The sequence below is a fragment of the Humulus lupulus genome, chromosome 4, assembly GCF_963169125.1.
Source record: "Humulus lupulus chromosome 4, drHumLupu1.1, whole genome shotgun sequence".
Classification (NCBI taxonomy): domain Eukaryota; kingdom Viridiplantae; phylum Streptophyta; class Magnoliopsida; order Rosales; family Cannabaceae; genus Humulus; species Humulus lupulus.
The window spans coordinates 189,956,256-190,100,434 of record NC_084796.1 but is presented as its reverse complement, the minus strand read 5'-3'; the positions used below and the strand labels follow the sequence as shown (position 1 = coordinate 190,100,434).

Below are 144,179 nucleotides of genomic sequence, written 5' to 3'. Positions count from 1 at the left end.
TTCTTCCTCGGACCAAGGTCCGAGCACATCACTTGTGCCTCTCCTCGGACTAGGGTCCGAGCCCACCTCTTGAGGTGCCAAGGACCAAGGTCCGACCGGACCTAATGTGGCCTCTCCTCGGATTAGTGTCCGAGCCCACCTCTTGAGGTGCCAAGGACCAAGGTCCGACCGGACCTAATGTGGCCTCTCCTCGGATTAGTGTCCGAGCCAAACACTTGGGCTCCTCGGACTAGGGTCCGAGCCAAGCACTTGGGCTCCCCGGACTTTGGTCTGAGCCAAGCACACCTTAGCCCAAGTATTCTCCTCGGGTGCATTTGGCTTGGTTACGATATCTTTTAAGCAGTCCAAACTCTTTACTGATGTATTGGGCTACTACTAAGCCAGATCGCCCAACTATTCCATGCCACTTGTGACCTCTATTACCACGTCATTGATTTCCAATTTTTAGGGATAACAATGTTGTAACTGATCAATTTTATTTAAATAAATAAAAATTATTAAATTAGTTAAATATATTTATATATATGAAAAGAAGCGATAGTTTTCAATAAGTTTAATTAAACAGTTACTATCAAACTCTCTCTAAGAAAAGAAACGATAGAATTTCCTAAACCTGAAATTCTAATTTCAATAACATTTCTCTTCTCAAACCTCTCTAGATCTCATGTGCTGAGTACATTTAAGGAGTTCTAAATCAACCTTTGAATCCTACATGCCCACACACATCCTTGTGTGTTAGGGGATTGACTTGGAAGACTAAGGTGTAAGCTTTCAACAAAGGATAGGAATATCATTGATTTATACGAAAAGATTAAAGGGCACTTGATAGGCTACTAGAGGTAATCTCTTATCTATTTATGTGTCATTTAATATATCTATATATGTATGATCCTGACTGGTATTAATAAATTTTTAAGGATTTATTTTGCTGTGTATTCTTATTTTTTGTCATTTAATACCAACAATTCTGTGTGTTTAACCTAGAGAAAGCAAAACAATTTATATCTCTAATTAAAAAATGATCAGTTTATGATATTTTATTTCATTAATTATTATAATCAAATTAAAACAATAATTAATTAAATAAACAAATAACATTTAAATTTAAACAATTCAAATTCAAATCTCAGGCATATGGCAATGCTTGTGTGGTGCCATTCACTGTGCACAGTGAGTGGCGTGTGGCATACTCCACTGCCCCTAATTTTTCTCATTTGTTTGTTTTATTAAAATTAAGATAATATATTTATTCATTTAAAATAATATAAATATTATTTAAAAAATAAATATCAGTTAATTCAAAATTAACTTTATCTTAAATTATCAAATTTGAATAATTATCTTATACTAAAATAATATTAAACTCTCTATAATATTAATCTAAAAACTAATTAATATTAATTTAAATTAATATAAAGTTTTTCACATAAAACTACTTAGTCAAATAATTAATTAGTTCACAATTAAAATTAACTCATTTGAAATTTAGTCATTTTCTCCATTAAGCTTGCCTATGACACATTTACCCTTGATAGTGTAGTACAGAGACGACTTGGGGACCATAGACCTAAAATACTAAGTTTCAATAAATCAGACTATTAATTGAACTCTTTAATTAAATAATCTTATTTATTAATTCTAATATTACTTCACTATAAATATGGAATTGCACTCTTAGTAATTATAAAATTATATTTACAGAGTAATCTCTTGCAGTCCATTGATACAATCAATATATGTAATTTTGTCCTCCAATTATTGATTCGTTAATTAGAGTTGGTCAAGGTTTACCATTTTACCCTTCTAATTACCTCTTGTTTCTTAAGTACCATTAATTCATGAGTGAATAATTAATCTATAATCATATTATAGATTTGAGCTCAATAACTATTCAGTTCCAGAATTAACCATTAAGGGAACCAATATTCAATCCGTTAGGAAAGCTTGGATTTCATTATTGTAAAATCATGTTCCTAGCCATTTAAGTTATTAAAACTTCAAAACAAAAACCACTAGCCTCATTATATTAAGAGAACTTCACGAATGAATCAAAAGAGCCAATAAACATGAATAAGAGTTCATGACTACTCATGATTTATGCTGATCTACAAATGATCATCTTTTAAGATATGAATTAAATCTTTATGGCAAATGGTAAGTTTATAAAAAAATTAATTCTCATCGGTCATGTCATATATGATCTTAATTATGTAAAGTACATTTACTAAGATGTCTATTTACATCAGTAATCTGAATCTAGATTAAATGTAGTTGATAATTATATTCATTGTATACGATCTTAATTCTTTCGTACGCATACAATATGATATTCTCATAAATGAATATGAAAATTTCAGATATTTATGTATAAATTATTCAAAAAATAATTATAATATTCAAATATTATAAAATTATACTTTTATTTAAATCAATAAAAATGTACTTTCACATGCTTTTAGAGCACTAACCCTAACATCCATTTCCCCATCTTGTGAAATCCGCCATCTTGACCCTGTAACGACCCAGATTTTCAAGAGTCGATAATGCAGATATAAATGTTTTCATTTAAAAAAAATGTCTCAAAAAACCGTATTAAAAAAACTTTTTAAAAAAATCGTATGGCCATAGTTAACATTTAATTACAAACATATTTTATAAAGAGTAGAGTGAGCCTAGTTTAGGAAAATTACACAAAATTTCCAAAAATAAAATGGCTTCCCAAAAGGTTGGTCCACATGTACATTTGCAAGGTTGACTCCAGCGCTCACTGCTCTGCTTTGCCCTTGCTCTTACCTACAACATGAAACAACTAGGTAAGCGAAAACACTTAGTAAGTTCAACCTTAACACAAAGCATGCAGAGAATTAGCGTTCCGGATCCATCCGGACCCTACACAATTAATTTCAAGAACGCAAAAGCGTCCTGGCAAACTTATGGTCATGCCTGATAACCAATGATAAATTATTTCCTATAAACAGATAAAACCCTACACACAGAAAATCCCAGAACAAGCAGATATATTATATCGCAACTATTTCTTATTAACAAATATATCCCTGCACTCAGAAAATCCCAGAGCAAGAAGATATATTATTTCACAACTATATCTTATCAACAAATATATCCCTGCACTCAAAAAATCCCAGAGCAAGCAGATATATCATATCACAATATAATTCGAGACCAACGCTCGACAACTTCCAAAAATTCGGGCATAACACGCCCTCCAACCTAAATGCTAATCTGTAAGAGAGAATCGAGTCTCAACACTAAGATCTAGCCAATAAATATCCCCATCAAGGGTAACTATCGTGTTACCTAGGGCATCGCTACTTATCCAAGAGTAAATCTAATTTACACGTTTTTACAGAGACTTCTATGTTAATCAGTGGTGCTGGTGAGCAGTTGCCCCTAGGGTGTTTAGCCTCACTCACTCTTGGCAACCCCTAGTATCTCTAGGCACTCTCACTAAATGGCCAATATTCACGGCTGCTATTCGGGAATAACTTATCAGAGCACTTGCTCGAGTTCTAACCGTTCACTGATTAAGTAAGTATGAGGGCCCCTAGGTCCCATTCATTTTGGCGCCCCTAGGTTTAACCAGCAATCCTCACCTCTTGGCCACTCGTTGCGGTAATGAGCCTGACATAATAAAATCAAGCAGTGTGACGGGGATCAGCCGTTTAGGATATGACGGATATCTACTGTTCATATTTTCTAAATCAGAACTCACTGGACTAACGTCTCTAACCAACTCTCTACGACAGTGTATTTATGTACATGTGTCCCCATAATAACATACAATACAATAATCGTTTCATGTTGCAGCCACACAATATAAGTTGACTTACTTGGAGTCCTTAGCACTTAGTAGGATTTCACCCTCCAACGTTCAGTCCAGCTACGCTTAGCCAATACTTTAGTTATCCATACAGTAAACTCGGATTAAATATGGCACTCATAATTTATTATTATTATTTTGGGAAGTTTGGTCATTTTAATAAAAATCATTTGTAAGGATTTATGATCCTTATTTGGTTTTAAACCCATTAAGGAAATTCATACAAAATATTTGAGACTAAACCCTAAGTCTCAGGGAGACCTATCCTATGGTCTCGATACCTAGGCTCGGGTATGACAATAGTATTTTCCCACAATCCGCTAAAAATCTTGTTCTTTGACGCATCGTTATTGATCCGTACTTTCAACAAGTCGGTTAAAATATATAGAAGATTTTAGCCAGTATTATATCCAGAAAATACTAATTAAATTCCTTAATTATTTTTCAAGAAAATAAACTCTTAATTTTCATTTTATTTTTCTTAAGGTTTTAATCTCTAAAAACCGTTTTAAGAAAATTGCCTAATTTGTCTTAATTAGGAGAACCGTTAAAAATTTCTCATCTTGACTAGTTAATTTTTCAAAATCAATTAATCAACTTTAATTACTAAAAAAATAATTCACTTGATCATCTTCTCAAAATATAGGGTTTTAAACCATATTTTAATTTATTAACCAATAATAAATTAAATCTTGTATTTTTAAAAAGAATAAATATTCTTTAATAAAAATAATTCACATTCAACTCAAAGTGGTAATTTTAGTGAAAATATGTTTTCAAGACTTACCAAGTTTATAATAATCCAAATTTTATTTTTACCTTAAGTTCCAAAATCCCATTTTTTACACTAAGTGTGAAAAGCCTATTTTTCACATTTTTAACTACATACTTTGTTAGTTCATAACTTTAAATTTACTAACCCAATTATTACCAAAATTTCTCAATTCCATTTTTGGTATGCCATTTAGGTCGTTGTAAAATCTTAGGTCAAAATGAGCATTTTTTATTGGTGAAATTATTTTGCAACAATGAGGTAAAAAAATAACCTTATTTTCAAGTCCTTATTTTTTCCAAACTTTGAAAGTTTATTACTTTCAAACCATTTAGTATTTTCTTACCAATTTTTACAGTGGAATACTATGTTTTGCCAATAATATACCCACCAAATTGTAGAAAAAACTGGATTAATTTGCTCTATACATTGGCTGTCCAAACTTGGTTCCAAAATTAAGAATACGAAAAAATAATTTTTAACCTAAACTTTGAAATAGCATAACTCACTCATTTTTAAACATTTTTGAGTATTTCAAAAGCTCAATTTTATGTACTCAATCTCAACAACATCACAGTATAATTAAATTTTACAAAATAAATATACAGTGAATGCTTGACCCATTGGAAGTCACAGCTCAAAACATGTATTTTGTTTTAAGGTTTCTAACAAAACCCTTGGGGGTTTTGGTCCCTATTTTAAAAAATCAATACAAAAGCATCATAAAAATTATAAAACAACTGCCATAACCTTATTACATCACCAATAAGAAACTTTAAGCATTAAATATATAAAATAATGCTTAAAAAATAAAAACCCTACAACAAAATCATAAAAAGTAAACTTTTTACCTCTTTGTTGTTCTTGCTTAATCTTTGGATCTTCCTATTAGTTTTGGCTCCTTCAAAACCTTTCAAAAACCCTAACCAACTCCCCCCAACAACATAGATAATTAGCTATTTGAAAATCTATGGTTAAAACTTTACAAAAGTCTAGTTTATTGAAACTTTACCTTAGGAAAAAAAATCCTTCCTACACCAAGGCTTAGCTTCCAAGCCTCCTTAGTGTTCTTGAGGTTGAAGATTGAGAGAAAACTTGAGAGAGTTTTCAAAAAAAAAAAAAAGAGTGAATGAGATAGAGTGGGGGTCGGTTTTGGGGAGGATTAGAAGAGTTTCTACAACTCTTTAATTAACCTAAAAATACTCAAGTGTTTTTACCCACTTGCCTTTATCCTAACATTTAAATAAATGAGATTTAAAAGTTAATTAATTTGGTCCACACCATTACAAAACTTCACATGGCAGGCCACCCATTGCATTTCATTTATGTTTTTTTTATATATATATATATATTTATAAAGGTGAATCAATATTTCCTAAGAAGAAAAGTCCAAATTGACTTTCTATACCTTTTTCAATTTTATTAAGTTTTAATCACAACACTTAACATTAAATAATTAAATTAAATGTCTCTCACATTTAATTTAATTAACTACACAATCAAATTTAACCTAAGGTCCATTCATGGAATAAAATTCCCTATTTCGGTAAAATTAAGCACTTAACACAAAATGCCCTAAAATTTCCATTTTCCCTTAAGTTTATTATTTTTGACCAAAATTTAATTTTTATGAATGTATTTTATGCCCAAAATATATTTGCCATAGTTTTTCATTTTATTTTCTGAGATTTTTACTCGATCAGGGTTTTTGTGTCGGTCCAAGATCGAAAGTTTTATCTTGAATTTTAAATCACAAAATTCATATTTTGGCTAGCAATAACTCATGGAATAATTTCCAAATAAATATAATATTATTTAAAATAATATTCTTAACTCGGGAAAAAAATCTCGACCCGAGTCGTTTAAAGGTACCCGAAAACGCAGGACATTACATACCCACTATCTCATTATTTGTCTATACTTGTAGTTGAGATTTTTCTCGTATTTTGAACAATGCGATAGCCACCAAGAAGATTCATGGTATTTGGTGTTGGTATTGAAATATCAAATCAGAGTGTAGCGGAAGGATTTCTAAAAAATATATATTTATCAATAGCAAGCCAAGATCATGTATATATATATATATATTTATACATGAAATCAAATACTAAGATGGTTGATATACCTCTTGAACCCTATCAAGAATCCTTGCTACCTTTTAAAATATGATCTATGCAATATGACATTGAGATCTACCCACATTCTTCCAAGTCTAACCTCAAAGACACTAAGATATAGAGTGTTAAGAACTATTTCTATCTCTAGATGTACTCAACACATGAAATCTAGAGATGGGGAGAAGAACTTTTCGAGAGAGAAATTGAGAGAATAAGTTTTGCCTCTTTTTCAGAATTGTGAAAAGCTTAGTGAAATTAACGTAGAACATTCCATATTATTTTATTTAAGAATTAAATAAATAAAAGAGAGAACTGAACATGACAACTTGCAACTAATTACAAGTGAGTCTCATTCACCTATGAGCATGCGCTAGTCACAGTGAGTGACTGACATGTGACATTGTATACCACATAAGACATTTTTCTTATATTTATTTTATTTAATAAGATAAATATTTATATATTTAAAATAATGTATTATTTAAAATTCCACATAAATATCAATTAATTAAAAATTTACTTTATCTCATAAATATTAATTAAATTATTATCTTATAATAAATTAAATTATTCTTTCCCAATATAAATTAATTGATATTATTTTTAACTGACATATAGTTTTCACATAAAACTTATTCATTAAATTAATTAATTCATAGTTTATTTAATAACTTATAATTATCTAATAATTATATCTTTGCCTTAAAAAATTAATTCTCTTGCAAAAAAGTCCTTCCTATTTCATAATTAACACTCACACCCTAGACTGTGTAGTATAGAGGTGACTCGAGGATCATGAACCTATGATTCTAAGCTTCAATAAATCAAATTATTCATTAAACTCTTTTCAATATATAATCTTATTTTTTTTAATTCCATTATTACTCCAATATAAATATGGAATTGCACTCTTAGAACTTGGAATTATATTTACAGAATAATCTCGTGTAGTCCATTGATATAATCACCACATGTAGTTATGTCATTTAATTAATTAGTTCGTAAATTAGAGCTGGTCAAATTTATCATTTTACCCTTCTAATTACCTCTTGATGATAGGCTTCAAGAGGTAATTGTTTATGTTCTTGAATTTTTTGTGTTTATATATTATATATAAATAAAATATATATTTATATATTTGTTGCATGATTAATAATATTGTATGTTAATGTTTCAGGATTATTTTCTTGGTCATATAAACTATTTATATGATTAATGAATTTTTTTTATTGTTGTTGTTCCTAAAACAATGGACCCACCACGCCAATTTCGCTGCGTGCTCTGAATGTTTTTCCAACAATTGTTACCAGAGCAGGTCATTAATCTATATATATTATTAATTGTTGTGTGGGGTTATATGTATTTTTATATTTTATGTGATATATGTTTGAATGGATGAATGTTTATTTTCATGATGATAGATTCTTAAGGGTTGTTTATTTTGGTGCTTTTGGGTTTAGGAATTGTTCGTAAAATTTCTAGATGAAATATGTAAACCATTTTGGGGCATATGAATTTTTTAATTTTTTTTTCAAAATTCTGTTGGAGCATGAGCCCCGAGCTCGAGCCCGAGCCCCGAGCTACTGCCTGCGCATTAGCCCAGCCACGCCCATGCATGCTTGCCAGTTGCGCCCCTATGCCCAACCGAGCCTCCTCCTGTCGCTGCCCCATACTTGGTACAACCTAGGGCTTGTGTCAAACAAACCCTAGTGTGTTGTTACCATAATTATTTTTAATTATTCATTTAATGAAAAATAAGAAATTAAATTAAAATGGTTTTGATTTGGAAATTTCTTTAATTGAAATAATGTTGATTAGTTTCCTTAATTAAAAATGTTTTAATTGTTATCTTCGATAATTAAAATTGTTTTAATTAAAACATCCAAAATTAAATTGTTTAATTTTATTTTTGAATTAAATTACCCAAATTCAAATTGGGCCTTAGAAAATTTTAGGTGTTAAAACCCAAAGTTTAATTATTTTAAAATAATTAAAAAGTTATATAATTCAAAATGGATATGGAAAATGGTGGCATTGACTCAACAAGACTACATCTCATGGTTGAAGATCAAAGTGCTCTTTTTCAGGCCTTAGTTAGTCTAGGTTACATTTTCATGTATTTTTTTGCAAGTGTTGTAATTTTTTCTAGAAATACCCAAGAGTTACCATACCCGCTTTTATTTACTTATTATAAATGTTTGAATGCGATTAAATTGTTTAATATTTTGTCATGCATTATAACATGTCATTCATATACCCATACAGTATGTAACTAGCATGCATTATATTCGTGTAGAAACATGCTATTGTGAACGTCCTATAATTTTTGTTATATGTTTATATTTGATAATTCAATAAATAATAAATAATAAATTTAGTCTTAATTAGTTAAGATGGTAAATCAAGATTAAATTTGTTTAAGTTGTTTTAATGAAAAATATTTTATTAAAATAAAAATGATATTCTCTCAGTTAAAGCAAAATTAGAATTAGAATTAAGGGCACAATTTTGTTTTGTTTTGCTTAATTAGATTAGTAATTAATAGAATATCATTTGGTAAAAATAATTAAATTTATTCTTACAACTAAATTAAAAAATATTGATTTTGTGAAAAACACACTTTTCCAAAATAGTGAGTGGGAGAGGGAGTTATGACAATAAGTCCCATGGTCTCCATTATTGGTTGAACACTGAGAGGCATAGAAAGGGTCTTGTGTCGCCTCCGTTTGCGGCCTCCCTAAGGAAAGGTTTCCGAATATGTTTATTTTATCTCAATGTTGACTTCTCTTATGAGAATATAATTAGTGATGTATTTCAATTTTGACTGACCCTAAGGCACACTCTTGAGTTAAGTCATTGATTGAAAAATAATGGGTTACACTCCAAATGTGTATCTAGGCTTTTGAGCACGACTAGTGCATCTTGATAGCGATAGTTCATAAGTCAAAAGAGAAAAATGTGTTTTTAAGTTTTCACTTATGAAATTGAGATTTGTCTTTAAATTAATTTGGAGTTAGTCTGACCTACCCCAAGGCGGTCCATTAATTTTTAAATTAATTTATCGTGGATTAGTATATATTTTTATGTGTTTTTATATGTTGCATTCATGCATCATGTTTACTTGTCCATATAAAATCTGATATTTACTATGTGTTTTAATTCATTATATATTATTTATTTATTTCCGTCAACAATGGTTAATTCTCTTAATCCTGATCATGTATTTGAAAACTTGGGAAATCAAGCATACCTCATTGAGAAACTCGTGGAAATGATTCCATTTAGTCTTAACCACATGAGAAGATGGTACGATGGGATTCACATTGTCTTCGGAATACAAAACTTGTATAGGGAGATCTATGATCTACCATCAGAGGTTCCAAACTTTTCATCCAGCTTTGATGAACATAAAAAATATAGTGAATTGATGTGATCGAATCACCTTGCAAGTCAATGCATGTTATCGACCATGCATGGCGTTATTAAAGAAATACATATGGTTATTGAAACTGCATACGAGATGTGGGCCATGATAAATGATGATGATATAGCACATGCTCAATTTTTGAAATACAAAGTGAATTCGATTTAGTTAAAAAATCTTCTTTAAATTTTGAATTCTTGATTCAAAATTATGCCACTAATAATATTTTTCATATGTTCTTGTTTTCAGGGATGCAGAAATCTTTTGAGAAAAGAGTAGTTGCATTGAACCAAAGCGAAGAGGAAATGATGAAGACAATTGAATAAAGAAAAGATTAGTTTAGAAATTTATTTTGTTTAGTTTAAAACAATTTAAATTTTTTTCTTTTTGAAATAGTTTATTTTCATTATGAAAGAAATTAATCTTTTTCTTTAAAGTAGTTCTAGAATTCTTTCTAGAAACTATGTTTTAATTCATTTATCTGATGAATAAACAAGTTTAGTAAATCTTTTGAATAATAAATTTAGTTGTTATTTTTGAAATATACTTGTTCCATCTATTTCATCAATGAGTATAAATGATAATTATGAATTATTGTGCAAATCATAGATTTAATAAGACATCTTATTCCAACCACAATTAAGTGAAATATATATGTGAATTATTTTTGAGATTGGCTTGTAATTAATTAGACACATAAAACAAATAAAAGACAGTCTTTTATTGCAACCATTCAATGGTTCTCTCTTTGTTTATATAGTCTATTGATTAAAGTTAACCAAAATACATTTCTCTAATAAAGGCTCAAAAATCACATAATCGTTTAGCTAATACATAGAGATGTATGTTGAACCTTTTAATGTTCAAAGCTAAAAGAGATAATAAGTAGTACGCCAATATTGCTTGACATTTATTTTAGATATGTTTAACTTTGATTGAATGTAAAGAAAATTTCTAGAAATTTTTCATGCAACATTCAAAGTAAAGTCACTTAGAGACTTGTTTGATCTGATCAAAAGGAAGTTAAAACTCGAATTTGGAATTCAAGTAATTTGCATGTGAACTTGGAATTCAAACCCAACTCACATACAATTGGAATGCTAAGTAAAATTAGTATTTTGGAAAGGGAATATAATCATATTAGATAAGATTATATTCATGAAGAGTAATCATTATCGTCTTTATTATTTACATAATTTTAACACTTGTTATACTATGTACATATTTGATTGTACAACATCAAAGACTTAGAAGTTGGGATTCACAAGTGGTTATGTGAATAAATTGAAATTTTTCCATGAAGTCATTTAGTGAAACAATTTAATAATCATAAAAGATTACAAAAGAGTTTGTATCTCTTTAAGCTACTTTAATGAAGCATGATTATTATAATCACTGTATTTTCTAGTTAAGTTAAGCTAGAAATAATGACTGTAAGTTAAGTAAGAAAGTTACTGATAATTAACAATGATAAAACCAAAGAATATCACAAATTTTGTAAAGCCTTGTTATAGTGGGAGCATTAGTTAGTAACTACTACACTACAAATGTAACGGTAGTTAAATTGTGTGTAACCCAATCTAACTATACTTCATTCACATACTAGCATATGAAATGAATTTTTTTTTACGGAAAACAATGGTTGAAACACCATAAATCTAGAAATAGAATTTGGAATTTTATGTCATCTAGATTCTTGAACATCCAACTAAAGTTCATTAAACTGCAGTTTGAAACAGGATATTCAAGATGAAGAGGAGAACAAAGGAAAGTACAAACTTTTCAAAGTTAGGTTAATATCCTAAGGCTATGAATAGAAAGAAGAATTTACTACTTGAATAAATATCTTCTGTTGTAACCAAACTTAAATTTGTTTACATACTCTTATCCACTGCTTTATGCATGGATTATGATATTAATTTAATTGGATGTCTAAGTAGTCTTTATTGAACGACTGACATGACAAAATCATTTGAAAATCTCAACTAGAAAGATTCTGTTGTGATTCTTATTCTTAATATTGAACAAGTTCTGAGAAATCGTCAATAGAAAAGAAATGGTTAGCTGAACGTTTCTAAATATTAGATTTGGAAAATCGAAGAATGTTCTATACTTTCAAATCTATAGAGATTGAAAGAACAATCTTTAGGCACTGTCTCAAGCGACTTATATAGATAAGAAGCTCAAATACTTTAGTTTACAAAATCCAATAAAGGTTTTTTGCCTTCCTAGTCAGGAGGATGTATTATCTAAATAATAAATGTCCATTTATTCTTTCACTAGAAAAGAAGGGCATGAGACAATATTCCTACAACTCAGTGATAGACTGTTTAATGTATTGAATGTTATGTTTTGACATTTGTTAAACAGTGGGAATAATCAGTAGTTGTCAATCCAATGATGGATTGAATCATTGAATAATTATAAGGACTTAATTTTGAGTATCTTGAATATAATAGAGATTATATGTATGTGCATTTAGGCAGAGACCTAAAATCCCAAAGGATGAACTAATTTTAAATCTTCAAAGATTGGTATCAGAATCAACTTCCATAACTGTGGAGGAGACACATTAATTTGGAAATGTATTAGACATTTCAAATTTATATGTTTCACCACAAAAGCTGAAATATAACAGCTATGAGCAGTTGAATAGGCTCTTTGATTTAGTTGAATTCTTTGTCATTCTAGAAAGGGTTTCAGACTAGAATAAATAACTAGTATCTCATCACGAAAATAATAGAGATGCAAGTATTCTAGAAGAACTAGAAATCATGATAGGGTAAAGCACATGAAATGAAGTATCATTTAATTCAAGACAACTTTACATAATTGATGTAATAATCTTGAAGATAACTTCAAAAAGTTTCTTGCAAAACTATTAGAAAGACTTTGTTAGACAAATTCGGCTAGGAGAGTATGATAAACATATTAAAAGAGATACCTCAATTTTCTTTAGGGCAAGTGGGAGATTGTTTGGAATAGTGCCCTTAAAACAATTGTAGCTGACAAATGTTTTAAATGAAATAAATAATTGAATTGAATTATTATATATATAAACTATGTCTGATATTATATTGATAATATTAAGTAAATACCAGAAAATTCAAAAGTTTATCTATGTGGTATTAATCTCATATTGGTATGAGAGGATTGAGATTAAGATAATAAACTTAAAACAATTTGTTGTAAAATAAAGTTATGGAATCTTTAGATTAATTACTGCTAGTACGGTCCACTAGTATTATGAATACATGCGACATAGATCTGGGTTACTAGTGTAGTAGGACACTTTAGTGAAGGTACTTTGCATGCTGAGAGTACGTAGAATTGGACCAGATGTGATTTGTTAATACTTGTTTAAACACTGTTTCATAGTATTAATCAAACACATCAAACGATGATCATATACACGATGATCTTAATCGCGAGGTTGCTATGAACTCCTATATATGTCATCTGATCCTTTGATTCCTGCGTTAAGGTTTGTCAGAATGATCAGGCTAAGAACAATTATTTTGGGGACTCAATGATATATATGGCTGGGGATGTAGTTTAACAGATATGAAATCTATACCTTCTTATAGATTGAATAATGGTTCCCTATTGGGTTGGCTTTTGGAACTGAAAAAGTTATGAATGCTCACATCGCAAACTTGTTGTGACACAACCTTCACTAGTAAAGTCAATGGCACTCTAGGAACAAGATATAGCTAAAAGGGTAAAACGATAATTTTATTCCTTTTTAATTATGAACCATTACTAGAAGATTAATGCTGTACGTAATGATTATATCAATGGACACTTTATTCTTAAATAAAGTACTTAGTAAATATATGTCTATAATTATCAAGAGTTCAATCTCATGTTTATAGTGGAGTAATCATGAGATTAATAAATATGATTATTTAATAAAAAAAGCTTTGATTAATAATGTAATATTTATTGGAGCTTGATATTATAGGTCCATAGGTCCCTAGGGTGGCTCTATCAACACCATATCAATGTAAGAGTTGATACAATGATATAACTATAATTTGAGAATTTTAGAAGAATTCTATTCTTCGGGTCAAGTATGCAATTATATTATAATTGATGTTGAATAATTAATTATTAATTTTTAAAATATATATTTATTAATTTAAATATGTAAATTTCAAATTTCATATATATATATAAATGAATAAATTAATTTTTGAAATTAACTATTTTATTTGAGTGGGAGAAAATAAAATTGGTAAGTAAAAAATAGTTTTTGATTTATTGAATTTTAAACGATGATGCTAATGATGATCATCAATTTGAATTTTGAAATATGGCTGTCATCTTTTCCTTAAAAAGATTAACACCTTATTTTGTGGAAGATTGATTTTAATTAAAAAAAATTAATAAATGAAAAATACAATATCCCTAAAATGGGATATAGTAGTTCACGCATGACACAGTCCAATGACTGTGCCATGCGTGTACCAACTGCACTAATATTGCATCAGTGTTGTGTTTATTTATTTATTTAATTATTTAATAATTTGAAAATAGTTTTCGAATTCGGTAAGTTAGATATTTACCTAAATCAAATCATATCATCATTACGATATTATTATTATATTACTATTATTATTAGGGATAATAAGGTAATAGGAATATCTCTATATATATGATATAGAAGAAGAAGAAAAAGAGAATTTGACCAATACAACACAATACACAATTCAGAATAGTTCTTAGAGTTTTTGTCAGACAAAAACTCTTTCTTCTTCTTCTTTATTCTATTCATTCTCAGACCATAATCCAAGTTCTCTTGTGTTGAGAAATACTTATGATTCCTAAAATTGTAAACCCATGTTCTCTATGTGCCCACACACATCTTGAGGTGTAGAGAACTCTTCAGAAGATCGTGGTTTGAGTTCTTAAAGCTTTGGATCGGAAGATCGAAAAAATATACAAAAAGACTCAAGGACACTTGATAGGCTTCAAGAGGTAATTGTTTATGTTCTTGAATTTTTTGTGTTTATATGTTATATATAAATATATTGTATATTTATATATTTGTTGCATGATTAATAATATTGTATGTTAATGTTTCTGGATTGTTTTCTGGTCATATAAACTGTTTGTATGAATAATGAAATTTTTTGATTGTTGTTGTCCCTAAAATAATGGGCCCACCACGCAAATTTTGTTGCGTGCTCTGAATATTTTTCCAACATTCCAGTCATAAGGTATTTGACAATAGGAGTCATCTATGTCGGTTTTGTGCAAATTACTCCGACTTCCACTGATTCTTTTTCGATATTTGGTTGTTCCAAGAATTCTACGGGGACCACATTTAATGCGTCCACTTCCTTAGTAGTAGCGAGGCAAGCTAGAGTGTCAGCATTAGTGTTCTGTTTGCGGGGGACCTGCTCGACGGAATAGAATTTGAATCCAGACAGTTCACCTTTAACCTTAGATAGATAAGCTTCCATTTTGATTCCTCGAGCTTGGCACTCCCCTAATACTTGATTAGCTATGAGATGAGAATCACTAAAACATTGAATTTATCTTGCTTTCAACTCCTTTGCTATCTGAACTCCATCCAATAATGCCTCGTACTTCGATTCATTGTTGGAGGCAAACCAAATCTAAGATGGAAGCATTGTCTTTATGGTGAAATTAAAATTATTCCAGCTCCATACCTGTTTGATTATTCTACAAAATAGAGTTATTTTACCATATTATTAGGCTAATTGTTGCTTAGTTATTGAGTTTTTAATTGATTTATTAAGTTTTTAAGTAATTTAGAATTTATTGGGTTTATTTTATAGATTTTTGTGTGTTTTTATAGATATTTTATTATAATATGTTGTAGTTTAATTATTTGAAATTAGTGTTTTTTTATTAAAAGTTAAAAATGTAATTTTATTGAACTTAATTGCCAAAGAAAATTAAATTTTAATTAATATTTTCATGGATTTAATATAATTTATTTTATAATTGAAAATATTTGATTATAATTTAATGTTTACTTATTTTGTAGGATGTACTTTGCATTTTTGTTATGCTTGAAAATAAAGAAGAGAAAGGTGTAATTTTGAAAGAAAATAGCAAAGAAAGTGCCGTTTTCCAGCCCAAAGCTGCCCACGCTTGCCAGCCAGCACCTTCTGGGCCGCCCATGCCTCATCCATCCTGCCCGCTTGTTCCTCTTCAGCCATTTCCCTGCACCCCTGGGCCTGAAACCTCCCAGCCACCTAAGCCCCATTTGCCTGCAGCTCCACCCTTGGGCCCGTCTCTCTTCCAGCCATTCGGCCCAACACCAGAAGCACCTGCCTCCAACCGAAGCACCTGCCTCCAGCCAGCTGCTAACCTCAGGCCCATCACGCAGAAGCCCACCACTGCCACACAGCCCACACAACCACCTTCACCCTTTTTTTTCACCCTTATTGAGCCCAACACAATGTACCCTTGTCCCCTTTGCCCAAAAATGCCAAATTTTCACCCAATTTTTCTACACATTTTCACCACACAATCATCATTACACTCTATAATTGACCCCTATTTGCTATATTATTATTAATTTAATGAATTTAATTAATTTAAATTGATTATTTTAATAAGCTTATTTTGGCTATAAATAAGGAATTTCCAAGACTATTAAGTTGTGCTTATTTTAGGAGGTTACACTACAATTTCTACACTTTCAAGACCACTCCATTCTCTTCACCTTTCTCTTCTTTTTTGTCATTTTTTCTATGAGTTTTTAGAGGAAAAATTTGGGGGTTCCTCCTCCAAATTTTCCTATTTATGTTTGTAATTTCTATGCTAGTTATGAGCTTCTAATCTTTTTAAGATTATTAAGGTGATGATGAAACAATATGTAACTAGATAGTATTTATGTTGTGTGTTGATTTCTCATTTTGTGCAATAAAGTTTGTGGATTTTCTTCTTCAAATATTTTCTTTCATCTTAAATATCTTGTATTTTTTATTGTTAGAACATATTTACAATTTGTTCTTCATTAGTGTAAAATCATAATATTCTTTGATTAAGGTGTGCCATTAAATTGTGCACATCAAATGCTTAGAACAAAAATATTATGTTTTGCCTTATAAATAATATTCACTGATTTATTTGCTATTTTATTAGATTGATTTACATTAAATACTTTGAAATTATAATTTTAAAAGTGAAGATAAATCCTATAATTCCATGAAAATTTGTGCTTAAATAGAATATCTAATTTGAATAAGTGATAGTTGATAAATTTCTACTATTAATGAAACTTGGGAATCAATGTACTTATAAATATTATTGAACTTATATTTTGTGGATTCTAATACCTTAATAATCTTCTTTTACCATCTTGATTTCTACTATTAATTTATTTTTATATATTGTCTTTAATTTCTTTATTATTATCTTTTATTTTATTTTCATTATACAAAAATCTCATCAATATTTGGAGCTAGGTTAGAATTTATTAATTTTGGTTTAAAATAGTTTTCTTTTTGAATTTAGACAACTCATTTGAGTTCGATCTCGTGCTTACACGAACACTATATTTCATATACGATTCATGCGCTTGCGAGTTATAAATTTTTAAAATATACCAATTTTGGGTCCATCAAGTTTTTGGTGCTGTTGCCGGGGAGTTGTAAGAAAAGAAACGAAATTTATCTAAAGGTTAGTGAATTCTTGTACTAGTTATTTTATTTTTTGCACAAAAAAAATCATATATACAATATAAAAATATATATTTAAAACTATAAAAACTAAAAAAAAAGATAAAAAGAAAATTTGGGATGGTTCTACCACCCATAAAAAAACTTACTTATATATTTTTATTTAGTCTTTTTTAGTTGACGACATTTGTGCCTCCTATCTATCTTTTTAATTTTTATACTTGATGACACTTGTGCCTCATATCTATCTTTTTAATTTTTATAGTTGATGACATTTGTGCCTCGTAATTTTTGTTGTAACTTTGTTGTAATTTTATTTCTTTTATATCGTTGTTAGTTGATGGCACTTGTGCCTCCTAGCTTTTGTGTTATTATTATTTTTATTATTATTGTTATTTTGTGATAGTTGATGACATTTGTGCATCCTAACTTTTTATTTCATTATATTGTTATTAGTTGATGGCACTTGTGTTTCCTAAATTTTGTTTAATGTCTTAACATTGTTTTTGTTCTCTTAATTTTATTTTATTTTTCTTTTTCCCTTAATTATCATTTAAAAAAAATATCATTTAGTTTGTCATTTAGTTTTTACTATATGAATCATTTTAATTATAATTGGAACTCTGAGTACAACTATTATGCACAATCAAATTTAAATCATGGAGAAACTAATAATATGTATGATATGCATGAATCCTTTGATATCCCTTTTACCCCTGCCCATAATCCAAAATTTTCATGGAGTCATACCCAGTCTCCAATAGGGCATGAATTCAACATGCATAATCAAAGTCATGCCCAATCCGGCCTATCATATCCCATTCAACAAGAAACGAGTCCATCTTTAGAGGATACCCTATAACAGTTCATGCAATCAACCTACCAAATCTTACAAGCCTAGTCTCAGTCAATCTCAAAAATTGAGACAATAGTAGGACAACTTGCAATTGTTATAGAGTCGAAAAGACAAGTTTATCCCAACCAACCCATTCTCAATCCAAATAGTCAAATTGAAAGTGAAAAAGAGAATAAAGTTGTTGAAGAACTTATAATATGCATCCAACCCCTAATAAAACAAAAGAGTTGGGTGAAATAATTTTCGAGGCTCATGAGGAAAATGAAAAAGATATAATTATATCTCAAGAGCCCATAAATGAACAAATTTGTATATTTACTCAAAATGAAAAGGAGTCTAATATAGATATGCAATTTTCTTATTTTATTGATGTTCCCTTAAAGTTACATATTTCTAATATTCTTGTAGGTGTGATGTTATCAATTATTATTTATAGAATTTGCATCAAAGTCATAACTCACCCTACTAATGAAATTCTACACCATCGATTGGGTGTAGGTTAAAAAAATAAATTATAGTCGAGCTAAAGACTATAAACTAAAGCGCTTTGTGGGAGGCAACCCATACTTTCATGTTTCATTTTATATTTCACTTTTGTTGTGTGTTTTTGTTTCATGTTTTTCAAAAGCTTGAAGGAAACTTCTTGCCCAAAAAGAAAAGAAGAGAAGAAAACAAAGGAGCCAAATCAAGGAAGCATACATCCAATGGAGTAGTTCTTAAGTTTTTCCATTTTATTACTCATTGAGGACAATGTTTCATTTAAGTTTGAGGGTAGTGTGTATGTGCTTTTCTTTGTGTTTTTGCATGTTTTTCATTTGTTGTAAAATTAAAAAAAAAATTATTTTCTTTGTTTTGTTTGAAAAAAAATATATTGGTGATTTTCATTTTCTGATGATAAAAATTATGATTGAAATTCTTCTTAGTTCTTAGAAAAGTATAAATAAATCTTAAGCTTTGTTTTTAATTTTTGAGTTAGTTTTGTTTAATTATAGGTTTGTTGTTGTTATTATTATTATTATTATTATTATTATCATTATCATTATATGACACTTTTCTATTCTAAAAAAAAGTCACATTGAAAAAATGGAGGGAGATAAGAAAAGTAAGCATATGAGATTTATATATAAAAGAAAAATGTGTTTCTTCAGATTTAATCTATTTTTGTTTGCATAAGCTTGTCTAAATGTTCACATGATGATTTGATGATAGTTTTTGTGTTTGCATGTTAAGTTTCTATTTTGAAAACAATTTTAACTTTTTAATTAATTACATAAGCTTTACTTTTATTTGTGATTTTCTTTGAACTATTTCCATTATGTAATTTTTGAGGTAAACATTTGACATCACCAATTAAAAAAAATGTGTGTGTTTTATTTTTCTTTTGCTTGAGGACTAGCGAAATTTTAAATTTGGGAGTGTGATAACTCTACAAAATAGAGTTATTTTACCATATTATTAGGCTAATTGTTGCTTAGTTCTTGAGTTTTTAATTGATTTATTAAGTTTTTAAGTAATTTTGAATCTATTGGGTTTATTTTGATTTTATAGATTTTTGTGTGTTTTTATAGATATTTTATTATAATATGTTGTAGTTTAATTATTTGAAATTAGTATTTTTTTTTATTAAAAGTTAAAAATATAATTTTATTGAACTTAATTGCCAAAGTAAATTAAATGTTAATTAATATTTTCATGGATTTAATATAATTTATTTTATAATTGAAAATATTTGATTATAATTTAATGTTTACTTATTTTGTAGGATGTACTTTGCATTTTTGTTATGCTTGAAAATAAAGAAGAGAAAGGTGTAATTTTGAAAGAAAATAGCAAAGAAAGTGGCGTTTTCTAGCCCAAAGCTACCCAGGCCCGCCAGCACCTCCTGGGCCGCCCATGCCTCATCCATCCGACCTGCCTGTTCTTCTTCAGCCATTTCCCTGCACCCCTGGGCCCGAAACCTCCTAGCCACCTAAGGCCCATCCGCTTGCAGCTCCTCCCTTGGGCCTGCCTCTCTTCCAGCCATTCGGCCCAACACCAGAAGCAGCTGCCTCCAGTCAGCGTCTGACCCCAGGCCCATCACGCCGAAGCCCACCACTGCCACACAACCCAGCCGCCTGCCACACAGGGCACACAGCCTAGGGGTGTTCATATAAACCACAACCGCACCGCACCAAACCGCCAAAAACCGTAACCAATGAAACCGTTTTTCGATGGTTCGGTTTAACCAGACCGCTCAACTTTAATGTTTGGTCACAGTTTCTAATTTTTTAAAACCAATTAAACCAGACCGGACCATGATTTTTCTAAAAACATAATTTTTAGAAATGATGGTTCAAGGGTTTGAACCCCTCCACTTAAGTTAATATAAAGTCTACCAAACCATCCAAGCCAAACAATTTAATTGTTTATGATATGTTTTAGTAGTATTTAATACATGCACAAGTTTCTAAAACTAAAAAAAAAAAAAAAATGTAAAGTCCCACATTGTTTAGAAAGTAAACATTTTTTTGCTCACTTCTATAAAATGATTCAAAATACTTAAACTTACAACAACAAAGACAATAAGCTACTTGTAGACTTTTATGGTCTTAAAAGTAAAGCTAAAATTATTATTATTTAAATAAACTATTTAGTTAATTATTTTATAATAAAAATAGTTTTAAATTTTAATAATTTGGTTATATGGTTAAAACCAAACCAAACCGCACCAAACCGTTTATTTATGGTTTGGTTTGGTTTTTTTAATTTTAATGGTTTGGTTTGGTTTTTCATTTTGAAAAAACCGCATGAGTGGTTTGGTTTAAAAATTCTTCTAAACCGCACCAAACCAAATCGTGTACACCCCTAACAGAACCACCTTCACCCTTATTGAGCCCAACACAATGCACCCTTGTCCCCTTTGCCCAAAAATGCTAACTTTTTACCCAACTTTTCTACACATTTTCTCCACACAATCATCATTACACCCTATAATTTACCCATATTTGCCATATTATTATTATTATTATTATACTATCATTTTGGCTATAAATATGGAATTTTCAAGACCATTAAGTTGTGCTTATTTTAGGAGGTTACACTACAATTTCTACACTTTCAAGACCACCCCATTCTCTTCATCTTTTTCTTCTTTTTGGTCATTTTTTCAGAGTTTTTAGAGGAAAATTTTGGGGGTTCCTCCTCCAAATTTTCCTATTTGTGTTTGTAATTTCTATGCTAGTTATGAGCTTCTAATATTTTTAAGATTATTAAGGTGATGATGAAACAATATGTAACTAGATAGTATTTATGCTGTGTGTTGATTTCTCATTTTGTGTAATAAAGTTTGTGGATTTTCTTCTTCAAATATTTTCTTTCATCTTAAATATCTTGTATTTTTTGTTGTTAGAACATATTTACACTTTGTTCTTCATTAGTGCAAAATTATAATATTATTTGATTAAGGTGTGCCATTAAATTGTTCACATCAAATGCTTAGAACAAAAATATTATGTTTTGCCTTATAAATAATACTCATTGATTTATTTGTTATTTTATTAGATTGATTTATATTAAATACTTTGAAATTATAATTTTAAAAGTGAAGATAAATCCTACAATTCCATGAAAATTTGTGCTTAAATAGAATATCTAATTTGAATAAGTGATAGTTGATAAATTTCTACTATTTATGAAACTTGGGAATCAATGTACTTATAAATATTATTGAACTTATATTTTATGGACTCTAATACCTTAATAATCTTCTTTTACCATCTTGATTTCTACTATTAATTTATTTTTATATATTGTCTTTAATTTCTTTATTATTATCTTTTATTTTATTTTCATTATACAAAAATCTCATCAATCTTTGGAGCTAGGTTAGAATTTATTAATTTTAGTTTAAAATAGTTTTCTTTTTTATTTTAGACAACTCCTTTGGGTTCGATCTCGTGCTTACACGAATACTATATTTCATATACGATTCGTGTGCTTGCAAGTTATAATTTTTTAAAACATACTCGTTTTGGGTCCATCACTGTTCTCGTTTGAGGATCCGTCAACGAAGAGTTTCCACAACTATTGTACAGGTTCCCTATTGGTCTGTCTTGGAAGCCGGTACATTCAGCCACAAAGTCAGTGAGTGATTGGCCTTTGATTGTTGTTCGTGGTTTCGATAGTATATCGAACTAACTGAGTTTGATGGCCCACTTTGACTATCGTCTCGATGTTCAGGCTTTTGCAAGACCTACCTTAAAGGTTGTCGGTTAAGACGTGTAAAGTGTGGGACTGAAAATAGGACCTGAGTTTTCTCAAGGCCAGGATTAAACAAAATGCAAAAAAATTTTATTAGAGGATATCTAGATTTAGCTCTTAGAAGCCTCTTGCTCATATAATACACCGATTTCTGTGTTTGGTCTTCCCCCAACACAGTGCTGACCGCATTTTCTGTTACAGCTAGGTATAAGTATAGATCTTCCCTAGCAATTGGTTTTGATAACGCAGGGGGCTCAGCTAGATGAGTGTTTAGATCCGGAAATTCCTATTCGCATTTTTTTGTCCATTCAAACTGTCTATTTCCCCTAAGCAAGTTGTAGCAGGGAAGACATTTGTCCGTGGAATTTGATACAAATCGGTTTAAGGCAGTGTCATTTCCATTTAAGCTCTGTACATCTTTTCGTGACCTTGGTGAGGGCATTTCTAATAGCGACCTGATTTTTTCTGGGTTTTCCTCAATCCCCCTTGCATTGACTATGAAGCCCAAGAACTTCCCCGATGACACCCCAAAGGTACATTTTTGGGGGTTCAGCTTCATGTTGTACTTTCTCAGTACGCCAAAACATTCTTCCAGATCATACGTATGGCCATTGGTAGTCTTTAACTTGACCAGCATGTCATCAACTTACACCTCCATGTTTTTCCCGATATGGTTAACGAACATCTTATTTACCAGCCTTTGATATGTAGCACCAAAATTCTTCAGCCCGAATGGCATGACCTTGTAGCAGTATACATTATGTTCAATCATGAAGCTGGTGTGCTCTTGGTCTACAGAGTTGATTACAATCTGGTTATATCCAGAATACGCATCCATGATGGACATGAGCTCTTGGCCGACTGTGGCTATAACGACCCAAAAATGCTAATAGGGTTTAGTGCCTTAATTATCGCGTCTGGAGGGCATAGATATATGTGTGTTTAATTAGTTAAATGCGTGACTATGTGGCATGCATGATTTATATGATTATGTGAATACATTATATGCATGTTTATGAGTATTAAATATGCATGTGGGGCCTTTACTGTTTATAATGGTGTTGACCCTCGATTTAGCCAACGACACGGAGTCAAATGTACGACAAAGTATAAAACAAGAATGAGAAAAATGATCTAACGAAAAAGAAGAAAATACCAAGGAATTATAGTGGTTCGGCCCCAAACAATGGTAATGACCTACGTCCACTTAGTGATATTGTTATTATTGAATCTCAAAGTCGTGATCAAGGAACTAGGGTTCTTGAGTTTCACAAACCTTGAATGTATTACAATCAGACAATGTACAAGTCACTATAGCTCTTTTTCTCTCTCAATATTTAGCAAAAAGATTCAGGAATCAAAAGTTCAAAAGTCCCTTCCTTGAGCTATTTCATGCATATTTATAGGCTCAAGGAGGGTTACACATGCTAACGTGTCCTATCTTTCCTTAATAATCGCGTATCAAGATAATAATGAAGAAATATTCAATGTAGTTATCATAAGATTACAACTTAGGAAGGAAATAAATTAGGTTATACGACTAGCCTGGTCGTATAAAAAATTAATCCTGACGATGTGGTGTGCTTCTGGTCGATAGTCGAGCAATACTTTCGCCACGTGTCAACCACGTGTGAGAAATTCTCACCACGTCATCAGCAACTGTTTTTTGGGTAAACATTTGCCCCTAAGTTTATTTATTGCGACTAGCAATAAGTAAACTTAGGAAACCGACCCTTCGAATACCCCATGAAATCTATTAGAACCGCCCATGCTTTCTCGAAAAAGGTGACCAATCATGTCTAATCAAGTCTTTTCGGTTTCCCAAGAATGTGTCCGACGGCTATCACACTTCCCCATGCCTTGAAAAGTTACCCTTTATGATTACTTTGGTAACCGCTCCTCGGCTAATATAAATGACCCTTCAAGATCATTTTTACTTTTTACTTTCCATTCGCCATTTTCTCGTCAAGAACTCCTAAGAACCTCGACTTTCAGAGCCCAAAGAATTTGAGGAGCCTTCATCGTTGTTCTAAGGATCCTTCGTTCGGACGCTCAAAGCTTCGTTTCAGACCCCTCTTTTCCTCCAAGTAAGTTTTACGAATCCTTTGAACGTTTGAGATGCCATGCAAAACTGTTTTTTTATGTATTCAAATCTGTGTTCTTGACTGTTCTTGGCCGAAACTTTTTTGGGATAATGGGCATACTGATAGATGCTTGGTAGGATAGCGAAATAACGTTCTGTAGGAGTTAGGAGCCAGTTTGGTAGACGAGATTGTAGATTTAGGGCATAAAATCGAAGTAAATTTTTTATTTTTAAGCTAGTTGAAAAACTGGGTTTTTCCCGCCCCTTCGGAGTTGAAAAAGCTTTTTCCTGAAAAACTTTTTACTTCCGCTTTTCAATCTATTTTTCAAACTGCTTGTATAGAACTTAGTGTTTTTGTTAGAATGTTGCTGGCCGCATAAAAACTTAATTTTTATACGCGAGCAACGTTATTCCAACTCTCAACACAAGCTTTTAAGCTTTACGTCTTATCTCCCTTATTCTCTATTCGCAGCTTTTCATGCAAGATCCGTGGGGAGGTGAAAGAACCATCAACGATGACTTACTAGCTCAACTGCTTGAGGACGAGGAGCAACCATCATTGCTAATACCTGAAATTCCCTTTTCTCGCGCCACTTCAAACACTCCACCGACCCTCTTCCAAAATATGGGTCGAGCAAAAACTACAGCCCAGAAAAAGAAAACTCCCAATCTTTCAAATCAGCCTGCTCCTCGGGCTGAAATTCCCTCGACCAGCGGTCGAGAAGAAAATATTCTTGACCCAAACATCCAAACTCATGCTCAACCCCGAAATGCTATTCAACCAGATGTTGAATGGTATGTTGTACCTGAAAGCTGGGTAACGATCAGGATGATCGCCAACTATATCAGAAAATATGGACTCCCAGGGGTGACACTAGTCCGACCCACTCAAGACCAACGGGCGAACTTTCCTGGAGGCGCTTTCAGTGCCTGATCGAGGTATCACATTGAGGCAGGGGCTACCTTGCCTCTTCATCCTTTTTTCCAAGGGGTGGCCAACTACTTCGGGGTCACCCCTTTCCAAATAACTCCCAATGGATATAGAATGCTTGCAACACTCTATATCCTTTATAGCCACAAAAAATGGCCTGTGCCATCACCACATGAGGTTAATTATGTGTTCGACCTCAAGTCTAACCCCAACCAAGAAAGCACGGGGTTTTTTCACTTTTGTCATCAGGAAACAGAGCGCACTTTCCTGTCCGACACCACTCACATATCGAACACGGGGAAGTACTATCAGGAGTATTTCCTTACGACTGACATGGTCGCGAACAACCTAACCTTCACTCAAGGAGGTAACGTCTTTGTACCACTGGTCGTTAATCTTTCTTTAATTTTTTCTCTACACTTCCTTAGATTTTTAGTGCCTTTCAGGCCCATGGTTGCGACCAGACCCCACTCCAGAAATGGAGCTAAGATTAGCCCTCTTGGCCAATATGTCTGACGTGGAGAAAAGTGTCAAGCATCTGGTCACAGAGGCTAACCTTAGGCTGGTCGGCCTTTTGGCCCCTCATCAGGATGTGAGGGAGTCAACAGTGGGGAGTGCTATTGGCGGAGAGGTTCCCGAGCAGCACTTAGGCATGGAACAACCCCCTCCGAGGAGGGCCACTGGAGTAACAATCAGGGAACCTTCCAGCACTCCGCGGGCTGCTGCTCCCCCCACCCTAAAGGGAAAAGAAAAAAAGAAGGCCACTGAACCCCCTGCTCCCATCGACGAATCTTCAGATGAGAATGGTAATGATCTTTTGCTCTTAGATAGTTTGCCAATTCCCTATCACTTATTTGACGGGGATGACAACTTTAAGTATACTCCAATCTTCAAATTTCTTCCAGGTAGTAAGTAATGTAGCGACCAGTAGTTGTAGCGCGGTTAATTTACTTATAATCTCTTTACTTTCATTTTTAGCTCCATCTATGTATCTTGTCTCACTGCTCGTGTTGTTTCCTTTTGTTCAGATATGTCATCTGAAGATGTGTTCGAGCATTACAAGGCTGCCGCTGCATCTTCAGGCAAGAAGAAGGACGATAAGAGGACTCGAGGGGAGAGCAGTAAAACCGCTTCAAAGAAGGCCCAAATCGAGGACCCTCTAGCCACTGTCCCTTCGAAGGAGAACACGCCACCTCCATCGCCACTTGAGCAGCCGGCCTCAACTCCTCCGGTCGACTAGCATTCCACTCCTCCAACACCCGTCGACTAGCACTCTACTCCTCAGGTCCCTACCAGCCAAACATAGTGCACTCAGCCCGAAGGCTCCCTGTCCAGCATCGTTGTTAGCTCAGCCAGGGAGAGGATATACAAGCTCTCCAAGCACAAACGCATTCAAGAGGCCATTAACAAAACCATTTCCATGGATACTGACCAAATACTCAACCGCGGGCTGAATGAGATAGTTAGCGTAAGTTACTTCTTGATGCTAAATAATTTGCTTTTGATTTTCTGCCATCGCCTTACCCTTTTTCATCTGATTGCAGGGATTACTGACCATGACCGCTGGCTGGTGCCGTGAGAGGGCGATGGTGTCCCGGACCAAAAATTTCGACACCAGGCTTGCTGAGGCTAAGAAAGCGCTTGAAGGGAAAAACACTGAGTTGCTTGAGAAGAGTGCAGAGCTGTCTAAGCAGAAAGAGGAACTGCTACAGCAAAAAGCAACTCTGACCGAGGAGTTGCTGGAGGTTCGGGATGCCTTGAAGAAATCCAATGAAGACAAAGAAAAATTCAGGGAAAGCGCCAAACTCAACTACCAACAATCCGTACAGCTCGAGCTCGATTTAATTGCGAGCAGGTAGGAGACGAGGAGCTGGAAAAGTGCGTGAAAGAGCTTGAGGAACTCGAGGCCAAGAACTTGGAGAAGTACAAGGAAGCAACTCATCTTTGCTTCTATGAATTTTGGAAGCACAACCGGGAGGCTAACTTCAACTATCTGTCAGAACGCCTGAGGCGGACTCTAATGTCTCAATGTGCCATTCGCCTGGAGGAAGAAGAGAGGGCTAATGTTCCTGCTTCCCCAGAGATCTCTCTGTCAACAGGGATAGATGGTGCAGACAATGAAGTTGGCGTAGCTGTCGACCAGGACGCTCCTCAAGACCCTACAACCTCTTAGTCTTTTCTCTTTTTATCTTTTAATCTTTTTATTACACGACCTACTGGTCGTGATGTAAAGACATTAATTTTTTATTGCTGCGTGGGCAGTTATTTTCCTTTTAATCGAACAATTACATCTAAGCAATACTGCTCGCGGTGTAAAGTAATTCGTTTTTGATATTATAATACATTTTCATTTTATTATAACAACTGTTCGAATGACCGAACTTAGCATAACACTTTTGATTTAACAAAATACAAAATTTTGAAAAATACTCTAAGTACCCTAGCATGCTTTCACTTATTTTGCTCATGTGTTTACATACCTTTTGATGATATGCTTTGCTTACTTATACCTTATATGCCCCCCAAGTGATCAAGGAGCTTTAGGTCCTTGGTCACTTGCCTTGACCAAACCCTGTTTGAACAATACTGCTCGGAGCAAAATAATTGAAATTGTAATATAGCAAAACAAACACACGTAATGAGCAAATACTTGTAATGAATACAATAATCGGCAAGAAATGACTGGCTATGCACAGTCCCTTATATTTCTCGTAATAAATGGACGAAACATGTCTGTACGAGTGATCAATAAGATCTTACACTTATAAGCGATCAGTCACATAAAATGACCAACCCTTTTTCAAAACTTGTAAAAAGTAAAATTAATACAAGCCAATTCTTTAAGAAGAATTGTTTATTGATAGTACTTGCGCAGGTGTTCTCCATTCCAATAGCGAGGAATGAGATCTCCGTTTAAGCGAGCAAGTTTATATGTGCCTGGGTGAAGGACTTCTTCAATTTGGTATGACCCTTCCCAATTAGGTCTGAGTACTCCAGCAGCTTGGTCGTGAGTGTTTAGAAAAACTCTTCGGAGTACAAGATCTCCAACGTTGAACTTTCTTTCTCGCACTTTAGAGTTGAAATATCAGGCGAATTTTTGCTGGTATGCAGCTACTCGGAGTTGGGCTTGCTCATGTTTCTCATCGATTAAGTCGAGGGATTCCATCAATAGTTGGCTGTTTGAGCCTTGGTCGTACGCTATTCTGCGATGCGAAGGCGGATCTAACTCAACAGGCAACATAGCCTCATATCCATAAGCCAAAGTGAATGGAGTATGACCCATTGCTGTTTGGTGGGAAGTTCTGTATGACCAAAGTACTTCAGGCAATTGTTCCGGCCATGCCCCCTTAGCTTCTTCTAGTCTTTTCTTCAGTGTATCCTTCAGCGTTTTGTTGACTGCTTCAACTTGTCCATTTTCTTAGGGATGAGTGACTGAAGAAAAGCTCTTGATAATGCCATGTTGTTCGCAGAAGTCCATGAATAAATCACTAACAAACTGGGTGCTGTTATCTGAGTCAATCTTCCTTTGCAATCCATAGCGACAAACACTCCCGGGACCATTCCCCCACTCTCGGGACTCTCAAACTACTCAAAAGGAGCAATGGAACCAACCCTCGAGCCTTAAAAACCATCCCGAACCCTAAAATCAACATCTCCTGAAGCTGGCCTAGCGCCTAGGCGCCACCCACAATTGTGGAGGAACAGCAAGGTCAAGGAGGCGACCTGGGAGCTGGAGTCAGATATGCAGAGTCAGTATCCCGAGCTGTTCAGGTAATTTCGAGGACGAAATTTCAGTAAGGATGGGATAGTTGTAATGCCCCGAATTCTCCGATGTGTTTAACGGCGGGAATAGTAGGCCGGGAGGGCCGTACTTGCTTAATTGTGTTATTAATTGATAAAATGCATGTATATGTTGATTATATTATGATATGATGTGAAATGCATGCATGTGAATCCATATTTTTAATTACAGGGGTGTGATGGTAATTTGGCCCGTTGAGGGTAAATTGTTTATTTGTACGCATGTTGGTGACATATTATGAGACCACATTATGATGTGGGTTTGCTCGAGCCATTTGACATGAGACGATCAAGGAATGTTAAGTAGCGGTTTAGTCATAACGGGATTAAGTTCGAGGCTCGGGGTGAGTCTCGGGATGTTTTAATGATTAGAACGTTGCCGGGAGTAAAAAGGGTAACGGGATATGAATTATTGGTGTTGGGAATTTTGAGAATAGTGGGAATTGGAGAGCGTTAATTATGATTAACGAAATAGGTGAAAGATGACGATTTTACCCTTGGGGAGACATTAGAAGCTTTTGATGACCTAGGGGTATTAAGGTCATTTTGCTTGGGTTATATATGTTTCAAGAGGCTGTAGAAGGATGTAGAACAAAAACAGAGCAGCTTCTTCACCTTCCCGTACATCATGAAGAAGCTGCTCTGTTTTTGTTCTACATCCTTCTACAGCCTCTTGAAACATATATAACCCAAGCAAAATGACCTTAATACCCCTAGGTCATCAAAAGCTTCTAATGTCTCCCCAAGGGTAAAATCGTCATCTTTCACCTATTTCGTTAATCATAATTAACGCTCTCCAATTCCCACTATTCTCAAAATTCCCAACACCAATAATTCATATCCCGTTACCCTTTTTACTCCCGGCAACGTTCTAATCATTAAAACATCCCGAGACTCACCCCGAGCCTCGAACTTAATCTCGTTATGACTAAACCGCTACTTAACATTCCTTGATCGTCTCATGTCAAATGGCTCGAGCAAACCCACATCATAATGTGGTCTCATAATATGTCACCAACATGCGTACAAATAAACAATTTACCCTCAACGGGCCAAATTACCATCACACCCCTGTAATTAAAAATATGGATTCACATGCATGCATTTCACATCATATCATAATATAATCAACATATACATGCATTTTATCAATTAATAACACAATTAAGCAAGTACGGCCCTCCCGGCCTACTATTCCCGTCGTTAAACATATCGGAGAATTCGGGGCATTACAGTATGGCTGCAACCAAGTAGGAGCAGGTGGATATGTAGACATATCCACATTCAAACGAGCCTGATCCATCCTATAACAAATATCCTGATAGCTCGCATATTCCACAAACCTCTGGTTGTGATCCAGGATATGCTGAGTATTCGCCCGAATATCAAGTCGGCCATAATAAACCTCTTGCTCCAAAGCTTGCAAACGTTGTTGAGTGGTTCTTCTACTATCGTTCAGAGGAGGAACAGGGGTCGGAATAGAAGATTGGCCTTAATCATTAACTTGAGTAGCAGTTTTCCCCTTCAATCGATCAAGGGTATTGTGATCAATGATGCGCAATGGATGCACCTTGTCTTCAGACTCATCCCAAGGAACACCTGCTTCTTACATAACACAGTGATCAATGAGGGAACATAAAATCCATTCGTCACTTGGCTCATACTTCGGATGATGGAAGCATGAATAATTTGCCCCACATTAATGGTTTTATCAGTAAGAATTGCATAAAGAAGAATTGCTTCATGAATATCAACATGACCAAGTTGGGCTGTAGGCATTAATTTTGCCCCCATGAACCACTGCCAAGCTTTTGTATTACTATCCAGATAAGAAGCTTTGATGTAGCGAGGAGCCCCATTATTATATAAATTCCATACAGCACCCGACATTGCAATTTCATCAATAATAGCTTGATGATCAAAATTATCTTTAATCGCACCATATTCATCACACTGAAAGTGAGGTAGCTCATAATAGCTATTAATATCAGCTGCTTTGAAGGACACTTTCACACCTCTCACTTTCACCTTGTAATTTTCATGAGCCACAGCGTTGGCATAAAACTCACGAACAATAGGACCAATGCCCGATTCAGGATGAGCACACAATTTTTCCCAACCCCGAGACTCAATTTGATTCATGAGAAAAGGTTGATCATGATGCATATGAAGATCAAATCCTCGCTCAGGGACCCATGCTTTATCATGAGCAATGGCATTCAAGTAACTTTCATAGGCCTCAATAGACACAAATATTTGGGGATCATAGGGAATTGGTATCGATGAAGAAGCTTGATTCCTATTTGTCTTTGGAGCCATGGCTGTCCAAAAATTAGAAAAATAAAGAACAGGAACCCAAAAACACCATTGTTAGTCATTAAAAGATTAAGAGAAAAACACCACAATGCCCAACATTAATCCATACCAAAGTTTAAATTCCCCCAAATCCAAGGTCAAAGTGACACAATGCATCAACTCAACTCCTACATAACAAATTCTAACTCACCCCAAGAACACTCATACACCAACCATATACTCCATTCCTCACAAAAATTTTATCAAACACATAGAGTGCATAAAAATACCATCTCCAACAAATTATAGACCATGAAGCAAAACTTCCCAAAAAATCAAAATGTCCATGAATTAATAATCAAAGTAATACACAGGACATGGATTACCAAAATAAACTACCACACAAATATTTCCTAAATACACCACACTTCAATTATGCAAGTGACAAAACAAATATTTTATTTCAAAGAAAAACTTACTTGATGAAATTAATGAATGTGAGTGCAAATCTTATTGGATTATATATATGAAATGCATAGGAAATGTGGAAAACAAAAAGGAATGTGTGAATTTCGGATTAGTGTGGGGAAGTTAAGGTGGAGATGTGTTTATGGAGTACTGGAGGAAGAGAGAAAGAAATGGGTATAATGAATTAGGGTGATGGTGATGGAAAAAGAATAAAGAAAACAAGGGAAAATGGAGGAATTGATAGGGGTTTGTGATGCAAATTATGGGAAAAAGAAGAAAGAGGAATGGGGTTTTTTTTTGTGATGTTTAGATAAATGATGAAATGGAGATTTTAAAATTATAAAGTTCTGAAATCGTTCGTAGGCCGCGGCTTGCAAAATGCGTGCCGCGGCCTACACACAAACCTGGCATGAGTTTTCTAAAATTCCTCTCGTGTGCCGCGACCTGCATTGCCCTGAAGCTTTTTTCTGGAAAAAGAGCCGCGGCCTACAGAAGACGTGCCGCGGCCTGCGAATCTTGATTGCTGAAATTCCGCGCGTAGGCCGCGGCTTGCAAAGTGTGTGTCGCGGCCTGTGAGAGATGTGTCGCAGCCTAAGAGGTCCCTGATGCATTTTTTTCCTTTTTTTCTCGTAAAAGGGCCGCGGCCTGAGTCCCTTTTTTTCAAACTTTTTCATTTTTTCAAAAAAAAAATTATTTTAATTTTTTTTTTCACGATTTTCACGGTTCTAATTACAAAAATTAAACTAAAATTACCTCAACAAAAACAAAAATAAAAAACGTAATGTTCAATTTAAATAATGAAAATAAACTAATTTACAAAGTAGCTAAGTTTATTTTCATAGCTCGACTTAATGCTTCATTCATCAACATATACCGGGTCAATGAGATGAATCACAACAGCTTGTTCTTCCTCCATTGATTCATAATATGGCTTTAATCTCTGACCATTCACCTTGAATGACTTTCCGGTACTTGGACTTACAACTTCGACTGCTCCATGAGGAAAAACCTTGGTAACAATGAATGGACCAAACCAACGAGACTTCAACTTCCCAGGAAAAAGTTTATGGCGAGAGTGATACATGAGAACTTTCTGACCTTCCACAAAACTCTTTCGAAGAATATGTTTGTCATAAAAAGCTTTGGTTTTCTCCTTGTAGATTCTCGAACTCTCATATGCTTCATTGCGTATTTCTTCTAGCTCATGCAATTGAAGCATTCGTTGTTGTCCTACAGCAACCATATCCATGTTACACTTCTTTACAGCCCACCAAGCCTTATGTTCTAGCTCTACCGGTAGATGGCAAGGCTTCCCATACACCAACCGATAAGGTGACATACCGATAGGTGTTTTATATGTCATACGATACACCCACAAGGCATCATCAAGCCTTGTACTCCAATCTTTCTGATTTGGATTTACAGTTTTCTCAAGAATCAATTTAATTTCACGATTAGAAACCTCCGTTTGCCCGTTGGCTTGTGGATGATAAGCAACTGTCACCTTGTGAGTTACACTATAGCGTCGAAACAATGCTTCTATACTCTTGTTACAAAAATGAGTGCCTCGATCACTAAGTATAGCCTTAGGTGTACCAAAACGCACAAAAATGTTGGAGCGAATGAAATCCACTATCGTTTTTTAATTATCCGTTCTAGTTGCAATTGCTTCCACCCATTTAGACACGTAGTCTACTGCCAATAGAATATATTCATAGCCAAAAGAGGATGGGAATGGTCCCATGAAATCCATACCCTAAACATCAAAGATCTCAAGAATTAAAATAGGAGTTTGAGGCATTTGATCCTTGGTCGTTATGTTACCAACTCGTTGACAACGATCACATGCCTTACAATAAGCATAAGAATCTTTGAAAATTGTGGGCCAATAGAAACCGCTGTCAAATATCTTACGAGCTGTCCTCTTAGGTCCAAAGTGTCCACCACAAGCATAAGCATGACAAAAAGCAAGGATGGAACAAAATTCAGATTCAGGTACACACCTTCGAATGATTTGTTCAGTACAATGCTTCCAAAGATAAGGTTTATCCCATATGTAGTGGCGAGCATCATGCTTGATCTTGTTCCGTTGTGCTTGTGTGAGATCACTTGGTAACTCCTTTGAAGCAAGGTAGTTTACAATGTCGGCATACCAAGGAATAACTTCTTGCATGGCGAGGAGTTGCTCATCCAGAAATTTTTCTTCTATGGGCAAATTATCTTCATCCTGAATAAGACGACTCAAGTGATCCGCCACCCTATTCTTAGAACCCTTTTTATCTTTTATCTCCAAATCAAACTCTTGAAGAAGTAGAATCCACTGGATCAGCCGAGGCTTGGCTTCTTTCTTTGCCAATAAATAGCGAAGAGCAGCATGGTCGGTATAAACAATCACTTTAGTTCCAATCAAGTATGACCGAAACTTTTCCAAGGCAAAAACGACCGCCAAGAGCTCTTTTTCAGTGGTGGAATAATTAAGTTGAGCATCATTAAGAGTGCGAGAAGCATAATCTATAACATGAGGAAGCTTGTCAACTCGCTGCCCAAGAACAACACCCACGGCATAGTCACTTGCATCACACATGAGTTCAAAAGGTAGCTCCCAATTTGGTGGCTGAATTATGGGAGCTGTAGTCAATGACTCTTTTAATAAGTTGAAAGCCACTAAACATTTTTCATTAAACTCGAACTTTACATCTTTTTGAAGAAGGTTGCATAATGGTGTGGAAATTTTAGAGAAATCCTTTATAAATCTCTGATAGAACCCAGCATGCCCAAGGAATGACCTCACTTCTTTCACACTAGTCAGAGATGGTAGAGAACGAATTAAATCAATCTTTGCCTTATCGACCTCTATTCCCTTGACTGAAATCACATGACCCAAAACTATACCTTGGTTTACCATAAAATGGTATTTTTCCCAATTAAGCACAAGGTTAGTTTCAATACACCGCTGGAGTACCAAAGTGAGATTATGAAGGCAGCGATCAAATGAGTCACCATAAACACTAAAATCATCCATAAAAACCTTAATGATATTTTCAATATATTCTAAAAAAATGCTCATCATACATCGCTGAAATGTGGCAGGAGCATTACATAACCCAAACGACATACGTCGAAAAGCGAATGTACCAAAATGGCTTGTGAAGGTTGTCTTCTCTTGATCTTCAAGAGCTATAACTATCTGATTATATCCCGAATAACTGTCAAGAAAACAATAATAAGGATGACCTGCTAATCTCTCAAGCATCTGATCAATGAAAGGTAATGGAAAGTGATCTTTACGGGTTGCCGCATTCAACTTTCGGTAGTCTATACAAACTCGCCACCCGGTATGCATTCTTTTTGGTACCAGCTCATTTTCATCGTTCTTTACCACTGTGATTCCAGACTTCTTTGGCACTACTTGAACAGGACTCACCCATTGACTGTCTGAAATTGGGTAAATAATACCCACACTAAGGAGCTTCAGTATCTCCTTTTTCACAACCTCCATCATAGGTGGATTTAATCTTCGTTGCGCCTCACGTGTTGGTTTAGACCCTTCTTCAAGTAAAATTCGGTGCATGCACATAGAAGGGCTAATCCCCTTAATATTAGCAATAGACCAACCAATGGCTGTTTTATATTCATTGAGTACTCTCATTAATTTTTCTTCTTGGACTTGGTTGAGATTTCTTGCAATTATAACTGGAAGTGTCTCGTTCTTCCCCAAGTAAACATATTTGAGATGCTCCGGAAGTGGCTTCAATTCAAGTGTAGGAGCTTGAATAATTGATGACTGCAATTTCTCATTAGACATCCAACCTTCTTAAATTGAGTACTCTCAAATTAAGAAATGCAACCTTCTTAAAAGTCTTGTCAAAACCACTATTGAGTGTGGTTATGACATCCATGATCTCATGAGACAAATCTTCATCGGTCAACACAAGATGCTCTCTCAACGCAACCTCCAAACAATCTTCACTATGCAAATCTAAAACTCGTTGAGAAAGGATATCCAACACATCAAGAGAGTAAACAGCATGCACATCACTTGGATATCTCATAGCCTCAAAAATATTAAATCGAATAGTCTCCCCATCAAATTACATGGTCAACGTACCGTCATGCACATCAATCTTAGTTCTCGCAATTTTCATGAATGGTCTCCCCAACAAAATTAGAGTGGAGCATGGAATAGATTCATCTTCCATATCAAGAACATAAAAATCAGCCGGAAACACCAATTCATTCACTTGAACTAAAACATCTTCTATTACACCCCTGGGATAAGCATTCGACCTATCAGCAAGTTGAATAATCACCCATGTATCTTCAAGTGGACCAAGATTCAATGAAGCATAAATGGAGAATGGCATGACATTGATAGATGCTCCCAAATCCAACATACAACGCTCAATTCTTTTATTACCAATAGTGCAAGGGATAGTAAAAGTACCAGGATCCTTACACTTTGGTGGAAGCTTCTTTTGAAGAACTGCGGAAACATTCTCCCCCACACTAACTTTTTCATTACCTCTCAACTTACGCTTATTAGTGCACAACTCTTTCAAAAACTTGGCATAGCGTGACACTTGTTTAATAGCGTCAAGAAGAGGAATATTCACTTCTACCTTTCAGAACGTATCAAGAATTTCCTTGTCAACCTCTTCCTTTTTAGTCTTCTTAAGTCTACTTGGGAATGGAGGTGGAATGACAAAAGTAGGCTTAGGGCTTAGTTGTGTAGGGGTGGTTGGCTTTGGAGGAACATCTTCATTAACTGAGCAATCAACTTGTGGCTTGGATGACAATTTACTGGGCATTGGAGGACTAGGTGGATCGTATTGCGTCCCACTTCGCAAAGTTACTGCACTAGCATTCTCCTTGGGATTCATCTCAGATTGTGAAGGCAATTTATTTGACAGATGAGCTTCCAACATGTTATATGATGCTGCTAATTGTCCCACCTGATTCTCCAAACTTTTGATGGAAGCTTGGGTGGTTTGCTGAAATTGAAGAGTATTTGTAGCAAGTGCATTGATTAAATCCTCAGTAGAAGGTTTAGCACTTGGTGGTGGAACAGCTTGCGGTGCTTGTGATGGTCTAGGTACAAAATTATTTTGAAATCGTTGTTGCATAGTGAAACCAGGTGGTCTCGCTGATGTTGGTTGTGGAGCAATTTGTTGTTGATTCCCATAACGAAGATTTGGATGATCACGCCAGCCAAGGTTATAAGTTTGTGAAAATGGTTCATAATACATCTGACTTAATTGACCAGGGAAATTTCCTACAGTGTTAACACCCTCAGTTTCTCCCTCCACTAGAGTAGGGCAAGTATCAGTAGCGTGCCCCACAACTTGACAGATTTCACATGGCCGCACCTGTTGGCCCAAAGCTAGTTGTTGGACCACTGCAGTTAATTGAGCTAATTTTTGACCTAGCTGATTAGCATTAGAGGTGCTCACTTCATTAGTTGATTTGGGTGGTGGAACAAGATCTTGGCGAATGCCAAACTGTTGTGAGTTAGCAGCCATATTAGAAATCAAGCTCCTAGCTACAGCAGGAGCCTTATCAACTAGTGCACCCCCACTGGCTGCATCAATCATACTCCTATCCAATGATTGTAATCCTTCATAAAAGTACTGAATGAGGAGTTGTTCACTTATCTGATGATGAGGGCAACTAGCACATAGCCTTTTAAATCTCTCCCAATATTCATACAAAGACTCTCCTATATACTGCCTTATACCACAGATCTCTTTCTTGATGCTTCCAACTTTAGATGCTGGAAAGGATCGTTCTAGGAACATAGTCTTCATACCATTCCAAGTTTCAACAGTACCAGGTGGAAGATAGTACAACCACTCTTTGGCTGCATCCTTTAGGGAGAAAGGAAAAGCTCGCAGCTTAATTTGTTCCTCAGTCACTGCAGCAGGTTTCATACTAGAATAGACAATATGAAACTCCTTCAAATGTTTATTCGGATCCTCACCAGGCAGCCCATGGAAAGAAGGCAATAAGTGGATGAGGCCCGATTTTAGCTCAAAGTTTACATCCAACGGTGGATACTGGATGCAAAGTGGTTGTTGGTCAAGATTTGGTGTTGCCAACTCTTTCAATGTCCTTTGCTGGGCCATTGTTCTATAGAATCGAACTGAATGGTCAAAATCAGATTCGTTGTCAGACGGTAATGGCACTTTAACAGGATTGACTTGTGGAGCAAGACGTTGAAAGAGAGGATTATCGGTGATAGTCCTTGAAGAACGAGAAGCTGACGATGACTCAAGAAATTGTTTAAGCCGAGAGAACCTTTCTTGAGTATCGTCTTCACCAGACATACACACCTGATAATTCCACAGTAAAAACTAATTAGTCACAGATAAATAAATTTGAATAACAAAGAGAATAACAATAGTCCCCAGCAACGGCGCCAAAAATTTGATGGTTGTCGTATACCACACAAATTTAACAATGATTTTTCTTTCAATACTCCCAATTATTTAAGTATAATAGCAAGCACAGGTCGAGCCCATGAGGACTATCATTCACTTTATTATTCAAGAATTAACACTAAAACTTAAACGAGAATTTTGATTTTTTACTCAAAATTAAATAACATAAACTAGAAAGTAATTAAAGATTGATATTACGATATTAAGAAACAATTAAAGGTTAATCTCCACCCTTAACAATCATTCCTAATCACTAATAATAAATATTATTCCAATTTCTCAATTAAACTATTAACCCCGCAGATAACGCTGAAGCAGTCAATTATCCCAGTCTCCCTATTATAAGTAATCAAGGCGAAGCGCTCAATAATTAACTTTTTTATCTAAGCAATAAATCTATGAAGCATACAATCTGTTTAAATTAGATAAAGCATTAACTCCTATGGAAACAAGTTAATCTAGGCAATAAATTAATGAAGCATATAATTCATTTAACCTAGGTTCTATTTTTCATCACAATCAACAATTCTTTTGACATCACTATCAATTGCAATTTATCACATACACTTAGAATCCTAAACTATTAGGTGAGTAGTAATTCTAAGATGACAATTGAACAATGTAAAACCTTAATTAGTTGGCCACCTAACAAGAATTCACAAAATTCATAACATTCAATTGGAAAAATAGAAACAATTTAATATTGAGAGAAATTAAAGAATGATATTCATTATCAACAATCAAGAATTCATGTCTTGGGTTTTGAATTAACCCTTAACCTAAAAAGAACCTACTCCATAATAGTAATCATAATCACAAACATAATTATAATTAAAATTAAAGAGATTAAGGGAAGAAAAGAAACAAGATTGATGAACAAAAGTAATGTAGTCTTGTAGTCTTCTCTTCAGCCCTTTCTCAGTCTTTTTCTCTCTTAAAACCGTAATAAAAATCCCTCTCAAATTAACCCTAATCATCCTTTATAGTCTCAATTAAATTCTAATTAAAAAGTAATACAAAATCTGAAAATGACGTCGCAAGCCGCGACCTAGAACAAAATCTGTGCACAAATCAGTCACTCAGGCAGCGGCCTGTCTGGAAGAAAAAATTCTGAAACTGCAATTCCATTTAAAGTGCCGCGGCCTGAGTTTTATGAGCCGCGGCCTACCTCCAATTTCTTCAATTCTTGATCTTAGATAGCTTGCACATTGCCACCACTTCCACATTTCAATCCCGAAAGCTTTGAATACTCCTAAATCTTTATTTTAACTACACTTGCCATCAAAATGTCAGATTTATCATCATAAAACGCAACGTAGAAAATATGTTGTAGAATCACGAAACTTAGTTAAAACTATTAAAAATTCTATCATAACACCGTCCAAGCATAGAAAAACTTAACAAATATTAATACAAAAATGACCTTATCACTAAACCTAGGACCAATAAACGTCAAAAGACCGATAACAATAATATGACGTATTTATGGCACTTGAGACTAGGTCACATTGGATATGATAGGATTCAAAGACTTACAAAGGATGGACCTTTGAGGGAACTCACCTTAGGTGAAGTACCTGTCTGTGAATCTTGTCTAGAAGGCAAACTGACCAAGCGTCCATTCTCTGCAAAGGGTGATAGGGCCAAAGAACCACTTGGTCTTGTGCATTCAGATGTTTGTGGACCTTTGAATGTACAAGCCAGGGGTGGTTTTGAGTATTTTGTCACTTTCATTGATGATTACTCTAGATACTCATGTCTTTACCTAATGCATAGGAAATCAGAAACATTTTCAAAGTTTCAGGAATTCCTAGCAATGGCTCAGAACCAATTAGGTAAAACGTTAAAGATCTTGCGATTTGATAGGGGTGGAGAATATTTGGATATGCAGTTTCAAGATAATTTAACTGAACTTGGGATTTTATCACAACTTACTGCCCCAGGTACTCCGCAACAAAATGGTGTAGCGGAACGCCGAAACAGAACTTTATTGGAAATTGTTAGATGCATGCTTAGCTACTCAACTCTACCAACTTCGTTCTAGGGACATGCAATTGAAACCGCGAATGACATTCTCAATGTCGTGCCATCAAAATCAATCCCCAAAACACCTTTAGAACGCTGGAATGGTCGTGAACCTAGTTTACGCCATTATAGAATCTGGGGGTGTCCCGCTCACGTCCTGAGGAAAAATAAGGGAAAGCTAGAACCGCGAACTGAAGTTTGCATGTTTGTTGGATATCCTAAAGGTACTCAGGGTGGAATTTTTTTTTATAGTCATTCAGAAAAGAAAGTGTTTACTTCTACAAATGCTACTTTTCTGGAAAATGACTATGTCCATAACTTTAAACCTCGCAGCAAAGTAGTTTTAGAGGAGATGGTTAAAGAATTGACTCCAACCAATGTTCCATCATCATCAATGTGAGTTGATGATGAAATTACCACTCTTCATGTACAACCGATGCAAGTCGATTTAAATGAAGAAAGTACCATTATTCTTGAGCAAACAGTCACGGAGCCTCGTCGTAGTGGGAGGGTTTCTAGAAACCCAGTTCGCTATGGTTTGGATGGTGAAACCAATATGGTTGTTGGTGACACTAGTGATGATGATCCATTGTCTTTCAAACAGGCAATGGCTAGCCCTGAAAAGGAACTATGGCTCGAAGCCATGAAACAGGAAATGGAGTCCATGTACTCAAAATTCCGTCTGGGATCTTGTGGAAGCGCCTAGTGACTTTAGGGCCATTGGGTGCAAGTGGATCTACAAGAAGAAATGAGGTGTTGATGGAAATATCGAGGCTTATAAAGCTCGATTAGTGGCAAAGGGTTATACCCAAAGAGAAGGCATGGACTATGAGGAAACTTTTAGTCCAGTAGCCATGCTCAAATCCATTCGCATCCTCCTATCCATAGTAGCCGCTCTCGACTATGAGATCTGGAAAATGGACGTCAAGACAGTTTTTCTTAATGGAAAGCTTGACGAAGTCATTTATATGGATAAGCCAGAAGGATTTAAAGTATCTGGACAAGAAGGAAAAGTTTGCAAGTTGAATAGGTTCATCTATGGACTTAAGCAAGCTTCTCGTTCCTGGAATCTTAGGTTTGATGAAATAATCAAGACCTATGGCTTTGAACAAAATATTGATGAGCCCTGTGTTTACCAACTGAAGGCAAATCAAATAGTGGTATTCATGGTTCTTTATGTAGATGATATCTTACTCATTGGAAACAATGTTAAGAAATTATCAGATGTGAAGAATTGGTTGAGCACTAAATTCCAGATGAAGGATTTGGGTGAAGCAAGTGATGTTCTAGGTATCCAGATCATCAAGGATAGAAAGAACAAACTTTTAGCTCTATCTCAAGCAACTTACATTGATAAAGTGCTTGAACGCTTCTCAATGAAAAATTCCAAGAAAAGGCGTTGTACGCCCTGTTTTTCCCACGGGCTGATTAGCGAGCCGAGCTGCGGCCTAATCATAGTTATCTCGTGGACGTCACCGCAGACCGGAGCTTCTGTCATTAGGTCGTACCTACCTAGCTCGAGGAAACCCCAAGGGCTTGCCTTCATTGCCCAAGACTGGGGCAGGGATTCTGAAGGCCGAAGGTCGAGTCAAGTATGCAGCTCGTGGTGCGAGCTGGATATGGAGTCTATGACCCTTTGTGAAGTCAACACACGCAAGGTAAACGTGCATATATCAGACATCACGTGTCTGATATCCCCCTGACTTCTCGGACACGCAGCAGGAACGTGCGTATTCAGACACCCACGACTGGGTTGGGCCGTGCGGCCCATTATCTCCTTACCTATCGATTTGACCACACTAATGTGTCAGGTTTAGGAATTAATCATGAATGTCACAGAGTTGATGTGATAGATAAGAGGGTCACGGGATGACCTTCTTACCAACTCCCAGGTGCCTTATCCTATAAATATGGAGACCCTGGGACTTAATAAGGGTTGGATTCTCTATTGTAAAAAAAGGCCCTGTAATCAAATATCCAGTATAGAGCAATAATACTGACTAGTGGAGTAGAAGGATTTTAACCTTTGAACCACTTAAAAAACGTGTCTTGAGTCACCTCTTTCATTCTCTAAGATCATATATCTGTTACAGTTCTACATTTAGCACTAATCCCTTCCTCTTCTTCTCTTAATTACCTATTGGCGAAGAACCGCGTCAACAGTTTGGTGCTTTCATTGAGAGCAAGTTCGATTAGTGCTGTCGCAAACATCCAACTATGGTGACTACTCGGTCCAGGCATGGTAACGAGACAGAACAACATGATGGGCAGAAGGCTCATCACACTGCTGTCCCTGGTGAACAAGTTCCTGAAGTCCAGCAGCGGCCAGGAAAACAGCCGGCGGGCCAAGATGATACTGGTAGTTCGGCGCCCCGGCTGCTTAATCTGAACCCATGTTATTATACTGCGGTGGAGATGGAGAACGCTCAGCTGAGGAGCCAGTTAGCAACGGCTAGCCAGCAAATCTAGGATATGCTAGCCCGACTACCCCCTCTCACAACCGGCGTTAACGTCGGAGAGAGGCAAGGCGAGGCTCCTAAGTCTCGCTGGGGTAACCGGTCCAGGCATAGCCGTTCGGATAGACTTCCAGCAGCCAACTCCACCCCTTCATCACACCATCGAGAGGCAGACTTCGGAGGAATGCCTAGAGCTGAACAACAGCAATACAGCCGTTCGGTCAGGACGTCAACTCCTAGCTCCCAACCATCCTCGAGGACGCCCAGAGGAGCTCGAGGAAATTCCCGAAGGAGATCCAGGGAGGGCTCACGACATCAGCCCGTTCCCAACAACCATCCTGCGCCTCGTCCAGATCTCCAGGCGCGGGACCAGCAGGTTGGCAGGGCCGAAAGACCCCCACCAAACTTGGTCCGTCCTGACGGAACTAGGATAGCCTCTCCAGTCAGGCATCCTCCTTCTCCAATCAGATATCCGTCTCCTCCTCAGCCCATCCGAGACATCCCAGCCTATGGGAGTAGTAGGAGAAATCCGCCATCGGCAGGACCTTCCCGGCGTAGCAGGGCGCCGAGGGAAAGCCCAGATCCTCAGCACCAAAGGCAGACTACGAGCCTATCTAGCAGGAGCCATTGGACCGGCAGTCGCCGGAGTGATCTCTCGGGGGGAGACCTGCGCCAGCGTCTGAGTTTGGCGCAAAGTCATCAGACCACCCAGGGAGGCGACCTGCGAGATCGCCTCAACTCTCATAGAGAGGACAGAGCAGGAGGAGATGGCCAGGCTCGCTCAGGGGGGGCTCTGTCCGAAGTATGTAATGGAGGGAATGTCCCAAATAACCTATCTCAAGATAGGAGGGGCAATAACCCACCAAATATGTACAATGGGTCCGGAGCTGTTGAACAGCCCCGGAATAACCAAGGACATCGAGACCAAACCCTCGAGCGCTTGGCTCAGATGGAGGAGCTGATGAGGAAGCTCCTATCAGAAAAAGAAAAAGACAAATATGATTCAGGGGATGAGATGGAACTCTTCGCCCCCAGTATAGCAGCAACGACGTACCCATCTGGTTTCCGTATGCCCCACTTGTCAAAGTTCAATGGGGATGGAGACCCATCGGACCATCTAGGGATGTTCAACACCCTGATGATGGCCCACAACATTGGCCCCGAGCTGCGATGCTTAATCTTCCCTTCCACGTTGACCAGACCAGCCAGGCAGTGGTTCAAGCAAAGTAAAAGACAGTCAATCAATTCCTGGAAGACCTTCTCAGCTGACTTCAAAAGGGCATTCTAAGCCTCCCAGGCCGCCCGTGTTCAGGCCGACTCCCTGGCTAACGTGAGGCAGCAGCCCGGTGAGACTCTGAAGGCCTACCTGAGCAGATTCGTGAACGTTGCTGCTCGAGCCAGAGATGCGGATGATAGCTCCAAGCTCATGGCCATGAGAACTGGAATCCTCATCGGAGGAGATCTCTGGAAGGATATACAAAGGAAGGGAGTCAGCTCGGTTAACGAATTCCTTAACAGAGCCCAAGAATGGATCAACTTGGAAGAAGCTGAAGCTTCAGCTGCGGGAACCAGCCAGGTCCCCGAGCAGCCTGCTGGAGTAGGGACGGAGGTCGTGGTAGCGACCCAAAATGTCACACAAAACAACCAGCCCGGTGGAGGCAAAAGAAAGGGAAATGGCGAAAACAGTCAGCACGGCCAAAAGAAGAATAAGTCCGTAGACAAGTTTAAGCCCGTTTTCACGACGTATACCGAGCTCACCCAGTCCAGGGAGAGTATCTTCCTGGCCAACTCTACTCGAGTCCCCTGGAAGAGGCCGGAGCCATTGAAGCACCACAAGGGAAAGAGAGATACTTCCAAGTTTTGCCATTTTCATAACGATGCGGGCCACAATACCGACGATTGTAGGCATTTAAAAGATGAGATCGAGACTCTCATCCGAGCCGGCCCCTTGGCTTAATACTCATGGAACAGGGTTCTAGCAAACCGACCTGCTCCGGATATCCCAGCCAGTCAGCCTGGGTCTCGGTTAGATCAGGATATCCCTCCCCCTGTTGTAGGGGGGGAGATATCCACCATCTCTGGAGGTCCGCACATGGCTAGCACGAGCAGAGGCGCCCAAAAGAGATACGTGAACGAACTAAAGGCTCATAACGGAGTGGAGTTCGTCCCGAAATAGCGTCAGTCAAAGCAGCAGCGATTGGAGAGGCAACCAATCATTTTTACGGAGGAAGATGCAGGCCATGTCCAGTTCCCTCACAATGATCCCTTGGTTGTAGCGGTCCAGCTTGCCAACCGGAGAGTGAGAAGGGTACTGATAAACAACGGAAGTTCGGTGAACCTGCTATTCCGATCCACCTTAGAGAAGATGGGCTTGACTGTCGCCGACCTTAAGGCAACCTCCATGATGTTGTATGGTTTTTCGGGAGAAGGATCAGCAGCGATAGGGACGATCAAGCTGGTGATCACCCTAGGTGAAGGACCTCGGACAGTCTCCAAACTACTTGAGTTTGTGGTTATTGACTGCTCCGCTGCCTACAATGCCATTTTGGGCCGACCTACGCTCATAACCTTCGAGGCCGTCACGTCCATTCGCAACCTCGCAATGAAATTCCCTACTTCAACTGGAATCTGCACTGTTCATGGCGATCAACTCGCTGCCAGGGAATGCTACAGCATTTCCATGAAGGGAAAATCTAAACCCGGGCAGCTGGCAATGGCCATTCAAGGCGAAGAGGAACCTCAGGAACCCTTGGCGGATCCTGAGATTGAAAAACCTCAAAACGCCGAGGGGGAAAATGTCGTCTTAAGTGAGGATATTGACCCCCGAATAGGCGAGGATAGATCCGAGCTCCAGGCAATAGAGGAGCTCGAGGAAGTAAACATTGATCCACAGAATCCGTCACGAATGGTCAGGCTCGGGAAAAACATCTATAGCCAGAGGAAGGCGGAGCTGACTACGTTTCTGCAAGATAACTTGGACGTATTCGCATGGTCGCACGAGGATATGGTGGGAATTAGCCCGAGTGTCATCATGCACACTTCATCTGGATAAAAGCATTCCTGCCAAGTCCCAGAAGCAAAGGCGTTTAGGAACCACTCGAGCTGAAGCCCTAGAGGAAGAGGTGTACGTTGATGACATGCTAGTCAAGTCAAAGATTGCCGATAACCATGTTTCCGACCTGAGAGAATGTTTTAAGATACTACGGGAATATGGCATGAGGCTAAATCCACAGAAATGCACTTTTGGAGTTGCGTCAGGGAAATTCCTGGGGTTCATAGTCAATACCCGAGGAATCGAGGCAAACCCCGACAAGATCAGATCCTTGCTCGAACTTCCTTCTCCCAGGTTGCGAAAAGATGTCCAAGGCCTGACAGGAAGGGTGGCGGCCCTCAACCGGTTCATTTCCAAGTCCACCGACAAGTGTTTGCCCTTCTACAACCTACTCCGAGGTAACAAGAAGTTCGAATGGTCAGTAGAGTGCGAAAGCGCATTCCTCGACCTGAAAGCACATCTGGCTGAGCCGCCCATGCTATCCAAACCAAAGGCAGGAGAGCCTCTTTTTCTCTACCTGGCTGTCACTGAGGACGCAGCTAGTGCCGTGCTGGTACGAGAGGAGGACCAAGTTCAGAAACTAGTCTACTACATCAGCAAGAGACTTCTCGGCGCTGAGTCCCGATACCCGCTGATGGAGAAATTGGCGTTCTGCCTTATCACGGCTTCACGAAAGCTCAGGCCATAATTTCAGTCCCACTCGATTCACGTCATGACCGACCAACCTTTAAGGCAGGTTTTGCAAAAACCTGAAGCATCGGGACGTTTGATAAAGTGGGTCGTCGAGCTTAGTCAGTTCGAAATTCTGTACACTCCGCGAACTGCTATAAAAAGTCAGGCCCTGGCCGATTTTATGGCAAAATGCACGGGATTCCAGAAGGATCCCGCAGAGAACTCACCCCAAATCAGCTCGCCCCAGGCTTCGTGGAGGATCTTTGTAGATGGTTCGTCCAACGAGAACAGCTCCGGTGCTGGAATCATTCTGATATCCCCTGAGGGACATAGATTCCACTCGGCGCTAAGGTTCGGATTCAAAGCCTCCAACAACGAGGCCGAGTACGAAGCTTTGCTGGCGGGACTGAGGATAGCCCAGGAGTTAAAGGCGAGCTCCGTCCAGTGCTTCAGTGACTCCCAGCTCGTGGTCAACCAGGTTCTGGGTGAGTATCAAGCACGGGGACCCAAGATGGCCGCCTATCTGGCAAAGGTAAAAGTTGAGCTGTCCGCGTTTGAGCGAGGCTCGATCGAACAAATACCTCGGGAGCAGAACGCTAACGCAGACGCTCTCGCCAAGCTCGCCACCTCTACAGAAACGGAGACCTTGGGGCTAGTGCCAGTCGAATTCTTAGAGAAACCAAGCATAGAAGATATCAGGATGGAGGTCAAGGTGGTCGATGCCAGGCCGACTTGGATGACCCCCATCCTTGAGTATCTTGCCGAAGGCAAGCTGCCTAAAGGGCGTAACGATGCACGGTGAGTCATGTACCAAGCTCCTAGGTACACGATAATCGATGGGGTGTTGTACCGACGTGGGCACTCCCTACCTCTCCTCCGGTGTGTTCTTCCAGGTGAGGCAAAGGCCATCCTGCAGGAAGTGCACGAAGGATTTTTCGGAGACCACACTGGGGGGCAGAGCTTGGCCTTAAAATTCCTGAGGCAGGGGTACTACTGGCCAACCTTATCCAAGGACTCGATCTCATACGTGAAGAAGTACGACAGGTGCCAGCGATTCGCCGCAGTCGCCCGAGCTCCTCCAGTCGAGCTGAAGATGATCTCGTCCCCATGGCCGTTTGCCGTTTGAGGGATAGACTTGGTTGGCGCCCTCCCCACTGGAAAAGGCGGGGTCCGTTACGCCGTGGTAGCCATCGACTACTTCACTAAGTGGGCTGAGGTAGAACCTTTGGCAACGATAACGTCCAAAAAAGTGCTTGACTTCGTGGTTAAGAGCATCATCTGTCGATTCGGCCTACCCAAGAAGATCGTTTCTGACAACAGCACCCAATTCGACAACGACCTGTTCACCGAGTTTTGTGAAAGACACGGAATTGTGAAAAGTTTCTCCTCCGTGGCCTATCCTCAGGCTAATGGCCAGGTCGAAGCTGTCAACAAGACCCTAAAGGCGAGCCTCAAGAAGAGATTAGACGAAGCAAAGGGGGTCTGGCCAGAACAGCTCCCCCAGGTCCTATGGGCATACCGGACCTCACATCAGACTCCTACGGGTCATACTCCCTTTTCCCTAACCTTTGGGAGTGAGGCAGTCCTCCCCGTAGAAATTAAGGTGCTTTCGCATAGAGTCCAGTCTTCCGACCAAGATCAAAACCACGAGCTCCTGTGCAACTCCCTCGATCTAGTTGATGAAAGGCGAGAGGATTCGCAACTCCAGCTCGCCCATTATCAGCAGAAAATCACTCGCTACTTCAACACCAAAGTCAAAAAACACGCCTTTCGCGTTGGCGACCTGGTCCTAAGGAGAGTTTTCCTGGCTGGGAAAGATCCCAAAGATGGAGTTTTGGGACCAAACTGGGAAGGACCATACCAGGTCATCGAAATTATTAAGGAGGGAACTTATAAGTTAGCCCGACTTAATGGAGGGGCGGTCCCGCGCACTTGGAACACCATCCACTTAAAGAAATATTATCAGTAATTCACTTGTAAGGCTTGGAAGGCCACTTTTTATGTATTAATAAGAATAAGTTTTTATGTATGTTTGCAAGTGTAATCTAAAGTAACCACGAAAGACCCTTTCCCAGTTACTTGGGGGGCATATGGTGTTAGGAACGAGTTTCCTAATACGCAGCGGAAAGGTGGTGTGGTTGGCCCAGTGTACAACAAAAATTTTGTAACATATTTAAACTACCTTTAAATATGCGGATCCATTAATATACATACATTAATCATAAACAAGATACTAATAGAAATCATACCTCTTGAAGCCTATCAAGTGTCCTTGCTATCTTTTCGTATTTAGAACGATCTTCCTATCCAAGCCGCTCCACGTACTCACACCAAGATCTTCCAAAGCGTTCTCTACACCTCAAGAAATGTGTGGGCACTTAGAGAATGAAGGATAGTTTATTTGTGATTCTTCTTAATGTACTCAACTCATGAGATCAAGAGAATAGGCCTGAGAATTGGTTCTTTATTTTCAGGGAGAGAGAAAACTATCGTTCTATTTTTCACAGAGCGAATAATCTGAGTTGTCTCACACTCACTTCTCTTCTTTTTAATAATAATCTGATCAGTCTTACTTAACAGAAAATATTCAAAATTTAAAAAATAAATCTGTAACCATTTTACAATTTACTTTTTAATTAATTAATTATTCCATTAATGAAAAAATCCAAAAACCAATTTTTGAATTATCCATTAATTAATTAATTAAACAAATAAAATTGAAAATCTCATCCCTGAAAAAATACTGCTCTACACGCCACACACAGTCTATGGACTGTGTGTGAACGTGTAGCTTCCTAATTTCTAGGGATATTAGTTTTTCAAATTTTATTTAATTATTTATTCAAATTTCTTTGTCAGATAAGATCTAACAACCTGATAGCTAATTCAAATTAACTATCTTTTTAATTAATTATTTGAATAAATATCAATCTTTTAAATTCAAATCCAATCTGAACTTATCAGATTATCATCTCCCACTCAAATAAAAATATTTAATTAATTCTACTAATTAATTAAACCCAAATTTTCGAAAATAAATATTTAATTAATCATAATTTCGAAAATTACAATTAATTAATTGTTTAATTTAATTTAATTATTTAGTATAATTTCGAAAATTATATAATAATTAAATATTAATTAATTTGGTTAACTACAACTAATTTGTAATTAATTAATTAATCACCATTATCATATAATTGCATATTTGGCCTGAAGAACAAATTTCTTCCTAAATATGTCTTTAAACTATTTTCCCTTCATTTTAACTCTTACCTTGAACAGTGTTGATAGAGCTGCTATGGGGACTATGGACCTATAATTCCAAGCTCCAATAAATTTGAGATTATTAATTAAACTCTTTAATTAAATAATCTTAATTTATTAATCTCATGATTATTCCACTATAAATATGAGATTGAACTCTTGTAATTATAGACATTTCATTTACTGAGTACTTTATAATCATAAAGCGTCCATTGATTTAATCATTGCATACAACTTGACCCTCTAATAATGGTTCATAATTAATCGGGAATAAAATTACCGTTTTACCCTTTTAATTATGTCTTGTTTCCTTAAGTACCATTGACTCTACTAGTGAAGGTTAATTCATAACTAAATTATGAATTTGAGCTCAATAACCTTTCAGTCCCAAAAGTCAACCCTTAAGAGAACCATCATTCAATCTCTTGCGAGAAGGTATAGATTCCATATCTGTATACTATGTCCCCAGCCATCTATATTAATGAGTTCCCAAAACAAATTTTTTTAGCCTGATCATTCTGACAGACCCTAACAAGTGAATCAAAGAACTCATATAACATAAACAGGAGTTCATAGTAACCTCAGGATTAAGATCTATTTGTATATGATCATCAGTTGATATATTTAATTAATACTTCGAAACGGTATTTAACTAAGTATTAATAAACATATCTGGTCCAGTTCTATATATTCTCTAATATATAAAGCACCTCCACTAAAGTGTCCTACCACACTAGTGATCCGGATCTAGATCACATGTATTCATAATACTAGTGGACCGTACTTGCAGTAATTAATCTAAAGATTCCATAACTTTATTTTACTGCGAACTATTCAAGTTCATTTATCTCAAACACAATCCTCTCGTACTAATACGTGTTTGAGATTACATATATGAACTTAGGAATTTTCCTGATATTTACATAATATTATCATAGAATAATATAGTCCATAAAATATATGCATAACAAATTCAATTCATTTATTTATTTCATAAAAAACAATGTCTATTACATATGCTTTCAGGGCACATTTCCAACATATGGTACCTGGATATAACCAGGTCTCCTTAATGACTCAGAAGTTGATTCATATCGATTGACCGTTGTTTTTCTTAAAAAACACGAGATATTGATAATGATTAACGCTAACTAAGTCCTATCCTGGTCTTAACCGGGTCATAAAACTTAGAAGTTGATTTAAATCTATTGATCGCTGTTCTTCTTAAAGAGCTCGAGATATGGATAAAAGTTAACGCGAACTAAGTTTTCAAATTAAGTTCCTGGTCTTAACCGGGTCATAAAACTTAGAAGTTGATTTAAATCTATTGATCGCTGTCCTTCTTAAAGAGCTCGAGATATGGATAAAAGTTAACGCGAACTAAGTTTTCAAATTAAGTTCCTGGTCTTAACCGGGTCATAAAACTTAGAAGTTGATTTAAATCTATTGATCGCTGTTCTTCTTAAAGAGCTCGAGATATGGATAAAAGTTAACGCGAACTAAGTTTTCAAATTAAGTTCCTGGTCTTAACCGGGTCATAAAACTTAGAAGTTGCTTTAAATCTATTGATCGCTGTTCTTCTTAAAGAGCTCGAGATATGGATAAAAGTTAACGCGAACTAAGTTTTCAAATTAAGTTCCTGGTCTTAACCGGGTCATAAAACTTAGAAGTTGATTTAAATCTATTGATCGTTGTTCTTCTTAAAGAGCTCGAGATATGGATAAAAGTTAACGCAAACTAAGTTTTCAAATTAAGTTCCTGGTCTTAACCGGGTCATAAAACTTAGAAGTTGGTTTAAGTCTATGGATCGTTGTTCTCCCTAAAGAGCTCGAGATATGGATAAAAGTTAACGCAAACTAAGTTTTCAAATTAAGTTCCTGGTCTTAACCGGGTCATAAAACTTAGAAGTTGGTTTAAGTCTATGGATCGTTGTTCTCCCTAAAGAGCTCGAGATATGGAAAAAGATCAGCATAAACTAAGTTTTTCAAGAAATTGTAGCCGAAGTGCGTAAAGGCAAAAAAGAGATCAATTGAAAGCGTTAAAGCAAATTGTCTCGAGGTGAAAGCACCTCATGCAAAGGTTACATAAAAAATATTGGGGGGCACAAGAAAAGAAACGCCCTAAGCTCTGCCAGTTGGGCCCTTGGAGGTCGCCGTCTCGCCTCGCTCAGCTGTGCCAGAACCATCCCCGGTCTCCGAGGGCGCCTCTTTATCAAGGCGAGCTTGAAACTTCACCAGCAAGCGCTCCCAGAGGCTCGCTGACATGAAGGAGAAGTCCGCATCTGGATTGTAGGCCCAGCAGTGGTAGAACAGATCTTCCATGAACTTTTCCGAAGTTGTCCGTTCGGCCTCTAGGGCAGCCTGGACCTCGGTCTTCACGGCGTCTAGGTCCGTCTTCGAGGTGGCAAGGGAGGTCTCGAGCTCTTGGACCTTCAAACGAGTTTTCTCCAGCTCGACCTGCGAGGCCGCCAGGGCATCCTTGGTCGCCTGCAGGGTAGTGTGATGCTCGTCCCTCATGTCCCCGAGCTGAGTCTTGGTCCTGATAATGCTCCGGTGAAGGGCGCAATGCTCTGCGAAGACGGAAAGACGATTGCCTTAGAAGAAAAATAAAAACAGGGCAAAATATAACGATGTGAAAAAAAAAAAGGAACCACAAAAAGGTTAAGGTTAGCTTACCGTCATGGCCATGCCTAGTGAAGATTCCAGCACGCCCACCGGGCTCATTGTCTCGATGGCCCGGAGCTCCTTCTCGGTAAACTTGTATATGTGGCTGACGTCGTAGTTCGCCAACTCATACACCGTTCCCCGAAAGGCCTCGGGGATCTTCTCCAGGTCCTGGGGATTGACTGGGATGCGTACATCGGATGGTACGATGGCCGATGTCCCGACCTCCGTTCCCACATCCCGAGCAGCGAGTGGAGCTCGCAGGGCCGGTGGAGGCATATTGCTTCCCCCTGTAGCAGGAAGGACCGCTCCCGCGACCTGTGCAGCTAGGGCTTGATCCTTCTCCTTCGCAGGGGACTTGGTGGGTGTCCCGGTGGCATTCTTGGACGACCGGAGCCTCTTCGCTCTTGGCCCCGTGGCAGCGTTCACTCCGAAAACCGCACCTCACAGGCTCTCCTCGGGCTGAGACATATCTTCTGCCAAGGCAAAAACATGGTTAGTACGAGAATTAACGATCATGCAAAAACAAAAGCGAAGGGATAAAGAAAAATTCATGTGTACTAAGGGAATCCTACCCCCCGGGCTAGAAGAAGAATCTAAGTCGATCACTTCCCGAGCTGGCGCAAGTTCTGGGTCCGGGTCTGACTCAGGGCTAGACTCCTCTACATACTGCCTAAGCCCCGGAGCTACGTCACCCCTCCGGAGCGATGGCCATGTTCGAAGGTTGGTCCCATACTCCTCGAATAGGATCGACCTAAAGGCTAGGGTGTTATCTAATACTACGGTACCCCTAGGCCGGCTATCTTGATAGTCCAGCACAAGCCGGTCAACACAATGGAGAAGTGTTGTGTTCAGGTCCGGATCGCTCCGGTGACGATGGACGAGCTGCCTAGGATTGAACCTAACCAGCCGGGGGTCTGCTGTGGCCCTATCTAGACTCCTAAATATGTAAGGGTTACCTTGGCCAGAAGGACCCGCGGCTGCTCCGGATTGGATCTTATCCTCGCCCGTCACCGGGATGACCTCCAAGGTCCGCTTCCTGCTCCTCACGAGCGAAACTTTGTCGGCCTCGTCCTCCTCATCCTCGTCTTCCGCGACCTCCTCCACGATAATGGGTCTGGTGTCGCGAGCTGGGGGAAGCCCCCGAGGCCTCCTGAGGTTCAAAGTCTGATTTGGGAAAATCAGCTTGCAGGCCACCATCGTCTCGTCTGTTACGAGCACGCGATAATCCTTCTCGCTGGGGGGCAAGCCCGCCAGCGTCTCGTATTGGGCCCCGAGGGTCACAGATTTCTCTGTCCTCGCGAAGATGGCTGCAGAAATAGCCTAAGTCAGAAAAGGGTACGGGAGGAGCTAAAACGACACTTAACTTACGAGCTAAGGAGAAAAGATACTTACAAGGACGATTGAAGTAGTGGAGCTCGCAATTTCTAAACCCCGTCGACATGAAGAACTGGTCCTTGAAATCGTTGGGGTGGCTGGGCAGCTCGTTGACCGCAACCGTATTGGGAAATCGGGTTAAGTAGTAAAACCCGTCGCCTCGCCCCCGCTGGTCCGGGCTGGCTTTGAGGCAGAAAAAATATAAAATATCCGCAGGAGTGGGGACCTCCCACTCATGCTTCTGAAACAAGTATTTCAACCCAGCCAGCAAGCGATAGGAGTTGAGGGGGAGCTGAAACGGTGCCAACCTCACATAATTTAGGAAATCAGCAAAATACTGACCCAGTGGGAGGAAGGCCCCCGCCTTAAAATGTTCGCCGCTCCAGGCCGCGAACGACTCGTCGAGCGACGCACAGCTCCGCTCGCCCTCTGCGGCAGGTCGAGCCACCATGGATGCTTTCCCCAGGGCGATGTTGTGGGAGAGAAAGATTTTGTTGATCTTCGTCTGGTCGGTGACTTTTGAGACGATCCTCTCCGCCTCAAAGAAGGCGTCGGGGGCGACCTCGACCTCCTGCTCCACCGTCGGCCCAAAGTTGGGGATTGGGGAGTCTGGCATCACCGCCTTTCCTTTGTCCTGCTGCGAGGCCGAGCTGCTGACGGTCTTCTTGGGGGTGTTCCTTTTCGGTGCCATCTGGTCGCCTAACGAACAAAAGAAAACATTTCAGAAAAGGCGACCCAAGCGTGAGGAAAAGTCAAATGTTATTTACACGAGCTGAGGTAAGCCCAGCCCGTGGAGAGTGGGACCACGTGGTTCGATGAACACGCGCCTGTGCTCCCAACAGATCCCCGATTACTCGGAATTCGTGTGTCAGGAGGGTCAGGATAGAATTTTCCTTGGGGGGAAATTTTCAGTAGGCAAAAAATGCAAAACCGCCTGTGAAGCGTGTTCCCTAAGCTACCCGGTTTTGCACCCAAAAGTTCCAAAACTCCTACCTAGAAATTTTCCCCATAAAAAGCATCCTGTAAACCATACTCTTAAACGATTTCCTACAGCAAAGATACCCTAGCCTAAAAAGGGGTTTTCACCCTCCATATCCAAAAAACCCAATACAACCATGCATGCGGCTACAGTAAAATATTTACCTAAGCTACAGTGAAATATATTTCCAAAACACACATGGTCAGGGAACTTACAGTGTTTGATTGGGAGGTGGGTGAAGGTATTGCCTGGGTGAAAGCTTCGTCGGAGTACCGGCTTCCAAAGCTTTGAAGAAATCCTGACGTCTGAGCCTCTTGAACACTGGGCATAGCGATCACAGAGAGGAGGGTTTTTTCTTTCGTCTGAGATGAAGAGAGAAGAAGAAGAGATTCAGAAAAATTTCAAATGAAAGGGTGGCTCGTGCGTAGGGTGGCCACCCCTTTTTATATACATGAAAGGTCACGTATAGAGGGTCGTTGGATGACCCTGATGAGGGATCCGAGGCCCTCCACTCGAAATACGAAACGACGGCTGAGCATAGGCTAGGCCATTTAATGCGGTTCTCGTAAGGCGTACCGTCACCAACCACGATGTTCCACGTATCAGGCGCCTGCGTAAGAGGTGAAATATGAAGAGTTCATGGGGAAGCCTAAAAGCCCCTACTACAGTCTTACCCGACGCGGCATACCACGAGCAGGGGCTTGGGGGGCAGATGTACGCCCTGTTTTTCCCACGGGCTGATTAGCGAGTCGAGCTGCGGCCTAATCATAGTTATCTCGTGGACGTCACCACAGACCGGAGCTTCTGTCATTAGGTCGTACCTACCTAGCTCGAGGAAACCCCAAGGGCTTGCCTTCATTTCCCAAGACTGGGGCAGGGATTCTGAAGGCCGAAGGTCGAGTCAAGTATGCAGCTCGTGGTGCGAGCTGGATATGGAGGCTATGACCCTTTGTGAAGTCAACACACGCAAGGTAAACGTGCATATATCAGACATCACGTGTCTGATATCCCCCTGACTTCTCGGACACGCAGCAGGAACGTGCGTATTCAGACACCCACGACTGGGTTAGGCCGTGCGGCCCATTATCTCCTTACCTATCGATTTGACCCCACTAATGTGTCAGGTTTAGGAATTAATCATGAATGTCACAGAGTTGATGTGATAAATAAGAGGGTCACGGGATGACCTTCTTACCAACTCCCAGGTGCCTTATCCTATAAATATGGAGACCCTGGGACTTAATAAGGGTTGGATTCTCTATTGTAAAAAAAGGCCCTGTAATCAAATATCCAGTATAGAGCAATAATACTGACTAGTGGAGTAGAAGGATTTTAACCTTTAAACCACTTAAAAAACGTGTCTTGAGTCACCTCTTTCATTCTCTAAGATCATATATCTGTTACGGTTCTACATTTAGCATTAATCCCTTCCTCTTCTTCTCTTAATTACCTGTTGGCGAAGAACCGCGTCAACAGGCGTCTACCGTCCCGCCATGGAATTCATCTTTCAAAGAAGCAGTCTCCCCAGACTCCTGAAGAGGAAGATGCAATGAGAAAGGCTCCTTACGCATCTGCAGTTGGAAGTCTGATGTATGCCATGTTGTGTACTAGACCAGATATCTGCTATGCAGTGGGAGTAGTGAGCAGGTATCAGTCAAACCCAGGACCGGAACATTGGATAGCAATTAAGCATATCCTGAAGTATTTGAGATGAACTAGGGATTATATGTTAGTCTACAAGGGTGGTGTTCTGAACCCTGTAGGCTACACCGATTCAGATTTTCAGACTGATGTCGATGAGAGAAAGTCTACTTCTGGAATGGTGTTTACTCTTGGGGGTGGAGCTGTGATTTGGAGAAGCGTAAAGCAGTCTGCAATCTTAGATTCCACCATGGAGGCTGAGTACATAGCCGCATCAGAAGCAGCTAAGGAAATAGTCTGGCTAAAGAAGTTCTATTCGGATCTTGGTGTTATTCCAGAAATGGATAAACCGTTTGTGTTTGTTTGTGACAATACATGAGCGATAGCCAACTCGAAAGAACCTCGAAGTCACAAGAGGAGTAAGCATATAGAAAGAAAGTATCACATTATTCGAGAATATGTGGCCAGGGGAGATGTGAAGGTTATGAAGATTGCAACTGAAGACAATCTTGCAGATCCGTTACAAAGACACTACCAGAAGCTACATTTGATAAGCATATCAAGGAAATGAGATTAGTAGAATTAAGGCATTAGTTTCAATTAGTGCAAGTGGGAGTTTGTTGGGGTTTTATGCCCTAATTAAAACCCAAATTCTTTGTAATCTCATTTTATTATCAATAAAAGAATATAAATCATTTTTTGACTTGGTCAATCACTTTACTCACATGTTTTATTTTTTTATAATTATTTTTTTAATATAAACTTCTATTAAATCCTGAGCATATAGCTAATCTTATTTATAGTAACGTAATCACAGTGGAATATAAATATGATTATATGTTCAAAATAAGTTAGTCCTATGATTAGTCAGTGCACCGGATTTATGCTGACTTGCCAATCTACGATATGATCTACTTACACATTATAGTGTTATGTTCTTTCCAGAGCATTAGCAAATTCGATAAGATCGGATGTATTTGTTACATCGGACAGGACCGATATTGACAATTGATAAGATAAGTAAACATACCGTTATTATCTATTCTAGTCATATCATATAGTTGACCATAGGTCAATTCAATCTCAATTCTGAGTGGTTAGTATTCTAACTGATTGTATTATTTGAGTTATTTGACTTGTTCGTTACCAGCTAACTGTACGGACTAGCCCATACTTACATCTTGGGAACTCGGTATTATAATTGAGTGGGAGTGTTAATCATAGATATGAATATCTATAGCTTCTGATGAAGAAGTGAAACGATGGTTTCCTTTTAGTTTGGTTCAAGGTGTTAAATGATAGAGATCTCATTTCAATAATTAAATTAGTTTACTAAAATATCATTTACAAGGAACTAAGCGTTTTAAGGATAAAATACAATGAGGGGTAAAACAGTATTTTAGTCCTATCTCATTGTAGACCGTCTATAGAGGATTGAGTGACAATTATGATTGTAACAATGGATAATTAATAGCGTATCTATATTTGTTATAGAGCGTTCTATGAATTCAAGAGTGCAATTCCGAGTCTATAGTGGAGTCACGAGCAATTAATAAGTTAGTAAATTTATTTGTTAGATTTATGATAACTTATTGGAGCTTGATTTCATAGGCCCATGGTCCCCATTGTACCTTGGATAAAATCATCTAGATAGTCTCAATTAATTGATTTAATCATCAATTAGAATTATCAAAGTTGATCAGGTCAATTTTGGATAGTTTCACAGAGTTGTGTAATTTTGAGAAGAAAAGTGAAATTATGATAGATTTATTAATTAAGATAATTTGGTATCTAAATTAATAAATAAGTTTAAATCAAGGTTCAAATTATAAATAATTAATTTGATAAATGATTTAAATAATTATTTAATAAATTAAATCAATAGAAAATAATACAGGCCTTGATTTTAAGTCCAATGGACTTATAATCAAATGAGAAATTTCACAGGCCTATAGCCCATGATAATTTCGACCTAGGGCTTCAAAATGGCTGTTATTTTATTGATTTTTTAATTAAATTAAATGGCCTAATTGAGTCTATAAAAGGAGTGCTTAGAGAGAAGTCAAAACGTAAGTTTTGAAAAGTCACAAGTCAGATTTTCTGATAGTTTTAGATTCTTTCTAAACACAAGTAATTTTCTAAGCCTCTTTGTTATTTTCTCTTCTTCTCTCTATATCTATCTCATGTGTTGAGAATTGCCCACACTAGTCTAGGTGGTTCTAAGGATACATTGGAAGATTGTGAAGAAAATAGAAGATCGGTTTAGTTTCTTGATAATACTCTGCGACAGAGAGGATACAATAGTTAGAGAAACTGAAGGAAAGACTCTTTAATTCCGCTGCGTATACTATAAGTATTCTATTCTTTGTTTATCTTTGAATTCAATTTTAGAAACATGTTTTAGGCTATCTCGTATTAATTTGTTTAATATTAGATATACATGAAAATAAATAAAGATCCTGTATAAGCTAATCCAACATCCATAACTTTATTTTACTGCGAACTATTCAAGTTCATTTATCTCAAACACAATCCTCCCGTACCAATACGTGTTTGAGATCACATATATGAACTTAGGAATTTTCCTGATATTTACATAATATTATCACAGAATAATATAGTCCATAAAATATATGCAAAACAAATTCAATTTATTTATTTCATTAAAACAATGTATACTACATATGCTTTCAGGGCACATTTCCAACACTTTAGTTGGATGTTAGTAATATCGATTAAAAGAGCATCTCCTTGAAATGTCAATTAGATACATGTATCATCAAATCAATGAGAATAAGTAACTTATTCGAAAAACAGTTAAAAAGGAACAAAAGTAACCTAAAAAGGCACAAGGAGAACAACACAAATTTGTAAGATTGAATGTATAGTGTTGATAGATAAAGTTTTTCGGTACTTTTATTTTTCTTCGGAATATACTATACCATAAGGGGAGCTCTGTCATCAGCAACCTTGTACTAAACAAGCCTACAAACAGGCACAAGCCAACCTACAAACAAGCACAAAAAGGTCTACAAACAAGCACAACCAACATATAAACAGGCACAAAAATAAGTCTATACATGCACATAAAATGCTAAAGATGGCACAACCCCCTCCATAAAAGGTGCTAATTTAAAACCTACAAATTAAACTTTTAAAAATAATATATAGTTAATGCTAATTTTATACCTATTTTTGCTAAAACATGACTAAAAAATTACTATTTTAAATACTGAACCACGTAAAAATCTATATTTTTTTATATATCGTTTAATTCTTTTACTTTTAGTTAACGAAAAGATGCATCAACAGTAGGGTTGTACAAAAGTTTTTGCAAATCGCCCAATCCGAATAAACCGTCCAAACCAAATCGACAAAAAACGCAACCCGAATAACTCGGCAAAATTCAAACCGCTCAATTATTATATTGAGATGGAAATTATATCAACCCGCTCAATATAACTAGAATAACCTGAATAGATCGATTAAGAGTTTTGTTTTATTTTTTTTATTTTTTCATTTATACATACATATATTACATATATTATTACATAAATTATATGTAATGCTAAATATTATTATAAAATTTTTTAACAATGAATTTAGAATAATGTTTTAAAGTTTGAATTTAGAATAGTTTGTCTAAGTTTGGAAGATGTATACTATATTTTTAGTTTATTTAATCTAATTATTTAGACATTTTTTTTAGAAAAACTCATGATTGGTTTGAGCGGATTAACCCAATTAAACCGCCAAAAACATTGGACGAGTTAATTTTTTTTTCTTAATTGGACAGGTTAGAGTTGAAATTTTACAACCCAATTCGTACACTGTATGAAATAAAATATGTTGTAACCCGACCAAACTGACTAATGTACACCCTAGTCAATAGTCTATTATTTTTCAACTCAATATATATATTTTTTGTTGTATAGTATATTAAAGTTGTGTAGTTAATATTATATAAAAAATACATGATAATTATTATTAACATAGTATATGTATTATTTATGATATAATATATCAAATTTCGTTATTATTATTATTTCATATCAATTGATTTTGTTTTAAAATTAACAATGGAATTTATAAAATCAATATAATTTTTAAATAAAATCATGATATTAAAATATTTAGAATAATTCAGGACAAATATAAGTTGCTATATAAAAATAATATACTTGATAATGTCTAGTATTAAGAAAATATGTGTTGGACCATTGGCGGTGGGGAGGGGCTGCCACAGTAGAGAGAATTAGTTGTGTGTGAGAGATATGAGTTTAAGAAAAGAGGCATTAATGTCAAAATTTTACAAAATAACATTTAAGATACCTATTAAATTTGTTATAGGAGTGAAATTTGATATATTATTACGCATATATCCTAAAATTTCCATAAAAAAAGTGTAAATGTCATTTTTTGAAATAGAGGTTAATTGTGTATTAAGTATGAAGAAAGGTATTTAGGTAGTTATCTCTTCTTTAGCTTAGAGCGAAGTACACACAAGGCGCTCCCAATTTAATTACCATTATTATTATTTTTATTATTATTACAAATGTATTCGTTACAAAAATAAATTATTATAAAAATTATTTTAATTTCTCATTTCAAAAAACCGCCGGTTTTTCAAAATTTTCAAACAAGAAAGCTCTGCACTGAACTAAAACCCAACTCAAACCTCTACTTCTCTTCTCTGTGAATTTAGTTGAGAGCTTCGCTTACCAAATCTTGATTCAATATCTCCAAAGGAACTAAGTAAGAAGGGCTTCTTCAGAGCTCTCTCGGATCTGGAAATGGACGAGTCCTTGTCCAAGAACGATGACAAGATGGACGATGTCCAAGTCAGACGCCTTAGCATCATCGATTTCTCCTCCGAAGATGATTCTCTCATAGGTTTTTCTTCAGGATCTCCCCAAGGTAAAAGAATCTTCATATATTGGATTTTGTCTGTTTGAGTAATGTGGATGGATTGAGCTAGTTGGTGATGGATGATCTTGTCCTTGTGAATTGAATACTTTATTGGATTTTTCAGACATGGGGTTGGGGTGTAGAATTTTTTTCTTCGATTCTTGGGTTGCATGTTTTTGATCTAATTGCTCTCTGATTGTGCGATGGGGTTGTTTGGTTTTCTTAATTGGGTCCTGTTTTGGGTTATAAATGCCAGTTTTGATGTGAAATTGGGCTTCTTTGTAGTTAAGCTTTTAGGGTTTGGTTTAGTTATGTGTGTTTATTTCTTATTTTTTCAAAACTGATTAATTCAAAGCAAATTTAATAACTTCAATGTGATAACGGGTTTGAACAATATTTTGGTTGCATTGCCTTTTTTAAGCAGATAGTCAAGACCTGAGAAGTATTGATTTGGTTGAGTCTGTTGGTAATGAAAAATTAGAGTATTTTGGTGACATTCCGGAGATGAAGGAGTTAGTGCCTCAACCTTCTCAATGCTTGGAACCTGAGAGGGTTAAGAGAAATGGAAAATATAACTTGCGTAAAAGTTTGGCCTGGGACAGTGCCTTTTTCACCAGTGAAGGTATGCTAATATTCCATGAACATGTGAATTTAAAAACTTAAATTTAACGTGTTTCAATGTGGTATTGCTATTTGTATTATCCTTTTTCATCTTAAGGGAATCTGTTTTGTGAAATCAGGTGTTTTGGATGCTGAGGAGCTATCAAGCATCACTGGTGGTAACGAGGGTGGAAGGCAGATGCTACCTGGAATTGATGAGGAGGTTCATAGATCCACCGATTCAATCTCCACATTAGGAAGTGATACTTTGACGCTAGAAAGTAATGAAACTAATTTGTTTGAAGATATAAGAGCTTCAATTCAGAAATCAAGCAAAGCTACTGTTACAGCAGATGAAAGAAGTAAAGTAGGCTCAGGAGTGCGAGAAACCAAAATTGTCACTGGTGAGTACACTTCAGTATTAACATTTATAGACTTCATAAATATCTGAGACCATTCACCGTTGTCACTGAATTAAGAGGATACTTAATACTTTAGTGTTTTGCTATACTTTTTTTCTTCATAATTAAAGAAGGAACTGAGATTTGAGAGTGGATTGGTGCTTGATAGTTCCACATGAGGGAACTAAAAATTACATTATAATGTTGAAACCTTTTAAGCCCTTTTGTAGTACTATTTTTTTTTTTATAAATGGATTTAATCGCACTGGTTAACATGTTATTAGTCATGGGAATTAAATGTATTTACTACATTCTATAATATATATGTTGCATAAAACTTAACAAGTTAAACCTGCGTTTTCTTTTCAGCTTTAAAGAGGGTGGAATTATCTTCTCAACCCAAGGTAAGATTTAGTTTATGCATGTTGGCTGTAAATGATGTTTTCTTTTCTAAATGAATTTAGTAAGATCTGGTATAATCTTGTTGCTGCAGATGAAGCCCAAAGTTGTTTGCAAGAAGCCAAGTATTGGCTTGCAAAATCCAGGAAGATTGGCAAGGCCGGTTTCTGCTTGTCCACAATCCTCAGAGGTACGTGGATTTAAAATAAAAAAGAAAGGTTTTTGCAGGTCCACAATTCCCCATCATGCTATGATTTGGAAATGACTGAAATATTAAAAGATCCGGAGAGTTTAGGAGTTTAAGCTGGAACCTAAGTTGCCAGCATACTTTGAATTTCTTATGAGAGTCACTCACTCTACTTCAAATTCAATATTTAATAAATAATTCTTTATCCATTGTGCTGCTGACTAATGTTAATTAAACTATTAAACAAACTCCACTTTGAATGTGATTAACTGAGACCATTGTTTTTTGGTAACCAAAATAGTTTAATGTGGCAAATAAAGAGTCAACACAATCTCTCATGAAGCGACCTAATTTCCAAGGGAAGCCTATTCCTATCTCTGCAACATTGGCCAAGAGGGCTTCCTTGGGCGGTAGCCTTCTAAAAATGGAGAAAGATGGTGTAAAAACTGCAGCTGGTAAGAAATTGCATTTAGATTGATATACTGCTTGTGATAAAACAGAACATGTGTGTATCTTGAACTTAACTGAAGTTGTCTCTAAGCTTGTTTAAGTTTGGCAGGTAGAGGTGCTCCAGTATCAAAATTAACATGTAGTTTACGAAATGTGCCTAGACCTATTCCATCATCTAAATCTTCCTCTCGGGCTTCTTCAACTGCAACCATCAGAGAAACAACTTCCTCCTTTGATAGTTCTGCGAGTACTTCGTCTGTTAACATGGGTAAATCTCCATCCAATTCCATGAAAAGAAAAACTGATACTAAAACTGGTAATCCAAGGTCCTTGGGTTCAAATCCTAAAACACCATCACGAATTTCATCAATAAATAAAACTGGGCCTGGAAAATCCCATGTCTCTTCTCAGTTGATGCCTTTCAGCAAGCTTTCTTCTAGCATATCACCCGCTAGCTCTATTAGTGATTGGTCTTCGGAGTCAGTTTCATCACTTTCTAGTTTACAACAAATTTCTTGTAGTTCAAGAGACAGCATCAGCGACACCTGCAAGAGGGTATCTATAGATTTCGATGAACCTCAATCTTTGGATTCTGAGAGTCATGCTGATGATCATAGCTCAGTGGGGATGGTTGCACGTCCTCCATCTTCTAAGCCTTCTGGTCTTCGATTGCCATCGCCAAAAATTGGTTTTTTTGATGGGGTGAGTTTTGCCTTCTTTGAAGAAATTTCATATGCTTATTATTCTAAGTTGAAAGTGAGTTTTGCCTTCATGGTGATCTGATAATTATGTTGGCAAAAATAGTTTCACCTTTGTTGTTGTATAATCAACGGAGAATTTGTTTCTTGCAGGCAAAATCTACAGTCCGCACTCATAAGAGAAGTGGGCAATCTCACCCTGTTGCACCAAGTAATTTACCTAAAATTTGTGCTGGAAGTGGAAATCCTAGTGGCGGCCAAATTAAGCCAAAGAAGTTGAATCCTGAAAGAGACGTGACAAGTGACACAAAAGCTGATGCACGAAGAATTTTCTCGAATATGAAACCTAGAGTTTCTACTCCACAGGAAGCATCAAAAGCTGCAACAAAGATCTCTAATGCTTTAAGAAATGTTGAAAGTTGCCATTTGACGTCTCCAATAGTAAAAAACAACACTCCACTTAAACATGGCAGTGAAAATAAATTCAATGCTAAAGAGGTTGAAAGTGGCGGAGATGCTGGTTGCTTACATGATGACGCTAATGATCTTGCAGAAAGTAATGCGGTCATTGATGCTATGAAGGCCGAAGCTTCCCCATATGATAAAGATACTGGTTTTGCAGAAAGTAATGAGTTTGTTGATGTTATGAAGGCTGAAGTTTCCCTGGAAAATAAATGCAGTCCTCATAAGGATATAAAGATCACTACTCCCTTCAGTGGAGAACAAACTGCTATGAAAAATGGCACAAAAACTGATGATGCTCAACGAATTTCCTCAAATATGAAACCTAGAGTTTCCACTCCGCAGGAAGCATCAAAAGCTGCAACAAGGATCTCTAATGCTTTAAGAAATGTTGAAAGCTGTCCCACAACATCTCCAAAAGTCAAAAACAATACTCCACTGAAACATGGCGGGGAAAATAACTTCAATTCTGAGAAAGTTGAAAGTGGTGGAGATGATGTTGGCTTATATGGTGAAGCTACCAGTCTTGCAGAGAGCAATGGGCTTGTTGATGTTACGAGGGCCGAAATTTTCCTGCTTGATAAAGATACTGGTCTTGTAGAAAGTAATGGAATTGTTAACATTATGAAGGCCGAAGTTTCCCCACATAGTAAAGTTACTGGTCTTGTAGAAGGTAATGAGATTGTTGATGTTAGGAAGGCTGAAGTTTCTCTGGAAAATAAATGTAGTGCTCACAAGGAGGATAGAAAGATCACTACTCCCATCAGTGGAGTACATACTGCTATGACAAATGGCACAAATGCTCAGCGCAGCTCCTCAAATATGAAACCTAGAGTTTCCATTCTGCAGGAAGAATCAAAAGCTGCAACAAGGATTTCTAATGCTTTAAGAAATATTGAAAGTTGCCACACGACATCTCCAAAAGTCGAAAACAATACTTCACTTAAACATGGCAGTGAAAATAACTTCAATGATAAAGAAGTTAAAAGTGATGGAGACAATGTTGGCTTACATGGTGAAGATACTGCAGAAAGTAATGGGGTAGTTGATGTTATGAAGGCCGAAGTTTGCCCACATGATAAAGATACTGGTTTTGCAGAAAGTAATCAGATTGTTGATGTTATCAAGGCTGAAGTTTCCCCGGAAAATAAATGTAGTGCTCACAAGGATATAAAGATCACCACTCCCATTAGTGGATTACGTAGTGATTTAAATTCCATTTCTAGCTTTAAAGATCTACTACCTCTTTCTCAAGAAGTGGTACATTTCAAGAACAACAATGAGGACGAAATGTCCCACTATGAAGACCAGATTGATTGCTTGATCAGACAAGTCAGTGCCATGAACATAACAGAGACTCAGGAAAAGGTCCTTGGAGATTCTCTCTCTTCTCAGCAGAACCTCAGCACTGACGATATTGTTTGTTCCCCAGAATTACCCATTCACCAGGAAGTTATTGTTTGTGTTCAAAAGGAGGATTCTGTTATTAGTTTGTCGAAGCCTACTGTTTCTCTGACCACCACCAATGAAAACACCACTGGCAAGAGGATACCATTTGCTGCCAAGGATTCCTTTTGCAACATAGATGAGTCGTTTGACTGTTCAAAAGGATCGGTGGTCTTAGAGGGAGAGAAAGACGGCAGCATACTTCCATTTTCTGAAGAGCATTTTGATACAGAACAGCTGAGATAGTTGGACCAATGTGGCAGCAACAATAGCAGCAGTCTAATTTCAAGTAAAGTGGATTCAACAGATGAAAGACTCCTTTCACTAATTTTATGGAAAAATTTATTCATTTTGTGGATTTCATCATTTTGTATTAAGTCAGAATGTACTGACTATAATTTGCCTAAGCCTGTAAAAGATATGCAAGATGCCCAATTAGAGTTTTCAATTGTAGTTTGTGTTTGTGATGTAAATTTTATTTTGTTGCACGAAAGTATCCAACTTTGCTTCTTAATTGACATTGTTCGAATGCTTTGGTTCCCTTGTTTATTTTCTTATTTGACGTCTGCACGTTTAGCTGAAATTAATGGAAATATCACTTGTAATATAAAGCAGTAAATGTTTGCAACGTGGCTAAGCTACAATCAATTAAACAAAAAATGAACTTGGTATACACATCTTGGTTTTACCCTCTGTCCTAGTATTTTTCATTCAACATAGGTAACCCAACTGCATATCACCTAGTTCTTTATCTTAAGCCATCCACACACAAAATTACCCGAGTAACTAAAAACCATAATCACAAGTAGTACGACTTGTTATTATTCAATCTTCATCAGCTTTCTGAGTTTGGTGGATCAAATTTGCACCATCTTCGGCAGATTCAGTCACTTTTTTGCTCCTCTTCTTTGGACTTGAAGAAGCTTTACTTAGTGTAGATTTTAAATACTTGAGTCGGTAACTCACAAGTGAGGGTCCAAATGTACTGTATTTTCCTGCACTACTGAAAGCTGTTTCAGCATCAGAACGTTTACCGAAAACTACCTTGGCACGGCTGCTCTTTTTGAAGATTTCAGTCTCTGATTCATTCAAAGATTCATAACGGCTAAATATCTTGTTCAAGTTAGTTTCTGAGGGGACCGAATCCAAGTTTGTAAAGTTCAAAATCAAAGCCGTTGGATAGTTGTCTTCGGGGAAACTATCATTCTTCTCCACTTCCATTTTGAGATTCTCACCAGCAGTTTGCTGTTCAAGGGGATTTTGCTGTTCTATGGCAGAGTTGCCAATCTTTTCCTTTCTGCATTTCGCAAGTAGATAGTCCTCAGTTTCATTTCGATCTTCAGGCTCAGGAATGCTTCGAACTATTCTATCAGACCAGTAGGACTCCTTCATCAACTCTGGTGAAGGTAGTTCAGTAAACCCGGGCATGTTAGATTTTCTTCCACGCTTGGTTAATTTTTTCACAGTCTTACTTCCAAACAAATGCTCCAGAGACTCCTCAATTTCTGAACTGGGCAAGCCTAAGGAAACAGTACTCCTAAACTCTGAGAAGAAGCTGATCATGGAAGAGTTGTTTACTCTCTTGGGATCCTTGGCAGCCAAAAAGAGCTGGGACAGCTTTTCATCAGGAGACTCCTCAGTTTCTAGCCTTCCGGTTTTTGATTCTTCAGGCATAATGTTCACTTTAGTTTTAAACATTCCATCTCCATTCTTAAGAATTGGACTGGACCCGTTTAGTTGGCTAGCAACCCTGCGGATGCTCTCTCCTACCCTGAAAGTTGGCTTGCGGAGCTGTGGAGAGTTGTTATCAGCCATACTTGCCATGGTTTTCTTTTCTTTCATAGGCAAATCTTTAGACATCACTTTGCCCTCTTTATGTTTCTTACTACTAAGCTTGCTTTCTGAACCATTTTCGCTCGCATGAGTAGTCGCATGCTTCTGATCAACAAAATTCTTCAGTATTTTCTCTTTTTTACTTGGAAATGCACTATCCTCAGACGCTAGCTTTCTTTTAATGGATGATTTGCCTTGACTTTTCGATTTTCCTTTCTCAGAGATTGATGCATCAACATCACTATCCTTTTGTGGCAAATGAACTGCCCCAATCACTTCACTGCAATGCTGCTTCTCTTCAGATGGAAAAATGTCAGCATCATTCTCCAAGAGACCACCAAGCATGATGAATTCCGGCAGCTGGGAATAACCCTTCAAACGATTGAAGGCCAATAACTGTGACTGTGCAATAGCGAGTTCTAGCTTCTCAGTTCCACCATATGGGACTTGAGCTAATTCTTTAACATACTCAACAAGCTTACTAGGTTCAAATGAAGCTACAGTTAAAGACCTATCTCCACCATCTATCCTACATTTATCATCCTGTATACCAGCATTGATAATTATCTGAGTTTTAAGCTTGGCATATACTTCTTTAGGTATGCAAGAACACGCCAGCCCAAACTCAACCCGTCTTGAAACCTCCTCCAATACACAATCAAGTGCATAATGGAAATCTTCAGTATTGCTCTGCTTCTCCATTTGAGAAAAATGTGTAAGAAACGGCTTCATCCGTGACACATCATTCCAAGCAAATGTATGATCTCCATAATAGGCTATCAAAAAGCCGTCTCTTTTGAAATACTTCTTTGCCTTTCGTGATGCGGCTGAAGGGTCACAAATCTGACCAGGCCACCATGGATGACTCCTCACTTTTCCCCATACCAAATCACCAATAGCGAATTCTGGTTTCAAGGTAGCTGATTCAACATTCCCTCTAGAATACATTCGTGGGCTTAAATCGATGATGATATTGAAAGATTTAGATTCGTTCTCACTACTCTTGGAAGCCTGTGTTTCTGAAAAACAGGCTTTTGTCATGTCTTCCTTGCTTTGTGCCTCTAAATGAACTTTCAAATTCAGCTCCTCCTTTTGTATCCCTTCAGATAGCTCAGTCTCGCTGTCTTTTGGGGGAAAAAACTCAGCTTTCTTCTCTAACACCGCAACCACAGCATGGTGTATTAAACCCTCTGCAGATTCAGTAGTTCCAGGAGATTGAGGCTTAACAACATCAGAAACAGAATCTGCAGCCTCAAGAGTTTCAGAAAGGCTCGAATTTTCGACATTTGAACTTGGATTGTCCACAACAGAAGCCCCTTTATCCGAAGTTTCATCAACTAAACCTTTCTCCACATCTTCATTCCTCTCCATCTCATCAATAGCTTTCTCCTTTCCTTTTTCTTTTTCAGCTTTAAAAGCACCTCCTTTTCCTTTATCATTTCCCATCAAATCCTCACCTTCATGACTTTCTTCATCTAATCCCATGTCCACACTCTTCGAAAGAACTTCACCTGCAGCAATGGCTTCTCCAGCTTCCGTACAATCCAATAAAACTCCAACTTTTCCATCACAATCTGTACCTTCTTCTTTGGAAGAAAAATCTACCATTTTCTCGCTCTCAGCACCATTCACCTCACTCTCTAAGCTCTCCTTGCATACACCGCCATCCTTGACCTCGTTTGTTTTTCCATTCAAGCTGACCTCCATTACAGCTCCTGATTGGTTATTAGCTACATTAACCCCATTTACAAGCTCACTTGAAACGACGCCGGAATTGAGGTCAATACCCTCAGCCTCAGATTTTTCAGTCATTAAGTAAGAACCCTAAAAAAATAATAATTAATAAACTCCCCAAATAAACAGCAGTTTACTGCAAAGCCCTAAAAATGGTACCAAGAAAAAAGTTCCAATTTTGAACTAAAAAAATATCCATTTATACACACAACAAAACATGTAATAAAAATAAAAATACCTGCTTTAAAGGTACTTCGTTTTGAGAAGAGAGCTTCAAATTTTTGAACTAAAAAATAGTGAAAATCAAACAGTTTTTTTTGTTGTTGAGGGTTTTAGCTTATTACAGAAGAAGAAGAAGAACAAGAAGAAAAGTTAGGACGAAGAAGAGGACGGCTTTTACGTACCAGAAAAAATTTTGTGACTCCGAGACACGTGGTGGAAATCTAACGGCTTGGTGATTCTGAGCAAGGCAACGGCTGTGATTCAAATCAGCTTAACTTCGTGACTTCATACGTGTCAAATACTACTTTTTGGATATATAACGACACCGTATTCCCTCTCCGCCGAAACCTCTTATAAATATCTTTTCCTTTCATTTTCCCACCAAAAAACGTGAGACTCCAATTTTCGAAATCGTAACCCCAGTCGCCGGAGCTCGATAGTCGGCGGTGGCGGAGATGTACGGTACTCCAGGAAAGAGCTTGGGAAGGGATTATGGATGCATTTATGGTGCAGGAGACTTTGGGGATGTTTGGTGTAAGTACTTTTCTCATATTGAGCTTGGCGATGAAAAAGCTGTGTTCAACCTCGTTTCTCTGCTGATTTGCTTCTTTTCCTCGCCGGCGCAAAATCTCCTTTCTCAGGTATTTTGTAACTCTCTTTGATTCCGAGCTGTATGATTTTTTTTTTTGGCTAAAATGAAGTTTATGTATTTATACATATGATTGAATATAGGTCAAGGATGATAATGGTATATACATTTTCTCGATCGACTTTCAACGATTTCGAAAGGATTGTGATGTTCATGAATTTTATGAATTGTTGGAGGATAAACCGAAGATTGCTCTTTTATGCTTGAGTGCTTCAGCGCACAAGGTACATGGCAATGGCAATGGCGATTGTGATTTTTTTTTTTTTTTTTGAGTTAAAGAAACTAAGAGATAAAAGAAGCAGGTGCTGCTGAACAAGTGGGATAAAAGCGAGTTGGAAGATGGTACCAAAGTAAACACACGTCTGCATAATTATCCTCAATCTTTGATTGCCTTGAAGAACCTAAAAGCTGCATATATTGGTAAATTCTATGGTTTAGGACTGCAAAATTATTTGTATTTATATATCCTCAGAGATGATTGCTGGTGATAGAACTGATGTTTGTTTGGTCTGACAGACAAGCTTGTATCTGTTCGTGGTTCTGTAGTAAAAGTTAGCACTGTTAGGCCTCTTGTGGTTGAAATGAGTTTTGACTGTGCTAAGTGTAAGACAAAGATTTTAAGAATCTTTACTGATGGGAAATTCTCACCACCAATGATCTGCAACTTGGATGGATGCAAGAGCAAAAGTTTTATTCCAATTCGATCGACTGCTCAGACAATAGATTTTCAGAAAATAAGGTTGGTCCACTGATTTCAAATTTATATTTGAATCGATATCATCGCCATCACTGTCATTGAGGTTCGTTTATGTATTAGTATCACTATTTGCTATCTAGGACTGTAATTGTTATTACTTAGGATTTGGATATCACACCAGAGTACAGGAGCTGCTAAAGCCTGAGGATCATGAGGAGGGCCGGGTGCCTCGAACTGTAGAGTGTGAATTGACTGAAGATCTAGTTGATGCTTGCATCCCTGGAGATGTGGTGACTGTAACTGGAGTTATAAGAGTAATTAACAATTACATGGATATTGGGGGAGGTAAATGTTTACTGATGTTTCTACAGAATTTTTAGCAAGGCGTTAGTTTTTCAGGAATATATTAAACAAGAAGAAAAAATATCTACAGCAAAGAAGTATTTAAAAAATAAGAGTTAATCCTATTCTCTCTTATATTCATTTATCATGACTGAGTATCATATATATATACAAGATATCTGATAACAAACTAACAACTTATCCTATAAATAAGGGAATAAAACTCTAACAGCCTAACAATAAATTTTGAACACGTCAACACTCCCCCTTAAGCTGGAGAGTGTACATTTGAACAATCCAAGCTTGCTATCATACTTTCAAACATTGGTTTGAATAATGCTTTTGTTAGAACATGGGCTGTTTGCTGAGAAGTAGGTACATAAGATATAGTTATTGTTCCCTTATCAATTTTCACTTTAATAAAATGTCGATCCACTTCAACATGCTTGGTACAATCATGATGGACTAGATTGTGAGCTATGGAGATTGCAGCTTTATTATCACAATAGACTTGCAGTGGAAACTTCACTTGAACCAAAAACTCTTCTAAAAGCAATTTTAACCAAAGAGCTTCACAAATACCAAGAGATGTAGCTCTAAGTTCAACTTCGGCACTACTTCTAGCTACCTCTGTTTGTTTCTTACTCCTTCAAGTCACAAGATTACCAAATACATAAGAACTATAACCTGAAGTTGAACGCCGATCAATAGGAGAGCCTGCCCAATCAGCATCAACATAAACTTCTACTTCTCTATTTTCCCCTCTTTTAAATAATAACCCTCGTCCAGGTGTGCCTTTCAAATACTTGAGGATTCGGTACACAGCATCAAGATGACTTTGAGATAGGGCTGAGCATCGGTCGGTTTGGGCAGTTTTTTTCTATTCTAAAATCCAGATTTCGGTTTTCAATTCGGATTGGTGCGATCCAAAAATCGATCGACCTACTTACAACACCAAAAAAAACAGACCGATTTAGACTGCGGTTCGGTCGATTAAAACCACCCAAACCGAATTTGATTTTTTTATTTATTTTTTAAATATTTTTTAAGGAAATTTAAGTTAAAAAAATATAAATTATTGTAATCCATTTTTTTAGCTTTTTTTAATATGAAATTAATTCATTTAATTTGTTAACTTAAAGATTTGAAAACCTAAACACATGGTTACAATGTTATATTCACAAATTTAGAACCTAACTATATTCGGTCGGTTTGCAACCAACTTATAAACCGACCAATTTAATGTCGGTTTTTGCCAAGGCAGTTTCAGCGGTTTTCGATTCCATCGGTTTTTTCGGTGTTCGGGCAGTCGGTTTGAGCGGTTTATTAGGTTTTTTTGATTTTTTGCTCAGCCCTACTTTGAGATGGTGCATGCATAAACTGCCTTACACAACTTACTGCAAAAGCAACATCTGGTCTTGTATGAGATAAGTAGATGAGTTTACCTACTAACCTCTGGTATTGTCCTTTATCAACTGGTTGATCATCAATGTTATCATTACTGAGCTTCACACATCCATAGGTGTTTCTACAGGTTTACATCCCAACATTCCAGTTGTTTTTAGAAAATCCAACACATATTTTTGTTGTGACACAGAGATTCCATCCTTATTTCAAGCAACTTCCATCTTTAGAAAATACCGAAGATTCCCTAAATCTTTCATATCAAATTCTTCAGCAAGCTTTTGTTTTATTCTGTTAATTTCAGCACCATCACCCCCTGTAACAATTATATCATCAACATACACTATTAAGATCAATATTTTCCCATTACTCGATTTATAGAAAAGTGTATGATCTGCCTGTGTTTGTTTGTAGCCATGTTTTCGAACTGCCTTGGTAAATCTCTCAAACCAAGCACGAGGAGATTGTTTTAACCCGTATAATGACCTTTGAAGACGTCATACCTTCCCATTCTTCCTTTCTGAGTCAAAACTCGGTGGTAATTCCATGTACACTTCTTCTTCTAAGTCACCATTCAAGAAGGCATTTTTTACATCTAATTGTTGAAGAGGCTAGTTGACATTGGCAGCAAGAGATAATAACACACAGATTGTATTAACTTTTGCCACAGGTGCAAAAGTCTCTTGATAATCTATTCCATAAGTTTGTGTGTAACCCTTCACCACTAACCTGGCCTTGTAGCGTTCAATCGAACCATCTTCCTTATATTTCACCGTGAAAACTCATCTGCACCCAATAGAAACTACTCCACACGGCTGATCAACTACCTCCCAAGTATTGTTCTTGTCTAATGCTTTCATTTCTTCAAGGACAACTTGTTTCCAATTGCTATTTTTGTAAGCTTCTTCAACATTGGCAGGAATTTTAGTAGCTGATAAATTAGTAACCAAAGCCTACATCTGTTTAGAAAGATGAGAGTAGCCAATAAACTCAGAAATAGAATGCTGAGTACAGCTACAAGTTCCTTTTCTTAGAGCAATCAGAAGATCAATTTCATTTACATGTAAATCATTACCTATTCCTGGATCTGACTCTTGGTGTGTAGGTTGCTCGACAGTATTATCTTTTTGTATAATCGGTCGTCCGGTATAAGTGAGAGGAAAATGTTTTATCGTGGTAGATTGAGGTGGATTTTCTGAGTTTATCAGTGGAGATTTTCCTAGGATGAAATTGGGAATTGGTCGAGAATTTTGAGGTACTGGGGAAACTGATATTTGAGGTGTTGGAGCTGGAGGTATTGGAGGTGATGGAACTGATATTTGAGGGGCTGGAGCTGGAGATATTTGGGGTGAATTTAAGTGCTAAAATTTTTCCCAAGTTGAATTTTCCCAGTTTGAATTTACCTGAGAGTTTGTAACTTGATCATGAAAATTTAGATCACCTAAATGCTCCTCCTGAGACTGAATTTTCGAGAAAAATGGTTGATTTTTCAAGAGTGACATCTTTTGAAACGAAATATTTATTTTTTTTAACAAAAAAACAGTGATATCCTTTTTGAAGAGATGAGTAGCCAAGAAAAACACATTTGTGAGAGCGGGGTTCAAGTGTACCACGATTTTGAGTATGATGTGAACAAATACAGAGCAGCCAAATACTCGAAGATCAATCTGTGAAAAAAATCTGTTTGGAAAAGAAGTTTGCAAACTTTGTAAAGGAGTTTGAAATTTAAGAACTTTCGAGGGCATGCGATTATCAAGAAACAAGCGGTTAAAAGAGCATCACTCCAAAACTGTTTTGGGACATTTGCCCCAAATAAAAGAGCTCTCGTGACCTCTAAAAGATGACGATTTTTTCGTTTAGCCACCTCGTTTTGATGAGGGGTGTTGACACATGACCTTTGATGAAGGATACCATTTTTTAAGAGAAATGGCTCAAGATTAGAGTTAAAATATTCTGTCCCATTATCAGTTTGTAGGAATTGAATTTTTGTTTCATATTGTGTTTCAATCATGGCATAAATTTTCAAAAACACTTGCCACTTCATTTTTCTCACGAAGTAAATACACCCAACACACACAAGTATGATCATCAATAAATGAAACAAACCATTTTTTATTAGAAACCGATGAGACCCGAGAAGGGCCCCATAAATCTCTGTGAATAAGTGAGAAATGCCTAGAAGGTTTATAAGGGTGCATTGGAAATGAAACACGAGTATGTTTAGCAAGTAAACATATTTCACAAACAAATGAGTCTTTATTGGAAAAAAGTTTTGGAAACATACGACGTAAATAAGAAAAACTAGGATGGCCTAATCGATAATGAAGAAGCATGACTTTATTTTCCTGAGAGGATGAAGATTCAGTCACAAGAAGGCAGCTCCCATCTGTAGACTTTTTATGCAAAAAATAATAGAGACCCGAGGCTTCCTTAGAACTCCCAATCATCCGACCCGAGAGCTGGTCCTGAAAAACACATAAACTAGGTGAAAAATTGCCAACACAGCAGAGATCAGTAGTTATCTTGCTATTAGACAGAAGGTTACATGATAACTCAGGTACATAAAGCACATTCTTTAGTGAAAAATCTGGATTAAAATGAACTGAACCAATACCTGTCACATGAGTAAATGAACCATTGGTAATCTTAACCATATGATTACCATTGTATGGAGAATAATTTGAGAACAAAGATCGATTACCCGTCATGTGATCGAAAGCACCAGAGTCAATAATCCAAGGAGCAGAATCAAAGGAAGCAACAACAATAGCAGAAAGTGATGTACCTTGTGCTATTAACGAAGGTGCATTTCTAGCAAAAAGTTTACTAAGCTGATCAAGCTGAGTTTTGGAGAAAGGACTGTTACAGTCGGATGAGGATGAAGCTTGTAATCCCTTATTATCAGTGCCACGAAGATGACAAGGAAACCCAATCAGCCGATTTGCCATGAAGCTTCCAACAGGTTGCTTTTGTGTGATATGGCCGTTGACAATGATCACAAAACTGAGATGATTTTTTTAAGTTGCGGTTATCAATGTTACGAGCAGCCAATGCCGATGAGTTTGTTGAGGAAGCATTCTTTTGTTGGACAGCAGTTGGGAGCATGACAAGTTTTCGAGACTCTTCGCGGCGTACCTCGGCAAAGATTTCATTGAGTGACAAAATTGTTTTGAGGCCGAGAATACGATTGCGTACATTGTCAAGGTTGTCATTTAGTCCAGCAAGAAAATCATAGGTGCGCTCCTTACTAAGAATTTTACGATATATAGCAACATCCTTAGGATCATTCTAGGTTTGTGGAGAGAATAAATCTAATTCCTGCCAGAGCTTTGTGAGATTATTAAAATACAGAGTGACGTTAGTTTCACCTTGATGAAGATTACGAGACTGAGTACGTAGCTGAAACATATTAGAAGCATCTTCTAAGTCTGAATAAGCTACTGTCATGGCATCCCATATTTCTTTTGCTGTTGAACAGAGAAGATAAATTTCAACAATCGAATTCTCCATGGAATTAATAAGCCACGACATTACTATGGAGTTGTTGATGTCCCAATTAGTGTAGGCAGAATCTGAAATATCTAGAGCAGGTTTAGAGCCATCAATGAAGCCAATCATTCCTTTGCCGCGGATGACGAATTTAACTGATCAGGACCAGCTTAGAAAATTTCGTCCATTCAATTTGAAGGACGAGATTTGAAGTGAACAGATTTTCAGAGAGAAGTTTGAGTAATTTTGGAGGTCGGTTGGATTGAGTCTGAAGACTTATCCGGCACCTGACCTTCGCTTACTACTGTAGGGTTCATATTTTCTTCAATCGTGAAATATACTTCTCAGCTTTGATACCATAAAAGTATATTAAACAAGAAGAAAAAATATCTACAGCGAAGAAGAATTTAAAAAATAAGAGTTAATCATATTCTCTCTTATATTCATTTATCATGTCTGAATATCATACATATACAATATATTTGATAACAAACTAACAACTTATCCTATAAATAAGAGAATAAAACTCTAACAACCTAACAATAAATTTTGAACACGTCAACATATACTCTCACCTGTTAACTATTGTGGAACATGTTATCCTTGAATAGAGCATTGTCCCATTGTTTATAAGTGCAGCTGATTTTTTTCTTTTTCCTTTCTAGGGAAATCGAAAGGCAAAAGTCAAGGATTTTACTATTTGTATCTAGAAGCCATTTCAGTCAAAAACTCCAAGTCACTTTCTACATCTGACAACTCAGAAGATTCTAATTCTCATGCACGACCAATGGAACTTTTCGACTTATTCTCATTTTCTTCAAGGGATTTGGAATTTATTATAAAGTTTTCTGAGGAACATGGTTCAGATACCTTTAGACAACTGCTTCAATCTATCTGTCCATCTATCTATGGTCATGAGCTTGTTAAAGGTGATCTTTTCTGTTGCTTGTTTATGTTAAATGTCTTGTTATTGGTGAGATTGATACTAATTTATGGAACATTTTTTTTCCTAGCGGGAATAACACTAGCACTACTTGGAGGCGTAAGAAAACATTCAAATGATAGCAACAAGGTTCCTGTAAGAGGAGACATCCATGTCATAATTGTTGGTACGCTATAACCATTCCTTTCTTGCTTGGTGTAATTAAACTCAGAGTCAGAGAGTTGTTTCTGTAAATATGGATGGTCTTTTATTTTCTGTGGAAATTATTCATTGATAATTTATTCATTGAAAGCATATACCTTTAAATAGGTACTGTACAGAATAAATAAATATTTGTTAATTTAATATCGAATATTCTGGTAATTACAAATATTATAGACATCCTATCAAATAATCTAAATATAAAAACTATACAATTTGTACACAGTGGTTTCCTAATTAAGAGGATACCGAGTAATAAAGACTAATAAACACCAATATTTCCCACACCCTCCCTTAAGCTGGTGCATAGAAATTCCATATGCCCAACTTGCACGCTAACTCATCGAAAACTTCTTTTGATAGACCCTTAGTCAAAATGTCAGCCTGTTGTTGTTTGTTGGGAACATAAACAACACATAATTAATTTCCATCAATTTATTTTAATGAAGTTGATACGATTAACCTGCACAATTGTTAGTAAACAGAGAATATAGATGCAGAAATGGTGAGTTTCTGTATTGCTTAGCTAGGAATTCGAGAGCCTAGTTCTCTCCCAAAAGGGTTATACCTTACTCAATTCGTATCCTCCCCTAAGTCTCATACTCACTGTTATATTTACAACCACAGGGAATTCCCATGTACCCTCACTCACTCTAATATCTCTCACATAACAACTTAGTCAACCAATCCAACTAATTATCCCCTACAGCTCCCTTACCATTACCTATACTGTTTCTGCGTGCGTACACAAATGTCAAGGGTGGCCTATTATTGATAGCTAGGAAATTCTAAAATTACCTTGTGATAGGCTGGCAGTTTTTATTGTGTATATTATCTTTTTTTTTTTTTGATCAAAAAGAAAATTCATTGATCAACCAAACTGAGTCATACAAAAGGGAGCAAGAGACAACCCTCAAAACTTACAAGGATTTTACAAATTCAAACATTTGCCTTTCTCTAGTAGATAGGTGCCTAGAATTTACATTAAGGATTCTAGCTTTGAGAGCTTGCCTAATCAGATTATCTATTTTATAGACTGTGAAACAACTATCATTAAAATAGCAAGTATTTCTATTATACCAGATATAATAGGTACAAGCAGCAAGAGAAGCAGCCACTATATGATGAATCCAGTCTGAATTCCATCTAGACAACCAAGCAATCCAGTTCTCCAGGCCAAGAAACCCCTCCAAGCTAACTTGAAATCAGCCGTAAAACCTTTCTAAAGAAGATGCAGTCAAAGAAAAGATGACCATGGCTCTCCTCAGCAAGGTCACAAACTGGACAGTGAACATTAACTACTGGTATGTGATGAGCAACCAGTAAGTCCCAAGTAAGCAAGTGATGGTTAACAATCTGCCACAGAATAAATCTATGCTTAGGCACCGAAAGCTTACACCAAACTGGTTTAGCATAAGCAACTTTCTCATTCCTCAGGTGCTGATTATAAAAGGATCCCAGCTGAAACTTTCATTTGATCACTGCAGCCTGCACGTCAGATTTCGAGATGGACTGACAGAAGGACATCATTTTCCTCCAGTATCAGCTGGAATCAGCCTTAGGTCTATAACTCCAAATGCTAACTCATTTCAGATAAACACAGTTAACCCACTTGACCCAAAGTTGGTCTTGTTTAAATTCAATTGCCCAAATATACTTAGCAAGTTTCAGCTTATTCCAAATAGCCCCCTCCCGAAATCCTAAACCCCCAAAAGGCTTAGGCCGACAAACTTGCTCCCAAGAAGTGAAGTGAAATTTACTACGAGAACCACTCTCACCCCAAAGAAATTGACGACAAACTTTATCAATATCCTTCACAACACTCTGAGGAAGCATGAATATGCTCTTCCAATAAGTCCAAATACCCATTAGAACCGAATGAATAAGTTGGACTCTACCCGCATAAGAAAGATGGCGACTAAACCAAACATTGAGACGCAAGTGAATCTTTTTAAAAATAACATCACAATCTGCTGATTTCCATTTGGTTGGTCGAAGGGGAACCCCAAGATACTTCAGAGGAAAATAGCCCTCAACAAGCTTCGAACAAACCAGAATTCTCGATTTAATCTCTGCAGAAACACCTCCAAAGTATATATGAGACTTTGAGTAATTAATGATTAAGCCCGAGGATTTACCAAACTCAACAAAAGCCTCACTAAGAACCTGAACTGAAGAAAGAGATCCTTTGCAAAATATAATGAGATCGTCAGCAAAACAGAGATTAATAAGATTCAAAGATTGGCACATAGGATGAAACCTGAAATGATTGTCCTTTGAAGCCTTAATCAGAATAAGATACTCCATCACTATGACAAATAATAAAGGGGATATGGGGTCTCCCTGCCGAAGCCCCTTCCCACCTTTGAAATTCCCTTGAATCCTACCATTCAAAACCAGAGAATAAGATGATCCCCTCAAGCAAACCATAATTCAATACATGAAACGACTCGAAAAACAAAACATATTAAGTAAATTTTCCAAGAAATCCCAATTTATAGTATCATAAGCCTGGCTCAAATCTAACTTCATAGCACAACGTGGCGAGTTGTTCTTCCTATTATATCCTTTAATCAGATCTTGTAAAATGAGAACATTGTAAGCCAAGGATCTTTGTTTGATAAATGCTCCCTGATTTAGATTAATCAGAGAAGGGAGAACCGCTGCCATACGATTACAAAGCATTTTCGAAATGCATTTGTAAACAGTGTTGCAGCAAGCTATAGGTCTGTATTCAGTAGCGTTTGATGGCTGGTCTACTTTCGGGATGAGTGAGAGGATAATGTCATTGAGAGCCGAAGGAATTCTGCCAGAGATGAAATCTAAAATAGCCACAGAAATTTCCTTGCCAATATATTTCCAAAGCACTTTGAAGAATCCCGCTCCATAACCATCCGGGCCAGGACTTTTGACTGAATTGATACTAAACATGGCTGAACGAACTTCATGGTAAGTAAAAGGTTTTATTAGCTGCAGTTGGTCATCCAAACTCAACACAGGGCCATTACTAATACACTCAGGATCAATCTGACCCGAAGCTCTGCTAGTATTACCCAAATGATTCTTAAAGTGGTGAAAATAATAATCTACAACCTTAGCATAATCATTCACAAAACACTCATTAGCATCAACATAAGAAATAATGCGATTGGATAGCTGCCTCTTTTTCAAACTAGCATGAAAATACGCTGAATTTTCATCACCAAATCAGAGCCAAGTTATCTTGCTTTTTTGACGAATATAACTAGAATAAATCTTCTCATGCCTGAAGAAAACCTGCTGCGCCTCCTCTTCTTTTGACAATAAATCAGCGTTTAAAGGATCAGAACAAAGCTCATTTTGGGCCAGATGGTATTTAGATTTGCTCTCCTCGTAATTACAAGCAACACTGCCCATAGTTCTCCAATTAAACTTTTTGAGAATATGCTTAAGTCGAGTGAGTTTACCAACAAGACGAAATAACCCCTGCCCCTCAAAAGGAAGAGACCAATTTTGAAGAACAACTTCCCTGAATTTATCATGAATAGCCCACATGTTGAAAAACCGAAATGGCTTCACTCCCCTACTATGGAAATCCCCCTGTTTAATCAACAAATAGCAATGATCAGAAATCACATCCCATTGAACATATGATACAGCTAATGGGAAGCTATCAAACCAGTTATCATTGAAGAACACTCTATCCAATTTGGAATATAGAGCTCCTCCATCTTGTTTATTGGTCCAAGTGTATTTAGGGCCTAAAGTCTTCATTTCAGTAGCCTCTCCCAAAGCCAACCAATGGCGAGCATCCTCCATATCTTTAACAGAAATAGATCTTCCACCAAGACGATCATCAACATAGAAGACTGCATTAAAATCTCCCATAATGAGCCAAGGGGTAACCGATCTCTGAACATTAGCTAAGTCAGACCATAAACACTTTCTTGTCTCTAGTTGATTCGAGCCATAGACAACTGATAGGTAATAAGTCAAGTTCACACCAACTAGAGAAACTCTGTAGTGAAGCAACTGAGAAGTTTCCTGAATAACTTCTATCTTCATCATATGGGCTTTCCAAATGAGTAAAATACGCCCCTCCACCACAGAGCTACTATAAAACTTCCAACCGACAAATGATGAATTCATAAGACCCCTCATTCTATCCCCTTTTAATTTTGTTTCAATCAAAGCTCCAATACCAACTTTATTCTTCCTGCAAACATCAAGAACTGCTTGCTGTTTATTCTTACTATTTAAACTCCTAACGTTCTAGCTCAAAATGTTGTTGTTGTCCATTTAGTTCAATGGGAAGGGTAATATCAGCTGCTTGTTGCTGGTTTGCCTGTAAAATACTGAACGAGTTCCTATGCATTTCAGGTTGAGGTTTATCAACAAACTTCTTCATTCCAGCCTTTCGAGGGGTAACCCATTTAGATCCACTAAGATCTGATTGAATTCCATCCTGCTTAGTAACCCTGCTTAGTAACCCCAACAGGTTCTTGTTTGTTCTGGTGTTTGCTAATTGGAATATCAGCAGCAGTTTCACTTGCTGTCGTAGTAACTGGATTAGCTTGGTTTGAAGGCTCTGAATTCTTCTTTATAACAGTTGGAGAATGCTTACAGACAGCAGCAGAATGACCCAATTTCTTACAGTTAGAACACTTAGTGGGAAGCCACTCATACTCAATGGCTTGCTCCATAATCTAACCTCTCTCATTTAGATAATGGATATGCATAGGAAGATGTTCTGCAATCTCCATATCAACTAAGATTCTAGCAAATTTAATCATAGTCCTTGCTTTTGTGATCTTATCTACCATAATAGGAGTGTCAATCGTGCTAACTAGAGCACTCAAACAATTAACACACCAATATTGCAGCCCAAGACTTGTAAACGAATCCAAACAGGGACAGATTTTACTGACCTTATAGTTTCAACATCTGAAGACCAAGGTCTGAGAATTACTGGCTTCTTGTCAAAGTGAATCACTCCAGATTCAAGCACCATATCCCTAGTTGCCTCATCTCTAAACTGAACCATTGTGAATCCAGAATTCACCCGGGCCACATGATCAATTCCAAGATTACCCTAAATTTTCCTGAGAAATCCTTCAAAAACAGCCAGAGGCGGATTTGCCCCAATAACCATGCAAACCAGAGCAGATTTCCAGTAAGACGCCTCCACTGCTATCTCATCAATATGCAATTGAGCCACCAGTTTACCATCTCGTTGGATCGGGTCTTGAAAATGGAGTTTCGTATATCCAAAATTAGGAATGGACTCCTTAAACTTAGACCAGTTTTCTTTGGTCGAGTCTTGGAAAGATTGTCCTTCTACTTCAGCTGCCCAGGAGGCGGACCGAAATTTCTCATCAGTGTCAGCTTGAGGCTCAAGATCCAGAAGCAATGGATCAATCATCTCCTCAGGCACTTCTGCCTCCAATTCCGTTCTTTCTTCCTCTACAATCGAAGTATTGGATGAAGGGAGCTCCGAATCAATCACTCTAGCAAGCTTCTGCACAGTCTTCCTTCTCGCCATGGAGAGAGAGAGAGGCTGTAACTACGCTTTTGAAGCTCTAGATATATGAATTTTTTTATCTTTCCTTAGTTAGAATATTTCAATTAAATGTAAAGATTTTATTTTATTCTTGTATAGCCTATAAATACTGTTCATCACAGTGAATAAAATATCAAGTTTTATCACCAAATTATCTCTTTTGTTTATGAATTTCTTCATGGTATCAGAGCTTAAGGCTCAATCTTCTCCACTTTTTTTTTTCGGCGGCTCCTCTGTTTTCCGACAGCTTTCAGCCGCTACCACCAGGCATTTGTCCAAATTATCCTCCTTTCAGTCACTCCCACCAGCCAGTCCGATTATTCAAAGGTGGTTTAGTTGAAGGTTGTTCTCTTCTCAGTCCGGCAGAGTTTATCTTCTCAGGTGACATCCAGATTTTCAATATCAGATTTTTTTTTCTTTTTCTCTGCTTCAGTAATGTCAACCAGTGAGGAAGCTATATCTCAGACCACTGGGTCCATCAATTCCACTCATTCGGACACCACATCTCTAGCCCCAACTCAATCCAGCAGTTCTGTGAGGTCTCTCTATAGCCATGACAGTGGTTCTACACAGATTACAGCACACAGACTTTAAGGGAAAAACTATTTGGAATGGGCACAATCTGTCAAGATTGTCATATGTGGCCGCGGTAAGCTTGGATACATTACCGGTGACCTCCCTGCTCCTCCCTTGAGTGATCCAACTTACAAGGTATGGCAAGCTGAAAACTCAATTGTTCTTGCCTGGCTAATAAATTTGATGGATCAAAAAATTAGTCGCAAGTATCTTTTCTTCAAAACAACAAAAGAGGTATGGGATGCTGCCAGAAAAATGTATTCTGACCTTGGGAATACTTCTCAAATATTTGAGATTCGTACCAAACTCAAGGAGATCAAACAAGGTACTCTGACTGTGACTCAATATTTTTCAGATTTACAAGATTTATGGCAGGAGCTTGATCTCTACCTCGAGACCACACCATTGTGCGCTGCGTGCAGTACAATACAGCGACAACAACTGGAAAAAGAAAGAGTGTATGAGTTTCTTGCTGGGTTGAACAGCAAACTCGATGAGGTTCGAGGTCGCATAATCAGTCGTTCTCCTCTCCCTGATACTGAAGAAGCATTCTCTGAGGTTCGTCGTGAAGAGGCACGATGCCGAGTCATGCTTAATGCTTCGGATTCCCAACCTCTAGAAGGATCAGCTCTTGCTGCCAAATCTGGTTCTTATGAAAAATCCAATCCTGATCCAAGGCCAAATTGCAAGGGAGATAGACTCTGGTGCGACCATTGTCAATGCCATGGACATACTCATTCTACCTGTTGGGAAATCCATGGCAAACCAGCCAACTGGACTCCACGGCGTCACAATGACAAGAGGGCGTACCAAACCCAGACCCAAGACACCCCCTCCAACACCACTCATGGAACCACTTCACTCCCATCCAGTAAGGAACAACTTGCTCATTTGTATACTCTCCTGAATCAGTCTTCTCTCAATTCTCTATCTGATTCTGGATCTCATGGTGCATCTTGCTCTGTTGCACACTCTGGTAATCTCTCTTCTACTGTAAAACAATTTCAAACACCATGGATAATTGATTCAGGTGCTTCTGATCACATGACTAGTTTATTTCACTTGTTTGATTCCTACTCTCTGTGTTCTAATAATTCTAGTGTCAAGATTGCCGATGGCACTCTTTCTCCTATTGCAGCCATTGGTAAAATTAAATTTTCGATTGATTTAATTCTAAATTCAGTCCTTCATGTTCCTTCATTAAAATGCAATTTAATCTCTGTTAGTATGTTAACTACTAATAATAGTTGTCTTGCTAAATTTCTACCAAATTCTTGTCAATTTCAGGATCTATCATCGGGGAGGACGATTGGCAGTGCTAGAATTCATGGTGGACTTTATTTCTTTGACAATCCTCAACAAATAAAAAGGCAGCAACCTAGTTCCACTAGTTTGGCGTCAATTTTATCTAATTTTGTTTCTACTTTCAATTTTGTTTCTGTTTCAAATAAAGACAAAATTATTTTATGGCATTATCGACTTGGACATCCAAGTTTTTCATATTTAAAACATTTGTTTCCAACATTTTTTTTTAAATAATACTATTGAGTCTTTCCAATGTGATATTTGTCAATTTGCTAAGCATACTCGATCTGTCTTTCCTCATAAACATTATACGCCAACTAGTCCTTTCTCTTTAATTCATAGTGATCTACGGGGACCTTCCAAAGTCACTACTTCCAACGGTCATCGTTGGTTCATCACATTCATTGATGATCACACACGTCTCACCTGGGTCTATCTACTCAAACACAAGTCTGATACACATGATGTATTTCAAAATTTTCATAATATGATTCAAGCACAATTTCAGATATCTATTCGAATATTACGAACAGACAATGGCATAGAGTATTTTAATTCTGTCTTGGGACCTTATCTTTCCCAAAAAGGCATCATTCATCAAAGCTCTCGTGTCGATACCCCTCAACAAAATGGTGTGGCTGAACAGAAAAATCGTCATCTCTTAGAAGTGGCCCGGGCTGTAATTTTTACTATGCATGTTCCTAAGTATTTTTGGGGAGATGCTATTCTCACCGCTGCTTATCTTATCAACCGCCTTCCGAGTCGACCTCTTCATTTTAGGACACCCCATTCAGTTCTTACTTCCTATCCTCACATCTCCTCTGGCACTCTTCTTGTTAAAACTTTTGGATGTACCGCATTTGTTCATGTACATCCTCGAGATCGCACTAAACTTGACCCAAGAGCCATTAAAACCATCTTCCTTGGTTACTCTCCTACTCAGAAAGGTTACAGGTGTTGTTGTCCTCTCGCAAAGAAATCTTATGTCTCTCGGGATGTCACATTCTTCGAAGGTACTCCATATTTCTCACCCACTTCGCTTTAGGGGGAGAACAATACTCATCATAATGAAGCTCAATGGTCGTGGGGGTTAGAGCTTCCTCTTGATTCCTCTGTCCAGCTTCCAGACTTGACTCAAAATTCAGCAGATCCAAAATCTCAAACTCTTGCTCCATCTTCCAAGTCAATTGAAACAGATATACATCTACCAAATCAACAACAAGAGTTGCGTGTTTATTCTAGATGGAAAAGAAATAACCAAATCATGTATTCTCAGCATAGTCAAGAAACCAATCCGGTGGTAGATTCTCCTTCTCCAAATATGTCAGGTAATCCTCCTTCAAATACTAATTCCGATCTAGACATTCCTATAGCATTGGGAAAAGGAACTAGGTCTTGCACTCAATATCCCATCTCCAAGTTTATTTCCTATTCAAATCTGTCATCTTCATTTAAAGCTTTTACTTCTAGCTTGTCAAATATTGTTATTCCTGGGAATATTGAAGAAGCACTTGAGATTCCTGAATGGAGAAGAGCTGTTTATGAAGAGATGAGAGCTCTTAAAAAAACTTAAACTTGGAGATTAGTGGAATTACCACCTGATAAAAGAGTGGTAGGATGCAAATGGGTGTTCACTGTCAAATATAATGCGAATGGATCTATTGAGAGATACAAAGCTCGACTAGTTGCAAAAGGGTTTATACAAACCTATGGAATTGACTACACCGAAACCTTCGCTCCTGTTGCTAAACTCAATACTATTAGAGTCTTACTTTTGTTAGCAGCAAACCTGGATTGGGAATTACATCAACTAGATGTAAAAAACGCTTTCTTAAATGGGGAACTAGAAGAGGAAGTCTACATGATTCAACCCCCTAGATTTGAAGAGAAAACTCCCAATATTGTCTACAAACTCGACAAATCTCTCTATGGCCTGAAACAATTTCCTCGGGCGTGGTTCAATCGTTTTCCAAAGGTAGTCAAGGATCTCGGCTACAAACAAGGTCAGACAGACCATACTCTATTTATTAAACACTTGGGAAAAGGAGAGATAACTATCGTGATTGTATATGTTGACGATATAATAGTTACTGGCAACAATACCAAGGATATGACTTTAATAAAAGAATTATTAGCAAAAGAGTTTGAAGTCAAAGATCTTGGAACACTGAGATACTTCCTGGGTATGGAAATTGCTAGAAGCAAAAGAGGTATTTCTGTCTCACAAAGAAAATACACTCTTGATCTTCTTGAAGAAACTAGAATGCTTGATTGTAAGGCTAGCAAAACTCCAATAAAACTCGGCAACAAAGACCGAATGCTTAAAGGAGAACCAGTGGACAAAGGAAGATATCAACAACTAGTTGGAAAACTCATCTATCTCTCGCTTACTAGACTAGGCATTGCTTTTGCAGTAAGTCAATATATGCACGACCCATGCCAAGGTCATCTCAATGCTGTATATCGAGTTTTGAAGTATTTGAAGGGAACTCCAGGCAAAGGGTTGTTTTTAAAGAAAACTGTTGAAAGAAAAGTCGAAGTATTCACTGATGCAGATTGGGCTGGATCGATTGATGACAGAAAATCTACATCAGGATATTGTACTTTACTATGGGGCAACTTGGTAACATGGCGAAGTAAGAAACAGACTGTCGTTGCAAGAAGCAGCATAGAAGTTGAATACAGAGCCATGGCACATGGAGTGTGCGAGACAGTGTGGATAAAAAAACTATTGGAAGAATTGAAAATTAAGTATGAAGCTCCAGTCCAGCTTTACTGTGACAACCAGTCTACTATTAGCATTGCTCACAACCTAGTTCATCATGATAGAACAAAACACGTAGAAGTAGACCGTCACTTTATTAAGGAAAAAAATTGATGGGGGAGTTATCAAAATCGAGTATGTGCACACTGATCAACAACTTGCAGATATTCTTACCAAGGGATTATCTGAAAAAGTTTATAATTTCCTTATGAACAAGCTTGGGCTCATCAATATCTATAGTCAAGCTTGAGGGGGAGTATTGACAGCTAGGAAATTATAAAATTACCTTGTGATAGGCTGGCAGTTTTTATTGTGTATATTATCTTTCCTTAGAATATTTCAATTAAATGTAAAGATTTTATTTTATTCTTGTATAGCCTATAAATACTATTCATCACAGTGAATAAAATATCAAGTTTTATCACCAAATTATCTCTTTTGTCTTTGAATTTCTTCACCTATCAATACTGCTGGCCCGAAGTCTCACCTTGTCCTCAAGGTGAAAATGGGGAAATCGTCCTGTGTAGCTTGGAAATCTTCCCACGTAGCTTCAAACTCAAGAAGATGAGCCCATTTGATGAGTGCCTGCGGTGCTGCTTTATGTGTGCTTGGTCGAATCTCCAAAATGTCTTCTGGCTCTAATATCCACTCCAGATCTGCAATAAGGCCTGGGGGCAACTCAGTAGCTTGCTGATTAGGTACCAAGGCTGCTTTGAGCATAGAAACGTGAAAAACTGGATGGATTACCGCTGCAGGAGGAAGCTGAAGTCAATATGCTGCCTCACCCACGCGAGCTGTGATGGGGAAGGGACCAAAATAACGTGGTGCTAACTTCTCATTAAATCTCTTTGCGACTGTTCGTTGCCGATAAGGTCGTAATTTCACATAAACCTTGTCGCCCACCTTAAACTGAACATCTCTTCTCTTATCAGTTTGCATTTTCATTTTTTGTTGAGCACGATGCAGATTATGTTTGAGCAGCTCCAATACCTCATCTCTTGCATGTAAGTTCTGTTCGACAGCTAAAACTCGAGTACTAGAGTATTCAAAGCGTACCAAAGGTGGCAGATCTCTTTGACAAACAACCCGAAAAGGAGTCATGCCCACAGACGAATGGAATGAGGTGTTGTACCAATATTCTGCCCATGGAATCCATTTGGACCACTGGTTTGGCTTGGAGCTAACAAAACAACGAGATACATCTTCAAACGATTGACGACCTCCGTTTGGCCATCTGATTGTGGATGGTATGTTGTACTTTGTTTCAATATCGTTCCTTGTAAGCGAAACAACTCTTTCCAAAACAGGCTGAGAAATATCTTGTCTCTATCGGACACAATAGAGCGAGGAATTCCGTGGAGCTTGACTATCTCACGAACAAAAACCAATGCGACTGTTGCAGCAGTAAAAGGGTGTCGGAGTGGAATAAAGTGCCCATATTTGTTCAATCGGTCTACCACCACCAATACCGAGTCGAAGCCATTCGAGACCGGTAATCCCTCAATGAAATCCAACGAAATATTGTCCCAAATCTGCTTCGGAATTGGCAAGGGCAGGAGTAATCTAGTGGGGGATTGTGCCATATACTTGTGCTGCTGACATATGGCACACTCGGCCACAAACTTCTGGATTTCCTTGTGCATTCCTGCCCAATACAAATCAGCTGCAATTCTTTGGAAAGTTTTAAAGACTCCGGAGTGCCCTCCGACGCTACTGCCATGATATTCTTGAAGCAACAATGGTATAAAAGGAGAAGTTGAGGGAATCACTAAACGACCTTTAAATTTGAGGCATCATTGAACCAAGAAGTAACCCCCACCATCTCGCCCACTTTCAATATCCTTGACCACCTTAGACAACCTTGGGTCTGAAGCAACACGAGCCTTCAAATCTGGTATAGACAGAACAGTAGGAATGGAAATAGCAGCCAAGGAAATGTCGCTATGCATGCGGGATAAGGCACCTGCTGCCTTGTTCTCCAAGCCACATCTGTATCGGATTTCAAAATCATAACCCAATAATTTTGTGAGCCATTTCTGGTGTTTCGAAGCCACTAACCTCTGTTCCAGCAGGTACTTCAAGCTTCATTGGTCTGTTCGGACCAGAAATTTCTGCCCCAATAGGTATGGCCGCCACTTATGGATAGCCAAGACTATAGCCATCAGCTCCCTTTCATATACTGACTTGTTGCGAGCTCGTGGTGAGAGTGCTTGACTGAAATATGCTATTGGCCTCTGATTTTGCATCAAAACCGTGCCTAGACCAGACCCGGATGCATCAGCCTCAAGAATGAAAGGAGAGGTAAAGTCAGGGATGGCTAACACCGGAACTGTGCACATTGCTTCCTTGAGCCGAACAAAGGTTTCTTGTGCTACTGCAGTCCACCCGAAGGCATCTTTCTTAAGCTGGTCAATGAGGGGCCTGGCGATGTGTCCATAGTCCTTTACGAATTAGCGGTAATAACCCGTTAGCCCAAGGAAACCCCTTAATTCTTTAATTGACAGAGGCACAGGCCAACTAGCCATGGCTTCCAACTTGTTTGGGTCTGCTGCCACCCCCTTAGTTGAAATTACGTGACCGAGATACTCCACATTTGTTTGAGCGAACAAGCATTTTTTTTATTTGCATACAGTTGGTGATGTTGCAGTTGTTGTAATACTGTATCCAGGTGTTGGATATGCTCTTCCAAGGATGCATTGTATAATAAGATATCGTCAAAAAACACCAAAACGAATTTCTACAACAAATCCCGAAATACATCATTCATGAGCCCTTGGAAGGTTGCTGGAGCGTTTGTGAGGCCGAAGGGCATCACCAAAAATTCATAATGTCCCTCATTCGTGCGAAACACTGTCTTTTCAATATCCCGAGCGAACACGCGAATTTGATGGTACCCGACTTCAAATCCAGCTTAGAGAACACCTTCGCTCTGTGCAACTCGTCTAGCAATTCATCAATAACTGGAATTGGGAATCTATCAACCATTGTCTCCCTGATCAAAGCCCTGTTGTAATGCCCTACTCCCTTTGAGCCGTTACTAAGTGAGTTTAGAAACGTGCTTTCAACTCGGTTATCAAGGTTTTAAATCAAACAGTGTAGTTAAGCCTTAAACAGAGGAAAAACTATACAGAATTAACTCCATATCATTGAAGATCATAAAAGTTTGACACCTAGGATCCTGAAATACAGTTTAGAAACATTTACAACATAAAAACTGTACTAAGTCGGCTAAACGACAAAATCCAAGTTCATTTACAAGCATCTCCCAAAATCCTCTGGCTGTGGCAGCTAGGCTGGCCAAACATGTACACGCCTGCTGTACTCATGGCTGGTTGATCATCTCTTTACCCTTACCTGCACTACAGAGCATCTGTGAGCCGAAGCCCAGCAAGAAAACCCACAAACAGATAACATATGCATCACATATATCAAGCATATAAACAGGCCACCAACTAGCTACACACATACGACCTAGCCGACCCAGGCGTTACCAAGCCCTGGATTCGCGGACCACGCTGTGAGGATATCCCAGGTATCCGTCTAGGGACTCGCCCTGGCAACTCGCACTTCACGTGCTCAACGCTGCTCCCGGCCCCTTGCCGTTCTCGGCCTTGCACTCAACGTGCTCAACGCCGTTCTCGGCCCTTCGCCGTTCTCGGCCTACACCGTTCTCGGCTCTTGCCGATCATTCACATCACAATACATATAGCATAGCAAGCATGTACAAAATTCTAGCATAGTCAGTTAAAGGGCTACTCCCCGCAGTTCTAACATACTGGGCTCGGCCCTGCACATCAATTCTAATCAAATACATTGGGCTCAGCCCTGCACACAAGCTCTATGGGAACAAGGGTTTTCTTACTTGAGTTCCGAGCTTTCTGAGCACCGATGCTCCGAGCACAGTCCTCTAACGTGAGCCTCGCCGAAACCCTAGTCACAACACATTAACAATGCCCATCCATCAAATTCTAATCCGCTAAATAACTTCGAGCCATAACGCTAACCTCCGGGACCTTGAATTCTATCAATCCGGGTGATAAAATCCATCCCGAGCCTTACCCCTTGAGTTCCCAAGCCTAAAATACCCCTAAAAACTCAAACTGGCACTAAGGGCCGTGACCCCACCCACAAGAGCCGCGGCTAGCCTCGAAACAGAGGCTAGCACCACATGGGCCGCGGCGCGCATGAACCTCTCGGCCACCCATGGCCGCGCGAGCACACGGGCCGCGGCGCACCCCTCCTGGGGCTGCGGCTCTCACCTCCAAACCCAGATTTTTCCACACCTTTCCTCAAGCCAATTCACCCAAAACTCATCTATTAAACCCAGATAACTAACACAATTATTTCAGCTTAGTAACAGCACCAAAACCCCATGGAATCCTACTTCAAAACTCAGCCAAAATTCTCAAAAAGCAAACCAATCTTGACTAACATGCAATCCCCAAAACCAGCAGAAATCCAAGACTAAACCTTAGTAATTAGAGCTTACCTTTGCTGAACTCAGTCCCTGGGTTGATCCTCAATCCTTAAGCTTCAATCTCCTAAGATATCACAGTTGAATTCCCTTTAGTTTCTAGCCAATTCCTTTGAGTTTCCCTTTAAGTTTGCCTTTGAGTGTAAAGAAGAGAATAAGAGCTATCTCAGTTATGGAAGGTTGTATATGTCGGTTTCCCCAAAGCTTCTAAGTAATTCCTCTTTTTTGTTTTATTTGACTTAAGTCTAAAGGGTTACCTCAAGGCTCGGGGTACCAAAATGTTCTTGAGGGCAAAATGGTAAATTTCCCCAGTATTCCCGCCTAGACATTCTATCCTCAAATTTATCTCCAAATATTTATTTTCATGTCCCGATAATCCCATAACACACCGAGTACTCAAATTACCCATCGACTCGCCCCGAGTTTGAATCTCAACCCTGTTGTGATTTCCTGACTAATTGCTCACCAGGACTGTCTCGGTCCGTGCTACACAGACATATCACATATATATAACATTTATCACATTTATACTCCTAACATCCAAATGGGGTCCACATGCATATTTAACATAACTAAACATGTATCATAATCATATATACACATAAATCCACATATTAGCATATTAAATCATTTATTGCCCTCCAGGCATACTAATCAAGGCCCTAAGCCCGATTAGCAAATTCGGGTCGTTACACCTGTAATCAACACAGAACCTCCAACTCCCATCTTTTTTCTTTACTAACAAAACGAGACTAGAAAACAGACTTGTGCTTGGTCTAATAATCCCGGCCTGAAGCATTTCCTGAACCAACCTCTCGATTTCATCTTTCTGCACTTGCGTGTATCGATAGGGCCGCACTGAAATGGGAGCAACCCCTTCCCTTAATGCAATCGAATGCTCCCTGCCTCTACTAGGTGGTAACCCGTTTGGCATAGCAAAAAAAGAGCTGTAACGTTGGAGCAAGTCGGCCACTGCCTGGGGATAAACTTGCTCACCTGCTCCCTCGGTTGCCAAAGCACCCATCTGAACCCAAAAACCCATACCCTCATGCTCCACCGTATGAATCATGGCCTTCAATGATATAGGTGATTTACACAGGCCTGGATCACCTTGCAAAGTCACCCAAGTATCCCCCATTTCAAAATGCATCACCAGTCCTCCAATTCACCTGCATATTGCCTAAAGTCTCGAACCACTTGATGCCTAAAATCACATCTACTCCTCCTAACTCCAATGGCAAGAAATCAGTGACGACCCGTAAAGCTCCCAAGTCCAACTCAATTTGAGCACAAATACCTTTAGTTCGCACTTTCCCACTGGTGCCCAAAAGAATCCCATAACATGTTGTTGGAGTGATTGGAATGCCAACCTCTGAAACCACATCCATTGATATGAAATTGTGAGTTGCTTCACTGTCAATGAGAATGGTGACTGGATGCAGACCAATATGACCAGCGAGCTTCATTGTATGGGCAGATGATATCCCAACCAAGGAGTTCAAAGAAAGGGTGGCTAGTGTCTCTTCTAAAGCAACTGTTTCAGCCGAATCTGGTGTAGGAGGTGGGGATTCTGAAGGTGAGCTTGAATCATCATCGTCCAAGGTGAGCATGACTTGAAGAAATATTTGGTCACACTCATGCCCACGGTGGAATTTCTTGTCACACTTAAAGCAAACCCCTCTAGCTATTTTATTCTGGTATTCCACCTCCATCAAACTGCGGGTGTTCAGTGGCTTGGATACTTTCGTAATAGCTGGGTTATTGAGTACAGGTGACGTCGATGGAGTCGATGCAGTTGGTGGAATGGACCTAGCGATGAAGGGGTTCACAATTGAACGAGAGGGTGTGATTGGGCTGAGGTTAGATCTGGCCAGTAAACTCTTGGACCTGTGGCCTGTCGCGAACATCTGTTGCCCCTCCTCAACTCGTTGGGCTGTTTCCATGATTTGGGCAAGGCCCGTGGGCTGTAGAATATGTAGGGCCCCTTTAATGTCTTCCTTGAGCCCTTTAACAAAACTCCTCTCCAATATGTGCTCGGGCAGATCTAGAACCTGCGAAGCCAGAGCCTCCCATCTCAGGCAATATTCCCTCACCGTCGACGTCTACACAACAGACAGAAACTCCTCCGACACTGTGCCGATTGGAACCGCCCGGAATCGGAGAAGCAATTGATGCTTCAATATTGCCCATGAAGTGATCGGTCTACGCTGGTTCTCCCATTGAAACCAAGTTAGAGCGTGTCCTTCTAAACCCACTATAGCCGCCTCCAGCATCTGAGGCTCAGCAAGCCTTGTCAACAAAAAATATCGTTCGGCACGGTAAATCCAACCATCAGGATTTTCTCTTGAGAATAACGGCAACTCTAGCCGAGGGGGTTTGTAATTATGCCCATAATCCTGGGCCATTGACAATGATGTTGATGGAACCGCGGACGGTGGCTGAACCTGATCCGACGATGGGGGTGGTGGAATCGGAACTGTACTCGGAATCGGAGCTGATGAAACCTCTCCTTCAACCGCACGGTGTTGTTGATCTGCACTAGCAGCCGTCGACTGTGTATCTCCTCTCCCTTGAGCCTGTAAAATTTGAGCTAGATGTGACACCACATAGTCCATCTTCTTCTCTATAGTCGGCAATTGTTGAACCTCTAATTCGAGCCACTCAATTTCCTTCGGCAACTGCTGGAATTCGATTCGAACCTCTGCCAATCCCCGAGTGAATTCCGACTGCACTCCTTCCAACTTCTCCTCCAAAATCTCCAAGTACGAATCCTTCTTAGGCCCCATGAAAATCGAATGCTTTGATACCACTTGATACGATTAACCTGCACAATTGTAAGTAAACAGAGAATATAGATGCAGAAATGGTGAGTTTCTGTATTGCTTAGCTAGGAATTCAAGAGCCTAGTTCTCTCCCACAAGGGATACACCTTACTCAATTCCTATCCTCCCCTAAGTTCCACACTCACTGTTATATTTACAACCACAGGGAATTCCCATGTACCCTCCCTCACTCTAATATCTCTAACATAACAACTTAGCCAACCAATCCAACTAATTATCCCCTACAGCTACCTTACTGTTACCTCTACTGTTTCTGCGTGCGTACACAAATGTCAATGGTGGCCTATCAGAAGTGTGTCCACTTCAACATGCTTCGTTCTGTCGTGATAAACTGGATTATGTGCTATGTTGATGGCTGATTTCCTGTCACCGTACAACTTTATAGGCTCAGTTCTTGAAGTTTTAGTTCTTCAAGTATACGTTTAATCCAAATTAATTCGATACACCTTGGGCAAGAGCTCTAAGTTCTGCTTTAGTACTACTTCGAGCTACCACTGGCTGTTTTGTACTCCAAGTAACCAAGTTCCCCTAAACTTTAGTACAATAATCAGTTGTTGACCTTCTATCTTCAATAGATCCCTGCTTCTGTGAAGGCCTCAACTCCCCGTTCCTCGTTTTTCTTGAATAGTAACCCAGTCCTTGGTGTTTTCTTTAGGTAGCGTAGGATTTTGTACATCGCTTCCAAGTGTTCTTCTAGAGGATTGTGCATGTACTGACTAGTTAGACTCACAACAAATGCAATGTCGGGCCTTGTACGAGACAAGTAGATAAGCTTGCCCACTAATCGTTGATACATTCCTTTGTCGATAGTTTCCACTTTGACTTTCTTCTTGTATTTGCCCTTCAGTTCGACTGGTGTTGCCACAGTTTTACAACCACTCATCTTGGTTTCTTTGAGGAGATCCAGAATATATTTTCTTTGTGATACTGTAATACCTTGTTTTGTTCTTGCAACCTCTATTCCCAGAAAGTATTTCATCAATCCAGATCTTTTACTTCAAATTCTTGAGCTAGCACACTGATAGGGTATTCTTATAGATTCAACAACACAGAACAGAAGAAGTTCTGCATCAACACAGCCCCTAACTGCTGCCCGAAACATCAACTTCCAATACAAATGGTATAGAAAAATCAGCAGTGCTAAAAATGGTACCGAGCACATTGCCTCTTTCAAACGAATAAAAGCCTCTTGTGTTGTATCTGACCAGCCAAAAGCGTCTTTTCTCAATTGATCTGTCAAAGGCTTTGCAATTTGTTCATACCCTTGTACAAACTTCCGATAAGATCTGGTTAGACTCAAAAATCCTCTCAAATCCCTCAAAGTCTTAGGAATGGGCCACTTCGCCATTGCCACTATCTTTTGGGGATCGACTGCCACTCCATCTGGAAAAATAATGTGACCCAAGTACTCCAAATAACTTTGAGCAAATAAACACTTCTTGTGATTTGCATAGAGTTTGTGCTGAAGTAAATGGTCAAGAACCATCTCCAAGTGGCGCTCATGTTCTTCAAGGGCAACACTATACACCAAAATATCGTCAAAGAAAACTAGGACAAACTTTCGCAAGAAATCACAAAATACCTCGTTCATTAAGGCTTGGAAAGTGGAAGGGGCATTTGTCAAGCCAAAAGGCATGACGAAGAACTCATAGTGTCCTTCATGTGTGCGAAAAGCTGTCTTCTCCACATCTTTAGCACAAACGCAAATTTGATGATATCCGGATTTGAGATCCAACCTGGAAAACACTATTGGCACCAAAATGCTCATCTAGCAACTCATCTATGACCGATATTGGAAATTTATCAGCAACTGTAGCTCGATTCAAAGCCCGTTAATCCACACAAAACCGCCAACTCCCATCTTTTTTCTTCACCAAGAGCACCGGACTTGAGAAGGGACTAGTGCTAGGTTGGACAATGCCGACTTGTAACATTTCAGCCATCAACCTCTCAATTTCATCTTTTTGTGTTTGAGCATAACGGTATGACCTTGCACTAATAGGGCCTATGCCTTCTTTCAAACATATAGCATGCTCCTTGGACCGAATGGTGACAAGCCTTGCGGCATATCAAAGACAGCTTCAAACTTTTCCAAAATGGTGAGGATGGGTGGTGGTACGGGGCTAATTTGGGATTCCTCTACTGCAAAGGCACCAAACTCAACCCAAAATCCCTCCCCTTCTTGTTGCACCATATGGATCATGGCCTTGAGGGAGATTTGAGACTTGCAAAGGCTTGGATCACCTTGTAGTGTAATCCAAGAACCCCCAACTTTGAACTTCATCACCATTGTTCGCCAATTGACTGCATATTCCCCAATGTCAACTATTTGATCCCTAATATTATATCCACCTTGCCCAAATCCAAAGGAAGAAAATTGTAGGAAATATTATTCGGTATCCCTTTTAGAATGAGAAACCTAGCTGTATATTTTGTATAGTTTCCATATTTAGATTATTGTAGGCTTATTTTGTTACCCTATTCTTTGCTGTAATTATGCTAGGATATTTGGTATTAACTACCAAATATCTTCTCATTCTCTATACAATGCTTAATTAAAGGCATAACTCTAATTCAATAAAATATAGAAGCATTATTTCCACATGGTACCAGAGCCTAAAGCCTAACCCTAAAGCTGCCGCTGCTCTCTGCCTTTGTCTTGTTTTTTCTGCTTCTTTCTTCCCTCATGGCCACTGTAACCCATCCAAACACTCAAAATCCCACTGCCTCTGTCACTGATGACACCTCAGTCGATTCCATTATCAACAAAACCCCCTTTGATCTCTCCCACATCCTTTGATCACCAAAACTCTCCAAATTACATACACAAGCTGAATGGTCAGAACTTTCTGCAATGGTCTAAATCCGTGAAGATGTACCTTCGAGGACGTGGACGCTTAGGATATCTCACTGGTTCTGTTCCTACTCCTCAGGCTTATGATCCTTCTTATGCTAAGTGGGAGTCTGAAAACTCTCTCATCATGGCTTGACTTATCAACTCAATGGAAGTGGACATTGGTAAGATTTATTTATTCCTTTCTACTGCTAAAGAAGTGCGGGACATTGTTCAGGAGGCTTTCTTGGATTTGGAAAATTCTGCCCAAGTTTTTGAACTCAAATCCCGACTTCGGGATCAGCGACAAAATTCCCTTACGGTAACACAATACTATGGCATCCTTTATAATCTTTGGCAAGAAATAGATCTTTTTTATGTTCCTGAATGGAAATGTTCTACTGTTGCTTCTTTCTATAAGAAAATGCTTGATCGAGAGAGACTTTTTGACTTTCTCCATGGCCTTAACCGAGACCTTGATGAGGTGCGTGGTCGTCTCTTAGGCAAGAATCCTCTTCCCACCATCCGTGAGGCTTTTGCTGAGGTTCGACGAGAGGAGAGCAGGAAGAGAGTCATGATGGGACCCCAAGTCGCTGCTGAAACTGATCAATCTGCTCTTGCTGCCGGTGCATTAAGGATGGTGACGACCCTCGTGGAAATCGACGTGAATGTCCATGGTGTTCCCACTGCAACAAGGTTGGTCATACCAAGGAAAAATGTTGGCAAATCTATGGTAAACCAGCTGATTGGAAGCCTCGTCCCTCAAATCGTCCCAACTCTGATAGTCAAGCCTTGGTTGCTGCTCCACTAGAGCCTTTTCCATTCACTCTAGCTCGCTCCATTAGCTTCTAAGCACTGCTCCTGCTGTCCCTGCAGTTGATCCTTCGTCCACCTCCAATCCAGGTACTTCTGCTGCCTTCAATGTTCAAAATACTACCTGGATTGCGGACTCGGGGGCCTCGGATCACATGACTGGTCAGCCCAATCAGTTCACTGCTTATACTCCTTGTCCAGGTACCCAAAAACTAAAATTACTGATGGTTCCCTTTCTTCTGTGGCTGGTAAAGGAACTATACAATTATCTCCTTCTCTTGTTCTACGAGATGTTCTCCATGTTCCTAATCTCTCTTGTAATGTTCTTTCTGTCAGAAAAATCACTCATGATCAACAGTGTTTTGCTTCTTTCTCACCACTTTGTTGTACTTTTCAGGATATGTCCTCGAGGAAGACGATTGGAAATGCGAAGGCATGTAGCGGGCTGTATTACCTTGATCCGTTTCCTCCTGCTCAAGTCAATAAAGCTCTTGTTTCTGGTTGTATTTCTTCTAGTGACAATGATATTATGAGGTGGCATTATAGGTTAGGCCACCCTAGTTTTTCATATTTAAAGTACTTATTTCCTAAGTTGTTTCGAAATAAAAACTTGAGCTTATTTCAATGTGCAATTTGTCAATTGGCCAAACACACGTGCTCTTTTTTATTCTATACCCTACAAATCCACCCAACTATTTACTCTTATTCATAGTGATATATGAGGACCATCTCGAATAACAAATACTAGATGGTTTATTACTTTCATTGATGATCACACACGTGTTAGTTGGGTATTTTTCCTTAAAACTAAATCTGATGCTGCCATGACATTCAAAAAATTTCACTCTATGATAAAAACTCAATTCAATGCAAATCTACAAGTCTTACACACAGATAATGAAACTGAATATTTTAATTCAATCTTGGGTGATTATCTTTTATCTCATGGTATTGTGCATAAAAGCTTGTGTGCAGGCACACCTCAACAAAATGGGATTGCTGAACGCAAAAATAGGCATCTTTTAGAAATTGCTAGAGCCCTAATGTATACAAATTCTGTCCCAAAACATTTCTGGGGTGAGGCTATTCTTACAGCCGTATATCTCATCAATAGAATGCCCTCTCGAGTGTTCAAATATAACACTCCTCTCTCCATGCTTCTTAAAATATATCCATATACACCACTTGTTTCCAATCTTCTCTTAAAAACGTTTGGATGTATCTCTTATGTTCATGTTCTTGGTCCTAATTGTTCTAAGTTTGATCCCTGAGCTTTAAAATGTGTTTTTTTGGGATACTTCTACCAAAAAACAGTACAAGTGCTACCACCCTTCTACTCGCGTATGTACGTCTCCTTAGATGTTACATTCAATGAAGAGCAACCTTTTTATCCCAACTATTCACTTCAGGGAGGGACTGTAAGTGATGTTTCTAGTTGGGATACTTGCCTTTCTAAGACTACTCTTGAATTCTCTTCTGAGCAACAACCTCAGCTGTCACGACCTCAGTCGCCCAAAACTAAGGAACTCCTAGTTTATTCTCGGTGACCAAGAAATCATCAAGTAATACAGACAACTACTGCTCCAACATCTCATGACTCTGACTCACAGACCAATCCTAATGCAAGTAATTCTCCTCTTAACCCTATTGTACCTACTGATATTTCTAATATTGAGTCTTCCAGTATGGTAGAACCTGAGTTTGAGTTACCAATTGCCAAAAGGAAAGGAGTTAGAAGTTGTACTCAACATCCAATGTCAAGATATGTCTGCTATAGTAGACTGAATCCTCACTATAAAGCTTTTTTAGCAAAAGTCGAGCAAGTAGTGATTCCCAAGACTATTACCGAGGCTCCACACAAGAAGACTGGGAGAAAGCAGTGTATGAGGAAATTGGGGCACTAGAAGCCAACACCACATGGAAAATAATCAAACGGCCTCGAAACAAACATGTGGTGGGGTGTAAGTGGGTCTTTACAGTCAAACACAAGACAGATGGAACAATAGACCGGTACAAAGCAAGATTTGTTGCAAAAGGGTTCACTCAAACATATAGGGTGGACTATAATGAAACATTTTCACCGATTGCCAAGTTAAATACAGTAAGGGTTTTATTATCTGTTGCTGCCAATCTTAATTGGCCCTTACAACAACTTGACATTAAAAACGCTTTTCTCAATGGACATTTGGGAGAAGAGGTTTTCATGAAGATTCCTCCAGGGTTCGAAGGAAGATATGGAACAGAGAATGTCTGTCACTTGAAAAAGTCACTCTATGGCCTAAAGCAATCTCCAAGGGTGTGGTTTGAAAGATTTAATCAGGTGATAAGAAAACATAGATATAAACAGGCTTAGTCAGATCATACCTTGTTTTTCAAACACACACAAGAGGGGAAGGTAACTATCCTCATTGTCTATATTGATGATATGATAATAACAGGTGATGATTATGAAGAGCAAGGAAGACTCAAGGGAGTGCTAGTCTAGGAATTTGAAGTTAAAGATCTTGGGCCAATGAAGTACTTTCTCAGAATGGAGGTTGCAAGAACAAAACAAGGTATTTCAGTATCTCAGAGGAAATATATTCTGGATCTTCTCAAAGAAACTGAAATGAGTGGATGTAAACCAGTTGCAACACCGATTGAACCAAGAGGCAAGTACAAAAAGGAAAAAGGGAAGACAGTTGACAAAGGTATGTATCAACGGCTAGTGGGCAAATTGAACTATCTATCTCACAGAAGACCTGATATTGCATTTGTTGTAAGTTTGGTTAGTCAATACATGCACAATCCTTTAGAAGAACACTTGAAAGCTGTGTATAAAATCTTGCGCTATCTAAAGAAAACACCAGGGACTGGGTTATTGTTTAAGAAAAATGAAGAGCGAGGTGTTGAGGCCTTCACAAATGCGGATTGGGCAGGATTAGTTGAGGATAGAATATCAACAATTGGTTATTGCACTAAAGTTTGGGGGAACTTGGTTACTTGGAGGAGTAAGAAGCACCCAGTGGTAAACTCAAAGTAGTGTTGAAGCAGAACTTAGAGCACTCGCTCAAGGAGTATGTGAATTATCTGGATTAAACGCATACTTGAAGAACTAAAACTTCAAAGGGCTGCTCTGTTGAAGTTGTACAGTGACAGTAAATCAGCCATTAGCATCGCACATAATCCAGTTCATCACGACAGAACTAAACATGTTGAAGCGGATAGACATTTTATCAAAGAAAAAATTGATGAAAATGAATTATGTGTTGTCGACATTCCCAACAAGCACTAACAGGCAGATATACTGACTAAGGGTTTGTCTAAAGAAAGTTTCAATGAGTTAGTTTGCAAGCTAGGCATGTGGAATCTCTATGCACCAACTTGAGGAAGGGTGTAAGAAATATTATTTGGTATCCCGTTTAGAATGGGAAACCTAGCTGTATATTTTGTATAGTTTCCATATTTAGAATATTGTAGACTTATTTTGTTACCCTATTCTTTGCTGTTATTATGCTAGGATATTCGGTATTAACTACCAAATATCTTCTCATTCTTTGTACAGTGCCTATTTAAAGGCATAACTCTAATTCAATAAAATATAGAAGCATTATTTCCACAAACATTAGTAACAACCCTCAAAATCCCCAAATCGAGCTCCATCGAGCTACAAATACCATCCATTCGTACCTTGCCCCCTGTACCCAACAACACTCCGTAAGAAGAAGTGGCCGTGATTGAAATATTGGCTGCCTTTACTATGTCAACGAAGATGAAATTATGCATTGCGCCGCTGTCAATGAGAACAGTCCCTGCTTGCTGCCCATTCCTACCCGCCAGCTTCATTGTGTCGGCTGATGTAATGCTGACCAACGAATTGAGGGATAATGTTGCCAACGTTTCTTCACTTGTGATATCCTCTAAGGGCTCTGGGGTTGTAGGGGGAGACTCCATCGGTGGGCTTCCTTCTTCCTCGTCCATAATTAATATCATTTGGAGGGCTTTCTGCTCACTCATGACCCCTATGCCACTTCTTTTCACACTTGAAACAAACACCTCTTGCTTTTTTGTCTTGGTATTCAGCCTCAGTAATCCGCCTTATGTGGGGAGTCTTTGCTGGAGTAGCTGCATTAGTTGGTGAGTAGACACAGACACTACAGATGAGCTTGAACTGAACATTGATGGCGGTTTAGGCATCCAAGCAAAAATGGATGAACAAGATGGGATTATTGGGCTCAAATAGGGCTGATTTGTAGATGGGCGACTACCCAAGTTTGACCCACTCAACATTTGGTGGGCTCCTCAATTCTTTGGGCTAAATCCATGACTTGGACCAAACCCGTGGGCTTCAAAATATGGATTACACTTCTAATTTCTTCTTTCAAACCCTTCACAAAGTTACCTTCTAAAATATGCTCAGGTGTATTGGGTACTCGAGAAGCAAGTGCCTCCCACTAAAAACGATAATCCTTTACGGTTGTGTCATGCTTGACTGACAAAAATTCCTTCGACAACGAACCAATTGGCTGAGTACGGAATCGGCCTAAGATCAGCATCTTCAAAATTGCCCACATTGTAATTGGCCTTCGCTGATTTTCCCATTGAAACTACGTTAATGCGTCCCCTTCTAGTCCAACAATTGCAGTCTCCAACATGTGAACCCTGGTCATCTTGGACAACAGAAAGTATCATTCAGCCCTATATATCCATCCTTCTGGATTTTTGCTGGAAAATAGGGGCAGTTCCATTCGCAGTGGTCGGTAATTTCTATTGACCTAGGGACCCGAAAGTAAGTGGTCATTCTGAGCAACCGGGTGAGATGGTGAAGTTCGGACCTCCTGTGGACTCACTGGCTTTCCTCCCGATGCCGTGTCTCTGTCAATTGCCCGCCACATCTGATCGACGCTTATGGCGGATGAATCGCTCACGCTCTTGTGAGTCGGCTGGTTCAGCTGGGCCACAATTAGTTGCAGCGCCTTCTCCATCGCAGGTAACCGTGCCATCTCCTTCACGAACCCCATATTAGCCTTCAGTGCTGCCACTTCTGACTGGATCTCGTGCTAGAATTCGGAGAACTTACCATCTAAAGCATCGACCACCGCTTCAAACTTCTTGGCCATGAAGGATCGTTGTCTCTGATACCAATTGCTAGGGTATTCTTACAAATTCAACAACACAGAACAAAAGAAATTGAGTAGAATTGGATGAATTTCATTGAATGGGTAATAATAGGATTTTCGAGAGCCTGTATTCTCTCCCTTTACACTATACTTAAGCTAATCGACATCCTCCTTCTAAACTCTCCTAAACTATTATTCTAATACTAGCAAGTGCACACTTACAATTTTGCACCAATCCTTAGTCTATCTTTACCCACATAACCACCTATTAATTCCCCCCGTATTAGCACTATCCTCAGCTGACCTGGCAGTCCCTTTTGCCTTTTCTCTCTTCCTTGCATACACATAGGTTAAGGGTGGCCTATCACACACCTTTAAGTTTTTCTTGCTCTTTATAATCATCACTTGTTATTATCATATCTTCAACATAGACAATGAGAACAGTCACTTTTGCCTTCGAATGTTTAAAAGACAAAGTGTGATCTAATTGAGCTTGCTTGTATCCATGCCTTTTTATTACCTCATTAAATCTTTCTAACCATGTCCTTGGAGATTGTTTTAGACCATAAAGAGATTTCTTTAGATGACATACATTCTCCACTCCATACCTTTCTTCGAACCCAGGAGATATTCTCATAAAACTTCTTCCAAATGCCCATTGAGAAAGACATTTTCTTATATCTAGTTGTTGTAGGGGCCAATCAAGATTGGTAGCAATCGATAGTAAGACCCTTACTGTGTTTAACTTGGTAACATGAGCACACGTCTTGTTATAGGCCACATTGTATGTTTGAGTGAATCCTTTCGAAACTAGTCTTGCTGTGTATCTGTCTATTGTTTCACTAGCCTTGTGTTTCACCGCAAACACCCATTGACATCCCACCACATGTTTATTTTTAGGCCGATTGACTATTGTCAATGTAGTGTTCGCTTCTAGTGCACTAATCTCTTCAAACACTGCTTTTGAGAGTGTCGGTAATATTTTTGGGAACTACCACTTGTTCGACTTCTGCTAGGAAAGCTTTATAGTGAGGAGTTAGTCGACTATAGCAAACATATCTGGGCATTGGGTGTTGAGTACAACTCCGAACGCCCTTTCTTTTGGCAATATGTAACTCAGATTCAGGTTCTACCATACTAGAAGACTCAAAATTAGGAACATCATCAGATAAAATAGGGTTCAAAGAAGGATTGCTTACAGCAGGAATAGTCTGTGAGTCTGACTCATGGGATGTTGGAGCATCAGTTGGCTGTATTACATGAGAATTTTTCTGTCGGAGAGAGTAAACTAAGATTTCATTAGTTTTTGGCAGGGGCTGAGATTGTTGTTCAAATGAACTTGGAATTGTATTAAACTCAGAAAGTTCAGGAATAGCTTTAGGAAGACAAATATCCCAACTGGAAACATTACTTATAGTCCCTCCCTGAAGTGGAAAGTTAGGATAAAATGGTTGTTCTTCATCGAAAGTAACATCTAATGAGACGTACATACAACGAGTAGAAGGATGATAACAATAGTATTTTTTATTTTATTTTTTTGTAGAAGAGTAGCCCAAAATAACACACTTGAGTCTTCTAGGATCAAACTTAGAACGATTTGGTCCAAAAACATGGACATAAGATATACAACCAAACGTTTTTAATGGGACATAAGAATATGTGGAAATTATTCACTGATAATTTATTCATTGAGAGCAAATCCCTTTAAATAGGTACTGTACAAAATAAAGAAATATTTGGTAATTTAATACCAAATATTCTGGTAATTACAAATATTATAGACAACCTATCAAATAATCAAAATATAGAAACTATACAATATGTACACAGTGGTTTCCTAATTAAGAGGATACCGAGTAATAAAGACTAATAAACACCAATATTTCCTACAATATGGATGGTCTTTTATTTTCTTATTAGATAATTTGATCAACTAGAAGTTAGTGTGAAAAAATAAATTATAATAATTAAAGAGAAAATGAAGAATTTCTAAGTGAAAACATGTCATTCTGCTAGGTGATCCTGGACTAGGGAAGAGCCAACTCCTGCAAGCAGCGGCAGCAGTTTCTCCAAGAGGCATTTATGTGTGTGGTAATGCTACAACGAAAGCTGGGTTAACTGTAGCTGTAGTAAAGGATCCAATAACAAGTGATTATGCTTTTGAAGCAGGTAAGATTCCTTCTATGTAGCTGTTTTGGTTCTCATGTGATGTTAAGGACTATTAATCTCGGTTGATATTACATTGAGTGGGAACATGTAGAGTCAGTTCTTTCACATTGAACGAGAAGTTATTTTTATCTGCTTTAACCAACTCCAGTCTCTGTTACAACTCTAGTTGACTCCTTTTGTAACCATGTATTTTCCAATAGGTGCCATGGTACTTGCAGACAGTGGATTGTGCTGCATTGATGAGTTCGATAAAATGACTTCAGAGCATCAGGTTTGTAAGATCTTCCGTATAATTTTTTTAGCATTTGTTACCACTAATCTTCACATCAAAATATGGATCTAACTCGAACTGGGATCATTACAGGCTTTACTTGAAGCCATGGAACAGCAGTGTGTCTCGATAGCAAAGGCTGGACTTGTAGCAAGTTTGTCAGCACGTACTTCTGTCTTAGCAGCAGCAAACCCCGTTGGTGGTCATTACAAGTAATCTTGTCTTTCACTTTAATGTCTATCTGTTGCGATCCACATGATAAAATCTACTTTATATTTCCTGCATATTATGTTTTGTTTTACAGCTTTTCAAGTGTAATATTTTAATGTTCAATTTACAGCCGTGCAAAAACAGTAAACGAAAATCTGAAAATTAGTGCTGCTCTGCTGTCACGATTTGATTTGGTCTTCATATTGCTAGACAAACCCGATGAACTTCTGGATAAGAGGCTCTCAGAGCACATCATGTCTGTAAGTTATCCTTCCAAAGTCACGGTGACAACTTAAGAAGCAGTTTCCTTGTTCTTCTCATATTACTTCTAAAGATAATAGACGCTTTAATGTATTTAGCTTTGTTGAGTGCAGAACTGAATGATATTAATTAATTGGTTGTCTATTATGCAGCTTCATACTGGGTACGCAGAGCATGCACCAGCAGCAAAAAAATTACGACGAGAAGGTACTCTTATACTACTTGGGTTCGATGTATAGTAATCGATACAGTTAGGTTCAAGATGTGCCTTTTGCTTACTAAAATGCAGCAACGCAGAATGATCGAGGCATAAAGATGAAAGTAGATGGTGGTTCATTAGTGTCAAGGTTGAGATTAGACCCAAAGAAGGATGGTGCTTTTGCTCCGTTACCAGTTCAACTTCTCCGCAAATATATTGCCTATGCAAGAAATTTTGTTTTCCCTAGGTAATTGGGTGTGATCTGATCACCTCCTCTCAACTATTCCAAATTAATATTTGATTTTTGATATTTGATATTTGGTGGAATTAGGATGTCAAAGCCAGCAGCTGAAATCCTACAGAAGTTTTACTTACAACTAAGAGATCACGCTACATCAGCTGACAGTACACCAATAACAGCTAGACAACTTGAGAGTCTAGTGAGGCTGGCAGAGGCTAGAGCCCGCCTAGATTTACGAGAAGAAATAACAGCCCAAGATGCAATGGTCAGTTGCCTTGCAGGCTAACCATTCCTCATCAGATGTGAGATTCGCAATGAGATTTTGTGCGTAAGATTTGTAAATGATTTTTGTTTATTGTGCAGGATGTAGTTGAAATCATGAGAGAATCCCTCTACGATAAGTATGTGGATGAGAATGGTTTTGTGGACTTCGGTCGAAGTGGTGGTATGAGTCAACAAAAAGAGGCCAAAAGGTTCTTAAGTGCTCTCAACAAACAGTCGGAGTTACAGCAGAAAGATTTTTTTTCTATCTCAGTGGGTGCCATTTGCTTTTTCTATTCTATCATCACTTTCAGTGATGATGTAAGATCATTATTAAGCATTCTTCTCTAAGTAAATTCTTGTTTTCTTCAGGAAATATACAGTTTAGCCGATCGGATCGAGCTAAGAGTTCCTGATATGGACGCGTTTATTGATAATTTAAACAGTGTTGGTTATCTACTCAAGAAAGGACCAAAGACATATCAGGTAACCATAGGAACACCATTTAGAAAGGTGGTTTCTGATTACAATGTTAACAAAATGAATCTCTGATAAATCTATATCCATGTAGGTACTATCGTCATCTTATTCGCGGAGCCAGTCATCAAGGTCAAGGTTCTAAAATTACTATAGGATTAGAAAACAAAGAGTTGTGTTTTGAAAGCAGTCTCTTCATGTACATAATCTATTGGAAGAAGCCAATTTTGTTGTATTGAGAATATGCAATAACTTTTGCTCTTCTTTTCTTATATTAGTGTAGTGGTGTGGCATACAAAGGCAGAGAGTAGTTGGTTTTGGTCATAAATACCTAATCAGAAAAGCCCTGATTTCCATCTATAGCTTCTAATCTCCATTCACTCCCATAATGAAGAGTTGGGCAAACCCAACCAAAACTGTAAAGCCTCAGCAGCTATCATACTCTCTCCTCCTATATTGCCTGGCTTGTGAGGCATGCTTACTTGTAAAAAATCACAGAATGATATTTGGTCTTCTTTGGAGGAATATCATTTATTCATTCTCCTCCATGCATGCAAGCCACAATCTTTGCCTCGTCAGCCATATCCTTAATTTTTTAGAAGAATATTGTAATGGTGAAGTGTGAATCGTGAAGATGAAGATGAAGACGTTGATTAATGGTGATAAATAGATTATATAAAGAATTTTGTTCTTGCAATGTATCATCCACGTATGACTTGTATGTGAAAAATGGTCCTCTCCAATGTGTCCTTGCAGTACTGCTGAACTGCAAGGGAAAACAAGGGAAGAGGAGCTGATGATATAATTCTTAATTACATATGTTAGCCATAAATAAATAACAGTAACAACAGCGATTGGAACAAACAATGCATGCATGCAGTGTGACCTGAGTTATTTGACATTTTCTTAACATGTAATTTTGTTGTGGACATTCAACATCAATCATTGCAAGTATATATCTATATGAACATTGTTATTAGGCGCCAATGGTGTGTCTGGTGAGTGGTTATAAATTTTTTATAGTAGTTGTTAAATTAAAATATATGGAATTCAATATTAAATTGTACCAATAGTGATACGACAATTTATGGTGGTGTTGGTCACATCGACGCTGATTAGCATTTCTCTATCTATATATATATGCCACGCATTCAAAATCAATTATATTATTCTATGCTTACTAATTCCGCAGCATACTTATTTCCATTGTTTCTTGCTTACTCTTACTCTTGTTGTCTCTCCCTTTATATAAATGCCAAAGATATTTTGTAGTTATCTATCAAATATAAGAAATGATATATCACATGCATAAAATATTGTATCTAAAGCAACTCAAACGTAAAAGTAATGAAACACTGACAAAATAATGAAATGATGATGACTTTTCACATTCTTACAATCTTTATAGTTTATGATTTTTTTTCCTTAACACAATGCAGCTATAGACAACAAGCTAGTATAAAGTGTTTAGTATATGAATACTACTTTTACGAATATTACAAACAAAAGTGTACAATAATGATTTTAATTGTATTTTAAGAAATAAAAATATATTATTTATGTTTTCACCATGATAAGATAAAATAAAATAAAAAGAGATATTTAGGCTTCAACCTGAAAATTACAAAGATGCAAGATACAGCTAAGTAGTACTACTTTGTTAGATTCATAGATCATCACGAACATAATTATTCATTATTCTCAACAATTATGCATTTTTTTTGAGAGTATATCAAAAGAGAAGTAAGAAACACATACATTCTCCACCTCCTCCGTATAACTATAGGTGCTTGTTCCATCTTTTTCCCTTTTGTATTGAACTAATCTTTTTCCCTTTTGTATTGATCTATGTACTTATTTTTTCTTAAGGAAAGAGTCATAGAAACATGCTTTCCAGTATTAATAGGAGAGAGCTGAAGGTGGGAGATCTATAGTAGTAGTACGTGGATAAGAAAAAAAAAAGACTTGTTTTAAAAAAAAAAAAAATAATCCTTTTTTGGGTTGATTTCGCACTTATTAATTTAGTTCTTGTTTATCATAATATATATATATATATATAAAGTAAAGCTAGTTGTTTAATATATAGTTTATGAAATCCCCATGTAATCACGATCACAAGTGTTGAAAGTAAGAACTAAAATAATAAAAAGTTAAAATATGTTAATGATAATCATAACAGTAATTGAGGACGGTTTTCATTTACTATTACAAAAAATGCCTAGTGTGTCAACTTTTTGTGCTATGCTCTTTAGGTAGTGGAGTAAAAGATTCATGGAGGAGTTGTTACTCCACACATAGCTAGAATTAATAATATACTTTTGGCGCTACATAGGTAGTGGCATTAAAAACTATGCTGGGTGCAAAAGATGTTGGATGGACCTTGGTGAAACGAATAGTTTCACTTAAGCCTAGTGTGGTTTTGTGCCACACCTAGAGACTTTTGGTTCCACGTAAAGCGTGTCACCATAAGTTGTATATAGTTGAGCCTTAGTGCACCCAAGGTACAATTTTCTGGATATTTTCTCCTGCATTTTTTGGCACCAGCTCTGGCGATAGAGGCATCCAAGCCATTTTCGAGACATTTTAGGTCAAATCTAACCTCTAAACTTGACTTTATTAGTTGTATGATGTTTCCCATTGAATAATATGAAGTTTAAACTATTTTTCTTTTGGATTAAATGTTAGATTTTGTGTGATTTAAAAAAGAGGGGAAATTGAGAATTTTCTAACCTCCATTTTCAAAATCAAGTGTAGATTTTCATCCACATTGTTGGCAAGTATATAGTTTTTACTAATTAATGTTGAATTAAGTTATTTGGATATATTTTTTTTAATTATTTTTAATTAAAATATGAGAATAAAGATTATATATTTGTTTTTTCATTTAGTATATAAAAATATTGATTGATAAGTTTTTTTTTGTGTATGGGTTTAGGTTATATTAATTTTATTTGACTTTTTCTTTATTTTTATTTTAATAGTGAATATTAATTTTGATTGAATTTGCATGTTTAATCTTTTAGGTATCAACTCTAATTAGTTTTGACTATTGGAGTTTGATTTAGAATTGCGCTCTATAATTAATTGAAAGAGGTAAGTTTTTTTTTAATATTATACAAATGTTTGAGGAGTTTGAATATATATTTATCCATAGTGAAGTAGGTTCTAACATTATAATTGTGTACTGCAGTGATAGCGAAATGATGGGAACTTACATGTATAAGTGAAATAGGTTATGAGAGTTTTGTGTATTGTGGTGATACAATGATGAAAACTTGCATGTTGTTTGAATTGTTTGTAATAGATGGCTAAGTTAGTAAATTAGGGGAAATGCTGCCCGATTTTCTGTAAATTTGTTCGATGCTTAGTTTATTTGATTTGATTTGATTTTATGTTTATTTTGTTTTGTTTTATATAAAAATAGGGACGATATGGAAAATAATTGGATGTCAACTAATAGGCTGTCAATGGATTATAGAAATAAATTCAATTTATTTTTAAAATTTAGTTTGGACCATGTGAAAGATCCAAACTTTATTCGTTGTCCTTGTATAAAGTATGGGAATATGAGAAAAATGTCAGTCACTAGGATACGATAGCATTTATATTTCCATGGAATAGACAAAAGTTACAAAGTATGGTATTGGCATGGGGAAGAACTCCAGGTTCCTCCTAACCGTTATATGATTAATAAAATGCGTAATTATAAGCAAGTGGATGATGACGATAATTTAAATGACATGATTGATGATGCATATTATGCATCAGAAGTAGGCCCCACTAAGTTTGAAAATCTTCTAAATGACGTTGAAAAATTGATTTACTGGTTGCACTAAATTCACAAAGTTGTGAGCGCTTCTTATATTGTATAATATAAAAGCCAAACATGGTTGGAGAGATAAGAATTTCACACAGTTGGTATCTTTTTGTTGCCTGAAGAAAATGAAATGCCATTGTCATTTTTATGAGACAAAGAAAACTATGTGTTCGTTAGGCTTACAATATGAAAAAAATACATGATTGTCACAATGATTGCATATTATATTGGAATAATCTTTGTGTCCTAGTTGTGGTGAGTCAAGATAGCAAAAGAAATGGAATTCAGATGAGGTTAAAGAAAGAATACATGCAAAAGGTTTTGCGGTATATTCCTTCCATTCCTTGTTTGATTCCGTTTTTTTTCTTCCGAAATGTCGAATATGCTAAAAATTTGACAGGGCATGCAAATGAAATAATAGAGGACGGTAAACTTAGACATAGCATGGAAGACAATGGATGAGAAATGACCTTCATTTGGCAATGACCTAGGAATTGTTGTGATAGGTTAAATACATAGTGAAATTAGTTAGGCACGAAGAGTTGCAAAAATCACAAGGATTTCACAAAAGTCAACATGTGAGAGTTGACTTTCAGTATAGGCAATTATAAATCATCTTTTTGGATCTAAAGTGTTTCTTTGGAGTATATAAGAGTACCCAAAAAGTTTGGGAGCATTTGGGGATATTTTGAGACAAATTTTGGAGCATCAAAACAGAGGCATCGGCTATGCGTCGCCTCTGGGAGGCGACGCGTTGCACAACCAAAAATTGATAGACCAAGCGACACGTCACCTGGGCTGTCCGTACAGTGACTTATTTTAGCTCCAAAATTCAAATTAAAATGCTTTAATCTCATTGGTTGATTCTAATGAGGTTCCTATACTATTTAGAGGGTTCATTTGAGTTAATTGGTGACTTGGTCACTCACCTCTCTCTCTCTCTCTCTCTCTCTAAAAGAACTCTCTCTCTCTAGCTTTCAAGATTACTAGTTTTCTCCAAGATCTTCATCAAGAAAGCTTGACTTGTATGAATGATCAAGGCTTGTGAATCCCAATCTCATTCCATTGTAGTAGCTTCAAGAAATTCCAAGGAGAAGGCTAGGAATAGAGATTTTCGGACAACAAATCTACATTTGTGTGAAGCCTTGTCACTTTTGTGTTTCACATAAAATCATAGCTTTGTGATTTTGTGTTTGAAGGTTGTTCTTCAAGAAATGTCTACTCCATACTTTGATTATTTTTTGTTTATGTAATTTTTGATTATCTACCTGTAGAGTTAGATTACTTGTTGTTTTATGCTTTGAGTTGTAATACAAAACAATGTTTATTAAGCCTAATCTCCAGCAATAAAAAATATCTATCTCTTAACCTTCGTTTTGTATCAAAGTTTATTTATCTCTAAGGTTCTCTACTAACTAAATCTATGGAAGAAAGCTCCTCAATCTCACCTCTCAAGCTCATGTCTCAAGATCTAGTAAGACTATATAGATTTGATGACTCAAATTTTGTAAGATGGTAAGACAAGATCAAGTTCCTCCTCACAACTTTGAAAGTGCACTACATCCTTGAGAAAGATTTGAAGACTTTGGAGTCCCCAAAGGATGGTGATTCTCAAGATGTGATCAAAGAAAGGAAGAAAAAGGAAGAGGATTGACTCATTTGTAGAGGCCACATACTTAATGCTTTGTCGGATCGTATCTATGATCTCTACACAAATACTACATTGGGAGATATGGGAAGCTCTTGAGAAGAAATACAAAACATAAGAAGAAGGTACCAAGACATTCCTTATCACTCAATACATGGAATTTAAATTCTTTGATGCTAAACATTTACTCCCCCAAGTACATGAACTTCAAGTCATTGTTAATAAGTTGTCTACTCTTAAGATAGTTGTTATCCCAAAAATTTGAAAATGATGATGTGGCAATAAAATTGACATGTAGCATGGATTAGTTGGGTGATCTGGCTTAGCAATAGCCCAATGCATCAGTGAAGAGTTTGGACTGCTTGAGAGATGTCATAATCAAGCCAAATGCACCCGAGGAGAATACTTGGGCTAAGGTGTGCTTGGCTCGGACCCTAGTCCGAGGAGGAGCCCAAGTGCTTGGCTCGGACCCTAGTCCGAGGTGATGCCCAAGTCATAGGCTCGGACCCTAGTCCGAGGTGATGCCCAAGTCATTGGCTCGGACCCTAGTCCGAGGTGATGCTCAAGTCCTTGGCTCGGACCCTAGTCCGAGGTGAGGCCACAAGTCATTGGGTCGGACCATGGACCGAGGAGAGGCCAAGTCATTGGCTCGGACCCAAGTCCGAGGAGAGGCCCCATGCATGGCTCAGACCTTGATCCGAGGAGGCCAAGGGAGTGCATGGCTCGGACCTTGATCCGAGGAGGCCAAGGGAGAGCATGGCTCGGACCCTAGTCCGGGGAGCCCCAAGGCATGTGGCTCGGACCTTGGTCCGAGGAGAAGTCCAAGGAGTATGGCCCATATGCATGTGTCCAGCATGCATATGTCTGACCAGCACTTGTGTGTGACCTGCATGCATGTGTTCGACCAGAAGAAGATATTCATCAAACAAATGGACCAGACTACGTCAAATTCCCAGAAACGGCTTCAGTAAGAATCGGTCTGGGCACCGCGGGAATCTCTCATTCCTTACTCAAATTGAGGAATCTGTTGTATTTTGAATATTTTGTGTAATTTAAATATAATATAAATAATAGAATATCCTGGTTCTAGAGGGATATCAGTTTAGGACCCCAAGCCTATAAATAGAGGGTTAATGGGATCAGAAAAGGACTTTTGGCAATTTAAGATTGGGTCTGAGTTCTAGAGAGAGAAAGTGTGTTTTTCTTGAGAGAGAACCCCTTTTTGTATTCCTATTTACACTGAAGAAACTAAGTTGACACTGGTTCATCTGATCTTGAGTGTGGATAAAATAATAAAATCTCTAAGTGGATTAGGCTATTACCGACTGATCGGGGCTGAACCACTATAAAATCTCTTGTGTTATTTACTGTTCTTGATTAAACTGTCTGTGTCGTTTAACTTCTCTTGAAGGTTCATCGTTTTGACGTTCTCACGTCGTTGGCTAAAAACACAGTCAACAATAGCATTGCCGGAACCCTTCATTGTGGTAGGGATTATAGCTAAACTACCTCCATCTTGGAGAAGCTATAGAAATAAGATCCTCCATAAGAATGAAGAGATATATTTGGAAGAGATCTTGAAGCACCTAAGGATTGAAGATGAGTCTCATTCTAGAGACAAGTGCATGGAAGATTCCAATGTTGGGACATCCAAGGCTAACGCCATCGAGAAACCCTCTCAATCCAAATAAAAGACTCACAAGAAGCCCTAATCAAAGAAAGATACCCATCTAGCTCCAAGGAAGAATGAACGGCACTTCAAGGGTGTGAGAGGTCCTTGTTTTGTTTGTGGCAAGAGTGTCCACATGGCTAGAGAATGCAAGTATTGAAAGCCCCATAACCAGGGATCCAAGGTCAACACAACCAAAGAGGAGTTGATTGCAACCTTAAGTGAGATGAATTCCATCCAAGGGAAAGTGCAATGATGGTGGTATGGCACTTTTGCCACCATTCATGTTACTTATGATAGAAAGATCTGCATAACCTTTGAAGACTCAAAGGATGGGCATGAGATCCAAATGAGAAATGAGCATTGGTCCAAGGTGTTGGACAAGGGGAATGCTGATCATTACTTCACATCCGAAAAGAATGTTTTATTGACCAATGTATTGTATGTTCCGGATATGAGTCAGAACTTGTGAGTGGGCATTTGTTGAGCATACCAAACATCAAAGCAGTGTTTGAGTCTGACAAGCTAATTCTATCCAAAGGCAAATCTTTGTGGGAAAAGGGTATGTGTGTGATGGGATGATTAAATTGTGTACCAAGACAATGATTTTGATAATAATGCATGCTCATCTTCCTCTTATGTGTATGGTTTTGATTCTATTACTTTGTGGCATAATAAACTTTCTCATAGAGGATATAGTACAATTAAAAGAGTTATCAAATGTGGTTTAATTATATGCAATGATGTTGAGTATGATAAGTGTGAATTATGTGTTAAATCTAAGATGATAAAGAAACGTTTTCCAAGTGTTGAAAGGAAAACTAATTTGTTAGATTTGATACATAGTGATTTGTGTGAATTGAATGGAATAATTACTAGAGGTGGACATAGGTATTTTATTACCTTTGTTGATGATTGTTATAGATTCACATATGTGTACTTGCTTAAGAATAAGGATGAGACCTTTAGCATGTTTAAAATCTATAAAGCCGAAGTTGAAAATCAATTGGAAAATAAAATAAAAATGATTAGAAGTGATAGGGGTGATGAATACTTTTCCAATGAATTCAATGTGTTTTGTGAGATGCATGGTACAATACATAAATGTACAACCCCTTATACACCCCAAAAATATGGTATAGCGGAAAGAAAGAATAGAACATATGTTGAAATGATAAATGCTATGCTATTACATGCAAATTTAAGATTTGCGTTATAGGGAGAAGCCTTGCTTACCGCTTGTCATATTCTAAACCAGATTCCTCTAAAGAAGAATCAAATTTCACCATATGAGATATGGAAATGAAAGAGGCCCAACCTAGGGTATCTCAAAGTGTGAGGGTGCATTGCTTATTCCAAAAGCACGAAGCCTAAAAGGACCAAGTTGGGTCCAAAGGCCATCAAATGTGTATTTGTAGGCTATGCCTCAAATAGCAAGGCCTATAGGCTATTATAATTGGAGTCTAATGTGATAATTGAATCAAGAGAATTCAATTCCTTGAGAGTTTGTTGTATAGTGACAATAAGCCTCAAGAACCGATCTTATTTGAAGGAACTCAAGAGGAGTTACCTTCAAGGGTTGTAGAGCAACCGATATTTCCTAGAAGAAGCCAAAGGCTTAAAGAGAGTGGATCACAAATTAAAACCTCTCAAGTGGAAACTTGTAATGCCCTGACTAATTCTAGACCTTGGACCATTAAAAAAATACTAAACATAACTACTATTTTGGAATACATACATACATAAAATATTAGAACTTTATTAAAAATCCAAAATACGGCACGAAATACAAAATAAGGTATGGGTACCCATTGTTTAGTACATAAAACATAAAAACATAAACTTTAATCAATCGTTTAAATACTAAGTGCGGAAATATATATAACATAAATTAAAAGACTTTAAACAACGTCATCCTCGATCTTTCCGCAGTCCATTCAATCCATCCATACCCAATACACATGCCAAGCTGCCACAAATCTGTCCTACCTTCCAAGTTCATTTTTCTGCACCATATAAAATAAAAGGAATGAGCCTAATGTCCAGCAAGGAAAATCTACTAAAAACATATATCATAAATCATAAGACTATATCATAAAACATATACTATAAAACATATGACGTAAAAAAGTATATCATATAGGACTGCAATATTAATGGCCATTAAATCATTACTGTAGCATGTGATAAAACCATCTAGGTCCTCAGTCTACTAATCGAGGTAGGTTAGATCACAAGGTAGTATATGATAACCCATCTAGGTCCTCAATCTACTAATCGAGGTAGGGTAAATCATAACTCTAAACCACGGTAATGATAAAAATCTTGGGGTTTGCTATCTAAGCAACTATAAGCCCCAAGTAACTACAAAAAATATTTATGCATATATACATATCATAACACATCATCTAAACACATATAATCTAACCTATTTTCCTTACCAAAAACAGGGATATTGGAGACAAGAACGGGATTTGAACACTCCTAAAACCAACAGTAAAAACCATGAGTTTCTAAAAAAAATGAAAAAGAGAACTAAACCATTAAGATAGAAACTTATCCAAAATCCTTAAGTTTCAAGGAACTTAAACACCTAACCAAAAGCCATAATAATGAGTTAGGATCTGAAAGAAAAATGGAAGAAAATAAAAGAGCTATGATGGATTAAACCTGAGGATAAAAATACCTTGGATGATCTAGAACTCCGATCTACACCTCAATACCGAAAAGTCACTCTATCTTACTTCTCAAGTGTTTAGAAAAGCTTAGATTGGAAAAGCTTTTAACCCAAAACCCAAGTGTTTTCTCTCTAGAGTAATCTTTGCTGCTTGGATGCTCTGAAGAATGCTTGAATGATGAGTGAAATGACTGAGTACTAGGTCCTATTTATAGAGTTCAAGGAGTGAAACTAACCCCTTTTAAAATGAATAATAATTGAAAAGATTTGAATTTTCGTTTCAACAGATGCCCAGAACTCGGTCAAAAACGTTCAAGAGCAAGTCCAAGTGGTTGGGGGATGTTTCTAATTTAAATCCACAAAGATTCAAAAATGGCTCCAGGAGCCAATATATCGCCTACCCTAGGCGATATATCGCCCCTACCTATGTCCTGTGCTTTCGTTCATGCAAAGTCGACGTGTTTTTCGTATCTCCCGTAGGCGATATATCGACCCCTATAGCTGCGATATATCGGCATACGTTGATATATCAACACATTTTTGCACTCTTTCAGCATATTTTGAATTTGTTTAAATAGCTTTGACTGAGTAAAATGTGATCCTAACAGCTGCTGGAAGGTTCTACAGCTTCTAGATTTATCCTTTATTAAATTATTCATCCAAAATACTTAAATCCTTGATAAACATGCTTGTGACAAGTGTCACGTTCTTATTAATTCTATCTAAACCTTAGGTTATAATAAATAATATTTCTAGGACCAACTATATTAATCAAACCTTATGTTATAATTAATATTTCTAAACTATATGTTAAACTTATAAAATCTATAACTGATTCTATGAGTTTCCAACTAAATCCCGGTTTGAACCAATATTCACGAAAACTAACATACTACAAGCTACTGCTACTATCTAGCTAAGTAAAATTCCGAGACACTACAAAACTCTTTACCTAGTAGAGGGAAACAACAAGAGACTCACTTGGAAGTATCCTATGGTACTTCAAGTGGAGGATGATCCTAAAACTTTCCAAGAAGCTATGTCCTCAAGGGACTCTAAATTTTTGAAAAAGGCAATAAATGATGAGGTGCATTCAAGTATGTCATTTATTTGATGATAAATTGGGAATATTTGAGATCAGGGTGAAATTCTGGAAGTTTTGACTATAATGTCCCCGGGGGTGTTTTCGGGACCCCGAGCATTAGGTTTTATTTGAGGTTACTTAAGCTTGAAGTGGCTGTCAGATAGAACGTACGATTAGAAAACCTCTCGTTCTCCTTCGTTAGTTCATTTTTGTCACTCGAAGCATTTTCGAAGAAATCTTGAGTTCTAGGAGTCAGAATCAAGTGAGGATTGAGGCATAGCGATCCTAGGAAATATTAGAAGCTTCTTGACCGAAAGATTTGATAGAAAACAATCTAATCGAAGGTAATCTAAGTTTAAAGTTTTGAGTTTTTAGAGTTTCTAAGCTTTGAATTGGACTTTGTGAATTGTTGAGTTTTCGATTCTTTTGAACCTTGGGTTTTGAGGGTTTTGGTGCATTGGGAAGCTTGGGAATCTTGTTTTGATAATTGGGGAATGTTTAGGTATGTTTTTGGAGGCTTTGGAGTGTTGAAAACACGTTTGGGAATGGCCCAGAGTTGGGGGCCGCGGCCCTGTTCTTGGGGTGCCGCGGCCCTGTCTTGAAGAAGCAGGTGGGGCTTTTTGTGCCTGCTGGGCGCCGCGGCCCTTGCTTCAGGGAACTCTGGGGGCCGTGGCCCAAGGTGCTAGGGCCGCAGCCCTTGCCCAGTTTTCGCCCTGTTTGCTCGTTTTGACCCCGGGAACCTAGTTTGAGGCCTCGGGAGTGTCCCTACTACTTGGATTAGTTTGGATTGATCTCTCGGAGGCTAGATATTGGTTTGAGAACCTTTGATTATCATGTTATTGATGGTATCCTATAATGTGTTATGATTAGGTAACTGCTAAAGGACTAAAAGCTAAATCGTTCTCAAGGGTCGTTCTTTTGTTCATTCTAGCTCGAATCAGAGGTAAGAAAATTGCACCCCAAATGTGACATGCATGGTTATTCATGAGGCATGTTGGTTGTATAAATGTGGACATGAATTGAATGTGGAATACTTAGCAAATGTTGCTCACTTGTGCATGGTACTGACCCATTAGTCAGATTTGGCAAAGGTGCTAGTATCAACTGTGAAGCTGTGACTCATTAGTCAGGTTCGGCAGTGGTACTGGGCACTGGTCACATTGCACTGACTCATTAGTCAGGATGCCTTAGCGTGTTCAACGCAAGCCAATAAAGATTAGATCTAATCGACTTTCTGCATTGGATGACTCAAAGAGCATTAATGCCGGACCGACCTCAAGTTCGATGAATATTATAAGCACTTGTGAGACTTACCCATCAGTCTCTCATTTGTTGAAGGCTAGTGGCTTACCCAGCAGCCACTCTTCCATTTGAATTAGTGCCCTACTTGTCAGTCACTCAGTATGGTTTACCAGAACCTCAAAGTGATATTCACTCATCTGTTTGAAAGCTATGAGCTCTGTGTGATTATAATAATAATCATTTGATGATGTTTACATATAATGTTATATTTTCTTGCTGGGCTTTGGCTCATGGGTGCTATGTGGTGCAGGTAAAGGAAAAGAAAAGCTCACCCAGCCTTGAGTGGAGAGCTTAGGTGGTGATGTGTACATATGCGGCCGCTTGACCACCACGGCCAAGGAGTTCTCAGAGGAACTAGGGGGTTTACCCTATTTTTGCCGCTTAGGTCGGCGGGGTTTGAAATTTTGGAACAATAATGACCTTTTTGAGTTGTAAATAACTTGTAAATGTTCTTGTGGGCCCATGAACAGTTTTATGTATCAAATAAAACATATCCTTTCCTTTTTATTGGTTTTCACCTTAACCTGTTAATAACACTTAGAACACGTTTTTAACCAAAGGACTCAGGCAATGAGTCAAATTTCCTGTTCACCGTAACTGTTATGGGGTAACCAAGGCGTTACAACCAGGTCAATTTTGGATAGTTTCACAGAGTTAGGCAATTTAGAGAAGAAAATAGATTTTAGGGTAGATTTATTAATTAAGACAAATTGGTGTCTAAATTAATAAATAAGTTTAAATCAAGGTTCAAATTATAAATAATTAATTTGATAAAGGATTTAAATAATTAGTTAATTAATTAAATCAATATAAAATAATATAAGTCTTGATTTTAAGTCCAATGGGCTTATAATAGAGTGAGAAATTTCACAGGCCTAAAGCCCATGAGAATTTTGACCTAATGGCTGATATTATCTATTATTTTATTGATTTTTTAAATTAAAATAAATGACCTTATTTAGCCTATAAAAGTGTTGACGTTGTTTTTCATCAACTGAAATATGAAGAGCACTAAATACAGAATTAAGAAAATAAATCAGAACAATCGGAATTTTATGTGGTTCAGCAGTTAAAATCTGTCTAGTCCATGAGTCAATATTATTGAGTGGTGGAATTCTCTTAAAGCTTTTACAAAGCAATTTTGCAGAGTATTCTCAGTACCAAATTATGTGTCTACAAATGAAATTCTCCAGTCTGTTTATAGACTGGTTAACAAAATATATTCCCTTTTTATTTCGGGAAGTTACAATTAAAATTTGAAATACATATAATTAAATATATTCATTATGTAATATCTCATGATAATCGGGATTTATTATCAGATTACAACAAATCTCCAAGGAATAGGGATTTTCTAATAGTAACCACGTTCAAACTGGACTATCTACCTTGAACATACAATTGACACACTTTCGAGATCAACCAACATGACGAGCTCATCACTCTGGTTAACATCATCATCAACCATTGATTTCATCGAGTTTAACCATTGGAGACCAACCTATTCGAGCTTGCGATGAAGATTCGAATTACACTCAGACTTTGGAGAAGATCCATCCTTTTGAGATTGATGCCTAAGCTCGAACCTTCTTAACTGGTGCTCAGTCGCCAATTGGAGCAACTCAGGAAACATGTTAATGTATACAAGTGTTGAACCTACATTTCCGAGCTTACACTTTACGAGCCTACATTTCGAGGTCATAATTTCTATTCTCGAAATTTGGGTGTAACATTTTGCCCCCTCAAAAGTGTTGGATCGAATCCTATGAGAAGGAAACTTTTCAACTTTTCCTTTCGAAAAATGTGCCACCTACCATACTCGAGTATGGACACACGTCACTCAGGGATTGCACATTCATAGTACTTAAGTACCCTCTTTTTATGTGCACGTCCATTCCGATTCTTTTTGCCGCCATATCTCTGGAATCAAACATAACCCCTTGGATCTTCTTTTAATCCAAATCAATGACTCAGATCAATTCGACTTTTGGAATACTGACTGAGATATATATATAACTCCTCCTCCCCCATTCCCATCTTTATTCATCAGAGAACACGAATTAGGGAGAAAGAAAGAAAAAAAACCAGAGCTTTTCTTTGTATGTTTTCTAAACCAAAGAAACAAAGAAACTCCAACTCCTTCGGCTCCGTAGAATCATTCCTGCTTCCCATCCTCCAGTCGAAGATCTCCTCGTTTCCACGAATTGATTTGTGTAAGTGCTCTGATCCTCACATATTTCTCTTTTTCTTGTTTCTACGTTTCTTTCGTCTGTGACATGTTTCTCTGGTTTTTACCATATTCATTAGGCCTCATTCTCGCATTAGGCAAGTTTTCTAATGTAAATAGCAATGTATAAAATGAATTTTTTTTGGAATGGGGGATTTTTGGTTAGAAGTTTTGTGTAGCTTAAGAAATAGAGTTTTGGTTTAGGGTTTTAATGCACGAATCTCGAAAATATCACATTTTCGGGTAACTGCCAACTTTTTCCCTGAAAACACGGGATTTTTTTTAAACTGGTATTAACACCCCCACTCTCGTGTGGGTGCGTCATCGATGTTCAAACTTTACAATAGTTCGAGAATGACATCCGAGTCAATCTCCCCCTTTCGAGCCTTCAGTCTCGATTGAGGTAATCTCGTTATCTCGAGCTTTCGAGCTCGAGTTATCAAAATTACAATTTCCTTATGATTTTCTATATGATGGGCCTTCACCTTTTTGTTCCTTGTTAGATATCGCAGTACTCTGAGAATCGATGAGGGCCCAAGTTTGCAATTCCTTACCACCCACCAACTCCCCGTCCCGAGTCGCCTTTCACCCAAAACCAGGGACTAATCCGCACGTATGAAGAACGATGCGAGCAAGAAGATACATGAGACCACTTTTGACATCTTATCGACGAGGTCGTAGAAAGAAAAAGAAAAAGACTTTGAGTGGGAACTTATCCTGACCCAGACTCTGAGATTAGGCCTATCTGTAATTCCCCAAAATCCCTAATGTGGTTTAATGGTCGGGTTAGTAGGCCGGGAGGGCCATAATTGATTTATTATGCCATTAAACTATTATATGCATGTTTCTGTGAATTATATTATTATATGATGTTAAATGCATGCATGTGGGTCCGCATTTCATCATAGGGTCATTTTGGTAATTTGGCCCGTTGAGGGCGTAATTGTATACTTTCATGCATGTTGATGAACTATTGTTGAGGCCACATCATAATGTGGATTTGTTCGAGCCATTCGGCATGAGACGATCTTTGAGTGCAAATTAGCGATTTAGTCATAACGGGATTAAGTTCGGGGCTCGGGGTGAGTCTCGGGGTAATTTTGTGATTAGAGTGTTCCCGGAAATAAAAGGGTAACAGGATATGAATTATTGGTATTTGAGAATATCGAGAATAGCGGGAATTGGAGGGTGTTAATTATGATTAACAAAATAGGTGGAAAAAGACGGTTTTACCCTTGGGAGCCTTTAGAAAACCTTAAATGACCTAGGGGCAAAAAGGTCATTTCACCTTAAGACTGATATAAGCCATTGAAGGCTGTGGAACTTAGGCCAAAACAGAGTACCAAAACATCTCTCCCGTACCTCTTTTCTTCCCCTTTTTCTTTTGGATTTTTGGAGCTTTTCTTGAGGATTCAAGCTAAGGAAGTGGATCTTGAGGGATTAGGATTGTGTTCCACCATTGAAGAGGATCCTAATCTAAGCTTTAGGTAAGTTTCTAGCCATTGAAACTCTAGCTTTGCCCCATTTTTGGTTTAGTTTTCAACTTAGTTTTCCAAATTGGTTAAGGGGTTTTGATGGGAGTTTTTGGCTAAGGTTACTTGGGTTGTGATGCCTAGGACATGTGTAGATGGTTTTTGGGTTAATTTGGGACTTAAAATGAGGTTTGGAAGCTTTTGTTTTAGGTTGGAAATGGTGGAGTCGAAGAGGAAAGATTCAGGGTCATTTCAGGTTGTGTGTAGCGCTATAGCGCCCAGAAGGGGGCGCTACAGTGCTACTCAGGGAGAGTATTTGCTGACTTAAGCGCTGGGGCACTAGTGGGGTAGCGCTACAGTGCTACCCTGTTCCATCAGATTTCTGTTTTGGGCATTTTTTAGGGTTTTTGGCTTGGGGTTTCAATCCTTAAGGGTCGGGATCGAATCTACTCACTGTTTGGGTACAATTCGGGGTCCCGGGAGTGAGGTTTAGGTCAAGACCCTATTATTGTTGATTTTCATTAATGGAGGTTACAATTGGTTATGATTAGGTAACCGCTAAGGAATCAAAAGGTCGATCGTTCTCAAGGGTTGTTCTGTTACTATCTCTCGCTCGAACTAGAGGTAAGAAAACTGCACCCCATATGTGACATGCATGGTTATTCTTGAGGCATGTTGAATGTTTAAATGTGGACATTGATTGCATATCGAATGCTTAGAAATTCTTGCTCACTTGTGCATGGCACTGACTAAACAGTCAGAATTGGCAATGGTGTCAGTATTAACTGTGAAGCTGTGACTCATTAGTCAAGTTCGGCAGTAGTACTGAGCATTGGTCACATGGTATTGACTCATAAGTCAAGAACAGACTTAGCGTGTTTAACACAAGCCGACAAAGATTAGATCAAATCGACATCTGCATTGAATGACTCAAATGAGCATTAATGCCGGATCGACCTCAAGTTCAATGAAAAAGTAAAAAGTACTTGTCTAGCCTAAGGCTAGTCACTTAGAGCCAGGGCCAGAGAGCCCCAGTGACGGTTTAGTCACATGGCTATGGGTGTTGAGCCCGGGGTGACTTACCCAGTAGTCACTCATTTGATTGGAGCCAGGGCCAGAAAGTCCAAGTGACTGAATTGTCACATGGCTATGGGTGTCGAGCCCCGTAGTGACTTGCTCGACAGTCACTCATTATGGTTTACCAGAACCTCAAGTGTTAAATCACTCATCTGATTAGAGCTATACGCTCCTTCATGGTTAACGTAACCACTAAGTGATATTCACTCATCTGTTCAGAGTTATAAGCTCTGTATGATTATAATGATCATCATTTGATAATATTTATATGCAGTATTGACTTTTCTTGCTGGGCTTTGGCTCATGGGTGCTATGTGGTGCAGGTAAAGGGAAAGAAAAGCTCACACAGCCTTGAGTGGAGAGCTTAGGTGGTGATGTGTACATAAGCTCAGAGGAACTAGGGAGTTTACCCTATTTTTGCTGCTTAGGTCGGCGGGTTGTAAATTTTAAACTGTAATGACCATTTTCGATTGTAAATAACTTGTAAATGTTTTTTATGGGCCCATGAACAGTTTTATGCTTTAAATAAAATATATCATTCCCTTTTGATTGGTTTTTCACATTAACCTATTAATAACACCTAGATGCACGTTTATAACCAAAGAACTCGATTAGCAAGTTAAGCACGGTTCAAAGTTCACAGTAACGGTCTTGGAGTAACCAGAGCGTTACACTATCCCATTAGACCCCAAACTCAAGTTCATTGTAGCGTTTTCTCCTAGTGAGCTCGCATTCAACTTAATGTAGGGCCCTTCTAACCAACCACCTAAAGTTCCCAAAACACTTTCCATCCCGGTCTTGGAGAGTTCTTTCTTTGAGGCTGAACATTACCGAAGCTCCATCACCTCAACTCGAAAAACTTTCGAGCTCCTCTCTTGCCATGGGTTGAAACTCTCCGGAAACTTGGTATGTCATCCTGCTAGCTCCGACGAGAGGAGCTGCTCTGCACCTGGGGTTGGCAACCCAGATTGGAAGGTTAAGCTCACGGCCTAGAGTTGTGAGCACTTATGAGCTGGGGCATTAGTGCCATTAAAGGACTATTTTTTAGGCTTTCTTGACTATGTCGGCATCGTTCCATTCTGACTTTAGACGAACTTGTATAGGGTTTTGTCCGCAATGAAGTCACTATATAAGGAGATGAAGTGGGAGGAGCCTTCAGCAAATGAGATCTTATATCTCTTCTGTCTAAAAAGCAATCCTTCCCGAGCCCATGGCGGAGATGGGTTCTATTATCTGTCCAGTTACCCCAAAGAAAAGCGTCTATTCGAAGACATGCCAAACCATCCTCCAAACTTTAAAACCACCTTCTTCTGGACAGACGGTCTTGCTCCTTCTCGACTCTACTCCTTTCAAAGAATTCGTAAGTTCCTCACATTCTTTAGCTAAACTCCCTTTTAACTTGTGCGCCCTGCTGACTTTAATCTTTTATATAGCCAACTATCATCGTCCTCAGCCCATAGATGCCATGAGGGAGCGTAGGGAAACCATCCTCAAGCTTCCCTATGGTCGACGATCCCTCTCCTATCTCCTTAACGAGGACAAGCTCCGACTGTGCAACCTTATTGGAGAAGGCGAGTCCACTGATGACTCCAGCTATCGCACATATGCGAGGAGGGAGGACGTACCCTTGCCCACTGCCAAGCTCCCTTCGAGAGGCAACTGTGGGGGTCAATTGTAATGCCCCAAAATCCCTAATAAGGTTTAGGACCTTTATTAGGAGGTCGGTAGGGCCATAATTGATTTGTTATGCCATTAAATGATTATTTGCAAGTTTATGTGAATTATATTATTATATAATGCATGCATATAGGTCCACATTTTATTATAAGGGCATTTTGGTAATTTGGCTCGTGATGGCGTACTTGTATATTTTCATACATGTGGGTGAATTATAAATAATACCACATTATATGTTGTTGACGCCGTTTTTCGTCAAACAGTGAAAGAAGAGCACATAAACAATAGTTGATAATGGCCAATTGAAATAAAACAATGTGAACACACGATTTTTACGTGGTTCAGCAGTTAAATCTGCCTAGTCCACGAGTCTTTGTTATTAAACTCAAGATTATCTCTAGGAATTCTTCAAGAATGAATTCTCCAGAGTTTTCTCTCAAGGATCAGAATTTCGGTCCTTTACAATGGTGCATGGCCTCTCTATTTATAGAGAAGGCTGCAGAATACTATCCCACATATTTTGGGTAGTTACTCTTTTTGTATAAATAAAATAAATGGCTTTAAATGCCTATAATCAGATATAAAAGGAAACGTCCCCTGAAGACCAGGAGACGTATAACTGACCAAATAATATCCCACGATTCTAGGGGATTTACAATAATAAATGAGGATTACATCTCATATTTATAACACTTGTAGATATTCAAGGTGGTTATCGCGTATCTCTAAGGCTTTAGCTTCCCAGGTTTCCCGTCATCTATCGAGCTAGAAACATCTCCCGAGGCCACATGGCTTTCGAGATCGTACGTGCGTCGATCTCGGGACCCCTGATTCGAAGTCGTCCCTGAAGATGAGTGTGTTCCCGGAGCTATCTTTCGAGATCATGAATACTTCGAGGTCACCATACTCGAGGTCGTCTATATCCTGCAAGCTCGACATACAATCCTGGAGCATGTTTCCAACCTTATGAGTCCACTTATTTGCGAATCCAACTTTCGAGGTCATAATTAACATAGCTCGAAATCTGGGTGTAACATATGTGGATTTGTTCGAGCCATTCGGCATGAGACGATAACGGAATGCAAGTTTTCAGTCTGGTCATAACGGGATTAGTTTCGGGGCTCGGGGTGAGTCTCGAGATGATTTGATGATTAGAACATTACCGAGAATTAAAGGGTAATAGGATATGATTTATTGGCATTGGAGAATATTGAGAATAATGGGAATTGTAGGGTTTTAATTTTAATTAACGAAATAGGCAGGAAAATACGGTTTTGCCCTTGGTGGCTGTTAAGACTTTTATTTAGACTTGAGGGCATTTAGGTCTTTTTACCCTAAAGGATTTATATCAACCATAAAGCTGTAGAAAGCTTAAGAAAACAGAGTCTCCTTCATCTTCTCTCCCGTGCACCATTTCCTCTCCATTTCTCTTTGAATTTTGGAGCTCCTTTTGAGGAACCAAGCTGTGAGGGTTTTGGGTTAGGCTCTACCATTGAAGAGGATGCTAAGCTGAGATTGAGGTGAGTTTTTAGCCATAAAATCTTTTGTTCTTGCTCTGTTTTCATCGGAGTTTCAGTTTGGCTTTTGAGTTGGAAAGTTGAGAATTTGATGGAAGTTTTGGCTAGGGTTACTTGGGTTGTGATGCCTAGGACATGTGTTGATGATATTTGGGTTCATTTGGGGGTTTAAATGGTGTTTGGAATCTTTTGAATCAGGTTGGAAATGGAGGATTCGAAGGAGGAAGAACCAGGGCCATTTCTGCCTGGTCCTAGCGCTACAGTGCTAGTCAGGGCAAAATGCCCCTGGTTGTAGCACTGGGGCGCTAGGGGTTAGCGTTGTAGCGCTACCCTATTTTCTTAGATGCATGTTTTGGGTGTTTTTAAGGGTTTTTGGTTTGGGGTTTCAATTCCTAAGGCTCGGGATCGAAACTACTCACCGTTTGCGTACAATTTAGAGTCCCAAGAGTGAGGTTTAGGTCAAGACCCTTTTATTGTTGATTTCATTAATAAGAGATTGTATTTGGTTATGACTAGGTGACCGCTAAAGGATTAAAGGATCGATCGTTCTCAAGGGTCGTTCAATTGTTATTCTCGCTCGAACCAGAGGTAAGAAAAACTGCACCCCGTATGTGATGCACGAGAAACATGTGGTTAGGGCATGCCATGAATGTTGAATATGAAATTGATCAGAGCTTGAGTCTCTTTGTTTGCGCATGATCCTAATTATGCTAGCAATTGTTAAGTAATCATGCTGAATGCCCTACATTCGGATATTTGACATATGATATATGCCTGGTAGCATTGCTTACTTGTGAATGGCACTGACTTACTAGTCAGAATCGACAATGGTGTCAGAACTAGCTGTGAAGCTGTGACTTACTAGTCAAGTTCGACAGTAGTTTTGAGCACTGTTCGTATGTTATTGACCTAAGGGTCAGGAGAGGCATAAGCATCATGAACGCAGAGCCGATAAAAGATTATATCTAATCGATATTTGCATTGAATGACTCATCATGAGCATTAATGTCGGACCGACCCCAAGTTCGATGAAAAACTAAAAGCGCTTGTCTAGTTACTCAGAGCTAGGACTAGAAGGTCCAGGTGACCGCATCGTCACATGGCTAAGGGTACGAAACCCACCCTAGTGACTCTTTGGTCACTCATTTGGTTTACGTAGCGACTCCCTCATCAGTCACTCATTTGAGGGTGCGGAACCCATGTTAGTGACTTGCTCATTGGTCACTCATCTGGTTTAAGTTAGTGACTTGCTCATCAGTCACTCATTTGAGGGTGCGGAACCCATGTTAGTGACTTAATCCTCTGTCACTCATTTGATTAGGGATACAAACCCCAGCATGGTTATTGGAACCTTCAGTGTTAATCACTCATCTGTTTGGATTGACTTGATAGTCATCCATACAGGAGGGCATGGCCCACAACCATTATTATTTGTATTTATTTGCATGCGTGATTAAGGCTTTTATTGCTAGGCATGCACATTATGATTTAGTAACATGATATTACTGATCATGAGCATATTGAGTTTTCTTGCTAGGCTTCGGCTCACGGCTGCTATGTGGTGCAGGTAAAGGCAAAAGAAAGTTGGACCATCCTTGAGTTGGAGAGCTTAGGTGACGATGTGTACATATGTGGCTGCTCGTCCGCCACGGCCGAGGGTTGAAAGAGGAACTAGGGTTAAACCCTATTTTTCCACTTAGATCGGCTGGTTGTAAATATTTTCTTGTAATGAACCTTTAAATTATATTGTTGGGATCCCAATATATACAGTAAATGTTTAGTGAAACGTTATATCTTATCCAAAAAAATTAATCCTATACCGCTGTTATCCAAAAAATTAGCATCGATGACGTGGCAAGTGATCCCTAGACACGTGGATGACACCTGGAAGAGCTCTGCTAGGGTATCGACCAGAGGATGCACAAGAAGCAGTAAGCAGCCCAGTCTTACCCGCGACCAGTCTGGTCGATAGTTCCGCATGCAATGTCATATTACTGTAAAGATCTTTATAGATCCTGAATTTAACTCACACAATCTCCTGGATATCCGATTATTTAGGAGAGAATATTGGCAACAAAATCATGTAATCCCCCTTTGAGCCTATAAATAGGAAAAAATAGCTCAAGGAAGGGACTTTTGGGCTTTGGAATTATTTGAGATTAGAGTAATTCTCCTTGGAATATTGTATTGTTCTTCAGAGGTTAGTGAAACTCATTGAACCCTTGTTCTTTGATCACTTCTTTGATTCTTATATCAATAACAGTTTAAGTGGACGTAGGTCATTACTAAATCCTGGGGCCGAACCACTATAAAATATCGTGTTCTTATTATTTTTCGTCATTTGATTCTTCTTAACATATTCATTCACATCAAGCATATTCTGACTCCGTGTCAGTTGACCAAAATCTGGGTCAACATTCTGGTGCTTTCATTGAGAGCTTGATTTATCATTGTTGAGAAAACCAATGGCGAAAACTGGAAGGAAAGCTGGACAGGCAGCCGCTGCTGCACCATCAAACCCACCTCCTCCTCCCCCTGCGAGCGTGGCAGAGGATGAGCCACATCTGGACTTTGAGGAGGAAGAGATGGATGATGCAACGCTGAAGAGAACCCTGGGGGCGTTGTAGGAGGAGCTGGCTAGTCTGAAAGCCAGTCAAGAGACTGTTACCGAAGTTGTGGCGCTGCAGCAGCAGGAGATTGAACGGCAGCGCGCGGAATTAAGCGAAAGGCAGGCGGAGATGGACCGCCGCTAGAGCGAAGCCATGGCAGCCCTTAAGGCGGCCTTGCAACTGGCAAGGAATCAGGCCGCACCTGTTTCGCAGCCTGACCAACCTGTCAATGGGCCACCCCAGAGGGGTCCTAATCCCAGCCCACCAATCCAGCCTTCGAGTCCGCAAAGGCCCAAGCAGCCTCAGATGCCCCATGACGATGTCCCACTGGACCCTGAGGCGCAGCCACCATCCCAAGCTGGTCGCGACAATCCCCCGCAACAAAGGCAGAATAGAGCCGAGCATCAGCCTCGTAGTCCTAGACGCCGTAGGGGCGATGATCCAAACCTACCGAACAGAGGTCAGTATCCCCCTGGTAATAGGAGGGACTCAATGTTAGGCTCTGCGGTCCGGGATCTCCCACGGCATAATAATGCACGGGGACACCACGACCAGCGCAGGCCGCCCTCTAACTTTCAGAACGTTTCAGCCAGGGACGGAGATCGAGGGAACAGTCAATCCCACCATAGCCAATCAAGGTTCAGAGATGGCCATGGGTATAATGAGGGCGACTCAGGCAAGGGAAACGCTAGCCGAAGGAATGAAGAAAGAGGAAAAGGCAGGAGCCAAGTACCTCAAGATGACCAACCCGATAGACGGGAAGCTGTGGGGCAGCCCAGGCAAAATAATGTCTTCAACCGGCTCGAGGGTAGCGAGCAGCGGAGAAGAGACGAGGATTTGAGAGACGTACCCAACGATTGCCGGGAGCGGCATGGCGAGAACGTCCACCCAGCAACAGATGCCACAGCGATTCCTGCCGCTGTACAGGCCCAAATAGATGCCCTCAACCAAGCAGTGCAGCAGCTGGTCGGGGGAAGGACATCTTATATCGACCACGATAGGAGGAAATGCACTCCTTTTGTACAAAGGATAGCTAATGCCGAAACTCCAAGCAATTTCAAAATGCCTACACTTCCAAACTTTGACGAGTATGGAGACCCAGTGTCTCATGTCAATAAGTTTGAAATACAAATAGACATTCAGAAAGTGTCCGAAGACGCTCGGTGCAGGATCTTCCCTGCAACACTTTCTGAAGCCGCGCAGGAATGGTTTTTTAAGTTCCCTCCCGCAAGCATAGTTTCCTGGGAAATGTTCGTAAGGGAGTTTTACGGACAGTTCTATGCAGGACGTGTGCATCCGACCGAAGCAAACCAGCTGGTTGAAATTCGCCAGCAGGATGGAGAATCAGTAAAGGACTACATCCAGCGCTTTATGCGAGCGGCGGCTGGAGTGAAAACGGTGGGGGATGAAGGCAAAATGATGGCCATAACCGCAGGGGTTAAATGTCGTTCTCCCCTCTGGAAAAGTCTCCGAAAGGAAGGAGTAAGAACTACCCAGGAATTTTTTGACCGGGCTGATCGCTACATCAAGCTCGAAGAAGCCATTACCGACGATGGAAAGCCCCCAGGCAAGGATAAGAAGGCTTCCGAACTCGCCAAAGCCGCCAATGGGTCCAAGCCGAATGGAAACGGCAAAGGCAACGGGAACGGCAATGGCAATGGCAAGAATGGTGGAAAACGGTCGTATAACGAGCCTTCCACCTCCGACAATAAACGAGCCAAGGGTAATCGTTATGAACCTCGGTTCACTAACTACACGGCCCTCGTTGAGTCTCGGGGAGAGGTTTATCAGGCCACAAGTTCTAGTGTGCCTTATAAAAAACCTGGCCCCATTCGAAAGGATATTTCGAAAAGGGACACTACCAAGTTCTGTCGTTATCATAACGACTACGGACATGACACCAACGAATGCAACCAGTTGAAAGACGAAATCGAGTTCCTTATTAGACAAAGACACTTGAGAAGATACGTACGGGCCTCGGGAAATTCCCAACGAGAAGCTCCGGGTAGCAATGAGCAGGCGCCCACGCGCCAATGCTCGCCACCCTTACAGCCTGCCCCCGTGACTGGAACACTCTTAACCATCTGTGGAGGCCCACACCTCGCGGGAAATAGCGGAAAGGCCAGGGAACGATATGCTCGGACTCTGCGCCACGACCAGGACATCGAGATGATGACTGTGGAGGACCGTGCACCAAAAAAGGCTCGGTCAGAGGAAGGTGAGATAACCTTCTCTGATGGCGATGCCCAGCACGTCCGGTTCCCACATTCCGATCCGCTGGTCGTGGACATCCAGATGGCCAACATGATGGTGAAGAGAGTACTGGTCGATACAGGAAGTTCAGTGAATATCCTGTATAAATCAACACTGGAACGCATGAAATTTTCCGTTAAGGACTTGGAGCCCTGCAACCAAACGATATACGGCTTCTCTGGAGAAGGACTCGCCCCCGCCGGATTGATCAAACTACCAGTGACGACGGGTACAGCGCCTGCAACAAGGACATTACTCGCCACTTTTTTAGTGGTCGATTGTCCTTCAGTATACAATGCCGTCATTGGGAGGCCTATACTGGTTGATCTGTGGGCCGTCATCTCTATGTGGCACTTGGCCATGAAGTTCCCAACAGACACGGGGGTAGGACACGTGTTGGGAAACCAGAGGGAAGCCAGGGAGTGCTACAACGCCTCAATCACAAAAGAGAAGAATGGAACGTCGAAGAGCACTACCTCAGATAGGTTGCAGATGGCAGTTGATACACAAGCCCAATCCGGTGATGAAGTCACCAAATAGGGTGTTGCCCAAAGTGAGGATAGAGACTTAGATCCTCGCTTTGGGGATTTTTAAGAAAACGTTGGACCCGTCGAGGACCTGGAGGAGGTCCAACTCGACAAAGAAGACCCGACCAGAGTCGTAAAGGTTGGGAAAAACTTAGAGCCTACCACAAAGCACGCACTGGTGGAATTTTTGCGAAAGAACCAGGAGGTTTTCGCCTGGTCGCATAAAGACATGGCTGGGATAGATCCTACAGTTATCAGCCATGTCCTGAATATAGACAAGACCTTTTCACCCGTGCAACAAAAGAGAAGGCTGCTCGATAGGGATAGATCGAGAGCCTTAAAAGAGGAAGTTGAAAGATTGAAGGAGAATGGGTTCATTAGGGTGGCATTTTATCCATCGTGGGTCTCCAATCCAGTGCTGGTTCCCAAGACTAACGGTAAGTGGCGAACCTGCGTGGATTTTACAGACCTCAATAAAGCCTACCCAAAAGACTGCTTCCCACTCCCAAGGATCGACTAGCTGGTCGATGCAACTGCAGGGCACGAGATCCTCTCGTTCATGGATGCATATTCGAGCTACAACCAGATTAGCATGCACCCCCCTGACGAGGATCGCACCAGCTTTCAGACTGATACGGGCTTATACTGTTACAAAGTAATGCCCTTCGGACTGAAAAATGCAGGTGCGACTTACCAACGGCTAGTCAACCACATGTTTAAGGAGCTGATCGGAGTAAACATGGAGGTATACGTGGACGACATGCTGGTAAAGTCTAAGAAGGCAGAAGGACATGTAAGGGATTTACAAAAGTGCTTTGATGTATTGAACAAATACCAGATGAAGTTAAATCCCCTCAAATGTTCCTTCGGAGTTGGATCAGGGAAGTTTTTGGGGTTTATTGTAAATTCAAGAGGAATCGAGGCCAACCCCGACAAGATAAAAGCCCTGATCGATATGAAGTCGCCAGAAAGGATCAAAGATGTACAAATTTTAACCGGGAGGATCGCAGCCCTAAGTAGATTTATTTCGAAATCAACAGACAAGTGCGTCCCTTTTTTCAATCTACTTAGGGGAAATAAGAAGTTTGAATAGACAGTAGACTGCGAGCAAGCGTTCCAAGCCTTAAAAGCCCATATGGCACAACCTCCCATCTTATCAAAGCCAATCGAAGGAGAAACTTTGTTTATTTACCTGGCAATTACACAAGTTGCTGCTAGTGCGGTACTAGTACGAGAGGAAGAAGGCGTACAAAAAGCAGTCTATTATGTCAGCAAGAGACTGATCGGGGCAGAATTGAGATATCCACCAATCGAGAGGTTAGCATATTGCCTAATCCTGGCTTCTAGAAAGTTGCGCCCCTACTTTCAAGCCCATCCTATTACAGTTCTAACCGACCAACCCCTTCGACAAGTCCTCCAAAAACCAGAGGCGGCTGGGCGATTATTAAAATGGCAGTCGAATTAGGGCAGTTCGATGTAACTTATTCACCGCGAGCAGCAATCAAGGGACAAGTCTTGGCCGACCTTATTGCATAGTTCACCGAACTCCCAGACATCGAACAGTGTGAACAGCCTTACGCGCCTGAGCCTCAAGACAAAGCTCCTTCGTGGAAGTTATTCACGGATGGGTCATCCAACGAATCCCACGCTGGAGCGGGAGTGATATTGATAACGCTGGAAGGGCATCGATTTCACTGCGCTATTAGGTTCGACTTCACTGCATCAAATAATGAAGCTGAATACGAAGCACTCCTCGCTGGATTGAGGATGGCGAAAGATATGAACATAAAAACACTTGATATTTACAGTGATTCACAGCTGGTGGTGAATCAAGTTCTAGGAGAATATCAAGCACGAGGCTTAAAAATGGTGGCCTACTTGAATAAAACAAAAGACTTGCTAGCCCAATTTATGGAGTACGCCCTTCAGCAAATTCCGCGGGATCAGAATTCAAACGCAGATGCCTTAACCAAACTCGCGAGCGCGAAGGATGCTGACACCTTGAACATTGTGCCGGTGGAAAGACTGAGTAAGCCAAGCATACAAGCGGTCGAATCCAGTATGGAGATTCGGATGGAGGATACATGGATGGCACCTTATTTTGAGTATCTGACAAACGGTACGCTACCAACGGATGAAAACAAAGCCAGAACTCTACAAAGGCGAGCTGCTAGATACATACTGGTCGATGGTATTATGTACTGAAGAGGATATTCAATGCCACTACTCAGATGCGTTACACCAGAAAAAGCTAAGGAACTCATGAAAGAGGTGCATGAAGGCTTCTTCGGGGATCACGCTGGGGGGCAGAGTTTGGCAAAGAAGATTTTGAGGCAAGGCTACTTCTGGCCAACTATGAACGAGGATTCGATAGAGTTTGTACGAAGATGCGATAAATGTCAAAGGTTCTCCAAGATTCCACGAGCAGCTCCAAACGAATTAAAACAGATGCAAAGTCCGTGGCCTTTTGCAGTATGGGGGATAGATTTGATTGGGTCCCTACCTACAGGGAAGGGCGGAGTAAAGTACGCAGTCGTAGCAGTTGATTACTTCACCAAATGGGTCGAAGCTGAACCATTTGCCACCATAACGACCAAGAAAGTTCTTGACTTTGTTATCAAGAACATTGTCTGTCGATATGGCTTGCCTAGAAAGATAGTTTCAGATAACGGAACCCAATTTGACAGCGACTTATTCACCGATTTCTGCGAAAGACATGGAGTTATCAAAAGCTTTTCTTCAGTTGCACACCCCCAAGAGAATGGGCAGGTCGAAGCCGTGAACAAAACTCTTAAAGATACCCTGAAGAAGAGACTTGAAGAAGCTAAGGGAGCGTGGCCAGAGCAGCTGCCTGAAGTCCTCTGGTCGTATAGAACGTCTCACCGAACAGCGACAGGACATACCCCATTTTCCTTAGCCTACGGATATAAGGCGATGTTGCCTGTCGAATTAGATCCCCCCTCACATCGACGATTAACATACGACCAAGACCAGAACAACCAACTGATGATGGAATCCCTAGACTCGATTGACGAGATACGGGAGAAAGCCCAACTCCGAGTTGCTGCGTACCAGCAAAAAGTCGCCCGGTACTTTAACTCCAAAGTTAAAGAAAGAAAATTCAACGTCGGAGATTTGGTGCTACGACGAGTTTTCTTAAACACCCGCGACCCTACTGCTGGAGTACTCGGACCTAATTGGGAAGGCCTTACCAGATTGAAGAAGTCCTTCATCCGGGCACCTACAAACTGTTGACCCAAACTCTTAAGTCTCCTTGTTTTGATGATTAAAAAATATTTGATTATTATTTGTTACTAATGATTTGTTGATTTTGTAGCAAAAACCAAAGTGAATTAGCAATTCAAAGTCAAACTTATGACCAAGGGCAAAATGGTCATTCTACCAAATTTTCCGGAAATGACCCGAAATGGATTTCAAGAAACTCAAGATAAAGGTTTAATTTCATTTCTTAGTCTTATAAAGTGATTGCAAGTTTACTTTAAGTCATAAGTATAAAATTTGGCTCATTCACGTGCTAAAAATGGTGATTTTTCAAAATGAGAACTAGACATCCTAAATTCACTTTTAAGAAAATACATCCCGATACGGTCGTAACGCAATTGGAATTTTTGAAATCGGATAAACGAGCTAAAAGTTATAAAGAATTGAAAAACGGGAAAATAGGCATATTTTGAACTTTTGCTCACTGCCTGCCATCCGGAATTTCAGTTGGCAACCGGAATTCTGGTTGCTCCCAGACCAGAATTCTGGTTCCCCATCCGGACTTCCGGTTCGCAGCAGGCAGCTTCAAAAAGTAACCCCCAACGGCTAGTTTTTTCCCAAACTCTATATAAACTCGTTTTTCACTCAAAATTAGGTGTTGGCTGAGCATTTATTACATATATCAAACCTAATCCATTGATTTCAAAGAGCTCCCAAAGTTTAAATCATCCAAACACATATTCATACACTTGAGCCAAAATTTGTATTTATTTCTTCTAAGTGTGCTTGCTAATCACTCTAGGTTTCTCATTGTATCATCATACTTCTAGAGTGATTTTTGCTTGTAATATCAAACACATTCCCATATCGTGATTGAGGTGAGGTTGGCACCGGTTTTTTAAACAACCCAGTTAGAGTGAGATTGGCACTTCAACAATCCGAAAAAGAGGTTGATAATACCTTGGTGGTGGAAAACTATTGTAAGAGGTTTGGAAATACCTTGGTGAAAAATTCCCGGTTGTAAGGGTTAGTCAAGCCCGTTAACTTGGCTAGATAGTGGAACTCAAAGCTAGGTCCATAGCTTTGAAGACCAAGGACGTAGGTGGCTTAGTTCTACCAAACCTTGTAAAATGCGAGAGTTTGCAATTTCTTAACCTTAAACTCTTTACATTACAAGTTTGATTATTTGCTATATCTATTTGATTGCCATATTATTTGCTTTTACTTGATAAATTTGATTTATTGCATAATTTGGCATATTAAGTTTTAAATTTCCGAAATTAGTTTAAATTTCCAATTCACCCCCCCTCTTGGAAACATATCTTGGGTTAACAATTGGTATCAGAGCAAGGACTCATTTATTTGATTAGATTTCACAATCTAGAGCATGGCGTTTCCAAGTAATTCACAAAATAACATGTTAGAAGGTTTAAGCACAAATAGAGCACCATTCTTCAATGGAGTAGACTTTCCTTATTGGAGAATTAGGATGGAAACTTATCTTCAATCTATTGATTATGATTTGTGGCATATAGTGTCTAATGGTCCTTACATTCCTAAACATGTCATTAATGGTGTAGAAGTTATTAAGACATATGATGAAAATGACAAGAAAATGCTTTCTAAGAATACTAGAGCTAAATATGCACTTATATGTGGTTTGGATAGAGATGTGTTCAAAAATATTGAACAAGCTTCTACCGCTTATGATATGTGGAAAATGCTTGAAATCACTCATCAAGGAACAAATGCTATGAAGGAAACTAAAATTCAAATTTATTCCACTCAATATGAGAACCTTAAGATGAAAGCGGATGAAACTATTGCTAACATGTATACTCGTTTCACTATTATCACTAATGGTTTGAATTCTCTTGGCAAGGTACTTTCACAAAAGGAGATGGTGACCAAGATTTTGAGAAGTCTCACCAAAGCCTATCAAGGCAAAGTGATTGCCATTCAAGAAGCCAAGGATCTCTCAACACTTCCCTTGGAAGAACTAATTGGTTCACTCATGAACCATGAAATTTTCATGAGTGCACAAGATGAAGAGGAAGTTGAGAAGAAAAAGAAGACTATTGCATTCAAGTCTTCCTCCTCCCGTGCCATTAGTGAAGATGATGAGGATAGCCTATGTAGTGACATGGAGGACTTGGCACTCTTCTCAAAGAAATACAAAAAGTTCATGAAATTCAAGAAGAACTTTGGGAAGAAGCCACAAAGAGGAAGTGACTCAAAAGAAAAAGAAAGAAAAAGCAAAGATGATCCACCAATTTTCTTTGAATGCAAGAAGCCCGGTCACATATAAATGGATTGCCCAATGAGGAAGAAGAATAAATACAAAGGAAGGTCAATGTTGGCGGATTGGCTCAATAGTGATGAGGAGGACTCCGACAATGAGGAGAAGAATGAAGTAGCAAACATGTGCATGATGGCACTTGATGATGGGGTAAGCATCTCTAACCAAAGTGATTGTGATAGTGAAAATGATGATGATAACTTAGAAATGTCATATGATGAGTTGTCAAATTCATTTAAGGAACTATTTGATGATTTTGGAAAATTGCTTGCTAAAAACCAAACCCTTAGAGAAAAGACCAACATGCTATTAAAGGAAATTGAGATTTTGAAATTAAATGAAAAGAAACTTTTGGCTAAATCTCAATGTGCTACTTGTTCCTCATATAAGAAAGAAATTGTTGAGTTGCATGCTAATGTAAAAAGCCTTAAGAATGACATATATACTTTTACAAAAGGTAAAGAAGGCTATGAACTTATGCTAGGGAGTCAATCTTGTGGTTTTGGAAAAAGTGGTATTGGATATGATCCTAGTAGGAAACAAAATTTTTTGAGAAACTTCTTTGTAAAACTAGCCTACCACACTTTACATGCACATATTGTAACCAAGATGGTCATACTATTTCATATTGTCATGTAAAGAGATATGCATATCTAGGCAAGACCAAATGGGTACCAAAGGGTTCCAAAACTAACAAGAAAGGACCCAAAGTTATGTGGGTACCAAAGGCCAACAAATGATTTTTTTTTGTAGGAATCAACAAGGAAGAGCAAAAGCTTGTGGTTCTTGGATAGTGGTTGTTCAAAGCATATGACCGGTGACCCATCAAGATTTTCAAGTTTTAAGAGCAAGGAAAGTGGTTTTGTCACTTTTGGAGACAATTCAAAAGGAAAAATCTTGGGCATTGGTGATATCGGTAACGTATACTCTCCATGTATTAAAAATGTGCTTCTTGTTGATAACCTTAAACATAATTTACTTAGTATTAGTCAACTATGTGATAAAGATTTTCGTGTTGTTTTTGAATCTTCAAAATGCTCCATTGAAAATGCTTCAACCAATGAAGTTATTTTTGTTGGAGAAAGGAAGGATAATGTTTATGTTATTGATGTTGATTCCTTTGATAGCAAAAATAAATGTTTAACCGTTATGAATGATAATTCTTGGTTGTGGCATAGAAGATTAGGACATGCTAGTATGGATTCTATTTCAAAGTTGGTTAGAAAAGATCTTGTTGTTGGTTTGCCATCTATTCCTTTTGTTAAAGATAAACTTTGTGATGCATGCCAATTTGGAAAACAAATTAAAACATATTTTCATTCCAAGAAAGAGATTTCAACCTCTAGACCTTTGCAATTGCTTCATATTGATTTATTCGGTCCTTCAAGAATTGCTAGTCTAGGCGGTAAATACTATGCATTTGTGATTGTTGATGATTTTTCTAGATTTACATGTGTTATATTTTTGAAACTCAAAAATGATGTTTTGGAAAATTTAGTTAAATTTTGTAAGAGTGTGCAAAATGAAAAAGGGTATTCAATCACCTCCATTAGGAGTGATCATGGTGGAGAGTTTGACAATGATGCCTTAGAATTGTTTTGTGATGAACATGGTTTTAACCATAACTTTTCGGCTCCAAGAAATCCACAACAAAATGGAGTTGTCGAAAGGAAGAATAGAACAATTCAAGAAATGGCTAGGTCAATGCTCAATGAAATCTCATTACCTAAATATTTTTGGGTCGAGGCCGTCAATACTTCTTGTTATATTTTGAACCGTGTTTTCATTAGGCCTAACATGAATAAAACCCCTTATGAGCTTTGGAAAGGGAGAAAACCCAACATTGGATATTTTAGAGTTTTTGGATGTAAATGCTATATTTTGAACACCAAGGACAACCTTGGAAAATTTGATGCAAAATCCGATGTTGGAATTTTTATAGGTTATTCAACACATAGTAAAGCTTATAGAATTTATAACAAAAGAACTAATGTTGTTGAAGAATCTATTCATGTTGCATTTGATGAGTCTAACCCTCCTACAAGCAAAAGTGTAGATGATGATGTTGTAGGTTTGGGAGAAGAGGTTCAAAATCTTGACATTGGAGAATCATCTAACGCTCCATCACAAACTCCCAAAGAGGAACCACCCGTGGAAAAGGTAAATGAAAGCAAAGATATGGATTCTAACCTTCCACATGAGTGGAAGTTCAAAAGTGCGCATCCTGTAGACCAAATTCTAGGTGATCCTTCACAAGGAGTCACAACTAGAAACTCCCTTAGAAACTTGTGTAATTTCATTGCTTTTATTTCTCAAATTGAACCAAAGAATTTTAAAGAGGCCGAGTTCGATGAATCTTGGCTTCTAGCTATGCAAGAAGAAATAAATCAATTTGTTAGAAATGATGTTTGGGAGTTAGTTCCAAGACCGTTACACCAATCGGTGATTGGAACAAAATGGGTCTATAGAAATAAGGTAGATGAGCATGGGGTCATTATGCGTAACAAGGCTAGATTAGTGGCCCAAGGTTACAATCAAGAAGAAGGAATTGATTATGAGGAGACCTTTGCCCCGGTAGCAAGACTTGAGTCCATAAGAATGTTATTAGCTTTTGCATGCCACAATAATTTTGTCTTGTATCAAATGGATGTTAAAAGCGCTTTCTTAAATGGATACATTATGGAAGAGGTTTATGTCTCTCAACCCCCCGGTTTTCAAGATCACAAATACCCTAACCATATTTATAAATTAAAGAAAGCTTTATATGGTTTAAAGCAAGCTCCTAGAGCTTGGTATGATCGTTTAAGCACTTTTCTTATCTCAAATGGTTTTTCAATGGGAAAAGCGGATAATACACTTTTTATTAAAAGAAAATCAAAAGACATTATTATAGTACAAATCTATGTTGATGATATTATTTTTGGTGCTACTAATGATGCTCTTTGTGAAGAATTTTCAAAGTGTATGCATAGTGAATTCGAGATAAGCATGATGGGAGAGCTCAACTTTTTCCTTGGACTTCAAATAAAGCAACAAAAGGATGGAATATTCATAAGTCAATCCAAGTACATCAAGGATCTACTTCAAAAGTTTGACTTGGCCAATGCAAAGTCCATGAAAACTCCTATGAGCACCTCCATAAAGATGGACAAGGATGAAAGTGGTAAGGATGTTGACATCACCAAGTATCGAGGTATGATTGGTTCATTATTATATTTAACCGCTAGTAGACCCGATATTTTGTTTAGTGTTGGTCTATGTGCTAGGTACCAATCATGTCCCAAGTCATGATTACTGGGGAACCGAAAAGTCATGATTAGACAGAAGTAGGTTACTTTTTCCAAGAACACACGAAGGGTTCTGACACGTATGGTGGGGTTGCCAAAGAGTCGTTCGTTCAAAAGTTTATTTATTGCTCGTGATAAATAAACTTGGGGGGCAAATGTTATCCAAAAAATTAGCATCGATGACGTGGCAAGTGATCCCTGGACACGTGGATGACACCTGGAAGAGCTCTGCTAGGGTATCGACCAGAGGATGCACAAGAAGCAGTAAGCAGCCCAGTCTTACCCGCGACCAGTCTGGTCGATAGTTCCGCATGCAATGTCATATTACTGTAAAGATCTTTGTAGATCCCGAATTTAACTCACACAATCTCCTGGATATCAGATTATTTAGGAGAGAATATTGGCAACAAAATCATGTAATCCCCCTTTGAGCCTATAAATAGGAAAAAATAGCTCAAGGAAGGGACTTTTGGGCTTTGGAATTATTTGAGATTAGAGTAATTCTCCTTGGAATATTGTATTGTCCTTCAGAGGTTAGTGAAACTCATTGAACCCTTGTTCTTTGATCACTTCTTTGATTCTTATATCAATAACAGTTTAAGTGGACGTAGGTCATTACCAAATCCTGGGGCCGAACTACTATAAAATATTGTGTTCTTATTACTTTTCGTCATTTGATTCTTCTTAACATATTCATTCACATCAAGCATATTCTGACTCCGTGTCAGTTGACCAAAATCTAGGTCAACAACCGCTAATCATACTTAGTTACACGATTATGGCCAAATGACTCCATTAGTGAGTTTAACACTGTTTAAAAGGCACACCGTAACGGTCCCTAGAGTTTAGGGCGTTACATCAATCCTCTTGGGCCCACCGACCTCGCCCCTTCGAACCCTCAGGCTCAAGAAATGATGCATAGGACGAGGCCTCAGCAAGCTCATTAGGAGGTAAAGTCGTGCTCGAATCATCCATGTGGTCTCCTTCCTTACTTAAGCACAAACCTGACGTGATGATCCTTTTCAAGGACCCCAGGAATAATTTTTTAGTATGGTCGTGGGTAGACCTTAGGGTTCATAGGTTTGATAGTTGGCTAGGCGAATACCAAACCATCTATAGTCTAAATGAGGATTGGGATGGGGTAGCAGTACAATATGGCACGAATGACTATAGAGACATTTTGAGGATGTCCCCCACTTTTAGGGATGGGACTCCCATAGCCTCATCGGAAGATGGGGGAATTTTCTGGTCCCCAAGCTCGAGCTCTAGTGAGTTTTCTTGCTAGGATCTTGTGACTTAGTCATTTTTCCATACAAAAATGTGTTGATTCTCTTTTTTTTTTCTCTCTTGGCTTAACC

General features: G+C 38.4%; 4 protein-coding genes and 1 non-coding gene across 5 annotated transcripts; 3 read left to right on the top strand and 2 right to left on the bottom strand.

Annotated features, from left to right (window-relative positions):
• Positions 1 to 37,110: 37,110 nt before the first annotated feature.
• On the bottom strand, positions 37,111 to 38,811 carry LOC133832750 (uncharacterized). The gene has a single exon (XM_062263057.1). The coding sequence runs from the start codon at positions 38,809 to 38,811 to the stop codon at positions 37,111 to 37,113; it is 1,701 nt and encodes a 566-aa protein (XP_062119041.1).
• Positions 38,138 to 38,244, top strand: LOC133833193 (small nucleolar RNA R71). Its single transcript, XR_009892587.1, has one exon. It is a non-coding gene; the product is annotated as a small nucleolar RNA R71 (small nucleolar RNA).
• A 22,847-nt stretch (positions 38,812 to 61,658) lies between the features above and the next one.
• Positions 61,659 to 67,061, top strand: LOC133831064 (uncharacterized). Its single transcript, XM_062261233.1, has 8 exons — positions 61,659 to 61,974; positions 62,390 to 62,587; positions 62,706 to 62,969; positions 63,336 to 63,370; positions 63,460 to 63,555; positions 63,854 to 64,007; positions 64,112 to 64,704; positions 64,854 to 67,061. The coding sequence occupies exons 1-8, from the start codon at positions 61,851 to 61,853 to the stop codon at positions 66,852 to 66,854; spliced, it is 3,465 nt and encodes a 1,154-aa protein (XP_062117217.1). The 5' UTR covers positions 61,659 to 61,850; the 3' UTR covers positions 66,855 to 67,061.
• Positions 67,062 to 67,186: 125 nt separating this feature from the next.
• On the bottom strand, positions 67,187 to 70,561 carry LOC133831065 (PWWP domain-containing protein 5-like). The gene is made up of 2 exons (XM_062261234.1): positions 70,414 to 70,561; positions 67,187 to 70,265 (listed from the first exon to the last, which is right to left on the bottom strand). Exon 2 carries the CDS (start codon positions 70,251 to 70,253, stop codon positions 67,434 to 67,436), a length of 2,820 nt encoding a protein of 939 aa, XP_062117218.1. The 5' UTR covers positions 70,254 to 70,265; positions 70,414 to 70,561; the 3' UTR covers positions 67,187 to 67,433.
• A 192-nt stretch (positions 70,562 to 70,753) lies between these two features.
• LOC133831066 (probable DNA helicase MCM8) lies at positions 70,754 to 109,444 on the top strand. The gene is made up of 17 exons (XM_062261235.1): positions 70,754 to 71,038; positions 71,130 to 71,270; positions 71,349 to 71,466; positions 71,563 to 71,785; positions 71,925 to 72,088; positions 77,644 to 77,907; positions 77,992 to 78,087; positions 106,385 to 106,537; positions 106,738 to 106,808; positions 106,902 to 107,020; positions 107,149 to 107,278; positions 107,432 to 107,486; positions 107,569 to 107,725; positions 107,810 to 107,984; positions 108,083 to 108,253; positions 108,353 to 108,466; positions 108,552 to 109,444. The coding sequence occupies exons 1-17, from the start codon at positions 70,853 to 70,855 to the stop codon at positions 108,600 to 108,602; spliced, it is 2,388 nt and encodes a 795-aa protein (XP_062117219.1). The 5' UTR covers positions 70,754 to 70,852; the 3' UTR covers positions 108,603 to 109,444.
• The last annotated feature ends 34,735 nt before the right edge of the window (positions 109,445 to 144,179 follow it).

Bases quoted from the DNA above. Each gene is read 5' to 3' on its own strand.
- LOC133831065 (XM_062261234.1), bottom strand. From the start codon at position 70,253: ATGACTGAAAAATCTGAGGCTGAGGGTATTGACCTCAATTCCGGCGTC.
- LOC133831066 (XM_062261235.1), top strand. From the start codon at position 70,853: ATGTACGGTACTCCAGGAAAGAGCTTGGGAAGGGATTATGGATGCATT. The intron at 72,089-77,643 runs GTAAATGTTTAC...TTTCCTTTCTAG, and splicing joins TTACATGGATATTGGGGGAG to GGAAATCGAAAGGCAAAAGT. The intron at 107,985-108,082 runs GTCAGTTGCCTT...TTTATTGTGCAG, and splicing joins TAACAGCCCAAGATGCAATG to GATGTAGTTGAAATCATGAG.
- LOC133831064 (XM_062261233.1), top strand. From the start codon at position 61,851: ATGGACGAGTCCTTGTCCAAGAACGATGACAAGATGGACGATGTCCAA. The intron at 63,371-63,459 runs GTAAGATTTAGT...TTGTTGCTGCAG, and splicing joins AATTATCTTCTCAACCCAAG to ATGAAGCCCAAAGTTGTTTG. The intron at 63,556-63,853 runs GTACGTGGATTT...TAACCAAAATAG, and splicing joins CTTGTCCACAATCCTCAGAG to TTTAATGTGGCAAATAAAGA.
- LOC133832750 (XM_062263057.1), bottom strand. From the start codon at position 38,811: ATGTCTGGTGAAGACGATACTCAAGAAAGGTTCTCTCGGCTTAAACAA.